Below are 139831 nucleotides of genomic sequence, written 5' to 3'. Positions count from 1 at the left end.
AACCGGAGCAGACTTCACCTCTATGTTAAGCAGGGGGCGTGGCCAGACTTCTGGCCGTGGTTCAAGTGGGACGCTGACTGGTGCGTGGGTGGCATGAGGTTGAACCACTTAAAGGACAACTTTGGGTTCATATTTTAGATTGTAATTAAAGAATGTAAATGATGAGTGTTAAAATTGTTTCATTTACTTCTTTCTATTGTTTTAGAGATTCTAATTTCAGTGGCTGGGGGCATGCGTACAAGTGGCTAAATATGTCATTTTACCTATACAAGCCCATTCCCAAGATACAACGCAACCTTTCATGGTTGGATGTGACTTATGGGGGCTAGAAATGTTACTGTAAACAGCAATAAAGAAACTGCTGGCTTATTGTGTCTAAAAATACATATTTAGCCACTTGTACGCATGCCCCAGTGCGTACGCATGCCCCACATTTTAGCATGGTGAACGCGATAAAACAATAGAACTAAGCAAATGAAAACATTTTAACACTCACCTTTTCTTTTCACTAATTACAATCTAAAATATGAACCCTTGTTGTAAAAAACCAAAGTTATCCTTTAAACTCTCTACAGGGGTTGACACTAGGGTCCCAGAGGCACTTGCCCGTCGGGCAAGTACAGGTCATGTTCTACTTGCCCGCAGGTCATGCCCACTTGCCCGAAAAGTAAATAGTCCATTATAAAATGATTGGTAAGATTTTAATTACCGCTCAATGTAACACTTATTTCTTTACTTTCTGGGGCTGCGCAATAACAAATGTCATACCTCAATGTCTCCAAATCCAAATACCTATATAGCTATGATTGAATATGTCTATGGTTTCACACTTGTTACATTCCACAGACCAGAAGACACGCTGGCCACGTTCAGGTGTTTAGACAGATATCTTGTGTTGTATTTATAGACGGTTGCGTCCCCTCTCAAATTAGCACTTGCCTGGTCGGGCAACCTGAAAGCAAACTTCACCTGCCCGAAGGTTTTATTTACCTGCCGGGGGCAGGTGGGCAAGCCTTAGTGTCAATGCCTGTCTCTAGTAAAGGCACTGTTTCCCAAACAGTGGGTCAGACACACGTTTATGGGTCACGAGAATATCGCTTAATTTTGTGTTTCCAACATTTTCTTTCTATAATTAGTATCGTTTTTAGAGGTAAAAAAAATCTTCATGAATTGAAAACAAATACATTGTTTTTCTAAATAATGTAATACCGGTAAATACAAAAAGGATGATGAGACCAATTAAGCACTCTTGTGGAAAAAAGGTTATAGCCTTTAATTTAATTGTATTTCAGCTATTGCATTATGGCAATAATAATATTCTTGCCATAATGCAAAAACCAAAATACATTCTAAGGCTTTTTAACTTTGTGTGCCTTGCCTTGGTCTCATCCTTTTTTGCATCAACCCTGTCACCTATTGTACCAAGGAGCACCTTGTTGTAGATTTTTACACAAGCCTTCTTTTTTCTTCTATTTTTTCTAATTTAATAAATACATTTAAAAAAATAAATCAAATTCTATTCATTAGAAAACAAATGTAGAAAACAAATAAGAAGTCATGAAAATAGGCGATCTACAAGTGGCACTCGAGCTAAAATGTTTGGGAACCACTGTAGTCTTTAAGGAACTGCAGATGGACCGCTTTTCCCCCTGTCGACACTCCAGATCTCTTTGGCAAAAATAAAAGATCTACAAGCTAGATCGGCTATTCTGCTTTAGATCATTTAAATAATATGATAATTTATTGACACACAAATAGGTAAATAAACCTACCCATCACAATACAAAAATGACGCCACAAAAATGTCATGTAAAACTTGCATGCAGATTGACTTGCATGATGAACAAAGCTTTGGGTTATGACCCAGTGTATGACTTAGGGGTGGCACGTGCCACTTTATCTGCCCACTGATGTTCCATGACCCCAGCCACTCACCTCAATGATGACCCCCTTTATAGTACTATTGAAAGACTTTGAACAGGATGTGATCCTATAATGACATACCCCAATATAGGGAGGATGCCAGGGTGTAAGTGAACAGTGACAGTTTAGTGAATAAAACACCATTTTTAAACACGCAAGCTGGTTGCAGTTGGTCTGCTGCACCTGCTCTCCCATTGGGACACACGTGGTCAGATACAGTGTAGGACCACTATACTGATTGACGAGTGCAGTGGTTCTCAAAGTGGATTCCAGGGACTCTGTGGGTTCCTTTGATCAAAGTCTGTAACTCTGACAGTGTACAAGTTCCATTTGGACCTTGAAAATGTGAAACGTAAAAGTCTGAGAAACACTAGTGAAAGGTCTTTCATTCTACAGCTTGCACTGGGTTCCCTGGCCCAGTAGTTATGGATTTTAGCTTTTATGACACAGCAATCTCTCGAGACAAGAGTCAATGATGGCTAGGTCAAAACAAGAAAAGGTACAGACAGAGTGGGCGTTCCCCTTTCTTTGACGATAGCTTGCCAGATTGATGACACAGTGCCTTGAAACTATCCGCTCTCCTGTATGTTAAACCACTTCAATCCCAGCAGACATATTCTGAGGAAAACATTTTCAGAAAAGAGATGTAATCAGAAAGGTTATTGGTATATAGAGCCCTGAGGGACTCCGGTCAACCAAGTATAGGGTTTAAGTGGTTAACAGTTTATGAGCGTGTCGTCCATGCTCTATTAGTCATAGTGAAGTACAAATCACTGAATATTAAACTGTAATTATAATATCCTTCTAAGTTTAATTCCTCAGCGGGCCATTTGGCTTACCTACACACAGCAACTATTAACTAGCAGCTCAAGACGAGATATCTAGTACCTGCCATTGTTTTACTATCACAACTGTGTGTGTGTGTGTGTGTGTGTGTGTGTGTGTGTGTGTGTGTGTGTGTGTGTGTGTGTGTGTGTGTGTGTGTGTGTGTGCGTGTGCATGTGCGTGCGTTCGCGAATTATCTGTCCTACATGTCCTGTGTCCTATCAGAGTATATGAACATGATTTCAGATCATGTTCTAATAGGATATACTTGAATCATCTACTGTACATTATAGTCACCAAAGCCTTTTGTCTTTCTTCCTCCTCCTCTCTCTCTTCAGTGATTTCTTACTGACAGACCACTGCACAGGATAGTGAACATGGCGAGCTCTTTCGCACGACTGATTTCCAGCCATCGCACGGCGGCCGTCCTGGCCAGCCTGGGAGCAGGGACCCTGGCAGGGGGCTTGTTCATGAACGAGAACAGCACTCTGCTCGCTGACACCAAGAAGAAGCTCTATCCTCCCAGGTAAGACCACACAGCCTGCACACACTGGCACATTGGACTTTATTTATATTGAAAGTTAACCACTTGTTCCTATTTATTACTCAATCTATTAAAGCCTCACAGCGTATTGGGTTGTGAGCTTTGAAAACCTGTGTACCCTATATTGCCAAATGCCAAGTATTCATTGTTTCAGTTGTTGTACAAAATGTATTCGCTTTGGGACAGCATGCAGTCACACAAATACAGATTCCATAATGAGTCAAATGAATCGAGAGACCGCCGCTGATTTCCGTGGACCGTGGATCGTCCAACATTAGCCACCAGAATGTTTTTCAATTTGGGCCTAACATAACTGTGAATAGGTAAAAAACATATTAATCAAAAATATTCAAAATGGAGGAAAACTAAATCATAACTGTGCTAGAATCTTTGGTAAAACAATTATAGTTAATTAATTTGATGAAAATGTATGTTTAAAAGGGCAGCCTATGAGAGTAAAATATTGCTTGTTTGTACCTATAAGAGCTCAGTGGCAGGTAACTGCAAGGCAAGGTTGTGAGGTCAGGGGTTCAGAAATCCCCAGGCCTAGTCATGCCAAACAGCATAAGAATGGTACCCTGTGTCCCCCCCTTTGGACTGAGGGTAAGTCTCTGTGAAATGCTGGCTTCATGTCCAGACACACTATGTCCAGGGGGTGTACTTGGGGACCGCCTGGGGAACCAGAGCCCCTGATTGTCCCAGGTTCGATTCCAGGCCGGCGTAGCAATGTTGATGTGTGTCCCTGAGCAAGACTCTTAACCCTTAATTGCTCACAAGCTCCTACCTTGTGGGCAGCGAATCAGCTGGTTTGGGCTGAAAATACTGAATTTCCCTCTGCGGAGGAAATAGGTATCTATGATTATGATCTACTCGTACATTAAACTGCCTCACGCTACAGAAACAAGGTAAATAGGAGGTAGGGACATCACGTGACAACAGGGATACGCCATGTCCAGCCATGGAGCTCACCATGGGTGCCAGTATCGCGAGACTAGCCACCGTTTCCTGTCTGTGAACCAAATCTCTTCGGAGACAGAAACAATTATTATTTACTGTTGTTATTATTATTATTTAATTATGCACTATGGCTATGCACATCGAAAAGCAAGTGATTGTAAAAAATACCTTTGATATATTTTCTTTTATATTCATGAACAGATTATATAACAAATATCTCAGTCATTCATAAATAGTGTTTCTTCCAGGTTTATTCATGAGCTATACTAGCCGGCTCCATCATTCTGGCACCCATGGGAGCGTCATGGCCGGTCCCGGCGGTCACGTGTTTCCTTCCTTATATTTTTACTTCCTTGTACAGAAACAGGATATAGAGTATGCTTCTGACCTCTGGGCCACATGGCTCGGGAAGCGTTGGTTCCCATGTCCTTCCTTACATTAGTACCTATCTGGAATGTGTCCTCTGTATCTGACACATCCTACTATGAAGGACAGCAGGCGGCTGCTGGACTTAACAGCAATCATGGGGACCATGCAGGCAGACACTGGCAGGAAATATAAACGCAGGGCGACAGATCTTTTTGAGTGTTGGAAATTCAAATGATGTGGGGAAGAAAACTATAGTTATTATGTTACAATTTGGCATTCTCATAAACAATTACACATGTGATATAAATTGTGAAAAATTATTGAACAGCTGAATCCTCCCTGCCCCCTCCAACATTCAGAAAACGTTCTTTGAAAAGAAGAGAGTCAGGAGAAATCCACCCTGGTGAACCCATGCAAGCAGTATATCGACAAATACAAGGATGCTTAAAGTATTTCATCAATATACATTTATTTTCACAGTTCGCAGTAGAGAGGCTTCTAGAGCTAATTCCTCCACCCGGGATGTCATTATTCTTTTCCAGCAGTTAAGGAGAACTTTTCTAATTTTAAGAATTTCCATATAATTATTTTCAAAAAAGCAAACAATATTGTTTGGATGAATTACATAACACACGTCTGAAGTTGGCCTACCTTTAATGAGAACGTTGTTTCATAAAGTGACACTGAGGCCTTTTGAAGCACCTGTTGAAGAAGAAAATGAACATGATCCCTGGAGGTTTTACTTACTAAGTAAGTTATGTAAAGCCCAGAGTCATGGGGTCTCTGGCAAGTGGCAAGATCAAACATTCTGCCCTTCACCATCCCTCTCTGGTTTCCTCACTGTTACCTTTCACTTCATTTCATTACTTCAAGGACACTTTTTTCAATTGCTTAACTGCTTTTAATCTGGTGGCCCAGTTTTTAGTAAAAACATGTAACAGTTAAAAAAATAAAAATTAAAAAAAGAAATTGATTGATTGATTGAAGTATTTATTCGAAGTTTGCATAGGAAAATATACAGTTTTGTGACAGTACAGTTCACTGGTACAAGGTCTACTAAAAGGATAAGCTCAGGAAAGCCGTGGCTTGTTTACATTGAGATCCTTTTTTAAGTCATAATAACATTAAATGACAGACAAATAGAACACAGTACTATGCAGAAGATATCACAAGAAAACCAGTTGTAAAGGTTACAGAAGGTTACCAGTCTTCGAGTGGCAGCTGGCTGTAAGTGGTTTTTCAGAGCTGTTTTAAAGGAAGTTAGGGATTTACACTCCTATAGGCCTAAACATTTTCGAAGCAAGGCTTCCATGCCAGCTAACTAAATATATATGTGCCAACCGTCCTTCTAATCCTCTCTAGCTCTGACTTCCCCGACCTGAGGAAACATAACAACTGCATGGCCCATGCTCTGACGCCGGCCATCTACGCCAAGCTGAGGGACAAGCTGACCCCCAACAACTGGTCCCTGGACCAGTGCATCCAGACCGGGGTGGACAACCCGGGACACCCCTTCATCAAGACGGTCGGAGCGGTGGCGGGCGATGAGGAGAGTTATGAGGTAAGCGACATGATCATAGGGAGAGTGTTGGCTGCAGCTAGCCATTAGTTGCTTAGAACAGGGGTTTTCAAAGTATTAGCGACGGCAGTCCAGGGGTGACGCGAGATAATTTGATAATATTTGGAATTTATTTGGACAAAATATTTAGTATCATTTTAAACTTGAAGTACAAGGTTATTTTCAGTCAGTTCTAACCAAAATTGCTATTATCTCAACGTTTTACTCGCAACATAATCACTAAGATATCGTCACTGTCGGGCAGACCCTAAGCCTCGTATCTCCAAGTTTCAAATGTGTACATCTTTTGCCCTGCTTCATCATACAAGACTGTCGCACAAAACTAGTGAAAACAGCCGATCTACAAGCACACAACGCCTCGCGATACGAGGTGTTGTGTGCTTGTAGATCTGCTGTTTTCACTAGTATAGTACATTTTATAGATGATAAATACAAAACGAACGGTTTTGGACATACAAGGTTTCCACCCGACAACACCGATGTGCTATAAATATTAAGGTGCTGGGAGTGAAAATTCAGATTAAAAAAAATATTCATGGGGTGCCCTGAGACAAAAAAAGTTTGGGAACCCCTGCATTATAGCTTCTTAGAAATTACAAGGTAGGGGTCAAGGTAAACGTTATTGTCCACAAGGGACATTTGGCTTGGGCTTTCACCCCTGCTGCAGCCACACATAAAACATCAATGACAAAAGACATAATAGAAACACATACAGGGGGGACACAACAATACACAGTGCACAGATAGTAGTTAATCTAATCTCACAATAGAAACACATACAGGGGGGGACACAACATTACACAGTGCACAGATAGTAGTTAATCTAATCTCACAATCAATGCTGTTTCAGGGCCTCGCTCAACATTTTAGTTGACGCCGGTACAAAGGATTACTCCATCGATAACTTTTATGTTATAATCAAGAAGGTATCTTTTTGAGTGGTGCTAGCTGCTCCAATACATGGCTCTGTGTGTATGTCTACGTGGGTATGTCCATGAAAAATGGACAGTGTATAAAATACCAATTAGGTAACCAACCGTATGTCCCTTTTCTTATTGGGTAATATAATGATGAGACGTCATGTGGGTCTATCCTGTGACGTCATGTGGGTATATCCGGAATCGGGTCGCATGGGTAACAGTTCCAACTGAGACTTCCAGAGTTCCTTATCCTGAGCAACTTCCTCCACTCCCTCTGGGAGTATACCAAGGCGTTCCCAGGCCAGTTTGGAGATATAATCCTTCCATCTGGTCTTTGGTCTGCCACGAGGTCTCCTCCCAGTGGAACGTGCATCGAGAACCTTCCTAGGAGGCATCCGTACTAGATGCCCGAACCACCTAAGCTGACTCAGTATAATAAATGTAGTAAATACATACTGTATATTGCATACGGTGTCATAGCTCAACCTCCTCATGCTGGTGACCAGCCCGGTCACCCACTGCTGAGGAATGGTATTCCATTCCTCAACCAGGATATGTTGCAGGTCAGCCAACATAGTTGCATTGCTACCATGGTGGTCTAGCACGTACAACACGACCCACACATCTGGGCTGTTGGCAGTGCCAACAGCCCAGACCTGCGGGTTGTGTTGTACGTTGGCAGTTCACTCAGTCCTCTCTCTACTCCTGTGCTTTTGAAGCTCTGTGCCTAGGAGACACATCGTACAGGAGTGGATAACCACACATTATTATTGCAACTATTCAAAATGTTATCAATAAAACATTTCTATTCACTCTTTACTTTTACTCAGATACAGAAGCAAATTCAACACCCTAAAACGAATATTTTTGAACTTCTTTCAACCTGGCAGGCCTGTGTTGTGCATGCCATTATAAGTCACATCTTTATTCATTAATGTATTCAAAAACAGCTGATCTAGAAGCTCACAATGCATTACAAAATAATAAATATCTTAGTTAATGGTGACCACCCTTGTTTTGCCAGTGATGCTGCATGCCCTCACCGTGAATACTACTGACTGCATCAGAATTAGCTCTTGAATGTGTCATTGTGAGCCATGTTCAATCTCAAGTACAGTACCTGCTCTAAAGACAATTAAACAAACAACATATATTGAATTTAGTTGCCGTTAAGATCAAGATGATACGCACATGTCCATCTTGGAAAAGGGAAAGGTCCAAACTCTTACAATGTGAGCTTTACACATTTGACACATGATGTACATAGAACGTAATGACATAATCAACAAATATTTAACAACAAGTTATGTGAATTATTCAAATGTACACTTGGCTGACACCTCCAATCTGAATGTGTGAATGCATAAGTGAAGTATGTGGACATGTCAAACTCGATGAACAATGACTAAAATCACATGAACCATTTGTGACCGTGTTGTTTAAAAGCTCTCTTTGCTGTGAAATCCACCAGGTGTTTGCTGAACTCTTTGACCCCATCATCAAAGACAGACACGGAGGCTACGACCCCACAACCATGACCCACCCCACCGACCTGGACTCCTCCAAGGTTATCCATCCATCCATCCATTCAACCATCCATCCATTCAACCATCCATCCATACATACATACAGTACATACTGTATATCCTTCTACATTTGACCAGTTCTACTTTATATCAGTTTGATTGATTGATTGATTGATTGATTGATTGATTGATTGATCGATCCATCGATCCATCGATCCATCGATCCATCGATCAATTGAATACTTTATAACAAATTGCAAAAAGTACAGAGGTACAGTGATACAATGACGCTAAACGGATTTGTTTCCATTGTGGTCCTGTGTATTCAATTCATCAAGACACAAATACATACTGTATAGACAAATCTACAGAGCGCTGCCCTTAGTTGTGGTACTGGTATCTCGGTGACCAAGTGGTGCCACTTCACACCGCAGTTATGATTGCCGCTCATGTGGATTTGTGTATCAAGAAGACACTCATCTAATCTAAACACTTTCCACGTTTATTTGTTTGTTTTTTCCCAGATCAAAAACGGAGTGTTTGACTCTAAGTACGTGTTGTCGTCCCGCGTCCGTACCGGCCGCAGCATCCGTGGCCTCAGCCTGCCGCCGGCCTGCTCCCGCGCGGAGCGCCGCGAGGTGGAGCGGGTGACGGTGACGGCCCTGAGCGGCCTGAAGGGAGACCTGGCTGGGCAGTACTACAGCCTGGAGGGCATGACGGAGAAGGAGCAACAGCAGCTCATCGATGTGAGTGGACTAGGGCATTAACGACTTGTGATTTTTGCAAGTCGACTCGACTCAGTAAAAAGTTGAGTTGAAGTCGACTTTATCGTTTGATTAACTTATTGTGCAACATTGTTTTCTCACTCAACTGTAATCAAACCAATTTAACAATTGACAATTTAAGTACTTTTTAATATCTCTAAAATGAGAAATTGTGAAAATAGCCGATCTACATGCGAGGCGTTGTGAGCATGTAGATCTGCTATTTTCACAATAGAACATTTTTTTCAACTTCGACTTTCGCCTTTCTCTGGTGTGAGTCGACTTGTCGACTTTTTCGTTAATGAATGAGTTCATTCCCTACTTGATCAATGATCACACAAAAGCATCAAAAGTAGCAGATCTGCAAGCTCGAAATGTGGCGCAAAGCGATGCGCTTTGAGCTTGACAATCTCATGTCTGTGAACTAATATTTCCGACAACTAAATACAGTATCTAATCAAATTAGATGACGCTTTACACTTTGGGTCAAAAGATGATTTAAAGTCTCACAGGGGACTAAATTACATATCTGTGTTACTGTAATATTAGGCTCCTAAACAATTTAGGAGCAACATCTAAAACCACTGAAATTCTGTTGCTTGGGGGACCAAATTTAAAAACAATTTGACCACCATAAATCCCAATGAAAACTCACTATTATATTATTATAAATGACAATTTGCCTGATGCATATACATGGTCCATGATGGACTATATATACTAACTGAAGAAATGTTAGGAAACATGCTATAACTGTTATACCCTGGAGAGTCTTTTGATGTGATAATGATATACTATACAGTCCCCCTCAGTCCAATAACAGTGTGTTTGTATTGAATTGACATCTTCCCTCTGATCCACTCATGCTGCCCTGCACATAAAGGACCACTTCTTGTTTGACAAACCCGTGTCTCCTTTACTCACGTCGGCCTTCATGGCCCGGGACTGGCCCGATGCCAGGGGGATCTGGTAAGAGACCAACCAACGCAGGGCAAACTAATCCCCTGCCAATCCTGTCCTCCTCACCCAAGAAAATCCCGATCCCTTAATACTCTGCCAGCATATGCAGTAGTACAGTATATTCCCCTTACAAAAAGCGTCTTTCCGTAGCCTCCTCTAGACTTGAACCCTTTCTTTCTTTTCCTCATGTACCGTATACAGTATCAGTGTTTGTATCACCTTCTTTAGAACATGTCATGATGACACATGATCCCTTTAAAAAACGGGTACATTATATTGTGTATCATTAATTATTTTGTGCTTTAACTATTGAAAAATAGCAGATATACAAGCTCACAGCGCGGAACCGAGTGCCGTGCTGCAAGCTTTAGATCTATTTTTGAAAAATCGTGAAAATTTGAATTTTGACCCGATTCTATAAGTGTCTTTTGAATCCTTCTAAGATTTTTTGAAAAACCTACAGCATGTTTCTATGACAGCAATCTGGCCAGCCATCGTCAAAGAAAAGGTCCTTTTCACTTAACTGGAGCTCAGTTAGTCTGTTCTTGAGAGACTACTATGACAGTGGTTCTCAAACCTTTTCATGTGAAGGACCCACAAAATGACATATATTTGGCCACGGACCCCCATCTCAAAATATTTCGTTCCAGGGACCACCCAGAAGCAAAATTTGAGTTACAAATGTTCGCTTTGAAAATACATATATTCAAAGATTTGCACACTTTTTCAAAAATAGCAAATCTACATGCTCGCAGCGCGGCACTCGGTGCCACGCTGTGAGCTTGTATATCTGCTATTTTTCACTGGTTAAAGCATTCAATAATTCTAGGCCTGACTAAGTACTGACTTATGTAAGACGTGTTGGCCAACTCGTCATCACTGTCCTTATTATGACCTTGCTGGGCATGACAATAATGTGTAGCATTGTACAGCACCTTGTCACATTTGTTTTGAAAGGTGCCTAATAAATTGACCTTACTTTACCAAGCATTTACTGCAGACCAGTGATTCTCACCCTTTTTAATTTCAACATTTTACATTTTCAGATAGATATGCATTAGACAACGTTGGTTCCTAACTATCACTCATTTACCCCATAGCAGGGACCCCCTGGAACCCCTTCAAGGACCACTGGGGGGTCCCCATTCCCCAGACCCAATGTTGAGGATCACTGACATAGACAGCTCATCCTTGTAGAGAGAGCTTGTATGGAGCATTCATTCATGTGTCTTCTTCCTTTGTGTGTTGTGTTTCCCTCTCCTCTTCCCGTCCCCTACAACCTGTAGGACCACTTCTTGTTTGACAAGCCTGTGTCTCCACTGTTGACCTGTGCCTTCATGGCCAGAGACTGGCCTGACGGCCGGGGCATCTGGTAGGCCTCTGTCTGCCTGGCTCTGCCTGCATGTTTCTTACTGCAGGGTTCCCCAATTAGTTTTCCCCAAGGGCCGAAATCATGTCTAGGGTACCAAGCCGAGGGCCACAGCATTGCAGGGGGTGACGTTGGTGGCGTTCCCGCTACTCCAGTGACAGTTCAGATATGGTCGTTGTCGGGTGAAAATCTTGTATGTCCAAAACCGTTCGTTTCGCATTTATCATTTTAAAAATGATTTAAACTAGTGAAAACAGCCGATCTACAAGCACACAACGCCTCGCACCGCGAGGCGTTGTGTGCTTGTAGATCGGCTGTTTTCACTACTTTTGTGAGACAGCCTTGAATGATGAAGCAGGACTTTACTTTGCGAAAGAACGTACACATTTGGAGATACGGGTTTCCACCTGACAACGACGATATACTAGTGTTGTTGCTGCTCTTATACCACCATTATTACTGGGGTTGGTGGGGGCCTGACAGTAGCCCCCCGCGGGCCACAAATGGCCCGCGGGCCACCTATTGGGGAACCCTGTCTTACTGTGTGACGGCAGGGGCATCTGGTCTGCCTGGTTCTGTCTGCATGACTGTTTGACCTTTAAGACTTTGAGTTAGCTTATCAGAGAACATGGCAGCTGCTTCTGGGTATTTGCATGAGGCTAATGCCGGCTCATAATTTGTCTATCACAGACGCATAGCCTTTATTTTAGGGCTGGGACTCAATACAAAAAAAATAATTTAGAGGCTTTGTAATTAATTAATGAAAATTAATTGCATGTTGAATCACATATTTTCAATTACAATGCATTCTGGTATATGAGTGAATCAATCTTTATTTCCCATCCACTGGGCCAAGCAAAGCGGTCTGAACGGCTTTTTCTCCCATTGTGTGCACTGGGGTTTGTTGGTTTGTTGTCTGTTTGTTGGGGCACCGGTGTGATCGGTACGCCTGAAACTCATCCAGCGAGAAAGGTTCCGTGGTGCAAAAACTAAGCACGATTAAAATGTGTTAATTTTTCTAATTGTGTTATTGGCGCAAGTAAAATGTGTAATTTTTTGGATTGTTTTATTTTTCTGTAATTAATTAATCGAAATGAATCAGTTAAAGCTATATATGTGTAAGATGCCCAACTAGTGGTCATTAGCCCTATAGCAAACCGCGGTCGCGTCCGCGTCTTTCGGCCGTTTTTCGTACCTTCAGACCCCCGCGTCTGCCTCCACCTCGCTGAGATCTATCTTTTGAGGGGTCCCTTGTTCCTGTGCGTTCAGTAATTCCAGAGATACGGACTCCTTCACCCTGCCTGGTAGGCGAAATTACCTAGAGAAGGGATGGTACAAACGGGCGACAACAAATATGGCTGCCATAGCGACCCCACTTCAAGATGCGCTGTGATTGGCCGGCAGTTGTATAACCCTCGCTGTGATTGGCCGGTAGTGTGATGACGCAATTTTGGCGCGAGATCCGGTCCCCGGCAAGGATCGCAGTTTACATATATAGAGAAGGCTTTACAGGCTGAAATTCACAGAGTGGGTGTTCTAAAACTTTAGCGATTTAACAGTTAGGACAATTTTAAGATTTGTTTTATAAAAAAAGTTACATGGTACAACTTTAAAGTCCCATCCCTACTTATTTATTATTTAAGGGCAATAAGAACATTTGATCAGCACTTTGTGTTAATAATAAATAGATCAACATTACTGTTAATGAGGAACTGTTAGCTGAGAACTGGGCAGTTGCTGCCTTGTTCGTACACAGACATTCTACAAATTATGACCTGTCAGAGGTTGTTTTGCCCTCCGCGTTTTGGTTCCTTTGTGCCTGGATCAACTTGGCAGCCGAGATTTCGTCTATGTTTGACATGTTGACTTCTGTCAGCATGGATGTTTAGTCACTGTGACAGTTCAGTGCACGGTGGCATAGCATAGCTTGTGCTAAATTGGTCAGATTAGGCTGATCACCCTTTCTGGCCTTTGATAAAGACACATCCTCCAATGAAAATAAATGCTGGGTATGGGATTTATCATAAGAATATATTTTGCCTGCCTGTCCTGCTTGTGTCCTTAAATTCAAATTGGTACTAACATGTAAACAGTGTGTCTGTTTTCATGGTGGTTATGTAATTGCCCCAAAAGTATTACACTAAATTATATCGTTGCTATTGGGCAGAAACCTCATATCACCATATTTTAACATTTGAGTTTTTTTTCTTAAATGAATACCAACCTCATCATACTAAAGTCAGTAAAGTGTCACACAAAATAATCTAAAGTAGCAGATCTACAAGCTCGAAACACAGCACGGCACGTTTTGTGCTTGTGGGTCTGCTACTTTTGCTACTGTACTTTTGAATGAGTTTTGGACACATGTGGTTTCCACCCAACAGTGTGGATGTGTTTTAACTGTTTGTAAAAACGTAACCCCATGGGTTTAATGTGGTTCATTGACAGATATGGTCGTTATGGTCGTTGTCGGGTGAAAATCTTGTATGTCCAAAACCGTTCGTTTCGCATTTATCATTTTAAAAATGATTTAAACTCGCACCGCGAGGCGTTGTGTGCTTGTAGATCGGCTGTTTTCACTACTTTTGTGAGACAGCCTTGAATGATGAAGCAGGACTTTACTTTGCGAAAGAACGTACACATTTGGAGATACGGGTTTCCACCTGACAACGACGATATACTAGTGTTGTTGCTGCTCTTATACCACCATTATTACTGGGGTTGGTGGGGGCCTGACAGTAGCCCCCCGCGGGCCACAAATGGCCCGCGGGCCGCCTATTGGGGAACCCTGTCTTACTGTGTGACGACAGGGGCATCTGGTCTGCCTGGTTCTGTCTGCATGTCTGTTTGACCTTTAAGACTTTGAGTTAGCTTATCAGAGAACATGGCAGCTGCTTCTGGGTATTTGCATGAGGCTAATGCCGGCTCATAATTTGTCTATCACAGACGCATAGCCTTTATTTTAGGGCTGGGACTCAATACAAAAAAAATAATTTAGAGGCTTTGTAATTAATTAATGAAAATTAATTGCATGTTGAATCACATATTTTCAATTACAATGCATTCTGGTATATGAGTGAATCAATCTTTATTTCCCATCCACTGGGCCAAGCAAAGCGGTCTGAACGGCTTTTTCTCCCATTGTGTGCACTGGGGTTTGTTGTCTGTTTGTTGGGGCACCGGTGTGATCGGTACGCCTGAAACTCATCCAGCGAGAAAGGTTCCGTGGTGCAAAAACTAAGCACGATTAAAATGTGTTAATTTTTCTAATTGTGTTATTGGCGCAAGTAAAATGTGTAATTTTTTTGGATTGTTTTATTTTTCTGTAATTAATTAATCGAAATGAATCAGTTAAAGTCCCATCCCTACTTATTTATTATTTAAGGGCAATAAGAACATTTGATCAGCACTTTGTGTTAATAATAAATAGATCAACATTACTGTTAATGAGGAACTGTTAGCTGAGAACTGGGCAGTTGCTGCCTTGTTCGTACACAGACATTCTACAAATTATGACCTGTCAGAGGTTGTTTTGCCCTCCGCGTTTTGGTTCCTTTGTGCCTGGATCAACTTGGCAGCCGAGATTTCGTCTATGTTTGACATGTTGACTTCTGTCAGCATGGATGTTTAGTCACTGTGACAGTTCAGTGCACGGTGGCATAGCATAGCTTGTGCTAAATTGGTCAGATTAGGCTGATCACCCTTTCTGGCCTTTGATAAAGACACATCCTCCAATGAAAATAAATGCTGGGTATGGGATTTATCATAAGAATATATTTTGCCTGCCTGTCCTGCTTGTGTCCTTAAATTCAAATTGGTACTAACATGTAAACAGTGTGTCTGTTTTCATGGTGGTTATGTAATTGCCCCAAAAGTATTACACTAAATTATATCGTTGCTATTGGGCAGAAACCTCATATCACCATATTTTAACATTTGAGTTTTTTTTCTTAAATGAATACCAACCTCATCATACTAAAGTCAGTAAAGTGTCACACAAAATAATCTAAAGTAGCAGATCTACAAGCTCGAAACACAGCACGGCACGTTTTGTGCTTGTGGGTCTGCTACTTTTGCTACTGTACTTTTGAATGAGTTTTGGACACATGTGGTTTCCACCCAACAGTGTGGCTGTGTTTTAACTGTTTGTAAAAACGTAACCCCATGGGTTTAATGTGGTTCATTGACATTGGGTTTAATGTGGTTCATTGACATTAGGTTTAATGTGGTTCATTTTGACATTGCTGTTTGTTTCTCCTCAAGGCACAACAATGCAAAGAACTTCCTGATCTGGATCAACGAGGAGGACCACACCAGAGTCATCTCCATGGAGAAGGGAGGAGACATGAAGAGTGTGTTTGACAGGTTCTGCACAGGACTCAAACAGGTACAGTACACATTATGTTATACACTACAGTCTCAATTATTGACACCGCTGATGATGACCAGTGGAGAACCCATTAAGACTTGAGGCCGATTCCAGAAAAGATCTTCTAAATCCTAATAACAATTTTCTTAAAAAGAAAAAAAAGGAAAAAAAAGAAAAACATCTCAGTGGTTCTCAAAACATTTTCATGTCAAGGACCTCAAAAATCATATACCGACTATTTGGCCTCGGACCCAAAATTAAAAATATTTTGTTCCAGGGAGCAAAGAAGCAAAAGATTTGAGTAAAGAAATGTTCGCTTTTAGGCTACAGTACGCTATATATAGGCCTATTCAAAGATTTGCACACATTTTCTTGTTTTGTTTTTTTCAAAAATAGTAGATCTACAAATTCATAGTGCGGCACAAAGTGACCCACTATTAGCTTGTATATCTGCTATTTTTTGAATAGACATAGTATAACATAATGGTTATTTAAAGTGGTTGAAATGACCGTGATGCTATGGAGAACATTATGGAACAGGCAATCTGGCAAGCCATCGCAAAGAAACTCGGTCTGTCTCTCTTCCTTTGAAGCTTAGCGACTTTGAGGCTGTCTCCTTAACACAGCATGTCATGTGGTGTCCCGTCCTCTAGGTGGAGCAGCTGATCCAGGAGCGAGGCTGGGAGTTCATGTGGAATGAGCGCCTGGGCTACGTCCTGACCTGTCCCTCCAACCTGGGCACCGGCCTGAGGGCCGGGGTGCACGTCAAGCTGCCCAACCTCAGCAAGGTGAGAGGTGTTCAACCTGCAGGCACTGCAGGGCTCAGGGCCTGGCAGGGACATGCTGGGCCCCTGATTCAGCCCGGGAAAAAGAGTTGTAGAGGCCCTCATTGCGCAATTTGTAATTTCAGATCATGACAAGTGACAAGCCAGTGGGCCAATTACATGAGTTATATTTCGTCATTGTCGTCATTGTGGAAACCTTGTATGTACAAAAAACATTTTAAAAATGATTTAAACTAGTGAAAACAGCCGATCTACAAGCACACAACGCCTTGTGCAGATCTGCTGTTTTCACTACCGGTACTTTTGTGCGACAGCCTTGTATGATGAAGCAGGGCTTTGCTTTGCGAAACATTTTACAAATGTAAAACTTGGACATACAAGGTTTCTGCCCGACAGTGACGATTTATTTTGTTGGCTGCCCAGCCCACAAAATGGAACGAAGGCCGACATTTTATTTATTTATTTTTCCCCTAATGACCGGTCCAGGCCGGGAATGAACCGTCCGTTCGGGAGTTGTCTCGCTTTTCCCAATGGCCAGCTGCACGTCCCTGTGAGAGGCGTTCAACCTGCAGGCACTACAGGGCTCAGGGCCTGGTGTGTGTGCATGTATAGGCCTACGTCTAGAATCTAATTGATTGCATTATCATTTACAGTGGTGTAAAATAACTTAAGTACAAGTTTGAGGTGTCTAAACTTTACTGGAGTATTTCCAATTTTCAGCAGTAGTACTTCTGCTCCACTACATCTCAGAGGCAAATCTTTTAATCCACTTTTTGACAACTTTAGATACTATAGTTACTTTGTGGATTTTGATTATTATTACAAAACATACAAAACAACGACTTCAATCTTCAGCCATATGTAGGCTACATTTCGGCCATTTGAAATCTGGCCGAATATACAAGCTCACAATGAATCACATTATAAAGTCGCATATAATGATTTTTTTTTTTCATATTTTGATACCAATACTTTTGTACTTTTGGAATTTCTACATTGCACTATTGATACTTTACTAGTAAAAAAATATATATATATTACCTTTTCCACCACTGATTATTTAACATGATTGACTTTGACTTTCCGTAGGACGCACGCTTCTCCAAAATCCTGGACAACCTGCGGCTGCAGAAGAGAGGAACAGGCGGTGTGGACACTGCTGCCACCGGAGACACCTTCGACATCTCCAACAACGACCGTCTGGGAAAATCTGAGGCAAGTTGACACGGCTTTGCCTAAAATACCATACATGTGTCTTGATTTGTATATAGGCTACTGGTGATTATAAAATAAACCTTGATAGCTACTGGCATCAATCACACAACAATCACAATTTCAAATGCACCAATATCAAATGTGTATTTAACTCATTGAATGCCATTTCAAGATGGCCCCCAAGTACCAGACTGCCACTATCCTAGATTTCTAGTGCACGGATCAATTTTTAGTGCACGGATCGTGCACGCCCATGCACCATATATGCATCATATGTGTAGTACTTTTTAACAGCTTTCAAACAAAAAAATCCGCTTGGAAATCCGTTCAGGCATTCATGAGATAGAAGCCTTCAAAGTCAGACAAAACAAACACTGCCACCTTCCAAATTTCTAGTGCACGGATAAATTTTTAGTGCACGGATCGTGCACGCCCATGCCTAGATCATGCACCATATGTGTAGTACTTTTTAACAGCTTTCAAACAAAAAAATCCGCTTGGAAATCCGTTCAGGCATTCATGAGATACAAGCCTTCAAAGTCAGACAAAACAGCCATTTTTGACATTTTGAAAGATGTGTTTGTTATGGGGCTAAACATGCAATTTCGCAATTGCGATCATGCCTAATACATTTGAGGCATTTTTAGAAATTTTTTTATAAAAAAAAAATTTGATTTTTTTTTTTTTTTTTTCAAAATGGCTTCCAACTCGGGAAACTCGGGCTGTGGCAGCCTGGGAGTACTGTAATAACTCGTGAAACTCGTGCCTTGGCAGTCAATGAGTTAAGAAAATAACTGACTATAAAGCCAGCATGTTGCAGCTATAGAGCAGTTAATACAATTCAATTCAATTCAAGAGCATGAGAAAACATACTGTACGTTTACATTACCAAAGCAATTATCAAAATATAATAAAAACAGCTGAAAATGGAGAACGGGATACAGTTGGAGGGGGTAAAGGATTGTGTAAACAGAACTATGTCACATTGTGTCGTTACATACAGGGTATGAAGCTTTTTGAAACAAATAGCAGCAATATTTTGCAGTCGCTTTGGAACAAATAGCAGCATTTTTTTCTTCTCAAAACGATTTAAATAGTATACAAAAAGAAGCCTCAGATGTAAAATGTGTTTAAAGGTAGCAGCTGAGCTCTGTTTGTATGCAGGTCTAGAGGTCACTCAATGGTCTGTACTCATTACAACGTTATACACTGTCAAGTATAAAGAAAACGTAGCAGCTGTTAAACATGTTACATGCTCAATAGGCTACAATCATAAAGTTCAAGTCCATACCAATCCAGTACTAGTAAGGCAATGTTCCAATTACATGACCACTTCTAACCACAAGGTAGCGCTAACACACCATTGCAACAGATACTGTAGGCTATTAACATGGTCCAGGTCCACAACACAATGGAAAAGTGGCGATTAGGAACATTTTTTTCGTTCAAAGATAACCTTTGTTCTCTGTTGCGTGTGTGTGTGTGTGTGTGTGTGTGTGTGTGTGTGTGTGTGTGTGTGTGTGTGTGTGTGTGTGTGTGTGTGTGTGTGCTTGTGCGTGTGCATGTGCGCGCGTGCGTGCGTGCGTGCGTGCGTGCGTGCGTGTGTGTGTTGACTGTAGGTGGAGCTGGTTCAGCTGTTGGTTGACGGAGTCCACTACTTGATTGAATGTGAAAAGAAGCTGGAAAAGGGACAGGACATCAAGGTCCCCGCCCCCCTCCAGCTGTTCAAGAAATGAACCCTGCACCCTCCTCCCTCCACATGATCATAATAATATCTCAAACTGAGTTTGAAATGCATAGTCTGAGTTTGAAAAAAACAATAGTCACATTTTGAATGTCTGTTACATGCTGATGGATGATATAGTATATAGTCTAATCCAGTGTTTCTCAAATGGGGGTACGTGTACCCCTAGGGGTACGTGGGGGTACTGCAGGGGGTACGTGAGAAAAACTAGAAAATAGGAATATGTATTTTAATGTTATGGTTAATGATAAAACATTGACAGAGTTTGTGTGAACCTGCTCATCTGTACAAAAACAAATTACATCAATTACTTGACTGGTACAACTGTTGCATAGAAAGCAATGTTTATTCACCATTATGCTGTTTAATTTGAACGTATTGGCATTGGAACTGGACATTTGATGTCAATGTTGCTGTAGTCAGTGAGAAAGGGGGTACTTTGCTTTTGGAAATCAGTGTAAGGGGGTACTGCAGCAAAAAAAGATTGAGAACCACTGGTCTAATCCATAGCCATGATCTGTGGTTATGCACAACTTCTACCTCAAGATAAGGTCTTAACCATAGATCTCACTTCAATAAAAACACCACTATACAATATTTAGTTTTCTGTCTTCTGGTGCTTTTTTCCCCCTCCACTGACATTATTTTCTTGGGCACTTTAGTGTTTACACTACAATATCATGTTGTAAGTTGCAACATGACAGGGCAGGGACATGCTGGCCATTGGGAAAAGCGGGACAATTTCCGAACGGCCGGTTCATTCCCGGCCGGTCCAGGCCGGCCATTAGGAAAAAATGTAAAATAAAATGTCGGCTTCTTCGTTCCAACCTTGTATCTCCAAGTTTCAAATGTATAAATTTTTTCGCAAAGCAAAGCCCTGCTTCATCATACAAGGCCGTCGCACAAAAGTAGTGAAAACAGCCGATCTATAAGCACACAACGCCTTGCACCACAAGGCGTTGTGTGCTTGTAATGATAAATACAAAACAAACGGTTTTTGACATACAAGGTTTCCACCCGACAACGACGAAATATAACTCATGTACAGTAATTGGCCCTCTGGCTTGTTACTTGTCATGATCTGAAATGGCAAATCTTTGAGTAGCAGCAGCGCTATAGAGAGATATCTCTCTATAGCGTGCAATGAGGGCCTCTCCAACTCTTTTTCCCGGGCTGAATCAGGGGCCCAGCATGTCCCTGTGACAGGGTAAAAGGCCACAAGAGCTTTCAGAGGCTGAATTGTTGCGTGAGGCTTCATGTTTCTGAACAAGCAGGCTATCATATCATAATACGATAACAATACAAGTGGCTGAAGATGACTGCAGTGCACGTATTTGATATGAAAAATCTTTCAACTAGTTAAGATCAAAGATTGAACCATTTGGAAGGCGGCAGATGTGAACCTCTATATGGAAGTCAATAAATGCCAATAACTCGTCATACCGCTGACAACTGGAATGAGGATTTATTCCCTTCAATATAATATAATATGAAGCAGTCAGTGAATTAAACAGCCATTCACCATATGAAACAGCAGCAGTGGTAAGTAAAGAATATTGGATCATATTCTTTAATATGTTAAACAAAGATACAATTATCAATTCTTAAAATTCCACAAATAATCATTTTCATTAACCATATTTGATTCCACCAGTGGTTTTTGTCTGATATGTTTCAATCAAACAATGTATATTAATGTACAAATCCCTCTCAAAAAATATACGGTAATATTGTGTAAAAGCATGCAAGCAAGCAAATCATCACTGAAATCATCACCCCGGACTTCAAGCAACTCTGACTTCAGAATGTTGACATTTCTGTATTAATAAAATATTGTTTTGAGTGATCTCGTGTAATGTTACAATATGGTTTTGAATATTTCAAGGGATCTGTACCATTATGTATAATATACATTGTACTGTTTAAATGTAACTGTTGTTTGATCAAACATAATGCTAAAAGATTTGATGTTTTATGTTCCAAACTCTTTTTATGAGAATGGATCAACATTGAAAAAAGTTAACAGTGGATCACTATAACTCAGTAGGTGTGTTACTATTATTCACATCCAGATAAGTGGCTCAAGATGACTGAAAATTAAGTCTGAAATGCACATTTCTAGACAGATATGAAATGGCTCTCATTTACTATAGTTAAGATCAAAGTTTGAATGAGATAAATTCCAATAAATATCCATACTGCTGCCATTGTATAGCTCATACATTTTCCTGCCCCATGCTCTGTCAGCCATTAACACTTAAACCCAATAGGCCTATACTCAGGGAGAACTGCACAAATCAGCCTCCTGGTGGTGCTATAACTGGACGATGTGAAACATTTGGGTGAGAAGTCTGCTCTGGCCTCTCAGGAGTGTGTGCACAGTTTAATGTCAATCTGGAAAAATTGGTAGCGGTACTTCCCACCCTCCTTTATTTCCTCTACCAAATCTATTTGCTGAAAATCTACAGTCTCACAACATCGATTTGAGCTTGTAGATCTGCAATATGTGTCCTATGCTTATATGAGCAAATGTTGTTAACTGTGCTCATATTACAACCATTTCAGTAGTCAGGGCAAAGGTCTACTGTGTAATAAAAACAAACAATTCACTGTGTGTGTGTGTGTGTGTGTGTGCGTGCGTGCGTGCGTGTGTGTGTGTCCCTTCTTTCTTTCAGGGAGAAGAACAGAACAATAAACATTCTAAGATGGCCTCAAATGAAGGTCAATCAGTTAATGCTTGATAAAACATTGTACTGAATACAATTCAACATTTATTTCAGATAACTTATGAGTATTCCCCTTTCATTTCCAGGCCCCTCTGAAAAGCTCTCAGAGCTCAGAATTATATTTCTGGGACATAGATCTTCAGGAAAGAGTTCATCAGGGAATACCATCCTGGGTACAGAGCAGTTTGGGTTAGAGACAACAGCTCAGTGTGAGAAGAGACAGGGAGGCGTAGCAGGGAGACAGGTTACTGTTGTTGACACTCCAGGATGGTGGAGGACAGCCCCTCTAAACTCTACATCCGAGCTGATCAAACAGGAGATAGTTCTTAGTGCATCGCTGTGTCCTCCAGGACCACATGTTCTCCTTCTGGTTAGTGTGATCTTCTCATGTACTGCTGCTGTTTGTAAATCAGTAGAGGAGCACATGCAGCTTCTCGGTGACAGAGTGTGGAGTCACACTATAGACAACATGCCTGGCCACGCCCCCTACTTCCGACCGGAAGCCCTTTTTTGGGCTTGATCGTAGCGCGATTTCCTGTTTACGTTCATCTGATCTGATTCTCCTCTTAACTAATGAGACGGGATTGTTTTACTTTGTAATTTTACTTTGTAACTTATGTTAACAATGTCACTTAATGGCAACACTCATCCACTCTGCTGATAAATAAATGAGTTGTGACGATACACACCTGTTCTGCCATCATTCAATGTTATGAGTTGGAGGGAAAAAAAAAGAGATCTCAATTGAAACAATTGCCATAGGCTTTCTTGGGCGTATGCTTTTAGTTGACCTTGTACTAGTGTACTGTCATGAAACTACCTTTTTTCATATGCAAACTTCTTAAAAAATAACGCTATTTAAATTGTTTCAAAAGCTTTATACCCTGTATATATATATATAAAATGTCACAATGCGACATAGCTTTTTACACAATGCTGTACTCCCTCCAACTGCATGTCATATTATATGTTCGCCATTTTAAACTGTTTTTATTTTATTTGACACTTGCTTTGGCAATATAAACATGTCTTCTCATGCCAATAAAGCTCCTTTGAATTGAATTGATATAGGCCTACAAATAAACAGATTTGTGTATTTGAAAGCAAGCATTGAACCTAATCAGTATTTCATGGAAGCGAATGTTGTATGATTTCTAGCTAGCAAACCTTTTCCCTTCAGAACGCTGGTTGATCATGTCAAACGTTGTCATCTCCATTCTCCTCTGTTCTGGGATGAAGTCACAGTTGGCTTGTGTTGTGTGATATGCATTAATGTTTTTACAAATAGGCCTGTCAACAACTCAACCCACTCCAGAATAGACATAATACACATTAGCCCACCTATTATGTGCATCCTATGCTGTGTTCATTTCACTATATCACTGTAAATCATCGATTTAATCCTAATCAAGGCAATATAAATATCCATTCATATTTAATGCTCATTTAATCATTAAATCCTAAACTGTCACGTCAAAACAATTAATACATTTGGCTTTAATAGATACAAAAACAAACTGGATTAATTGAAAATGACAAGTGTTTAAAAGCATTCCTTCAAAGCATCATTGGGAACATTCCTTATCTCAATAACACAATATACAGTACAACATTTGAAACCCTCAACAGTTAAAAAAAAAAGGCATGGACAAGTCAAAGAAAAGTGTGTATAAATATTTTATTGCAATAAATATGATGAGGAGACCCTCACATCTGGCTTCATTGGTCCTGGACGTACAGTACAGGTCTGAAAGACAGAAAACAATTGCATTCACAGATACAACACAACAGCGAAGAGCTTGTATTTCAATTATAATCAATGTTGTGTTGTCACAAGTGAAAATAACTTGTACTTAGTTGTAACAAGAGTAGTCCCCATACAGTAAAAGATCGTAGCTAACAAGGCTAATTAGCTAGCATGAGAGTTTTACCTTGTTGTTGTTGTTGTTGTTGTTGTGAGTCGTGCTGCTTCTCTGGGGAGTTTGCTGAGTTTAGGATATGTTAAGGATGTCATCAATACTATTAACTGGTGTAGATAGAATAAAAACATCGAAGATAGCGGTGCGCTTGCATATCAAGAGACCATGACCGCAGTCACCGCACCATCTGACAGCTGGAAAAAAAACCTCCGTTGGTTTAACCCTTTCAGTTCATTGTCATAATCTTTTACTGCAGCGCTGGGCAGTGTTGCCAAAATTTGTGAGAGAAATAAGCCAAACAAGCCAACTCTTGCAATATAAATAAGCAAAAAAAACAAGATAGTTTAGGTAAATAAATTGACTTGGCAACACGTTTATATGCATGCCTGACAGAGAGAACCCGGAAGTTCCCTTTCGACTTGGGGGCGGGGCGTCCCTCCTGCAATCGGCCAGGAATGTTGTCTATAATACTGTTCACCTGTGGAGACAGGCTAGGAGATAAATCCATTGAGCAGTACATTGAGAGTGAAGGAGAGGCCCTCCAGATGCTTTTAGAGAAATGTGGAAACTGGTATCATGTCTTCAACAATGAGAACAGGGGTGATGACACTCAAGTCACAGAGCTGCTGGAAAAGATAGAGCAGATGGTGGCAGGGAACAGAGGAGGTCATTATGAAGCAGGATGTCCACCAACACCATCACCACTGCCACTCAGGAAGGCCAGAAGTAGAGACTTTCCACCCTGCAACAGTGAGTATTCAACACGTCATTTATTGAACACAAAGCTAACATGCTAATAATATACTAATAACAGGAAATCTGAAATGGTAAATGGAAATCTGCATAGCATAACACTTTTCTATAATCTTGGTCAGTGGTCATCATCAACTCTGATGGACGAACAAGGCGCTTCCACTTTTTGGTTTCTACAAAACGCCCACCTCGCGCTTGGGGCCAGACCGGTCAGCAGAAGACATGATAATGTGAATTCAAGCGACCGGGATGGTTTACCAGGCTACTTTTCTATAAACGTTTATGGTATTCACGTTGGTGTTTTTGATTCCGATATTCTGAATCTGAATGTTTCTTTAATATAAAATGTGCAACCACAAACATACGGTAGTTCAGCAACAATTATTCTCGTTCTAAATAAGAAAGAGAGGTTGCGCATCAGTGGAGTGCTAGACCCGCAAAGTCTAATATACTGAACATAAAAAGCAGGAATTGAAAGAATTCCTCCAATGCTTCGCTGAATGATGTGCCCACTTATTTTTTACATTCTGTCTACATATTGTTCTTACCAGAGTATAGTAGGCCTACTTATAGTAACTTTATTTTGCCGCGCTACTTCTCCCACATTTTTGGTGGCACGCACTTGGACCATATTTCAAATCGACTGGCTTCATCGGGACATGTAGGGGTGCATTTTGCTAAGAGATGTGTTATAAATATGGAGATGACTGACATCATAGATGACTGACATCATAGACCACATGAGACTGATACAGTATGTCCATATAGGCCCCATATGGACATAATGTGTCAGTGTCTAATGTCACTAGAAAGATGCAATTGGATATTGCAAGAGTAGTTACCGTGACGCGAGTCACACCAAACAAATTCTGTCTATGGGGAGAATGTATTCACTAATACATTAATGGCCATGTATGGAGATCTCTGTGTCAGTCCCATAGAGTTATAATAAGAATAGAGAGGATACAAATATCCCCGCCCGTCCACTTGCATTGAGTTGCTCACCCAGCGCATGAGGCGTTTTCACCCCTCCTTCGAGAAGCTAACCGCTGCAGCCTGCGGGAAGTCTGCACCGCACCCTGCAGACCCGCGTCTGCAGACCCGGGTCTGCAGACCTGCAGACCCCATACTACTTAGTGACTTGGACAGGGCGTCGTGGGGCGACGGTGAGATTCGATCTAGTGATCTCTGGCACTCAAGTCGGCGACGCTATCCATTCAGCCATCAATGCTGATGTTTATCGTGGGCTTGCCCAGGCCTTACGGCCTGGGCATAAATAGAACGATTGCATTCACCACGGCTTCGTAACTCGCGCGGCGCTCCGCCGGCCGCGCGGCCCTGGCCCGCTCTTCGCGGCCACTCGCGCCTGCGGCGCTCGGGGGCGAAGAGCAGGACCAAGGTCCGCTGGCCTTCGCGCCGCTTGCAATGTCGTGGACAATCGAGCGGCTCCGCCTGGCTGCCACTGGGAGCAGTAGAGAGGTTGACCTGGGTCTGCAGTGCTGGGTCTGCAAACAGGTCTGCAGACTCGCAGACGCCAGGTCTGCAGACTCGCAGACGCCTTCCCGCAGGCTGCAGCCGTTACTACTTGCCTCCTTCCGGGGAGTAAAACCGTGACGTAGTGGGTCTACTGTGACGCATTTTTCGTCATAATTTGTGTTCATGGACGCGCTTCATGAACGAGCACTTCCGGTATGAACGCGCGTCAATACAAAGAAGCCTAGACGCGCGTTCATGTGAGTAGACCCAACTGCAGTAGACCTACCTCAAAACGGCCAACATGTCCTTTTGGTTTCAGGGCGCCGCCAGGGTTCTGGGGGCTTGGGTCAGTCCTTGTTAATGTTCATGTTATGCCCATGTATATGGAGATCCCTGATGTCATCAATATTAAGCCCATATCTTGGAATGCCCCTAGTTGTGCAATATTTCTCCACAAGATACTGAAACAAACTGGTTGTTACTAAGCCACCAACCTTTCGTTTCAGTGAATGAGGAGCAGAGATGGTCTTTGATATCTTCCAGTTCAGGGTACGGCTCCTTGATGTCCATCTCTGAGTCTGTGGGAAGCTCAGAACCAGAACCAGGATTCTTCAGAAAAGGACAAAACCTGCAGGACAATGTTAAGAAATCAAAAGATCAGCATCCACAATGAGACTCACTAGAGAGTGGCTAGACTCTGTTATCTGTTATACTGTATTCCAACATCATTTGACTGTACATACAACCTAAATGATCTCCTTTAACTGCTTTGATCAACTGTTATTTTCTTTGGGTTTTGTAACAAGACTCAAAGGGGGGTAGATGTTTGTACATTTTTTAAAATAAGTGCACAGGTCATTCAGTCCTCAATGGAAGATTTGTATTTCTTTGGTAAAATATATGATGATAATTTATATTGTAGCAGTAGTGGCTCTGAGCCTATGCCTGGTGATTAACCTTTTAGGCTAGTGGTTAAGATATTGGCTTTCCATGTGGGAGACCTGGGGTTTGAAATCCTGGTCATTACAATATCAACAACATGTTCTGTACATGTATGTGGAGTTTGTGATCATTTCCGTTCAGAAAAGACAGGGTGGTTTCTATGCAAGATGCATCTGCACCAGAATGCATTCTAGAATGTACACTCTCTGGTTCTGACAACAAAACAAATGTTATAGTTTGTGTTGTATATAAAGGAAAGAAGAAGAACGAAAACAAAAACTACAGTATGTGTCATGTCTTATTGATATGCAGTATGCATGCTATTAAGAATTGCAGCACTAGGGGGTTGCACCTGAATGCAGTGGTGTAAAGTAGGCTACATTTAATCAAGTAGGTTACTTAATTTGAAACGTTTAGTTATAGTTACTTTGAAGATTTGGATTATGATTACAAAAAAATAAGACATTAACCACTTCATCCCTATATACTTGGGCTATTTGAAAATAGCTCACAACAGATCTATATTTAAAAAATATATTTGTAGGCCTATACATTTTTAGAACGATTATGAAATGACATTCTGCATAATGAGTATAGCTACTTTAACTTTTGGTCATTTTAACTACAGGCTACTTTTGTACTTTCACTCAAGTACATTGTTTACAAGTAACACGATTCCTAGTTTCCTACATTGTGTTATTGATACTTTTACTAGTAAAACTAGTGAAACATTGGAGCCCTTCATCCGCCACTGCCTGAGCAGTGCAAACATGTCAACTAAGTCCTGGAAACTGTAGAACAAACTAGACCTCCACGGCTCCACCTCCCTCTCTCCTCCAGCATGGAGACAAGGCTCTGCACCGGCCTGTTACTAGGTACCACCACAGGAGGGCACCAAAGGACAGGCAAGCGTAGTAGAGGCTTCTACTGCCGCCTCGTGGTCAAGAGAGGGAACAATCACTGGCAGCATTCTGACTAAAAATCATAGTTATTTCATAGTTATTTGTCATTATCGTCGATATCACAACAGTTATATGTTATCATAGACTTAAAATATTCTATAAGCTGAAACTCCCTAAAGTGTGTAAAAGAAGTCCCATGGTATTAACTTTGAGAACATATCATTTGACCTCCTGCTGCTAAAATACATGCTTATTTGTTTTTAGACCGGGATCCAATTCACTTCGCAGTTCCTAGATCCGGTTTAGAGCGGATCCGGAAACGGCCTGTACGTGCGTTGCATGAATGTGTGTGGCGGTGGCAGCGGGGGCGGGGCTCTAGACCGGATCTGAGCCCCGAGCAGCCAATAGAAACCTTGGATTTCTTTTTCTGGCTTCATTATACTCCGTCCGTACGGGCGGTGTCGCGCGCAGAAAATAGCCGATCTACAAGCTCACAACGCGTTGCTTTGGCGACGCGTTGTGAGCTTGTAGATCTGCTATTTTCTTACAACTCCGGCTACTAGCACCACTGGTGCCATTATTCAAGATGGCGGACTGACTGAGTGTTGAAACAAACAGATTCTCTGCGAAGAAAAGACAGCTTTTATCTTCTTTAAAAGACAAAAGCATTCAGGGAACAACAATGACATTGTTGTGTCGACATCTTTAATCAATGTGTTCTTGACCGGGACGACAGGATATCCACGAAAGGAATGGAATAAAACAGTTGTTTAAGGTAAATATAAAATGTCCCTGTGTACTTATTTGTTGGCTACACAGAAATGCTACAGCACTAGGCTTTTATGTCATTAGTAAAGACAAGGCTATTGTTATAATTAATGTATTATGAATTATATTTGCATGGTTGTAGCTAAAGCTGTCTCAAAACCATGATGTTTATTTCGTAGTGTTTTTGCTGTAGGTAATTATACTAATTTATCTCGTGTTCTTTAAATGCCAAGCTTGCATTGTTTGGTTTGGTTAGGAGGTAGCTGGTGTTTTTATTCCTTTATTATATGTGTATTACTGATATATATATATTGTCTTATCCTATATTAATTGTTTTATTTATTTATTTATTTCGTCATTTGTCAGGGTTAATTTGTGCTCCCTCGTACCACGGTGTTGCTTGCCGAAAATAGCTCACTGCATGGTAGGCTCACATGAGCTTGTCCTGTGTGTGTGTGTGTGTGTGTGTGTGTGTGTGTGTGTGTGTGTGTGTGTTTGTTTGTGTGTGTGTGTGTGAGGCTTTAATGACCTGTTGCAGAGAGGCTGAGCCTCTTTCATACTGATGTTTAGTGGACCTGAACATGAGGATAGAGTATTATTACACATTTGGACCAAAGTTTGCCCACAAAGTATAACTCTATAGTGAGTGAGGGCATAACAGTGTTATAACAATATATATATATATATCTGTTTATCTATCTATCTGACCGGTTTATTTTGTTATTTCAAATTCTAGACAAATTATATACAGCCAGGGTTCCTATGGTCATGACATTCCTGGAAGTATTTTGAATTTAATAGAAAAAAATGTTTCCAGTACTGGAAAAGATGGAATTTAGTGGAATTTATCAAGGGTCCTGGAAGGTCCTGGAAAAAATAGCTATGCATTGTCTTTGGTTATTGATTTTGTTAATACCTCTGAAATGACAAATTAAACATTGGCCAAATTGTCAAATATTAGAGGCATAAATTGTGAAAATAGCAGATCTACATGCTCACAACGCGAGGCGTTGTGAGCATGTAGATCTGCTATTTTCACAATAGAACCGTGTTATATAAAATTCCTCAACTCCTAGTGCTCGTCAGGGTGGGGGGGTCCCCAGTTAAAATATGATTATTTTGGGGGGCATGGCCTGAAAAGGTTGAGAACCACTGGCATACACTACCTGTCTTTGGGCACTGCGCATAGGAGTAAGCAACCTGTTATTGAGCTGAATTATTGTTATACAGTCCTGGAAATTGGGATAAATATTCTGGAAAAGTTTTGGAAATTAATTGGTAAAGATGTGTGGGAACCCTAAATGTAGATTAGTGACAAAAACACCAACACTATCGTAATTTTTTGTATCACCCAACATCAATGGAATTCATGCCAGGAATACACAGTGATAAGGAAGGAAAGCTGAGGAAGTGGAGTTGACTTTGAAGGGGGAAAATAGCACAAAACAACACAAAGAACTTATTATCATGCTGTTTTCAGGAACCGTGTGTGTGTGTGTGTGTGTGTGTGTGTGTGTGTGTGTGTGTGTGTGTGTGTGTGTGTGTGTGTGTGTGTGTGTGTGTGTGTGTGTGTGTGTGTGTGTGTGTGTGTGTGTGTGTGTTGTGCCAAGGAACCTTTCCTGGTCAGAAACAAATATGCTTCCCATCCCAATATAATGCATTATTACTGTAGCTTAGCTCTGCCGCATTTTGTATCCGTGTGTGTGTTAGCCAAGACAAAACAACAAGAGACTTACCATCTGCGGATGAGAGTTGGACACCTTTAGTTTTAGGAGGCCAGAATCGGGTTAGAGAGAGTCTATTATTTCCATTGGGAGAGTGAATGTGAACACTGCTTCTAAACCATTCTTTAGCTCCAGTTTTCCACGGTCACTGAACTACATATTGGACCCGATCCATTCCTCACTCAGTCACAACCCACAACCTCACACTAAAATGGCTTTTTCCAGAGACACAAATCAGGAGAAAATCTATTTCTTTATTATAGATCTTTCTCAGCCAGAGCTGTCCCGCAGCACACCTCTCGTGGTATCAAGCGCCAGTAAACATCGCACGTTCGCTAGATCAGACACTTTTTTAAAGATTTGACTTCAAATGCGATGGTCCAGCTTCATAAATTAACCATATTTGGTTGTAGTAAGTAGTAACTAGTGAAAGTCAGGGTCTAAGAGGATGGTTACTGAACTTCATGTGTCCGGTCTGTGACATTTATGACACATCTATGACCTGTGAGTCCACGTGTGGTCAAGGTTTCAGCTTGATCCGACCGCTGTTGACCTCCATTATATATTAAAAAAAGGGTAATATTTAAAAATAAAAACATGGGAAAAATGTTATAAGGAGATACTCTCTTGACCTACCGGCGGCGTGCAAGAATTTTGTCTCACAAGTCCAGACACACACACACACACACACACACACACACACACACACACACACACACACACACACACACACACACACACACACACACACACACACACACACACCATCTTCTAAACAGCTGGCCTCTGGGGCCACTTAACTCTTACGTCTAAAATGACCTCATGGTGTAGCACTCTTGCCCTAGCCTTCCAGGCCTATGCAAAGGTTAAAACGTGTGTCTACATGTTATGTAGACAAATGCCATGTACATTTGTAGACCTGGCATCCTATAGTCTGTGCGTAGTTTCAACGCACAGATTAATTTATATCAATATTTTTTATATTATATTAGACTGATCAGTTCTTGGTTTACCCATCATCCTAGAATACTATTTCTATGCATTTGATGTGTTACCTGTCCTCATGTGTACCTTGCTTTTTGCAAGTCGCTCTGGGTGAAGAGCGTCTGCTAAATGCCTACATAATGAATTGTATTTCACACTTGTTGTGACTGATCATCACATATGAATGTTTTCTAGGGAGTGGAGGAGAGAGAAGCCCCAGCATGGACAGCTTCTTGTTGTGACTGATCATCACATATTAATGTTTTCTAGGGAGTGGAGGAGAGAGAAGCCCCAGCATGGACAGCTTCTTCAAGGCTGCTGTGTGTGATCTGGACCAGCTGCTGGATGACTTCGAGCTCCACACAGGTAAGGGTGGGACGATAATCACTATTATCGACTGTTGTGATAATAATCGTATCATGGAGATTTAATTTATCGTGAAATTGTCCTCCGTCATGCAGTGCAGGGGTTGACACTAAGGTCTCAGAGGCACTTGCCACACCGGGCAAGTACAGGTCATGTTCTACTTGCCCGAAGGTAATTCCCACTTGCCCGAAAAGTAAATCGTCCATTATAAAATGATAGGTACGATTTTAATTACCGCTCAATTTAACACTTATTTCTTTACTTTCTGGGGCTGTGCGATAAAATGTCATACCTCAATACCTCCAAATCCAAATACACCAAATACTTTAGCTATGATTGAATATGTCTATGGGTTAACACTTGTTATTTTTTTATTTTTAAATGTAGCAACAGTAAAAACAGCACATTATAGGTAAATAGTGCTCTTATTTTACATTCCACAGACCAGAAGACACAGCGCACTGGCCACGTTCAGGTGTTTAGACAGATATCTCGTGTTGTGTTTATAGACATTTGTGTCCCCTCTCAAATGAGCAATTGCCCTGTCGGGCAACCTGAAAGCCAACTTCACCTGCCCTGATGTTTTATTTACCTGCCAGGGGCAGGTGGGCAAGCCTTAGTGTCAATGCCTGCAGTGGGATTAATTCACCTTTTATTTGCCGAGCTGCATATCTGGTACCATTTATACCCTCTATAATTGGAAAAACAGACCTGTACATTTTTTTTCTTTCTTTTTTTTCAGATCTCTTTGCCAAAAATAGACAATCTATAAGCTCGCAACACGACTTGTTGGGAGCTTGTAGATCTGCTATTTTTGGCAAAATGTTCTGCCCCAGGATAATGAATGTTGGGGATATTTTGATTATCACGATAATAACGTAAATCATTATTATTTTGGTCACAATGACCTAGTCAAAAAACAGACATAGTGTTTTTTATCACACCCGTGGCATCAAATGGCAAATTCAGGTTGTTCGGGACGTTACCTGAGGTTATCTCTTAAACCCATTAAGACCCGAGGCCGATTCTACAAATGCCTTCTAAATCAGTAGTTCTCAAACCTATTTGTGCCAAGGACAGCAGACCCAAAATGATCAATTGAATTGGTCAAACTAGAAATATGTTGAGAGGCATCTTCTATACAGGGTTCCCACGGTCATGAAATTCCTGGAAATACTTTTAAATTATAAAAATATTTTTCCAGTACTGGAAAAGTTTTGGAATTGATCAAGGGTCCTGGAAGGTCCTGGAAAAAATAGCTTTGAAAAAATAACATTGGCCAAATTGTCAAATATTGGCTGAAATTGTGAAAATAGCCGATCTACATGTTCACAACGCCTTGTAACGCGAGGCGTTGTGAGCATGTAGATCTGCTATTTTCACAATAGAAACGTGTTATACAAAATTCCTCAACTCTTAGTGCTAGTCAGGGTTGGGGGGTCCCCAGTTAAAATATGATTATTTCAGAGGTCACGGCCTGAAAAGGTTGAGAACCACTGGCATACACTACCTGTCTTTGGGCATTGCGCATAGGAGTAAGCGACCTGTTATTGAGCTGAATGATTGTTATATAGTCCTGGAAATTGGGTTAAATATTCTGGAAAAGTTTTGGAAATTAATTGGTAAAAATGTGTGGGAACCCTGTCTATAAAACCCTCAGTCCCGCCGCTAGGCACAGCCAAGCCGATTATCATCATAATAATAACTAATATTTGCTCTGCCTAAATAATCATGGCATGCATGCGTGATGCCTGATGTGTCCTCAACGTGCATGCCGGTGTCCTCACTGCTCACTGTGCTCAGAGCTGAGCGGCCCGTCTATCAGTGAGTGTGAGCAACGTGAATGGTTGCTGTTACCGCGTGCAGAAGCAATCTGCAATCTGTTTTTAAGCCAGTTACAATCGCGATGTTTCATAAAGGTAAAGTTTAAAGCCTCAATCTATGAAGTCTTCATCTGGTTGGCAATATGTGGAACAGCAGGAACCGTATTACTAAAACAATAAAACATCATCATTTTACATATTATGTTAATTGTTTAGGAAACAGCGCTAGTGTGGAGGAGCTCCTTTCGCACATCACATAATACAACCTAGGGCAGGGGTGGGCAACTTTGATGGTGGCGAGGGCCACTATATTTCCACCTTCACTCCAGAGGATATTTTTGCTTCTTTTGAATTGGAATTCTGAATTATTTTTTGTTATTGTTTAATTGGAATCCTGAAATGTAACATTTTGATTTAATTTCAAACACATTTAGTTATAATTCATGTTAACTTTATGAACCTAAATACAAATACCTACATTAGACATAAAAAAATACATTTGAATAATACTATACTAGTCATTAAGCTACTAATATAGACTGACGGAATTAAAGCAAGTCATGTTTGGAATTGTAACAGCTGAAATCAATAATATATCAGTATTCGGGTATTAACCAGCGGGCCACATTAAGTGAAGGTGAGGGCTGCATGTGGCTAGGGTTGGAGGCGGTAACCGCCGTACCGCCGTACCGCAGTATACCGAGGTCTACCGCGGTGTCATTGTGCTTACCGCGGTAAAAAGACAAAAAAAAAGGTCTATTTTTTATTGGAAAACAAGCGAGTTTTAAAACGGGGGAGAAGCGAGGACCGCATGCGCTCCATGCCGCTCTGCTCTGGGCCGTGTACCACACGTTGGAAGCCACATACGTCACTCAAGACACAGACCTCCTGCACACAGTGCATGCACAGGGCAGGAGAGTACGGAGCACAACTCTATGACGGAGCAGCATAAACTTTCTTTGTAATCCACTCGACACAAGGATGTTAATACATACCTTGTGTTGTGGCATATCTTTTTTTATTCATACGGATTACTGGCGGAGCGCGGGCCGCGTGGACTAAAACTGAAAATGAAACTATTTTACTTTAGCCACGCGTCGCACGTTGTGCCCCGTTCGTCGGCGCGTCGGCGATTTTATAACCTTTTCTGTCAAGTCTTGTAACTAAAACCTATATATAGCAGCACTCAATCACTGCGATTTGAGAGTTGAGACGTGACGTGAGTTTACAGAATCACTGTACACGATCTGACTACTCTTCCTCTTCTGGTTTGTTCACACAGCTGTTTGTGTCTGAAAAGCCCAAGTAGCTAGCCTACGTTACTATGGTAACCCGACAGCGACAGTGCAGATCTAAAAGCTCAGAACGCGCCGCGGATGCGATGTGTTGTGAGCTTGTAGATCTGCTCCTTTGAAAGCCAGACCCGCTGTGCTGTACGGAGAAGTATAACTCGGGCAGTCAGGCTGTGTCGCCTCTCCACTGTGGAGAGGCGACTTTTGGGAAGATGATTGCAATATTTTGGCTTATCGCCGAAACTTAATTAATAATACGGGGGTGCGGTAATTACCGCAGTACCGGCGGTAAATGGGAAGACGGTAATCGCGGTAACAAAATGTCCATACCGCCCCAGGCCTACATGTGGCCCCCGGGCCGCCAGTTGCCCATGTATGACCTAGGGTATTCGATTTTATTGTGCTTTAATCCATGTATGTCTTTCTCTCATTGTGTTTCTGACCCCAGATGAACTGGACTGCAAGTACCTGAAGCCCCCCTCCTACCCCTACTCCTCCCTGGGCTCACAATGCTACTCCTCCTCCTCTGGAGACTCCTCCTCCTCCACCACGGTGGCTCAGAACCTCCCTGACCTCAACGCCCTGCACTACGACTCCGCCCTGCGCTCCTCCTCTGACCTCCACCACTACCCCCCTACCTCCACCTCCTCCACCGGCCCGGGGGAGGACGAGGAGGGGAGGGGCGGAGACGGGGAGGTGAGGACACTTTTGTTTGGCTCTGCACTATTGGGTTGTGTTGGTAGTTAACCTCGCGTCACCAGGCTTTCTCGGGGGAAAGCCTGGTGATCGTTTACAACGGGCCGTTTGATCCGGTCTAGGCGGAAACCACAAGCAGAAGAAGCGGCTTCGCTTTGTTTTCGTTCCCCCTGTTTGTTTCCCCAATCTTATTAAAATGCTCCAGTAGCCTAGTGAAGTCTTGCCAGACGCTACGAGTTGAACTAAAAGATGCATATACCAAACGAATTTTCCAAAAGAAAATCTACGCCGCATCAAGGGGTTTATTAGGTAGGCCCTAAAAGTATGTCCTTGAGTGCAGGGGAATATCTTGGGTTAAAACTGTTTCCGGTTTGATAGTTCCGGCCAAAGTGTTGTCCATCTAGGACTACAACATGGCGTAAAGTGGTTTCCGCTCCCGACCGGATCAAACCCGGAAAAGTGAAGGGACCCTAGGCTAGTTGGTAGTATTGAGTATTTTGCTTTTGTTTGACATGGCGTTGAGATACTTGCACAGCAGTAGCAGTAGGTCCCGATTGTGACATCACAATCGGGACCTTTCTCAGACAGCCCGTTCTGAGACCTGCTTACATAGATCTGCCCATAAACTGAGAAAGACACAATGGTCAGAAATAGGACTTTGTGAGGATAGAACTTGCTGGTGGGACACCCTTTTTTGGGTGTACCAACATAAAAATTGGAAAAATTCAAATTCATGGTGTAGCCCCTTTAAGTATTGTGTTGTGACGTGACACATGAGTGTTGACTGTTTTTGACACTTTGTGTATATGTTGTTCTTTTTATTGTGCCTTGCTCTTTTTTACTGTACACAACAGTACTGTTCTCTTTCTTTTCATACTTCTCTGTAACCCTAAACCTGAAAGTGCTGTGGTGCCTCTGGGCGACTGATTTTCCCCCCTGGGATAATAAGGATATCTATTATCTATTTATCTATCTATCTAGGTGAAAGGTGTGACCGGGGTGGACCTCCTGTCCTCGGTGGACTGCCGGCCGGCCAAGTGCTCTGCTCCTCCGTGCCCGGACCGAGCCCTGAAGCCTGTGTGTGACCTGGTCAGCGACACCACCAGCTCCGCCCTGCTGGTCAACAACAACAACAACGACCGCCACGACGCCTTCGGCGAGCTGGACGTGGCCGAGAAGCGCATGGAGGAGGAGGACGAGGAGCTGCTGGTGGACTTCGGCAGCCCTGTGGTCACTCTGCCCACGCAGGACCTGGGGAGGCTGAGCCTCTGTGCGGGCGGTTTGGATGACGAGCGAACGTCTGGTTCGCTGCTGGGAGGACTGGAGTCCCTGGCGCCGCTCGGTGGATACGGCGCCTCGCTCAGCCTCCTAGACGTCATCCTCCCGGCGGCGGTGGAGCAGCGGGGCTGTGAGTCCGCGGACGGCTCGCTGTCGCAGAACACCACTCAGTCTGCAGAGAAAGAGGCCGAGGAGGACGTGGATATGACCTGCATGATGATGAACCAACACGACGCGGAGCCCTCGCTAGACCACTGCGAACGGAAGAGCGCCCACCTCGCTGCCGATAACGTAAGAGACGATTTGGCCGCGGCGCGGCACATAGAGGACGAACCCCAAGACTGCGACGACGAAAAGCCACCCGCCTCTCCCGCCACTCCCGATCCCTCGGCGAGCGAAGCGGGCGGCTTGTCTTGCCTGCCCATAGCCGTGTCGTCCATGTGCGGAGCTCTGGTGAACGCCGGAACCCCGCGTGACGATGACGAGGACGAATGTGCACAGACGTCCGCGGGGCAGGGCGCTCAGATGTCTGAGCGCCGACGGGTGGATTCGCTGTCAGCTCCGGCCACTGGGGAGCAATCGGATACGTCCGGTTCAAAGATGCTCGTAAACGAAGCAGGAAGCGGTGGCTCTAGTGTGGTTTCCACGGACGGTTCGGTTGTAGCCGCCGGAGTAGCCGAAGCGCTCGCCGTCGTCTCCCAGACCCACAACAACGTTGCACATTCCTCCAGGCCTCAGCGGCAGACCGCGGACAGCGGCGGTGTGTCGCCGGCAGAGCAGCAGCAGCAGCAGCCCGGTCCTTCTGAACCTCCCGCCGCTATCGACGTCGACCCCTCGCCCCGCCGACCGCCCGACCCGACCGTTCCCAGACACAACCCCCCCTCCCCCGGCTTCGTCTTCGACTACCTGCCCGAGAGCGAGCAGGCAGAGCTGCTGGTGACGGACGAGGAGCTGGACGCCTTCCTGCAGGTATGGCTGCAACTAAACCATTATTTTCACAATCGATTAAGCCATTCAGAACGGGTACACATTATCGTGTATCATTATTTTATGCTTTAACTATTGAAGAATAGCAGATATACAAGCTCACAGCGCGGCACCGAGTGCCGCGCTGCGAGCTTGTAGATCTGCTATTTTTGAAAAATCAGCTTTTGAATCCTTCTAAGGTTTTTTGAAAAACCCTATGTTTCTGTGTCAGCAATCTGGCCAGCCATCGTCAAAGAAAAGGTCCTTTTCACTTTAACCCAAAATGATATTTATTTGGCCACGGACCCCCATCTCAAAATATTTAGTTCCAGGGACCACCCAGAAGCAACATTTTAGTTTTTTGAGTTTTTCACGACTAAAAAAAAATAGCAGATCTACAAGCTCGCAGCCGCGCTGTGAGCTTGTATATCTGCTATTTTTCACTGGTCAAAGCATTCAATAATTCTAGGCCTAAATGGGTTAATCGGGTGATTATTTAAAATCGATTAATTCATTAATTGGATTATGGCACTTAAAAACAATTCCAGCAATTAGTTGCAGATTGGATTACGATTACTAAATGAGTTGGCAACTAATTTAATAATCTATTCGATGAATCGATTAATCGTTGCACCCCTTCCTGCAGGCCCACTCGGAGGCGGAGCGGCAGGGTGAGGCGCTCTTCTACCAGAGCACCTTCGGCCAGTGGAGCCAGGACGAGGGCTTCTCCGAGGGCAACGGGGACCGCCAGGACGAGGGCTTCTCCGAGGGCAACGGGGACCTGGAGGAGAGGCTGGCAGAGGAGGACCTGAAGAGCTGCGCCAAGGCCGGGCCGCGGGAGGAATGCGAGGGTCTGGCCGCAGCGGCGGCGGGGGAAAGCGGTAAAATAACGTGCGTGGCCGCAGAGGGGAGTTTTAACTCCACACTGTCCTCGCTCTCCCGGGACCCCTGCGGTCCGTACCCGAATGAGCCGGAGCTCGCGCCCACCACAAGCCCCTCAGACACTAGCAGCCCCACACAGTCCCAGCACCGTGGCGGTCTGGAACCATCGCAGTCCTCCTCCTCCTATGGAGGGGCGAGACCCAAGCAGCCGCACTGCCAGGCTCCCAGATCTCCCCCGATGGCGGGAGAGGAGCGACAGACCCCCGCTGACTCTTTAGAAGACCCGTCTCCTCCCGTAGCCGACCAGGAGGACCGCCTCTCCTCTCCTCCTCAGCCGAACCCCAGTCCCGCAGATGTTGGCGGGCCTCCTCCCTCGGACAGCAGCGAGCCCAGCCCTGCGTACCGCCCTCAGGAACACTACGAGGACACCGTGGCGTACGACGAGCTCTCTGAGCCGCCGCCGTACCAAGCGGAGCCGCCCGGAGAGGAGGGGGCAGCGGTAGCAGCAGCAACAGCAACGCAGGAGGAGGAGGCGGAGGGGCTGGGATGCAAGCAGCCTAACTGGGTACCGGACTCGGAGGCCCCCAACTGTATGAACTGCTGGCAGAGGTTCACCTTCACCAAGAGGAGGCATCACTGTCGAGCCTGCGGGAAGGTATGTCAATGTCCTGTTCAGAAAATAAAAGTCTGCACACTGTGGCAGTGGTTCTCATAGACCTTTCAGGCCGTGACCCCCAAAATAATCATATTGTAACTGGGGAATCCCCACCCTGACGAGCACTAAGAGTTGAGGCATTACAGATAAGGAGATGAGAACAAGTGCGCTTCCTCTGATTGCTGCCACTGATTTGGGTAGTGGGTGCTCAGCTCTAAGGTACAACTGAATTAAAGGATCCACAAAAGTGGAAAAAGCAGCACACCAGAATGAGAATACAAGACAGGCTCAGATGTTGAGTTCCATTTTATTATGAACGCTGACGCGTTTCGGCACGAGGGCCTTCTTCAGAGCAGGTTGAAGGCATTACATTTTGTATAACACGGTTCTATTGTGAAAATCGCAGATCTACATTCTCACTACGCCTCGTGCTGCGAGGCGTTGTGAGCATGCCATGTAGATCGTCTATTTTCACAATTTCTGCCTCTAATATTTGATAATTTGGCCAATGTTTAATTTGTCATTTTAAAGTCCTTAAATGGTCACTTTAAGAATGTGCAGATACCCTCTATACCAGGGGTGGGCAATTATTGTTTCCATGGGGCCACATAAACAACAGAAAATATAGTGGAGGGCCGGGCCAAAAGGCAGTGCTCCCCGCAAGATGTGCTCCCCGCAAACTAAACATACAGCCTTACCTCAGACTTCAGTAAATAAATACCGTAAATCACCAATTAGTAGCCCGGGCGTTTATTTCGCAAAATGGGGTCGGACCCCGGGCGCTTAAAAGGGACCAGGCGGCTATTGGTAACAGGCTTTTATTTATTTTGGCACTGGCCAGCACTGGGCCATTATTTGGTACATTTTTCTTTCTCAAACTATATAATAGTATTAATAATCAAAATGTTATAATAAATGTTATAATTATGATTATTTGTATTATTTTAATTGTTACCAACACCCAGAAAATAGCACATTTCGATCTATTAGACCAAACCTCATTTAAAAAATATCAAGAGTGTATGAAAGCCTTTTTAAAAAATATTTATAGGTCTACTATACTATGGGAAACTTTCTCCAAAAGAATCAATTACCGCATGCCAGCAAAGACGGATCTAGAAGTCAACGAGTCAACGACCCAATTAGCGCAGAAGTCCTGCAGCTGCGGTGCTCTGACTGGACTCGCTGACATGACCACTGAACAGCTCCACTATCCTGACATTAAACCATTTTGGTATTGCATTATGATTAAGCCTTCTGCATTCCCCTTGAACCTCAAAATAATGGATTACTTCTTCAAAATGTGGACTGGATAACAAGAGGCAGCAACAGTAGGTAATGACTTATTCTGATCCAGCTGTTCTTTATTGGCCAGTCTTTCTCCATCACAACGTTTTGCCATTAAAGTAGGCCTATGCAAACTTTGCATTGTAGCAACGTTTTAGACAGTAATGAATGGTGGTCAGTGCGCAGAGAGCAGCAGACTCCTTTTTTCCTCTCTCTTTTTTTGGTGTCCTTTGGCAATCTGTTCCCCGACGCACAGACAGTGCGTCCTGCGCGTAATGGTAGCGCAGCACTGGGCTGGGCTGGGCACCATATACATTTGGCTTAGAAGTGTCTGTCCACAGGGCTGTGAGCTTGTAGATTTGCTGTTTTCAGCGCACTACCGTCATGCAACATATGACCCGTAGCGACGCACAGCGAGTGTGGTGCGTTGCAACGTGCTGTCACAGCACTGCTGTGAGCTTGTAGATTTGCTGTTTTCAGCGCACCACTGCCATGCAACATAAATGACCAGTTAAGTTGAATAAATAGCAAATAATACCAAACAACCAAACAAATAATAGCCCGGGCTCTTACATAAAACATAATAAGGATAATATTAATTGCAAATAACGGCCCAGGCGCTTATACGAACCGTGCGCTTATTTGAAACAGGCGTTTATTGCGCAAAATGGGGTCAGACCCCGGGCGGATATATGGGACCCGGCGGCAGTTTGCCACCGGGCGATTAATTGGGGATTTACGGTACTTATTAAAAAAAAAAAAAAACGGGCATTCGGCATCGACTTTTCTTTTTTTAGCCACTTTAGCCATTTTTGATGGGTAAGGTAAGGCAGGTCGTCTTGACTTGTGACCAGTCTGACCACCTGCTTGTTATTGATACAATGATCCAATGATCACGCACACGTGCTGATGTACGCATTGCATCCATATGTACGTGAATACAAAATTGAAAAATAAAAGCAATGCAGCTTTAGTCCATGCATGAGGTCAAATTAGAAAATGAGTTTCTTTTGTAATTTGTCATTAACCCTACAGAGTGAGAGTGAGAGTGAGTGGTCAGAGTGAACCCCGGACCGCACAATGCCCAGGTCTGCTCTATACACTTAAACTTTACTAGCCCTTACCCGTTCAAAGATATGAGCTCCAAAATGATGTGCAGTGTGTGGGTTATGGGATGTGCACTGTGCATACAGTATATGAGGGATGGAAAGTAACTTTAACTGGTGCTTGCATGATAATATGTAGGAGCATCAATGTAAGAAATACCCGTTTCGTTTAATGGCCCCCCCCAGCCCGCCCGCCCACCCGCCCACGCACACACCCGCCTGCCTGCACACACACACACACACACACACACACACACACACACACACACACACACACACACACACACACACACACACACACACAGAGAGAGAGCTGGTTAAACATGTTGCCTCATGCTAGATGCAGAATAGATGAGCCTCAAGCTAGATGCAGAATAGATAGTAGATACACCATAAAAATGCTAATATACAGCATACGATTTGTGAAAGTGACAAACGGGCTTCACAGTTATGTTAGGTGTGTTCATATGCTAATTGTGATGCGATTTCAGATCAATTGCTCCAGCCACTGAGGAGAAACGCTGTTTCAGACAGACAGACAGACACTCACTCAGACAGACATTCGCAAAATTATAGTATAGATGTTGGTTTATTTACTGTTGAGTGAGAAAACAGTGTTTAACATTAAGTTAATCATCTGGGTGGGGACCCCCCAAAATAATTTGGGGTCCCGACTCCCGACCCACAGGTTGAGAACCAGTGGCTTAGAGGGCAAAGCTTTATATGGTTAACATTTAGACTAAAAAGAAGGCTTCTTCAGACTTTTTAGAAGACCTTTTTTGTCAAAAATGTTAACAAAATCAACAGGAAGAGCTGTAAGCCACATTCTGCAGCCTTTTTGTTTTGAATTGCCTGTGATTGTCGTTGGACCTGTACCTACACTCCAGTGGAAGTACCAGTTTTCTTTTATAGTATCGTGCTTATTTTTCATAATGCACTGCCTTCCTCTAACCATATCGTCACTGTCGGAACCTCGTATCTCCAAGTTTCAAAAATGTCTAGGTTTTTTCGTAAATGTAAAGTCCTGCTTCAACCATACAAGACTGTCTCACAGTCACAAACAGTGAAAATATCCGATCTACAAGCACTCAACGCGTTGGGTGCTTGTAGATCAGCTATTTTCACGACTAGTTTAAATCATTTTTAAAATTGTCAATAGAAAATGAACGGTTTTGGACATACAAGGTTTCCACCCGACAACAACCATATGGTATTTCTAGGACTATTAGACGTTAGGCAGGCAGAGATTCCTGCGATTTATAAAATCAGTTGTTAGTTCTCAAACGTTTTCGTGCAAAATACCCCCAAAACAATATGCATTTGGCTGCGGAACCCCCCTCTCAAAAAACATGTTGTGCCAGACATGCCCAGAAGCAAAGATTTGAGTTAAAAATGTGGCATCGGGGCATACCATCGGGGCATACCACATAGGCATTGATGCCTGACGGCGTCGCCAGTTCGATTCCCGATCCGGACGACCTTTGCACTATGTCACTCCCCGTCTCTTCTCCCATTTCCTGTCAGTCTACTGTCCTATCTAATAAAGTCATAAAATCCCCAAAACAAATCTTTAAAAACAAAAAAACAAAAAAAAACGATGTGCCACACCACAGGCAGACACCGACATACATACATACGTACTGTACATACTCAGCCGAACGCAGTACATGCGCGCTCTGCCGGCGCAAGTAAATATGGTTTGAGAACCAGTGCTGTTTTAACCCCCAGTTATCCATGTTTTAAATGTCATGGGGATCCCAAATCTATGGACCTGATGTTGAGGACCAGTGTTATCACTCTACTTGGGGCTCTATTTTGACTGTCTTGAGAACCAGCTCTTATGCCTTAAGTTCAGACTTTCCACCCTGCAGCTTTCCTAACTCTAATTCGGGGTAATGCTTTTCAGAAGATGCGAGTGATGTCATCTTGTAGTTCCAACGAAAGGTTTGGTGGTCGGAGACAGTATGGACAGGCCTTTAAGTTAAGGCATAAGAGCTGGTACTTAAGACAATCAAAATACAGCCCTAGATGTTTTCGGCACATCATGTTTTGTCTGGTGTGCGTGCACGTGTGTGTGCGTGTGGTAGATCATTGTGTATTGTCCTTGGATACATTTTTATGTGAGAGTGGCAGTGAATGTTTTTGTTTACATCAAGTTACACGAGGAATGTTATCATTGATCCCCCATTGTTTAATAGGCCTAGAATTATTGAATGCTTTAGCTATTGAAAAATAGCAGATATACAAGCTCGCAGCGCGGCACCAAGTGCCGCGCTGCGAGCTTGTAGATCTGCTATTTTTGAAAAAACGTAATATATATATATATATATATATATATATATATATATATATATATGTGTTACAGTATGTTCAAGAAACCAGTAAAAGTTGTCAAGGAGCACTCGTTTTGACGTTCACCACACACTAATCACCACCAGATGGCGACGTCAGCCACTGCTCTGCCATTCACCAGAGTGTATATAAGAGAGTTACGTCACGCTTTGAACTCGCCGCAGACCGGAAGTGTTTACTCTTTATTTACTAGCCTAGCCTAGCCTAGCCTAGCCATTAGCTCCATTGTAGTCACTTGGACAGGGCGTTTAACGTGCGCTTGCCCAGGCCTTACGGCCTGGGCATAAATATAACGATTGCATTCACCACGGCTTCGTAACTCGCGCGGCGCTCCGCCGGCCGCGCGGCCCTGGCCCGCTCTTCGCGGCCACTCGCGCCTGCGGCGCTCGGGGGCGAAGAGCAGGACCAAGGTCCGCTGGCCTTCGCGCCGCTTGGGGCTTCGTGGACCCAGGGGGGCCTCGTAACTCGTTTGGGCTTCGTGGATACAGGGGGGCTTCGGTAGCCGCTCGCAGTGTCGTGGACAATAGAGCGGCGCACCGCCTGGAGTACGTTGTTGTGGCGACCGCTTGCTCCGCCCCGTGCCGCACCACGAGTGCTCCGCGTCTCGAATGTGCTGTTTCTCTAATATACTATGACATATATATATATTCAAAAGTCTTTTTGAAAGTGAACATTTGTAACTCAAATATTTGCTTCTGGGGGGTCCCTGATACAATATTTTGAGATGGGGGAGGGGGTCCCTGGAACAACATGGGGGGGGGGGTCCCTGGAACAACATATTTTGAGATGGGGGTCCGTGGCCAAATACATGTAGTTTTGGGGGTCCTTGGCATGAAACATTTTGAGAACCACTGACAGAAACAGTTAAAAAAATTTAGAAGACACTTATAGAATCGGGTCAAAATATTCAAAGATTCAAAGCTTGTATATCTGCTATTTTTTTAATATTTAAAGCATAAAATATTGCGTAATAATGTGTTCAGGCCTAAATGGGTTAAATAAAGTTGAAAATTAAAAAAATATTAAAACAAAAGTCTGTCTCCAGGAACTAAATATAGCTGCAGTAGAGTCACTGTGAGAACGAGGCCATGAGTCAGCACTCTGTCCCCCCCCCCCCTCCCCCCAGTCTGACAGTACCTCCTCTCCACTCTGCTGAAGAAGCTGGAGCTCTGAGGAGGAATGTGACGCCGCAGCTTTTAAAAAAAAAGCATCCGCTAGCCTGGCTACGACTCCCAGCGTTTCATTATAATTATTTTTCTTAATATTCGGTCTCAGTGTGTGTTTGCATGATGTTCAGCGTTCTGTGTGATGATAACCATGACGATGCCTTCTTGTTGTTGTTCCTGACTGTGCTCTCGTCCCGTGGCAGGTCTACTGCGCCGTGTGCTGCAGCCGAAAATGTAAACTTAAATACCTGGACAAAGAGGCCCGCGTCTGCATCACCTGCTTTGACAGCATACACAGAGGTAACCACGCCGTTTCATTGATTGATTGATTGATTGATTGAATACTTTAACCCATTTTAGGCCTAGAATTATTGAATGCTTTAGCTATTGGAAAAACAGCAGATCTACAAGCTCACAGCGCGGCACCGAGTGCCGCGCTGCGAGCTTGTAGATCTGCTATTTTTGAAAAAGTCGTGAAAATGTTGTGCAAATCTTTGAATATATGTATTTTCAAAACGAACGTTTGTAACTCAAATTTTGCTTCTGGGGGGGGTCCCTGGAACTAAATATTTTGAGATGGGGGTCCGTGGCCAAATAAATATAGTTTTGGGGGTCCTTCACATGAAAAGGTTTGAGAACCACTGACATCGTAGTCTCTCAAGAACAGACTAACTGAGCTCCAGTTAAAGTGAAAAGGACCTTTTCTTTGACGATGGCTGGCCAGATTGCTGACATAGAAACACATGTTTTTCAAAAAAACCTTAGAAGGATTCAAAAGACACTTATAGAATCGGGTCAAAATTCTAATTTTCACGATTTTTCAAAAATAGCAGATCTACAAGCTCGCAGCTTGTATATCTGCTATTTTTCAATAGTTAAAGCATAAAATAATGATACACAATAATGTGTACCCGTTCTAAATGGGTTTTAACAGTTTGCTAAATAGTACGAGTGGTTTCGATGATTATACAATGATGGAAAGATAACACTAAAAGCCCTGAGGACTTGTTTTCCATTGAGGTCCTGTGTGTTCAATTCATCGGGAAAAGACATACAATAATAGACAAGACGTCATCGACACCATCATCCTGTTGTCTTTGGACAGATCTGTGTCGATGTCTTTTTTATTACTGATTTTCATAAATAATACATTAATTCTTGAACGTGTAGGGATACTTAAAGGGGCACCAAACCCCCTGTGTGTGTTGGTTTTTCATAGTTGCAGTGTTTTTTTTTGAGTTATCACATCTAAAATGTATAAAAAGATCTTTGGAAAATAGCCGCTCTAATAGATGTTCAAATTGGGCCGAAGTGATTAATGTATGTTTTGTAATAACAATCCAAATATACAAAGTAACTAAAGTTTCAAATAATCGTAGTGGAGTAAAAAACTACAATATTTTTAGTGGAGTAGAAGTAAAAGTATAGACAATTGGAAATACTCCAGTAAAGTAAAAAAAATAAATACCTCAAAAGTGTACTAATCAAGTACAGTACTGGAGTAAAGGTCTTTGCACACTGCTACGTTTTTCGTTGCTAAATGCGTTTTTCAGGGCAAGGAGAGAGAGAGAGATAGAGAGAGCAAGGGACCGAGTGGTGCGCGAAACCGTGCAAACGTGTGCAAACGTGATTGACATAACGTGAGGTTGATTTTTTATTTGCGTGCTCCGAAATTCTCTCCGATATTCGGCCCGAAAAACGCAGCAGTGTGCAACCAGCTTTAATGTACTTGGTTACTTTCCACTGCTGCGTAGTTGCAGACAGAGCCAAGGGCACGGCCAATATGCAAGCATGACAGGCAGTATTATTGTTGACACACCTACAATCTAACACAGACCATTGTTAATGTGGTTGACCCATTTAGGCCTAGAATTATTATCCCAAGTCTCTCAATTTGGGAGAGATGGGATTGGGATTTTTCAAAAATAGCAGATCTACAGGCTCGCAGCGTGCAGCACTCTGTGCCACACTGTGAGCTTGTATATCTGCTATTTTTTAATCAAGTCTCTCAAGAACAGACTAACTGAGCTCCAGTTGAAGTGAAAAGGACCTTTTCTTTGACGATGGCTGGCCAGATTGCTGACATAGAAACATGTTTTTTTCCAAAAAAAAATTAGAAGGATTCAAAAGACACTTTTTCAAAAATCGCAGTGCGGCACTCGGTGCCGTGCTGTGAGCTTGTATATCTGCTATTGTTCAATAGTTAAAGCATAAAATAATGATACATGTAGGCCTAGAATTATTTAAAGTTTTAACTATTGAAAAATAGCTCACTTGTAGAGCTTGTAGATCTGTGATTTTCTTTTGCAAGTCTTTGAATATATATTTTTAAAAGTGAACATTTGTAACTCAAATATTTGCCTCTGGGTGGTCCCTGGAACAACATACCTAACCCTTTTGAGATGGGGGGGGGGGGGTCCAAATACATGTAATTTTAGGGGTCCTTGACATGAAAAAGTTTGAGAACCACTGATTTAGAAGACATCTATAGAATTTTTCAAAAATAGCAGATCTACAGGCTCGCAGCGTGCAGCACTCTGTGCCACACTGTGAGCTTGTATATCTGCTATTTTTTTATATTTAAAGCATAACATAATGGTTAAAGTGGTGAAAATCTAAAGTGAAGCCCTTTGCACACAGGCGCGTTTAACCGCACGGATAAAACGGACAATATCATTTTTTGAAAAGAAAACAATGATTCTCTATGACCTCATGCACACCGGCTCCGAATTAGCCGTGCGACGAGTGGCTGCCGCCGTGCGTTTTTTTCTCGATCGAACCCAGTTCGATTCGTGCGTCTTGTCGCATGCGGTAAAAAACTCATCACTCCTTTTATGACTCCTTTTTGGATCCGCAGCGCCGATTCCGCACAGCCTTGCACACCAAATCCAATGCGTTTTATTCATGCCGCAAACAAAAAAAAAACGCAACTGTCCTGTGTGCAAAGGGCTTAACACAGATTTGCGTCCAGGCCTAAATGTGACTAACTGCATATGCGTTGCCCACATCACTGTGTACTATGGCATTCACCAAATATTCGAATATCAAAGTCACTATTCGACGTTGTTCACCGAAGTCGAATATTCGCTTATTTTTATGTTTGTATTGTTTTCTCTTTAAAAAATATGTAGTTTATACAGCTTGGCTAGATAGGAAGTCATAAGAATGAGTTGTCAATGCCCCTGGTGGATGAATTTGTTAATGCTCTATACCAGGGGTTCTCAAACCTTTTTAGGCCGTGACCCCCAAAATAAACATATTTGAACTGGGGACCCCCACCCTGACAAGCACTTGGAATTGTAGGTATTACATTTAATGTGACTCGGTTCCGCAGATAAATATAGATAACATTTTCACAACGTTCGACTCTTGCTCACTTAATATTTGACAGTTTGTCCAGTCCTGTAGAATATTCGACTATTCGAATACTTTGAGGTCGAATAATTCGAATACTTAAAATCACTATTCGTGAATGTCCTACTGTGTACTATTAAAGTCAGTGTGTGAGGCAGCCTGCCATGTTTTTACTCTGCTGAAGTTTTAACCTCAAGTGGAAAACAAAACTACGAAATCAGCCTAGATTTTCATGCCCACCACTTTTAACCCCAGCATCGATATTCTGGTGGGGCTTTTAGACAAAAACAAAGCAGATCTACAAGCTCGCTGTGAGCGTATAGATCGGTGAGAGATTTGGTTTAGAGGAGGGGGAAAAAGTGGTCCAAAGAGCCAAGTTTAGAGCCAACTCTGGACCGATTTACTAAGTCTAGAGAAGAGACTTGACCACTCAAAAGTGGTCAAGTTAAAGCTAACACTTGAAAGTAAACATCTGAAACTGCCATCTTTATTGCCATTTGAGCTGGGGTTTTTATGATCCTGAGGGCAGATTCTGTACTACTAAATCATACCATTGCAGTCGGGCAAACCGAGAAACCTTGTAACTCCATGTTTCAACTTTTTTATGTTTTTATGTATTGATGCCCCCTGATGCAGGGGTTTTCAAATTAGGTGACGCGGCACCCTGGGGTGCCGTGGCGGCAGTCCAGGAGTGCCGCGAGATAATTTGATAATATTTCGATTTGGACATTTTAGTATCATTTTAAACTTGAAGTACAAAGTTATTTTTCAGTCAGTTCTAACCAAAATGGCTATTATCTCAACGTTTTCCTCGCAACATAATCACTAAAATATCGTCACTGTCAGGCAGAAACCTGTCAGGTAAACAAAGCCCTGCTTCATCATACAAGACCGTCTCACAAAACTAGTGAAAACAGCAGATCTACAAGCACACAATGGCGTTGTGTGCTTGTAGATCTGCTGTTTTCACTAGTTTAGTACATTTTTTAGATGATAAATACAAACGGTTTTGGACACAAGGTTTCCACCCGACAACGACGATATGCTATAAATATAAGGTGCTGCGAGTGAAAATTATAATGTAGGCGTGCCTCGGATTAATTTTTTTTTTTGGGGTGCCCTGAGACAAAAAACTTTGGGAACCACAGCCCTATTTCATCCTACAAGAGTGTCGCACAAAAGTAGTCAAAATAGCTGATCTATAATATTAATGAGAAGGGAGTTTTGGACATACAAGGTTTTGGTCCGACAGAGACCATAGATGATGATGATGATGAGGATGAGAGAGCAGAGCTGTTTGACAGGCAGGGACATGCTGGGCCCCTGATTCAGCCCGGGAAAAAGAGTTGGAGAGGCCCTCATTGCGCACTATAGAGAGAGATCTCTCTCTATAGCGCTGCTGCTACTTTGCCATTTCAGGTCATGACAAGTGACAAGCCAGTGGGCCAATTACATGAGTTATATTTCGTTGTTGTCGGGTGACAACCTTGTATGTCCAAAACCGTTTGTTTTGTATTTAACATTTTAAAAATGATGTAAACGGTGCGAGGCATTGTGTGCTTGTAGATCTGCTGTTTTCACTACTTTTGTGCGACGGCCTAGTATGATGAAGCAGGGCTTTGCTTTGCGAAAAAAATTACAAATTTTAAACTTGGAGATAGAAGGTTTCTGCCCGACAGTGACGATTTACTTTGTTGGCCACCCAGCCCCCAAAATGGGGGCTAATGGCCGGCCTGGACCGGCCGGGAATGAACCGAGTTGTCCCGCTTTTCCCAATGGCCAGCACGTCCCTGTTTGACAGGAGCTGCACACAGTAAAGATGCTGGTCTACTGCAGTGCCTTTTAGCTTCAATGTCACTGTGTGGACACAGTGGACACGTTGTGTTTCTGGCTCTCTGACAGCCCTGTGTGAATTAGGTTGGCATTACAACTGACACTTCAAAACCTTTTAAAACAGAGTGCAAGTAACCTCATTTGTGTTTTGTACTGGAACCCTCAAAAGACCTGGAACGCTTCTGTGTTTCGCGTTTTGAACCTCTTTAACCATTATTTTATGCTTTAGCTATTGAAAAATAGCAGATCTACAAGCTCACAGCGTGGCACTCGGTGCCACGCTGCAAGCTTGTAGATCTGCTTATTTTGGAAAAATGGTGAGCATTTGTGCAAGTGTTTGAATATTTTTGACCCGACTCTATAAACCGATTCTATAAACCGATTCTTCTAAATCAGTGGTTCTCAAACGTTTTCATGTAAAAATGACATGTATTTGGCTGCGGGCCACCATCTCAAAATATGTTGTTCCAGGGACCCTGATGAATCATCTTTGTCGGGTTCTGTCTCTTGAGTGGATAATTGCCTGGTCTGGAGACTGTTAACTAACCCCTGTTACTATAGAGTCTATAGCAATGATTATTTTTAGAATATAGAGATAGAGCTTTAAACTTCTAACAAAAACTAAAAAACAAAAACGTTTCAATTAGCCAGTAGCTATGCCCCTCCCAAAAAGCTGTTGTCCAATGCTAGCTTAGAATAACTTCCTGCTTGCCAAGGTTTGCCTTGGCAACAGCCTTGGCAAGCAGCCGGTTGCTAAGCTAGCATTGGACAAAAGCTTTTTCGGGAGGGGCATAGCTACTGGCTAATTACTCCCACTTCAAGCCTGATTTATACTTTGACAATGTGAGGTAGGGAGAGAGGGAGCGCTCGCAGCTGACATAGAGACACACAGAGTTCAGTCAGACACTATATAACATACAACATGCATTTATAAACATGACAACATATCCCCCCCCCCAAAAAAAAGTCCTAACCACTTGAACCCTAGCATCCCTGTTCTATGCCTCTAGGGTGAACATTCAGCAAACATATCAGATCTACAAGCTTACTCACAACATTGCAACGTGTTGTGAGCTTGTAAATCCTCAGACTTTGTGTACATGGCTATGTGGGGGCGGCATAGCCCAGGGGTAGAGAAACCGTTATTAGAGCACGAAGGGTTCCCAGTTCGAATCCGGGCTCCCCCTGAGTTAATGTCGAAGGGTCCTTGGGCAAGACTCTGAACCCCTAGTTGCTCCGGTGAGCTGGTTGGTGCCTTGCATGGTTTCCTCCGCCACCGGTGTATGAATGTGTGCGTGAATGGGTGAATGTAATGCAAAAATCTCTGTAAAGCGCTTTGGATAAAAGCGCTATATAAATGCACCATTTACCATTTATGGAAACAGGAGGAGGACAACTAGGCATATACTTGTGTTAAGGCTTGTTTTAAGAGTGAATGTTTGTGCACATTCCACTGTGTCTACGCAGCCATAACAGGTTAGTCTTGGTCATTTGTCACACCAAATCGGTGACCTACTTCAGTCTGTGACTCCAGTGTCACTTGATGTGACCTTCTTTTTTTATAACGGGTTGGCCGTTTTAATTGTACAGGCACTGGATCAGAATGAGCCAGAAAATGAAAACGGCAACCGCTGGAGTCACAGATTTTTCATAAGGATTGGTGTCTCATCCCATAGAATATCATGCTGGAGCCCTTTAGTTTGTGTTTGTTTGATACACTGACTGATCCAATTGTTGTCTTTTTCTTGTATTTGTATAAATATGAGGCCCACTGTAATTGAAATTCCCAGGCTTTAGTTTCCAGTCTGTCCCTTCTAGTCCTTGTATGTTAGTCTGGACTTTGTATTGGTCTTTAGGCTTTAACATTGTAACCTGGTGTCTGTCCTAGTCCCTATGTTGGGCATGTCAATATAGGCGAAGTGTTCAAATATAAGGAAAAAGTCAACCTCACCAGGTATCGCAGTGAACAGCACATTTGAATATAAAATGTATATATTTTAAAGTAACTAATGTTGCCACTGATATACACTATAATTTTCCTTTTTTTAATTGTTAGGATTTTTAAGACATGTTGTAGAATCGGCCTCAGGCTTTAATGGGTCAACAGGACACTGACTTGACCTTCCACATGTAAATATAGCGAGACCAAAGCACTGCCGTCACAGTCTCTCACCTCAGCCCTGTTTGGAGGCGGGTATGAAATTAGATTTCTACAGCAGGTTGGGTGCGTTTACATGATGGCCTACATGAAGTGACACGGAACACAATGCATGGGGCAAAGTATCGAGGCTGTGCTTAAGGTGAACCTTTATGTTGATGATATTTGATCAATAAAATACGATAAGATTGATCTTGATTGATCCCTGGAGGTAGATCTGCAGGTGTCTTATCAGCAGTAACAGAGGTACAGTACAGGTCAAATATGACAATATAGAGCAGTGGTTCTCAACCTGTGTTATTTGATACACACACACACACACACACACACACACACACACACACACACACACACACACACAGAGAGAGAATATGTACTTAAATACAGTACTCAAGCACATTTACTCAGTTACTGTGCACCACTGGAATTAAGTATTATTTTCACCGTCAGTTGATGCTTCATATCCATATGAGTAAAATCGTCCGGCTGATTTGTTCTTATATGAAGTGATCTAAGATTCCCCTATGGGAAATCCATACAAAAAATACCTCTGAGACTCAGGAGGATAGCGCCCTCTAGCGGCAGTGATGGTAGACTTGGGTGCTCTATTGATGAGATACCATAAGAGAGTCTGCAATGGCTCTCTGAATGAGTACATACTCAACGTCTCAACAATCAATATATGAGTTAATTAGCATCTATCAACTATTATTATTATAACCTTTATTTTACCAGTATAAACATTGGGACGTAGGTCTCTTTTACAAGAAAGAACTGGCCAAGAGGCGGTTATGTCACACAAATACAAAAATACAAACATGGACGGACAAGAAGAATACAATCAACAATTAATGAAAATGATATACTCGTGGATTTAAAGAGTTCTCAGTCGCCGCGACAAACAGTCATTTGGATTCCATAGAAACCAACATGTCTTCTGTGGAAGCATGTTGTGCAGCTACAAATAGCTATATCTACAAGAGAGAGCTTGTAGATAGGCTATTTATAGTTATTATTTTAAGATAAGAGCGAGTGTTGAAACTAGCATGTTCCACAAAACCCCTAAACGGTCTGGGATATTTCATATAAAAGTGATGTCTTCATCTGGTTGTCTAAGTGTGTAGAACATCAGGAACAATATTACTAGAAGATCATCATTTTATATATTGTGTTAATTGTTTAGGGATCACAGTGCTAGTGGGGGTGGGGGGCTCCTTCCACACTGTTTCACAAGTCATTGGTTAGAGTGTCCGTCCTGAGACTGGGAGGTCAGGGTTCAATCCCCCGGTCATGACAAAGACTATAAAAATAAGACCCAGTGACTCCTGCTTGGCACTCAGCATTAAGGGTTAGATTGGGGGTAAGTCCTGTTGCTAAGGCAACCTAACCTCTCGGCCAACGGTTACCAAGGATACTTAATTTATATCAACAACAAGTATATGAATGAATTTTAGTTCCATTTGTATATTACTTTAACACTGAGGAATCTGCTGTGTGGATTGTGGTCCCAGCTGAGATCATAAAAAACAAACAAACAAAGAAATGACATGGGGTCCATGGCCTAATGCAGTGGTTCCCAACCTTTTTACACCAAGGACCTACCCTACCCTATCCTATTCAGATGTACAGTTAACACAGGACCTACCCTATCCTATTCAGATGTACAGTTAACACAGGAGGCCGATGTATTCCTTGAATTCATGGAGATGTTCTTCTTAAGCCAATAATTTGATGACTGGGTCGTCAGCCAGATTAGAGCCTACTACTTCCCGTGCAAACTGTCATTTCAGCACGGCTGGAGAGCCTATTTGCTATTCCTATTGCTTGGTCAGAGAACAAGAACTACCTGTAGTATAATATAAATATTTCACTCCACTTATTACAGTATGTCTTGCATGCATATTAAACTGGCGTTCTCTGAATAAAAAAAAAAAGCTTGAGAGAATCGCTGCTTTTAAAAACCACGTGTCCCAATTTATCTGGAGTTGTGTTTGTGTTTGTTTTTGCGATGAAAGCCAGAGCCACGCAGCGCCACAGCCAGAATAACTGCATGAACACACAGTAGGGGAGGGAGGGAGGCAGGAGTAACAGGAGAGAGATGGGAGGAAGAGGAGGAGGAGGAGGAGGAGAGAGACGGATGGTTGGAGGAGGAGGGAGAGAGAGACGGATGGTTGGAGGAGGGAGGGAGAGAGAGACGGATGGGTGGAGGAGGGAGGGAGAGATGGATGCAGAAGGGGGTGTTGTAGGACACTCCTACATGTCCTTGACTGCTCCTGGCTCTGGCTGTGTGTGTGCGTGCGTGCGCTTGTGTGCGCACGTGATGCTCACACACTAGGGATGGGACGATACACGATATTATCGTGATAAAAAAACACTCACGATAATCGTAAGATTTAATTTATCGTGATATCGTCCTCCGTCATGCACTGGGATCAATTCACTTTTTATTTGCCGAGCTGCATATCCGGTACCACTTAAACCCTCTATAATTGGTAAAAGGTACTTATAATATACTGTACGTACTTGATACAGTCTTTTTTTCCACTCCATCAAATGTCTTTGCCAAAAAATAGCAGATCTACAAGCTCACAACGCGTCGTGGCGCGACGCGTTGTGAGCTTGTAGATCTGCTATTTTTTGGGGCAAATGTTCCCGCCCCAGGATAATGGATTTTGATTATTGCGATTATTGCGATAATATCGTAAATCGCGATTTCTTGAGTCACAATAATCGTGATAGGAAATGTTCATATCGTCCCATCCCTCACGCGCGCTTGTGTGCGCACACACACACTGTGAGAACGCCCAAGAAGTCTGTGTGTGTGTGTGTGTGTGTGTGTGTGTGTGTGTGTGTGTGTGTGTGTGTGTGTGTGTGTGTGTGTGCGTGTGTGCGTGTGTGCGTGCGTGCATGCGCCTTTTTTTCTTTTTGGCTTCTGAGAGCTGTTTGTGCCATATGATGCAGTCCCTCCCCCCTCCAACCCCCCACACCTATCAGTATGGAGGAGAGCCTTGAGATGTCTGTTCACACACACAGCCGTTAGCCAGCCACAGTGTGGATGATACCATGGCTAGTAGCAGCAGCAGCAGCAGGCTATAGCAGGGCTATCTATCTGTGCTATCATAGACTGGCGTCTAAGTAAACATAAACAAGCAGTTTAGAGGAAGGAATGAGGTTGGGTGCGATGGAGGAGGGGCTGCTTCTGCTCCAGAGACTGTTGTCAGACAGTGAGTATGAGGTAAGCTACGCAGCAGGACAGACCCATGGCTGTCTGTGTAATACTGTAATGTCTCGCTGGCTTGTTTTATACTTAATCATACAATGGTGTCGAGCCAGAAATTCGCAGATCTACAAGCTGGCAACGCGTCTGATTTGCGACACGTTGCGACGCACTGTGAGCTTGTGGATCGTCTATTTTTGGTGCGCTACATCTTCACATGACTAAGTATAAATTGGGGTTAAGCAGGAGTCTGGGCTGTATACTGTAGGCTTGACAAAATGACCTGATTTGACATGATTATGAGCAGAACGGTTTCAGATCTTCACTGTTACAGTAGACAATAATGTCACTGCTGCTCTGTTCTATGGCTTGCAGTTTGCTTCTAACCCTTGTTTGTTTGTTTGTTATGGATTCTTCCCCCCCTTTTTATGTAGCGATAGTTTTACATGAATGTTCCTTCTGACTACTTGAAGCTTTGTGTTGCATGTTGCTCTTTGAATTGTTCTAATAATAATAATTTAGTCACAGTGCAGTCACTTGCTTTGGGGTATTTTTGTGTCACTACACATTGCACAGTCATACTGTACACTGTGTGAAATGTGTCCTCTGCTGTTACTCATCCAAGCTATTAGGAGCAGTTGATGCTATTAATACAGCTAGACCTGGAATTATTTTATACTTTAGCTTTTGAAAAATAGCAGATATACAAGTTTACAGCACGGAGTGCCACGCCGCAAGCTTGTAGTTCTGCTATCTTTATAAAATCTTGAGAATCTGTGCAAGTCTTTGAATATTTTTGACCTGATTCTGTAAATGTCAAACCTTTTCATTTCAAGGATCCCTAAAATTATATATATATTTGGCTTTCAAAATATTATGTACCAGCGACCCCCCCCCCCCCCCCCCCCAGAAGCAAATATTTTAGTTACAAATGTTTGCTTTGAAGAAGATTATTCAAAGATGTACTTCACGATTTTCCAAAAATAGCAGATCTACAAGCTCGCAGCGCGGCACTCGGTGCCGTGCTGTGAGCGTGTATATCTGCTATTTTTCAATAGCTAAAGCATAAAATAATGGTTAAAGTGGTGAAAATCTAACGTAACAAAGATGCCTTCTCTTCTCGGACTTAATGGTTTAATACAGTTAATACAGCACCCAGGGGGGCAGTGAGGGGTTAAGAGTCTGGCTCAGGGACACTTCCATGCTTTTACTGTGTATTATTGACCCTCTGCCTCCCAGATGGTCTCTCTGCGTTATATGTATTATTATATTTCTTTCTATGTAGTGTAATTGTAAGATATGCTGTAATACTTTACTTTATCTGTTTATTTAGACAGGACGATGCATATTCATGGACATATTACATTTATGCAATGTAAAAAGATGCTATTTTTCATCTGCAGTCCCCACACGAAAACATAAAACAAAACAAGACAAACCTGGCAGACCAGGCAGACTAACGTATAACTGAACCAGTGTTGATTCTTTCAGCGAATTCTGATTTAAGCTGGTTGCATACTGCTGCGTTATTTTGTTGCAAAATGCGTTTTTCAGGGCAAGGAGAGAGAGAGCAAGGGACCCAGTGGTCCGAAAATAAATACAAAACGTGCAAATGTGATTGACATAAAGTGAGTTTGATTTCTTTATTTCGTCCTATATTCGCCCGAAAAAATGCAGCAGTGTGCAACAACCTTAGTCTTGGACTAGTAGTCTTCTGAAATTGTTTAGTCTTAGTCTTTTTAGGACTAAATATCTCAAATCTTAGTATTATAGCCTTTTAGTCTTAAACAAAATCAACACTGAACTGAACATCTAGGAGGCACGGTGGCTCCTGAACATCTAGGAGGCACGGTGGCGCAGTGGTTAGTGCTTCGCCTCACAGCTAGAAGGTCCTGGGTTCGATTCCCGCCGGGGGACGCTGTGGGCGCTGGCGGCGTGTTCCTCCTCCGCGTCATCAGCGCCCACACCCTAGGTGGGGTTGGCGATAGGGCCTTTCTGTGTGGAGTTTGCATGTTCTCCCCGTGTCTCCTAGGGTTGATACCCTCACAAAAACATGCACGTAATCCTGGTCTCAATAATGCCTCCCCCTGGCCAGCCGGGGCGCCTGATGGAGGGGAAAGGAACTGGTTGGAATAACGTGTTCCTTCCACGCGCTACGTCCAAACCAGGGAAATCTCCACTGTCAGGTGAAAAGAAGCAACTTGGACTCCTCATGCATAGAAGGAAGCATGAGGTCAGTCCGTTGCCTCCCTTGGCGCGGCAGAGGGAGAGCAGAGCCCAGGATTACATAGGCAATTAGCACTGGGTGAAAAAATGGGTTACAAAATTGTGGGATAAAAATTAATTAAAAAAAAAAATGAACTGAACATCTATGCACTTTAACTGAGAGTGAATTTGATGGCATCCACTCTGTGTCCCATTCAATCATGGCTTTTCCTGGAGGCCACTATTCCCATTTGTGTCCTACTTCTCCATTCCAGTCCCTCTGTGTCTGTAGCTCATCTCACACTTTACCAACAAATGAGAATTTCCTACATTCGGATGCAACGTTTTGAGCTTGTGAATCTGCTACTTTTGATGCTTTTGTCTGAAGCTGTAGGATCAATTAAGGTGTTAATTCATAAAAAGACACAATAACTAAAACTGTATATACTGTATATCAAATCCTAACAGTTTCAGAAAACGATTTAGAAAACATTTTTAGAATTGGCCTCAGGCTTTTAATGGGCTACTGTAAATTATAATTTGGGGTTAGTCACATGAGTCTGGTGACTGGTTCTGCTGAATGTTATTAATGTAATACTGTGGTGGTATTATTAATGCAATATAGTAATGTAATTAAAGAAGATCATATGTTTTATTATCTTGGCCCATGTAGAGAGGAAAGAAAACATTATTGATTGAGGGCCAATCATAATCTATTTCGGGCCGTTTGTGTCCCCTGGGCCTGTGTTTGAGTAGAGTATGACTGCTGTGTAGAGTGTGTGTTCCATCTGTTGTGTTGACTCATGTTGTTACTGTTGAGTAGGCCATGCCAATCTGTGGGATTTCAGCTGAAACATCTATTGACATGGTTTTAGCATAACAGTGGGTTTCTTCTAAACTTGCAGCTGGCGACATCAGACATTAAATTCGGGTCAGGCAGACAGCTGTTAGACTCTACATTTGTGGTGAGACAATAATCGCTATTATTGTTTATAGTGATAAAAAAAAGAGTTCACAATGATCATATCGCAGAGATTTTAATTTATCATAAAATACTAGGTCTAATTAGTTCACCCCAGTATAGGGATGCTGGAGGTTCAAGTGATTCATAAAATGGTATTTTTTTTTTAAGTTTTAAGCATATTTTGAGTATCATGATAATATTGTTAATCACATTTTTTTCACAATAATCGTATTTTTATTATTATGTTTTTTCTTCATATCATCCACCTACTCTACTCTACACACAGTATTGTTGCTGTCAGGTGGAATCCTTTGAAACATTAACTGTTGTTTGGGGGGGGGGGGGTGGATCTAAGCTCTGGTTAATAATTCTTTTCATTGGTTAAATATTCATAAAACACACTTTACCACAACCTGGCGTCACTATTTTGGCACCTGTCATCATAGGCTAAAATAGAAAATAGCAGATCTACAATCTCAGAGTGTGTCATCAGCTATTTTAGCAAATTTTGCGTGACACCGTCATACGACAAAGCTATTATGGAAATAAATACATATCTTCTGCAGAAACCAACATATCTTCTGCAGAAACCAACTAAATGCCAAATAAATAATGGACCTTGACATGAAAAGGGTTGAAACCCACTGGTATAGGAGGATGCTTTCATATTTGACTGTAATAAATCTGTAACGCCTCCATATTAACCTTTCAGAAATTGTAACTTTCCAAAGCATTACATTTTTACTTTTTTCTTCAAATTTCCCTGCTTCTAGCACAGGGGTCTTCAACAGGGGGTCCGGGGCCCCTAGGGGGTCCTCAGGGTTACTACAGGGGGTCCTCCAAATCTTTGTGTGGTAGAAACTTTTTTTTCTCCTTTTTTATATTAACCACTTGAACCATACCATCCATATTCTGAGAACTTTAGCCAAAAATAGCTGATCTACAAGCTCTCGGCTATTTTCGGCAAAGAGGTTTGGTGTAGAGGGGAAAAAGAGCAGACTAAGTACAGAGTGAAAGGTCAAGTGTATTAAGTATTGACGGTTCAAGTGGTTAAATATCTGAAAACACAAATTGACATGAATCCAAAATACACCGATGATTGTGCTGTCAAACAATGTAATTATATGGAATCTATGAACAGGTTAAAAAAAGGGGGTCCCTACTTCATCTCTCTCTCAACTCAGGGGTCCTTGGCCTGAAAACGTCGAAGTCCCCTGTTCTAGTAGATAGCACCTCAATGCATTCTAATGTATATAACATGACTTTGAATTTATAAACTAATTCACACAACATGACATTTTCCCTGGATTCAAATGATCCCAAAGTGAAACTGAACTGAACTCTTGAGTACATTCAAAGGGTTTGTTCCCATTTTGTACTCAACTCTGAGCTAAAATAACACTTATAATAAGGCTTAACTCATTGATTGCCCTTTTCAAGATGGCCGCCAAGTACCAGGATGCCACGTTCCTAAATTTCTAGTGCACGGATCAATTTTTAGTGCACGGATCGTGCACGCCCATGCCTAGATCATGCACCATATGTGTAGTACTTTTTAACAACTAGAAGCCTTCAAAGTCAGACAAAACAAACACTGCCACCTTTTTCTTTGGTTTTTTCAAGTAGTCACAGAATATTTACCTCCAGTATGATGCATAATAATAATAATAATAATAAACCTTTATTTATATAGCACCTTTGTAAAACAAAGTTTACAAAGTGCTTTACATGAGACACAGAACAAAACAGCAAATGGACGCAGAACAAAGACATACAAAGGTTAAAATGTTAAAAGAACAATGCAAAAAAAAAAAACAATACAAAGAAGTAAATGCCTAATTACACAATGGTAAAAGGAACAAAATGGTATAGAACCTTGCAAATAACATTGAGATAAGGGGTTAGGGGTTAAAAGCAAGTCTGTAGAAATAAGTTTTGAGAAGGGATTTAAAACGGGGGACAGACTCTGCGAGGCGGATCTCTAGGGGCAGGGCATTCCACAGGGTAGGGGCTCTAAAAGAAAAGGCCATACGTCCTTTGGAATTAGCGTTCCCAGACGGAAAGTCCAGGAGTGCTTTGTTTGCCGATCTCAAGGTACGGGGAGGCACATAGTTGGTCACCAGGTCGGCTATATAGGCGGGGGCAAGGCCCATCCTGGCCTTGCATGTAATGAGTAAGATTTTAAAATTTATTCTAAAATCAATTGGGAGCCAGTGGAGGGATGCTAAGATTGGTGTAATATGATCATATTTTCTAGTGTTAGTTAGTAGACGGGCTGCTGCATTCTGAACCATTTGGAGGCTGTGGATGGATTTTTTGGAGAGACAGGTATACAGGGAGTTGCAGTAGTCGAGGCGTGAGAAAACAAAGGCATGGACTACTTTGGACAGGTCAGGGGGTGTCAGGAATGATTTGATTTTTGAGATATTTCTGATGTGATAAAATGAAGATTGGATGACTTTTTTAACGTGCTGCTGTAGGTTGAGGTCTGGATCGAAGGTTACACCTAAATTTTTTACTGTGGATTTAAGGTTTGGAAGTAGTGGACCAAGATTTATTTCAATATGGGCTCTAGCGAGGGGGGGGCCAAAAACTAAGACCTCAGATTTATCCTCATTAAGCTGGAGGAAATTGTTGTGCATCCAGATTTTGATGGCGGAGATACAGCTATGGAGGGTGGCTACACTGTCGTTATTGTCGGGTGTAATTGGAAGGTAAAGCTGAGTATCGTCAGCGTAACAATGAAATTTTATATTAAAGCTGCGGATTAATGCCCCTAATGGGAGCATGTATAATGAAAAAAGGATAGGGCCGAGAATCGAGCCCTGGGGGACCCCACAATGTAAGGGGGCTGGGGATGATATTGCATCACCTATGGCAACAGAGAAACATCTGCCACTTAGGTATGAACGGAACCATTGCAGGGCCACACCGGAGATACCCACGACCGTCTCGAGTCGGCTGATAAGGACTGCGTGGTCAATGGTGTCAAATGCGGCCGTTAAATCTAGCAGGACCAGAATGGAACAGCTGCCCAAGCCGGTGGAGAGCAGAAGGTCGTTGGACACCTTCAAGAGGGCAGTTTCCGTACTGTGCATGGGACGGAAACCTGACTGAAATTTTTCGAAAATGGTATTTGTTGAAAGGTGGGTTGTTAACTGTGTAAAGACAATCTTTTCGAGGACCTTAGATAAAAACGGGAGTTTTGAGATGGGTCTATAATTCTTCATAACTGAGGGATCGAGGTTTGGTTTTTTGAGGAGGGGGGTGACTATAGCTGCTTTAAAAAGGGGCGGAACAGACCCGGAGACTAGGGAAGTGTTGATTAGAGATAGGATATGGAGACCAACAGAGGGCAGGATCTCCTTCAGAAATTGAGTGGGTAGAATATCTAGTTTACAGGAGGTGGATTTCATGTGAGAGATAGTTTTAAGAAGTGATTCTAAAGATATTGTTGCAAAGGAGGAGAAGGAACTGATGGGGGGACCATGGGAGTTGGGGGAAATTACAGGAGTAAGTGTGGGCCGGAAGTTGGCCATTTGTGATCTAATAGAGTCAATCTTATCAGTGAAAAAACTTAAAAATGCCTCACAATGCTCAGCAGAAGCAGGCACATCTAGGTTTTGGGGGGCACCAACCACACGCTCAATAGTTTTGAACAAAGTTCTGGGATTTAGGTGGTTGTCGGAAATCAAGGTAGAAAAGTACTTGGCTCTTGCATCTTTTACGGCGCTGTTATAATTACGCATGAGGTCTTTAAGTAGTTCATGAAAAACATGTAATTTGGAGGATTTCCATTTCCTTTCGGTTTTCCTTAACTCTCTTTTAAGAGCTCTGGTATGGTCAGTAAGCCAAGGTGAGGCTTTGATGGACAGTTTTGTCCGAGTTTTTAAAGGGGCCACAAGATCTAAAATTACCTGGCAGGTCTCATTAAAGTAGGTAATCTGATCATTAATAGAATGGTGGGGAGCTGGGGAGGTTGCGGTGGAGTTAAAAATAGTGATGAATTTACTTGCAGTTAAGGGATTCAGAATACGTGAGCAAATGGTGATGGGTGTTTTCTTAGGAGGAGAGGCAATCAATATACTAAAAACAACACTTTTGTGATCAGAAAGAGAAAAATCTAGAGTTTTTAATTCAGAAATATTAACACCATAGGACAAGACTAGGTCGAGTATATGACCTTTTTCATGGGTTGGCCCTGAGGGATGAAGTACAAAATCAAATGAGTCAATAATGTTCCGGAAATCCTTGGCTAATGGATTCATAGGACAACAGACATGGACGTTGAAGTCCCCAAGAAGAGTTATAGCACTGTATTTTGCCATAGCTATGGATAATAGTTCAGAGAATTCAGAAATAAAGGAACCGTTATATTTTGGGGGACGATATACTGCTATAAACAGAGTGGGCTGTTTATTAATAGTGAATGCCAGGTATTCAAAAGATGGGAAATCACCAAAGGGGATAGGAGAACAAATATAGTCAAGGTTAAAAATTACGGCTAAACCACCCCCAGTGCGGCCCGAGAGCCTGGGTTTCTGTATATAAGAATAAGTGGGGGGGGAGGCTGCATTGAGGAGGGTAAAATCGTCTACTTTCAGCCATGTCTCAGTAAGGACAAGGATATCGAAATTATTTGAAGTAATAAAATCATTACAGAGATTAGATTTACAATTGAGTGCTCTGATATTTAAGAGCGCCATTTTTATATGTTTGCCAGATGAAATAGGGGCAGAAGGAATCATGCTATGTTGAAGTGGGATTGAAATTAGGTTTGGGGCTGTAACAGAACGAGTTATATGTTTGAAATAGTGTCTAACAGAGATTATAGTGGGAATATGCTGGGTGGTAGTTGTTATGAGACCATCAGGCCGCCAGGGGGAGGTTTCATGAGTAAAACTGGTTGTTTGCTGTGAACCGGAATGGGTTAGAGGGTTACCGGAAGTGATTGGATCAGTATTGTAAACAACGTGAAAGTGATTGGAACGAGCTGGGATAAACAGTCAATCGCGTGATTGTAACTGGGGAGCCACAGCGCGACGTAGATTATGTGAAAGCATTTGTGTACCATGTTTACTGGGGTGCAGGCCGTCGGGCATATAAAAAGAGGGACGGGACCAAAATAATAAAAAGTTGCATCCCCCGATCGACACGGACACGGAGGTTTTCTCTGTGCTTCCATGGGGAAAAAGGCATCACTTCTGTAGTTATGGCCCCGTGAAAATAGCTTGACTTGCCAAAAGTGCATTCCCCAAAAAGAATAAAGGAAGTGGATGGTGGAGGAAGTCTCAGGATCACATGATCTCCTGGATCTCTGTATGACTAGAGAATGAAATGATGGCTTATGGGGCTGTTAAGTCTGACATCATTTTGTAGGCAGAGGAGAACTTTTGCCCCCCAAAAAAGCGAATCTTTTTACTATTTTTACTATTTACACATTTTTCTTCTCTTTGTTGTTGAAAGGAAAGTGGTAGAATTATACTTTAGTCGTTATTTTTGTCTCGGATCTGTTGAAATAGCGAGGGACAGATATTGACAATAAATCTGCTTGGAGGTCTGACTACAAAATGATGTCACAGCTTAAAAGCCTCATAGCAGGGTTCCCCGATTAGTTTTCCCCAAGGGCCGAATCATGTCTAGGGTACCAAGCCGAGGGCCACAGCATTGCAGGGGGTGACGGTGGCGTTCCTGCTACTCCAGTGACAGTTCAGATATCGTCGTTGTCGGGTGAAAATCTTGTATGTCCAAAACCGTTCGTTTTGCATTTATCATTTTAAAAACGATTTAAACGAGTGAAAACAGCAGATCTACAAGCACACAACGCCTCGCACCGCGAGGCGTTGTGTGCTTGTAGATCTGATGTTTTCACTACTTTTGTGCGACGGCCTCGAATGATGAAGCAGGGCTTTACTTTGTGAAAGAACATACATACACATTTTGAGATAAATTTTGATGCGCTCTACCAAGGGCTGATGTTTCATAAGTTTGGATATGAAGCAAGTTTCCATATACAGATAAATGGTAAATGGTAAATGGTGCATTTATATAGCGCTTTTATCCAAAGCGCTTTACAATGTGCATTACATTCACCCATTCACACACACATTCATACACCGGTGGCGGTGGAAACCATGCAAGGCACCAACCAGCTCACCGGGAACAACTTGGGGTTCAGTGTCTTGCCCAAGGACACTTCGACATGTAGACAGGAGAAGCTGGGATTTGAACCGCCAACCCATGGATCATTGGCCAACCCACTCTACCTCCTGAGCTACAGCCTGAGCTACAGCCGCCCACACAAAAGAAGGCAGATCAAAAGAACAACCTATTTAAAGATGACAACTGATTTACGTGAATGAAAATAATATCTGGAGCATTTGGAATATTACAATTTTGAGGATTCCACCCAACAATGCGATATACTAGTGTTGTTGCTGCTCTTATACCACCATTATTACTGGGGTTGTAATTCGAGGCTTATGTGGCCTTAAGCTAGATGCAGAATAGACAAAAATCTAATCTTTGCTTCTGGGGGTCCCTGGAGCGGGATGTAGTGAGCGGCAAAAGTAGTGAAAACAGCAGATCTACAAGCACACAACGCCTCGCACCGCGAGGCGTTGTGTGCTTGTAGATCTGATGTTTTCACTACTTTTGTGCGCCGGCCTCGAATGATGAAGCAGGGCTTTACTTTGTGAAAGAACATACAAATTTTGAGATAAATTTTGATGCGCTCTACCAAGGGCTGATGTTTCATAAGTTTGGATATGAAGCAAGTTTCCATATACAGATCAAAAGAACAACCTATTTAAAGATGACAACTGATTTACGTGAATGAAAATAATATCTGGAGCATTTGGAATATTACAATTTTGAGGATTCCACCCAACAATGCGATATACTAGTGTTGTTGCTGCTCTTATACCACCATTATTACTGGGGTTGGTGGGGGCCTGAGAGTAGCCCCCCGCGGGCCGCAAATGGCCCGCGGGCCGCCTATTGGGGAACCCTGGCTTATAGGCTAGCAAAAAGAGCGCCATCTAGCGTAAACACTGAAAACGCGCACTTTAACGTGTTACATGATGTCATTGGCGGTGTGGGCCTTGGGGGGAAAAAATTACGCACATTGCCACTAAAATGAGTTAAAAGCGTCAGACAGAATGATACTGACATCCCTGAAGCAAGGGGGGAGGACCGCAGAATTAAAATGAAACCATTTAGGAAATACAACTTCCTACGAATGGCCGCTAGGGTCGCCATTTCCCCCCTCCTGGTGTCAGAAAGAAAAATGCTCCATTCAAGTGGATGGATTTTTGCCGATCTTTACACTTGATTTTATTACCCTAATAACCATTGTAACCAAAACAAAGACAGCTTTTGGGAGTTGAAAGTGCACTTTCCTTAGTGGACCACCTCATGTCTAAAATACACTTTTTGTCCAGAAAAGAAAATATTTCACCTGAAGGTGAAAATCTGGTCAAAAGACATTATATTGACAAGATCTAATCAGGGGCGCTGTGGATTGGAGTAGCTAAAATGGCCAAAAGGTGTATTTTAGAGGTGGGGCACTCCGAGTGTTCACACCAAGGAAAGTAGGTTTTCAACTCCCAAAAGCCATCTTTGTTTTGGTGTAATGACATGTCTCTCCCTTGTAGCCCATGCCCTAGACAGAGCTGGATGATGTTAGAAACAACAACACTGATGTAATGACATGTCTCTCCCTGTAGTCCAGGCCCTAGTAGAGAAGGCTGATGTTAGAATGTAATGACATGTCTCTCCCTGTAGCCCAGGCCCTAGTAGAGAAGGATGATTTTAGAACAACACTGGTGTAATGATATCTCTCCCCTGTATGTAGCCCATGCCCTAGTAGAGAAGGATGATGTTAGAATGTAATGACATGTCTCTCCCCTGTATGTAGCCCAGGCCCTAGTAGAGAAGGATGATTTTAGAACAACACTGATGTAATGATATCTCTCCCCTGTAGCCCAGGCCCTAGGATGATGCTAGAACAGAACCAACACTGATGTAATGATATCTCTCCCCTGTAGCCCAGGCCCTAGGATGATGCTAGAACAGAACCAACACTGATGTAATGACGTGTCTCTCCCTGTAGCCCAGGCCCTAGAGCTGGATGATGTTAGAACAACACTGATGTAATGATATCTCTCCCCTGTATGTAGCCCAGGCCCTAGAAGGAATGATGTTAGAACAACACTGATGTAATGATATATCTCCCCTGTATGTAGCCCAGGCCCTAGACAGAGCTGGATGATAAACACTGATGTAATGACATATCTCTCCCCTGTATGTAGCCCAGGCCCTAGACAGAGCTGGATGATAAACACTGATGTAATGATATATCTCCCCTGTATGTAGCCCAGGCCCTAGGATGATGTTAGAACAACACTGATGTAATGATATCTCTCCCCTGTATGTAGCCCAGGCCCTAGTAGAGAAGGATGATGTTAGAACAACACTGATGTAATGATATCTCTCTCCCCTGTATGTAGCCCAGGCCCTAGTAGAGAAGGATGATTTTAGAACAACATTGATGTAATGATATATCTCTCCCCTGTAGCCCAGGCCCTAGTAGAGAAGGATGATTTTAGAACAACACTGATGTAATGATATCTTTCCCCTTTATGTAGCCCAGGCCCTAGAAGGAATGATGTTAGAACAACACTGATGTAATGATATATCTCTCCCCTGTAGCCCAGGCCCTAGTAGAGAAGGATGATTTTAGAACAACACTGATGTAATGATATATCTCTCCCCTGTAGCCCAGGCCCTAGTAGAGAAGGATGATGTTAGAACAACACTGATGTAATGATATATCTCTCCCCTGTAGCCCAGGCCCTAGTAGAGAAGGATGATGTTAGAACAACACTGATGTAATGATATATCTCTCCCCTGTAGCCCAGGCCCTAGTAGAGAAGGATGATTTTAGAACAACACTGATGTAATGATATATCTCTCCCCTGTAGCCCAGGCCCTAGAAGGAATGATTTTAGAACAACACTGATGTAATGCTATATCTCTCCCTGTAGTCCAGGCCCTAGAAGGATGATGTTAGAACAACACTGATGTAATGCTATATCTCTCCCTGTAGTCCAGCCCCTAGAAGGATGATGTTAGAACAACACTGATGTAATGCTATATCTCTCCCCTGTATGTAGCCCAGGCCCTAGAGCGGATGATGAGTCCCACGTCGGGCCCCAGCCCCAACCCCAACGTCCCGTCAGAATACTGCAGCACCGTCCCCCCCCTGCAGCAGGCCCGTGCCGCCGGCACTCTAAACTCTCCGCCGCCCACCGTCATGGTGCCCGTGTCTGTTCTCAAACAGCCGAGCAACGACAGTACGATAACACCACTTAATAATAACAACAATAACAATGCCTCTCGTATCATAGGGCTGGGCCATTTGTGACTTTGTTATTTTCCAGACTTTCGCTGCTCGATTCTGATTGAATGGCAGATCTATAAGCTCGCAACGGTTCGCTTTGCGACTCGTCGTGAGCTTGCAGATCGTCAATTGTCACTAATTTTGTATTCTACCTTTGTATAATACAGCTTTAACTGCTTAATCATACTAATTGATTCAGTCGATTATAATAAAAAAAATCAACTGACATTTTCTCATGTTTATTCATTAAAGACATTTAAAAAATATATATATTTAACCCATTTAGAACGGGTACACATTGTTGTGTATCATTATTTTATGCTTTAACTATTGAATAATAACAGATATACAAGCTCACAGCAAGCTTGTAGATCTGCTATTTTTGAAACATCGTGAAAATTAGAATTTTGACCCGATTCTGTAAGTGTCTTTTGAATCCTTCTAAGATAAAAAAAAAAAAAAAACATGTTTCTATGTGTCAGCAATCTGGCCAGCCATCGTCAAAGAAAAGCTCCTTTTCACTTAACTGGAGCTCAGTTAGCCTGTTCTTGAGATACTGCTATGTCAGTGGTTCTCAAACCTTTTCATGTGAAGGACCCCCAAAATGATATGTATTTGGCCACGGACCTGCATCTCAAAATATTTAGTTCCAGGGACCCTCCAGAAGCAAATTTTGATTTACAAACGTTCACTTTGAAAATACATATATTCAAAGATTTGCACACATTTTCACGACTTTTTCAAAAATAGCAGATCTACAAGCTCGCAGCGCGCTGTGAGCTTGTATATCTGCTATTTTTCACTGGTTAAAGCATTCAATAATTCTAGGCCTAAATGGGTTGAACAACCTGCTTCTAAATTATTCGATTAACCTACAAGTTAAGTCGGTTGTTGGTTCTAAAGGTCGGTTTTGATGAATCAATTCAAACATTTTCAGTTAATTGCCCAGCCCTATAACTCTCATAACAAATACACGTAGTTCCAGTTGAATCAGACTGTCAGATTGCAGTCAGTGCAGATGTTTTATGAACATACATTATGGATGTGTGTGAGTGTTGAGGACTGCTTGTGTCGTGTCATCTGTCTCCAGGTTGTCCTCGGGAGCAGAAGCGGGTGTGGTTCGCAGACGGCATCCTGCCCAACGGAGAGGTGGCCGACACCACCAAGCTGACCCTGAACACCAGCCGCCGGGGTCCCCAGGACGGAGAACCCCACACTGTAAGTTATCATCACCCAGCCAGGACACAGACCAGGGGTGGACTGGGTATCTGGCATACCGCTTTTTATACCGAATTATTTCTGCCCCCGTTTTAGGATAGTTAACTTTGAACGAGCGCGCTCGTCCATTTATTGAAGTAGCGCACGGCCACAGATATAAAAAGCTAGATACCTCATCCGCCGCTGCAGTTCATTGGCGGACTGGTAAAACAGGACTGGCGGACATGCGGAAATGTGGAACTGTGGAAGGCACTCTGCTGCCCCCTGCACTGGGAAAGAGGGAGTCCTGCATCTGATTGGCCTACCGAGCATCCCATTCTGTGACACACAAGGAAGTCTTCTTCAGAATTCAGAAAGCTTGCCAGTCCTCTTTTACCAACGCCCCAGAGCCGGAGGAGGCGTCTACCTTTATATGTCTATGCGCACGGCCATGAACAAGCGGTCGTTCGTTCATTCTTTTCCCTGTCTGAGCAGATGAGGGGTGGCGCGGGTCTCTGCAACAGCAGCAGCTCAAGTTACGCTAGTCTCAAATCTTGACCACACATAAACATTAATGGCGGCGGGATCACTTTTCTGGTGGTTTTCTATGCCTGGATCCAGTTTCTCCATTTCTATGCTCTAAACAACTGGTGCGAGCGAGGGACAGATACGCCTGTCTTTTACAAAAGATTGTGGTTGGAAATAATGTATGGTTATTTTTCTATAAAATCGCAAAGGTAAGCTACTTTTAAGCTACTTTGATGGCAGTTTAAGACATCTGTAAATCCTTAATGTGGCAGTAAGAGAGTTAAGGTCATTTTTGGGCTAAGAGCAAAGAGACATCGCATGATTGGGCAACTGGCTTGTCTGTCATCTAAATACAAGCCTTGTAGCCCAATCACAGCTTACTGTGGCCCAGCCCAGTCCCATCCAAACATTTAACATCTGATACAAGCCCACAACGTGTCGCTGCCTCGATGCGTTGTGGGCTTGTAGATCTTCCGTGATCGGTTCGCACCGGTTGTGGTGGGCTGGTCTGGGCCAAGATGCCAAGGCCGAATTAATGTCCCAGTCCAGCCCTGACACACCGTAAGTTATGATCACCTGAGTGGTGTTATGAGCCCCCAGGACTCAGACCCTCCTCACACCTTAAGATTCAACCACTCTCAAACATGGCGTCACCCTGTTTTTGGCATGTCGAAAATGCTAGAAGTTATGGTCGTGTTGTGCGCTTGTAGACTGGCTATTTCTTATTATTCATCATGCGATGAAGTATATAGGACTTAAGTGGTTAACAGTGTCAACAGAGACACACATACAGTAAGATTTAACAGTGTAAACAACACAGTAAGATTTAACAGTGTAAACAACACACACAGAGTAAGATTTAACAGTGTAAACACATACAGTCACATACAGTACTTGTACATTTAACTGGGGACCCCCTGGTACCTCCTCAAGGACCTGTGGGGGTCCCTGAACCCTAGGGTGAAAACCTGTGGCCCTGTACAGTGCTGTGTTTTTGATCTCTTTCTAATTCTAGTAATCTAGTGTTTGTTCTTCCAAAGTTTGCAGGGTTGGTCCATTTTGAACAAAATGACTTAAATCGTGAACACAGCTTGGGATTACAGAGAAATTCTGCATGCACATTCCCACTAAGTCAATGACCCAATGCCACTCTTTTCACATTGGCCTGTTATAGCTCCACCAGCAGGTAGACTTTTGCCAAACTAATTTTTGGAGCAAAATGCCTCAAATCATGCATGCAGTGTCACATTGCCATTAAAGGCCGATTAAGACATGGCACCCTTTTCACATTGGCCTATTATAGCGCCACCAGGAGGCCACGATAACATACCTGACCTGATGGAGACCTGTGCTCGGAAGAGCACTGTTTCTAGTTTGATATATTTTGTCATTCATCCAGAAAAAAACACCTCCTCTTTTACCACCTTCATTAATTAATGGATAACTAATGTCCAGTGTCTTGGCTGTGGTACTAACTGACCGGTGTTCCTTCATTTATTAAAAGATAACTAATGACCAGTGTCTTGGCTGTGGTACTAACTGACCGGTGTTCCTTCATTTATTAATAGATAACTAATGACCAGTGTCTTGGCTGTGGTACTAACTGACTGTTGTTCCTTCATTAAAAACCCATTTAGGCCTAGAATTATTGAATGCTTTAATCAGTGAAAAATAGCAGATATACAAGCTCACAGCGTGGCTGCGTGAAAAAAAAAAGTCGTGAAAATGTGTGCAAATCTTTGAATATATGCATTTTTAAAGCGAACGTTTGTAACTCAAATTCTGCTTCTGGACCTGGGGGGTCCCTATTTTGAGATGGGTGTCCGTGGCCAAATACATATAATTTTGGGGGTCCTTCACATGAAAAAGAACAACTGACATAGTAGTCTCTCAAAAACAGACTAACTGAGCTTTTAACACGTTAAACGCCCACGTGGTGTCAACGCGCCAAACTCTTTGATCTTTACGTGTGCCCACGACGCGTTCGACGCGTTGTACAGTAAACTATACTGTACTGTAGCTACTGCACTTGGCTACCGCGGTGATGAAACAAACTCCATTTCCCAACATGCAGCGCGCAATTACGTCACCCGGACGTGCTGTCTGTCTCGTTGACTTCCTGTTTAGCGGCTGCACAAAAATGCTTTTTTCTCCGGATTCTCTTCCTTTTTTCATTTTTTTCTCAAAACGGCAGCCTCTTCTACCGGCCGTAACACAAACACTGTGGCTTAGAATTGATGAAAAACGGTCCTGACTGAAAGAAAAGATTTTCGCGAAATAAACAGGACATACTCGGATTACATTTACTCGGATTACTTTTCTCGCCAGTACTTCGAAGGTAGGTAAAATGGCGGGTTGCCATGGGCACCAGCAAACACACACGTCGAATAATTCTGGCCATCCGGTGTGTTAAGTGACTCACTTTTCTTTGACGATGGCTGGCCAGATTGCTGACATACAGTAGAAACATAGGTTTTTCAAAAAACCTTAGAAGGATTCAAAAGACACTAATAGAATCAGGTCAAAATTGGGCAAAAATTTAAATGTTCCCTATTTTTTTTAAATAGCAGATCTACAAGCTCGCAGCACGGCACTCGGTGCCGCGCTGTGAGCTTGTATATCTGCTATTTTTTAATAGTTAAAGCATAAAATAATAATACACAATATAGTGTACCCGTTCTGAATGGATTAATGGATAACTAATGTCCAGTGTCTTGGCTGTGGTACTAACTGACCGGTGTTCCTTCATTAATTAACCCATTTAGAACAGGTACACATTATGTCTATCATTATTTTATGCTTTAACTATTGAAAAATAGCAGATATACAAGCTCACAGCGCGGCACCGAGTGCCGCGCTGTGAGCTTATAGATCTGCTATTTTTGAAAATCGTGAAAATTAGAATTTTGACCCGATTCTGTAAGTGTCTTTTGAATCCTTCTAAGACTTTTTGAAAAACCCATGTTTCTATGTCAGCAATCTGGCCAGCCATAGTCAAAGAAAAGGTCCTTTTCACTTAACTGGAGCTCAGTTAGTCTGTTCTTGAGAGACTACTATGTCAGTGGTTCTCATACTTTTTCATGTGAAGGACCCCCAAAATGATATGTATTTGGCCACGGACCCCCATCTCAAAATATTTAGTTCCAGGGACCACCCAGAAGCAAAATTTGAGCTACAAACGTTCGCTTTGAAAATACATATATTCAAAGATTTGCACACATTTTCACGACTTTTTCAAAAATAGCAGATCTACAAGCTCGCAGCGCGGCACTCGGTGCCGCGCTGTGAGCTTGTATATCTGCTATTTTTTAATAGTTAAAGCATAAAATAATAATACACAATATAGTGTACCCGTTCTGAATGGATTAATGGATAACTAATGTCCAGTGTCTTGGCTGTGGTACTAACTGACCGGTGTTCCTTCATTAATTAACCCATTTAGAACAGGTACACATTATGTCTATCATTATTTTATGCTTTAACTATTGAAAAATAGCAGATATACAAGCTCACAGCGCGGCACCGAGTGCCGCGCTGTGAGCTTATAGATCTGCTATTTTTGAAAATCGTGAAAATTAGAATTTTGACCCGATTCTGTAAGTGTCTTTTGAATCCTTCTAAGACTTTTTGAAAAACCCATGTTTCTATGTCAGCAATCTGGCCAGCCATAGTCAAAGAAAAGGTCCTTTTCACTTAACTGGAGCTCAGTTAGTCTGTTCTTGAGAGACTACTATGTCAGTGGTTCTCATACTTTTTCATGTGAAGGACCCCCAAAATGATATGTATTTGGCCACGGACCCCCATCTCAAAATATTTAGTTCCAGGGACCACCCAGAAGCAAAATTTGAGCTACAAACGTTCGCTTTGAAAATACATATATTCAAAGATTTGCACACATTTTCACGACTTTTTCAAAAATAGCAGATCTACAAGCTCACAGCGCGGCACTCGGTGCCGCGCTGTGAGCTTGTATATCTGCTATTTTTCACTGGTTAAAGCATTCAATAATTCTAGGCCTAACTAGGTTAATAGATAACTAATGTCCAGTGTCTTGGTTCTGGTACTAACTGACCGGTGTTCCTTCCAGTCTGGTTCGGCGGGAGGGCTTGACGAGGCGCCAGAGGCCTGCGGGGCAGCGGAGATGGTGCGCCCCCTGGTGTCTGGACCCTGGGACTTCGCCCTGCTGTGCGGTGTGGGACCCTCTGTGAGGAAGACCCCCAGCCTGCTGCCAGACAACCCAGAGGAGCTGCCCCCCCTGCTCATCACCACCGGAGAGGAGGGGCCCGGAGGTACAGCACAGCAGTGTTTAACAAACTTTTTTTCAGGGGACACATTTTTTAAGATGAAAAATCAGGGGACCCATTTTCTTTAAAGGACCAGTTCACCTCTGAGACAACCAGATCTTATTTTATTGTTGTTTGGGACACGATCAACACAAACCTGAGTTATCTTTTGTGTTCAATCTGTGTTTTGAGATATTTTAGTATTTCAGCATGCTACAAAGCATCATATGATGCATTTTGCATCATATGACACATCGCATGATGCAATGCTACAAAGCATCATATGACCAGTTGTAGCATGCTGAAATACTAAAATATCTAAAAACACAGATTGAACATAAAAAAAACTCTGGTTGTCCCAGAGGTGAAGTGGTCCTTTAAGGTGAAAAACCAGGTGGTCCGCAGACCACCGGTTGAAAACCCATGAATATGTATGCCCTAAAAAAAAACATACACAACACTGCGACCAGCATCATTGGATAAGAATAATCCTAATTCCTAGTGGCTTCTGTTCTGACTGCACAGTCTAGCCTGTCAGTCGGACAGAGCAGAGAGCACATGCAGCCATGGACATCAAAGGAATGCGGCTGTAAGGAGCTGATTATTAACTCTTTTACTGCTTTGGACGTTCCCGTTCGCCCCATTTTTCACGGCGGCGCGATGCCAATAGTTCGTTCTTTGGCTCGTTCTTTTGTACCTTGTTTTGATGTCTGTAAACTGATGAGGGGTCGCGCGGGTGTGTACCGTTAACACATCTCACGTAAAAGTGCTCTCAAAAACCCACTGGACGTTAGCATTAATGGAGTAACAAAACGCGGTCTATTGCTCTGTAGCGATTTAGTGGCCTGGACGGATGGGAGCCGACCGCGGCCATTTCACATTAATTCTTGCATGAGGCTGCACTCTACTGCTAGTATGACCAAAGTGCACTATGTAATGAGGATTTTTTTTTTTTTTAACGAATAGATCTTTGTCTATAACCTCGCAAAGGTAAGCTGCTTTTGCTGGCACAAGACCCAATAAATAAATAATAACATCTGGCAGTAAAACTGTTAATGAATGGCCGAGTGAGAACTCCAGTGTCTCATTCCATTGAAAAATCACCATTCGAAAAGGAGAGAATCATTCTGTCTTTGACAACAATATATTTTTTTTCTCTTTTTTTTTAACTTTTTGCAAAGAAATGTTTTGGCGACCCAATTGAAATCTCGGGTGAGTCGCGACCCAGTTTCTTGGGAAACAGTGCAGTACAGTACGAGGGTCTTCAGGTCAAGGACCTCTTAGCTGAGAGACAGATGAAGCAGGGACCCCCCACTACCAGGGGTCATCAACATGTCCGTACATGGACAAATGTGTTTGTGGCACCATTATATATAGGGATGGGTATCGTCTGCGTTACTTTTAATGGTATCGATTGAATGACGTCGATACTATCGGGTATCGGTTCACGTAAAAACAAACGATACCTTGTTTCGATACTCTTGAACACACCCCTGGCCGGTCGCATCTGTAACAGTTGGGCTACTGAGAGTTTAATGACTGCTTTAGTAGGCGACACTCGTTATTGTGGAAAATAGCCGACAATAGCCTATAATGTTTATTATTATGATGATTATCCAACGTTTAGGCATTTAGCAGACGCAACGTCTATACTCTCCGCTCCGCCACACTGTGTGATCATCATCATCACCTCTACTCTACCGCTGCTGCGGTAGAGTAGTTAAACTTAAATAAAAAGTATCGAAAATGGTATCGAAAAAGGTATCGTATCGATTCAAAGGTGAACGATACCCATCCCTAATTATATATGTTCTTATTTTGATCATATAAGACCCAATTACTGAATGTCAGTGTCCAGGTTTTCTTCAGAATATGTAATGACACTTATTTACTATGACACTATGGCATATTAGGAGTCCAACTAGTACTAGTGGTTCTTAATGTTTTATTTTCAAGGACCCCCATTATACTGAAAGTGTAAAAATGGAACCAAATGGACCTTCAAGGGTCCATTTGTACACTCTCAGTGTTACAGACCTGTTATGGTCATTCAGGGCTATCTTTGTTTCTGATAATATTATTCTCTTCACATTTTGTATGTCCGTGGCATAAAATTATTTTTTACAAAAATGTCCACCATAAGCCAACATGGTGATGACCCCTGCCCACTACATGTTACACTAACATTGGGTTGCAGATTAAACTTTTTCATAGATTTCAAGGATAGCTTCGTAGACTTGCTTGACAGCATTATCATTGTCTCCACCAGCCGAAGGCATGGGGGAGAGTATGTTTTCCTCTCTGTCCGTGCGTGCGTCCGTTGGGCCGGTCGCTGCCAAAATGAGCACACACTCTCCCTGGATGCCAATGCAGAACCTCTGCCCCACATTTTTCAAACGGGCCTGTTGTAGCGCCACCATGAGGCCGATGTTTGCAAAACGTGCGTCCTCGCAGTTTGTTACCACCTAATCTCAGTTGCCGTTGGCCCGGTCGCTGCCAAAATGAGCACACACACTCCCTGGATGCCAATTCAGAACCTCTGACCCACATTTTTCATTCATGTGTGTTTTGTTTTGTTAATGTGTTCCTTTATTCCCACCTCTATCATTCATTCATTACGAGACCATCTTCTGTTGTTTCTCCTGCAGACATATTGGTGGAGGAGGGCCCCGCCCCCTGCCAGATCCTCCTGCTATTGGAGGAGGGAGGACCGCGCCCTTTGACCTTCGTGTTGAACGCCAACCTGCTGGTCCACGTCAAGCTGGTCACATGTGAGTGACACGTCATGGATTAAAGTTCTCACAGTTCTGTCATTAGGATTCCATAGTCAAGTCAGTTTGTCTTCTATGGGAGCATGTTGTGCAGCAAAAATAGCAGATCTACAAGCTCTCAATGCATCTCGCTGCAAGCTTGTAGATAGCCTATTTTCGGTCATTCGTAATTTTAAATATTAAAGATAATTTGAAGTGGTCAAACTAGCAATACATGTTCAGTCTTCCAGAAAGTGTGAATATAATGATCTTGGAGATGTCATAAAAGCAATGTGTAATTTCTGGCTGTATGGCTCACACAACATCATATTTCTACATATCTTGCTAATTGTTTATTAAACTCAGCGTTATAGTGTGTGGGGCTCCTCTCACGCCGTTTCACAAATCACAAGCTGTGCTTGCCGTCGTATAGCTAAGTATTAATCAGGCTTTATACTTCATTGTACGATGGTGTCACTGACTCACTAGTCTCACGTAGCCAGACAACTTTTCCACAATCTCTGAATGCTATATATCGTCTGGAACTACAGCTCCTGAACGGCGAGTAATGGAAGCTGGCATTACCGTTCAAGAAAATATATTTTAAAATGTCATTTCTGAGCAGCAAGCTAAATATGCTTAGATGATTTTTATTTATATTAGGATAAATGTGCACGATGTGAGACGGAAACGGAAGTGAGGAGGAGGCTTCGCTTCTGCTTTAACCGGGTACCCATCGTTCTTCTAACGTTAAGTCAACAGTCTGGCCACACGAGACTACTGACTCACCAATAACAGCTGATCTACAAGTTCGGCATCATGAGCATGTTTGTACATCCACCAATTTGAACACACTTTCTGCCAGGATCAAAAATCGGTGATCCACACTTTTTAACAGATCTACTGCCAAACACGAGGTTCCCGACATTAGGCCGAATATCTCCCACTGCCAGAACTCGGGAAACTTGTGTTATTAATTGTATTTCATATTTATATAGAATATCAAAATAATTATTGCCCCAACATAGTGCCGAAGTGCCCCGGACATAGTGCTTCCCATCTGAGACACATTTCTCTGTTTCACCTTCCTGTCATTTCAGTCCCTAGGAAATCATGCTAACTTGTTGCTCGGGGCCAGTTGGACATGAACATGCAGCCTTTTCTGATCGAACACAGACCACTAAATGCACTGCGATATAGCGATCGTGCACAATGGACACGCCGCAAGCACATTAAAGAGCCACACTGTGTTTCATTAGAATAGATGAGGGGATAGTTTTATGTTGCCCCACAAACCCTATTGCCTGTGTGTTTTCTCATTGAGTGTGCTCTCTCCTACTGTCAGACTGTTGTTGTTTTTTCTGTGTTTTCTCTCATCGTGTATGTTTTTCCTCACTGTGTGTTTGTTCTCACTGTGTGTGTTTGTTCTCACTGTGTGTGTGTGTTTGTTCTCCCTGTGTGTGTGTTTGTTTGTTCTCCCTGTGTGTGTGTGTGTTTGTTTGTTCTCCCTGTGTGTGTGTTTGTTCTCCCTGTGTGTCCCCTCCTGTCATGCTGTCAGACACCAGCAGGAGGTGCTGGTGTCTGGTGTCCTGTGGGCTCCAGGCTCTGGGCCAGAGAGAGCTGCTGTTTGTGTTGGAGTGTCTGCCCGAGGAGAAGACTCTCCCCAGGGACCTGTTCACGCTTTACCTCAGCATCTACCAGGACGCTCAGAAAGGTACAGCATTAGATTTACACATCTACCAGGACGCACAGAGGGTTTAAGTGGTACTGGATATGCAGCTTGGCAAATAAAAGGTGAATTGATCCCAGTGCATGACGGAGGACAATTTCACGATAAATTAAATCTCCACGATACAAGTGTTTTTCATCACGATAAACGATCACCCCATCCCTAATTTACACACACAAACAACTCCTTTACTCCCTTTTTTTCGTACTCAGTAATTATCTCTTATGTTTTTCTGCTAACAGCTGGATCTTTCGGCACCACTGCCTTGAATGTGTAGTGTTGTTACTATGAACGTGGTTAGAGACTACTTCCAAAATGTTTTGCTGTCAGGCAGAAACAAGAGCGTGGCACAAAAGCAGTGGAAATAGCAGATCTAACAAGCTTGTTGAGCTTGCTTGCTGAGCTTGTAGTTCGGCTATTTTAACTATTTTTTTAAGTTTTTACTATATTAGGAAAACTCTAAAAAAATAAGAATTAAAAGTAATAAAAGACAACAAGAGTTGGATTCAAAGTCAACACTTTTAAAATTGTAATTATCCCTTCCTGCAGGTAAGTTCATCGAGGACCTGGGGAACGTGACGTTCACCAGCAGCTTCCTGGGCAGTAAGGAGCATGGAGGCATGCTGTTCTTCTCTCCTACATGTCAGCCCTTGGAGGGCCTGAGCCTGCCTCCTCACCCTGTCCTGGTGGGGGTTCTCATCCAGAGGCTGGAGGTACCCTGGGCCAAGGTGTTCCCTCTGAGACTGCTGCTGCGCCTGGGAGCAGAGCACCAAGGTGAGACCCTGCTTTATGGCACTGCTTCCTCAGAGTATGGGGTCGTTGAGGAGAGGGGGTTCCAGGCAGTGTTCATTTTGACAGCAACATTTTGATTTAGTTTTTAGTCATAGTCTTTTGAATACAAATTAAAACGTCATCTGAATATTTTTAGTTTAGTTTCAGTTGACTAAATGTAAAGTTGATTTGGTCAACAAAAATGTATTTTGTCGGCACCCGCTGGACTACCGGTCCAGGCGCATAGCACATAGGTCTCAGTGTAGTCTGGTCGTTGGGTCGAGTCCCGATCCCGACTACCTTTGCTGCATGTCACTCCCCATCTCTCTCACCATTTCCTGTCAGTCTACTGTCCTATCAAAAAAAGGCATAAAAGCCCCAAAACATATCTTAAAAATATATTTGTCAGGCCTTGATGGCGTCGTAATGGCTGATTTTACACTTGGTTGCAATGCATGTTGAAAATGGACGATTTTCTGCAATCTGCTATTTTCAGAGCACAACACCCGAGTGCAACCAAACATAAAATGACTTGTCTTTTAGTTCTACTGATTCTCTTCTCCACTAGTCCCACCCTAACATTTAGTCTAGTTCTTATTTGTTGACAAAATTGCCCATATATTTAGTCTTGGGTTTAGTCATCATAGCTTTAGTTTTTATTTAGACAAACCTTTTTTGTCATAGCTTTAGTCGACGGTCTGTAACTCTGAGAGTGTACAACATTGAACCACATGGACCCGAAATGGTCCATTTTTTTGGGTTCTTGAAATTAACACGTTTAAGAACTACCTGCTTATGTGCTTCCTTTCTGTCACACCAAGGCACGTTACTAGGAAATGTGTCACCATTGAACAAAACAACATTGTTTACCTGGCGCTCCTCTCTTCAGCCATGCGTCATGTTATTCTAGAGGTTTTTAGACACGCAATAAAAGATAATATGTTCTTAACCTTTCAGCACAAGGCTGTAGTCGCACCACTTTCCCTGTTTGGATGCCTGTAGATGTGGTAGAAACAGTAGGACATTGGCAAATACAGACAAAATCAATGGTGTAAAGTAACTAACTTTAGTTGGAGAGCCATTCTCAAAACAAATAAACACTAAACACAAGTGAATATAATCTTTATTTTTATTATTTATCTTTTTGAGAGAGATAAATGATGCCTTTGCAGAAAGCAGTGTAACATAGTATATGTTTTGAATCTGTAAATGCCACAGGTGATTACAGTAATACACTGTAAGCTAAAATATGTGCATTTTGTTTTCTGTGCCAAACCCAACATTTGATCAATAATGATATTCTATACTTCAGTGTTCGTGTTGTGTGTATTGAATGTCAACCCAAAGTTGTCTTTTTCCAGTGTACCCCACAACACTGGTCAGCATTCGCTTCAGGCGTTCTGTGTACAGAGAAACTGGACACACCATCATGAACCTACTGGCTGTAAGTACCATTAACCAATAAACACCCTACAGTATATGCACAGGTTCTTTTTTTTCTCAGTGAACCCCTGTAAAAAACTTTTTAATCCATGGCACTCCTGTTATACATTGTTACTTTACATTTATGTCTAATATGTAAATCTTTCCCCATATATAGTTTATGTCACAAGGAAAAATGTTGAGAATATGTGTTTCCAATAGGACAGATTGAAATAAAAATAACTTTTATATTTGGTGATTAACCAACGAAACCCCATCAACCCTATTCTGGGGGGAACATTGACCAAAAATAGCCGAACTGCAAGCTTACAACGTGTTATGTTGTTGTTGTGACGCATTTTGAATTTGTAGATCGGTATTGGGTCAAGAGACTTGGTGTAAACTGAAAAAGATCAGTTCAACTTGGGTGGCACCCAGGGCTCCAGGGTGCGACCTATTAGGTTGCATATGCGATCTAATTTCATAAAGTGCGAGTTAAAATTTAACCAGGTCGCACCAGTGCGACCTCAAGGAGGATGCTCCCTACCTCTCTCTCCCTGCTCCAGCCTGCCTCCAAAGAGCCTACTTGCTGCCCCTCCCCTCCCTTCTCTCTCCCTCTCACACTCACACAGACGGGGAGAGTGAGAGATGCACCCCACACAGACACACACTCAAGCTACGCTAGCGTTGGTGGTCTCCTCACGTGGAGTCACACAGACAGACAGATTCTATTGCTCTCCGTGGATAGATCTCATTCTCACATACCTTTCTTTATACAACCTTGCTTTTTCTGTTGTCATCTCGAACTGGATAATGTATAATCCATGGGGCTGTGATTAGCAATCGCTCGTGATTGTTTCAACCGTAGGTTACATTAAACCTACTGTTACTCGTTAAATTCCTCAGTGCCCAAAGCATTTTTACTTCAAAGACAATTAGCTGAAATGGACGGCACCTGTAAACTCTTCTGTGTGTGTGTGTGTGTGTGTGTGTGTGTGTGTGTGTGTGTGTGTGTGTGTGTGTGTGTGTGTGTGTGTGTGTGTGTGTGTGTGTGTGTGTGTGTGTGTGTGTGTGTGTGTCCAAGTGAACGTTTTTTGTTGATACTGTATCAAGCAACCTACTTCCCAGTAACTCCTCTTGAAACTGACTTCTACTTCACTCCAAAACCATAAGGACAATTTTATTTTTCTATCCTGAATGGCAGCAGGCCTATTATGGCATATACAGGTCCTTCTCAAAAAAGTAGAATATTGTGTAAAAGTTCATTTTCTTCTGTAACATAATAGATGTTTTAAAACTTTCATATATTTTAGATTCATTGTGCATGCATGCAGTGAAATATTCAAAAGCTTTTTTTGTTTTAATTTGGATTTTTATGGCATACAGCTCATGAAAATCAAAAATCCATATCTCAAAATATTAGAATATTCCACATGACCACTCAAAAGAAGCATTTATAATACAGAAATGTCAACGTTCTGAAAGGTTATGTTAATTTATGCACTCAGTACTTGGTATGGAATACTTTTGAACAAATTCCTTCATCAATGGGGCGTGGCATGAAGGTGGTCAGCCTGTGGTACTGCTGAGGTGTTATGAAGCCCAGGTTTGCTTTGATCGAGGCCTTAAGCTCATCTGGGTGGTTAAGTCTGGTGTCTCTCATCTTCCTCTTGACAACACAACACAGATTCTCTGTGGGGATCAGGTCAGGCCAGTTTGCTGGTCAGTTAAGGCCAGTAATACCGTGGTCACTACACCAGTTACTAGTAGTTTTGGCTCTGTGGGCAGGTGCCAAGTGCTTCTGGCTAAAGGAAATCATCGTCTCCATAAAGCTTGTCAACCTACAGAAGCACAAAGTGCTCAAAAAGCCCTGGATAGATGGCTGTGTTGACTCTGAACTTGATAAAACACAGTGGACCAACACCTGCAATACATTGCAATGCTGGTTTTGCCCACATTGTGATTTATCAAGTTCAGAGTCAAGACAGTCATCTACCCGGGGATTTTAGAGCACTTAATGCTTCCGTAGATTGAAAAGCTTTATGGAGATGATAATTTATTTTATCCAGAAGCACTTGGCACCTGCCCACAGAGCCAAAACTACTAGTAACTGGTGTAGTGACCATGGTATTACTGGCCTTAACCCTCTAAGGCCCGCATTAAGAAATACTTGAAATAAAAAATTGAAAAAAATCAGATGGTGTTGTAGGAGTCCTATTAAGAGGAAAATGTAATGTTTTTTTCAAAAAAATGTTTTTGTAAGATTTTATAGCCATAAATCAAAAATCATAAATCATGCTCTAATTTACATATGGGGGATATTTTTCACAATAATAACATATGTACATGTTCTAGACATTCTAATGATCACCAAAAAAAATAGTACAGGCATTTTACTTATGTTTTTGTGAGGTATAGCTTCCATGAAAAAGTGAGATGTTGTTCGTCAAAACTCTGGAATTTCAGCGGGTGTGGCGGGTGTGAATGTCAGCCCCTGTGGGGGGTATTTATATGCAAATATTGTGGCCAATGGCATTGTAATACTAAACAATAGAATCCAATGGTGGTGTTTAGGTGGTAGGGGTAGCTAAAATAAAATGATTTAAACCTTTTTTTGGATAAAATACAAACGTTGTAATATTACAACCGTGGGCCTTAGAGGGTTAACTGACCAGCAAACTGGCCTGACCTGAACCCCACAGAGAATCTGTGTTGTGTTGTCAAGAGGAAGATGAGAGACACCAGACTCAACCACACAGATGAGCTTAAGGCCTCAATCAAAGCAAACCTGGGCTTCATAACACCTCAGCAGTACCACAGGCTGACCACCTTCATGCCACGCCCCATTGATGAAGGAATTTGTTCAAAAGTATTCCATACCAAGTACTGAGTGCATAAATTAACATAACCTTTCAGAACTTTGACATTTCTGTATTATAAATGCTTCTTTTGAGTGGTCATGTGGAATATTCTAATATTTTGAGATATGGATTTTTGATTTTCATGAGCTGTATGCCATAGAAATCCAAATTAAAACAAAAAAAGCTTTTGAATATTTCACTGCATGCACAATGAATCTAAAATATATGAAAGTTTTAACAAATCTATTATGTTACAGAAGAAAATGAACTTTTACACAATATTCAAATTTTTTGAGAAGGACCCCTGTAGTCTACGTAGTGCAATCATGCAGCTGAAAGTCAAAGTTCTAGGTATTATATTGCCTTTGTTAGCCTAGATATTTGTTATTATTTTCTTGAATTAATGTTGTTAGTTTGAAAATATTAACTTGAAGCAAAAATACATTAAAACTACAGCTTTTTTTTTTACTTATCATGAGCATCATCAAGATTATATTGAATATCGAAGGCTTCCTAATATCACACAGCCTTAATGCTGACCTTTTTTGTCAACTACTGCTGCTCATGCAGAGAAACCTAAAGTTCAGATTAAAATATTTTGCAACTATCAAGTTTGGGTCATTGTCAATCTTTACATCAATGCAAACCTATGGTATGGAAATGAACACAACTATCATCAGCATGATAAGGCTTTTGACTAATTGATTGATTGATTGATTGATTGACTGAACATTTGATTAGACAAATATGGAGAACAGTATAGACAGTGTGCGTAAGGCGGAGTTAGGGCGGAGTATTGCTCCAGATGACGTATTCAATACTATAGTACAGTGCAAGTACAGTTAAACACCCTGCCTAAAAGGAACATCCCAAATAAGTCCTTTTACTGTCTTTTTTACGTTGGATGTCCTTGGTATTAAGGCTATGTATTAATACCACGCTATAAAAAGAAAAAGATGGTGCTACCTAATTTCTGGTGGTGCTACCTAATGAAAAGGTAGGTGGCACCAGTGCTACCTGTGAAAAAGTTAGTCTGGAGCCCTGGTGGCACCCCTGGACTGGCATCACGGCAGCCTAGGGTGCTACACTAAACCCTGCTATACTGTATGCTTTAGTTAACTGGTGTCCCCCAGGGCACTATAATTGGTCTGCTCCTTTCTTCCTACTACAGAAATATAGCCTAATCTACAAGCTCTAATTTCTAATTGTCTAATTTCACTGCATGTTCCCCCTAGAATAGAGCAGGCATGTTGGGGTTCATGTGGTTACAACACTGTGGGGAATGCAGGGAATTGTCCTGGTGGGCATAACGACTGCATTGGGAATAATTGGAAATAAAACCATCTTCTGTAACAATGTGCCCAAGACACCTTTTTGATGTCCCAACTATTACCACAGATGCAGACTCCTGTCAAACTAAAGACAATTATTTTTGGTTGTCACACACCTCAGCTTTTCAGTGATCCTGGCAGCTAAGAACCATTCATTGTAAAAGCATTGTTTCCTACACCATGATCTGGTGTGTCCATAACTTGCCACTTCCACGTTGGGTCGATTTTCTCAAAAGTTGGGAAACTGAGCCCCCTGCAGGACACTGAGTGCAAGTGTTTTTGACCTCAGATGAACCATGTCTCCACAGGACTTAAGGAACTACCAGTACAGCCTTCCAGCAGTAGAGGGGCTGAGGATACACATGGAGATGGGACACAGCTACATCGACATCCCCAAGAGTCGCTTTACTGAGGTAAGACTACATTTATTTATAAAACAGACCCCCATCTACAAGCTCACAACATGTCACATTGCAACACGTTGTGGTCTTAACTCATTGACGGCTTTCATTAAACTTCAACTTTGAGGGTTCCCTGCCACGCTTTTTTTGTTTTTCGTACCTTTCAAAGTCGTCGGCCACAAACCGCTTTTTTAGTTTTTCGTACCTTTTAAAGTCGCTGTGGCGTGTCCATCGTGCACACGATGACTAAAGACCGCACGTGAAACCATCATACTGTTCCAGAGATACAAGCTAAGGAGTAGTGTTTACAATGTAGGAGGCAGGCAGGAAAAGGAAACAGAGATATGTGTGTTTTCATGCAAAATTGAACACGGCCAGGCGCCCGCTGACCTACTGGTCCATGCGCATACCACTTAGGCATTGTCACATAGGCGTGGATGCCTGGTGGCGTCTCCAGTTTGAATCCCGATCCGGGTGACCTTTGCCGCATGTCACTCCCCATCTCTCCCCCCATTTCCTGTCAGTCTACTGTCCTATCCAATAAAGGCATTAAAGCCCCAAAACAAATCTTAAAAAGAATAAAATAATTAACACGGCCAATGGAGATTCTTTTTTTATCACCTTACTTCATGTTTCCGGTGCTAAGCACATGCACTGCTTTTTCGAGCTCATCGGCACCAGCGTGATTTTTTATTAAATGAAATAAAACAAATATCTCTGGAGTCTCGGGCGTAGAGGCCTGTGGACCAACGGGAATATCTCGGGAGACTCGGGTCGGGATGAGTTAATAGACCTGCTGGTTTCCCAGAGTGACACTTCACTCCTAAAGCCGATGAAATGAAAGACACTATTGTGCATGCACTAAATGCATGATGAAACCTTGCGTACTGCTGCTGTATGTACTGTAGCAGCAGGTACTACTGTATGTGATCTGGGCCTGCAGAGCAGACATAGTGTGTGTTTGTCTTGTTGTGTAGATGCTGAAGGTGATCAACTCGTCTAACGAGCACGTCATCAGCGTGGGAGCCAGCTTCAGCCTGGAGGCAGACTCTCACCTGGTGTGTTTCCAGAACGAGGAGGGAAACTACCAGACCCAGGCCAACAGCATGCCTGGCAAGACCCGCACAGGTCAGTTACATTACAACTACCAGACCAAGACCCTCACAGGTCAGTTACATTACAACTACCAGACCAAGACCCGCACAGGTCAGTTACATTACAACTACCAGACCAAGACCCTCACAGGTCAGTTACATTACAACTACCAGACCAAGACCCGCACAGGTCAGTTACATTACAACTACCAGACCAAGACCCTCACAGGTCAGTTACATTACAACTACCAGACCAAGACCCGCACAGGTCAGTACAACTACCAGACCCGCACAGGTCAGTTACATTACAACTACCAGACCAAGACCTGCACAGGTCAGTACAACTACCAGACCCGCACAGGTCAGTTACATTACAACTACCAGACCAAGACCCTCACGGGTCAGTTACATTACAACTACCAGACCAAGACCCTCACAGGTCAGTTACATTACAACTACCAGACCAAGACCCTCACAGGTCAGTTACATTACAACTACCAGACCAAGACCCTCACAGGTCAGTTACATTACAACTACCAGACCAAGACCCACACAGGTCAGTTACATTACAACTACCAGACCAAGAGCTGCACAGGTCAGTTACATTACAACTACCAGACCCAGACCCGCACAGGTCAGTTACATTACAACTACCAGACCCAGACCCGCACAGGTCAGTTACATTACAACTACCAGACCAAGACCCACACAGGTCAGTTACATTACAACTACCAGACCAAGACCCTCACAGGTCAGTTACATTACAACTACCAGACCCAGACCCGCACAGGTCAGTTACATTCAACTATTTTAGACCTGCATCCTGCACCACTTTGATCATTATATTATGCTAAAAGCTCACACAAACTTTTTGATCTGCTATTTTTGAAAAATCATGACAATTTGAGCAACTCTTTCAATATATTGACCTGATTCTATACATCTCTTCTTAATCCTTCTTCTAAATAAATCAGTGGTTCTCAAACCTTTTCATGTCAAATTATATTTATTTGGCCACGAACTCCCATCTCAAAATATGTTGTTCCAGGGACCCCCAGTAGCAAAGATTTGAGCTACAAAGGTTTGATTTGAAAATGATATATTCAAAGATTTGCTAACATTTTCATGATTTTTCAAAAAATAGAAGATCACAGTGCAGCACGGTGAGCTTGTACGGTATATCTGCTATTTTTCAATAGCTAAAGTCTAAAATAATTCCAGGCCTTAACAATTTCTCTGCCATTTTAAACATAGCTGTAGTAAGCAGCTGCCAAATTGTCCTTACCTTTTAGCGTGGGCACGCGCACGCATCGTGCACAATCTGTGCGCGACTCATCTAGTAGACGTGTAGACTCGGTGACAAGCTTTCGAATACAAAAAACCCCATTGAAAAAGACATATCCGTTGCCACGCTGTATCCCTGCTTATCCGCCAGTGTTTACATGAAAAAGCATTGAAAAAAGCCAACTGTGCGCTATGGTAACACGTGGACACGTTCGCGCACAAAACGCACGATATGTGCGGGGATCATAATCCAGGCGTGTAGAGACTGGATCAAAGTTTCCAAACGCAAAAATCCGATTGAAAAACGAGCGTTCCATCGCCGAGTAGCTTCCACTTCAGTTACACAGTAAACCAATGGAGGCGGGACTATGGCCCAGGCTCAGACTGGATACGGAAAGCTGGATCCAGTCCAGACCGGAAATGACCGGATACAGTTAGGGGGGCGGGCCTAAAGAGCCAGAATCAGCGAAAATCTGCGCTAATACTTTTAATCCTTTCATAATGATTAAAGCTAATTAAACTTTGCGGGCTCTACGGGCATGGCAGCGCGGTACAGCGGGAAATCTACGGTCTCTACGGGGATCGCGAGGTATGAGTTAATGGGTTAATGCCATTAAGACATGAGGCTGATTCTATACACATGCCTTCTCCTCAAATGTTTCCGTATCAAGAACCCCCAAAGTAACATGTATTTGGTAGCTAAAATCACAAATATACTTTCTCAGTTTAAAGGTTCAAACAGTGTGTCTTGATGTGTTATTTGTTTGTTCCAGTGACTGGAGCCAGTTTTGTGGTTTTCAACGGCGCTCTAAAACCCTCGTCAGGGTTCATTGCCAAGTCCAGCATCGTTGAAGGTAAGGATCATGTCAGTTTTAAAATAATTATGCTGACCTTTAACTTTAAACTTTAACATGCAGTAAGATCCCATTGTGTTAATGCAGCCAGCTAGCCTGACACTCAGCCTGAATTGACATTTCGTTTCACTCCATTATTCAGTCTGAACTCACTTCCACCGAAGGCGATGCAGGGATGGGCGTTGCCAAAAAAAAGGCAGTCTTCAGCGATTGGTTCAGTGTGGCTGGCTAGTGGCTAGCCTGTTGCTTGCTAGTGCTACTTGCTAACCAAAGAAACAGTCAGAATAGGAGCACTACGAACTAGTAATCAAACACAACATAACATGCCTGCTACTGGTGTTTCATAGCGAGATCGATACCATCGCATTTTACCGCAATTTACCGCATTTAATCGCGACGCGATGCGTGGTATGGTACGGCGGCGGCGCTGGTGTACTTGGAAACACACATGAGTTCTGGGAAACCCCCACCCACGCTGATTCACGACGCTGATTCGCCGATCGGATTTTCAACCGAGGCAGGCCTCTTCTTATGAGAGCGATGCTAGACCTGAATCGCCAAAACAAAAAATTTAAAGGGATGTGGCTAGCGATTCAGGGTCTGGAACTAGGCTAGCAGCCAACAGCAAATTGACATATTTGTTATGATTCAAATGATTCCTTAAATTGTCATATACTGTGAAAAGGGGGAGCTGATTAGAGCTTCTTTAACTTCAAGCCTTTCATCTTATAATAGAATATATTATCTACTCACATTGCATTGCAACACCTTGTGAGTTGGTAGATCTGCTATTTTTGCCAAATGTAATAACCTGACATGCCCAGAATCATGATGCTAGGGTTCATGTGGTGGTTCACTGCTGCTGCTGCTGCTGCTGCTGCTAAAGTTGGAATATTCAAGAATATATTTACACAAGAGTAAAAATCCTTGGTTCCAGCTCCTCGACACAGTAGCATGTACAGCAACACAAATAATTATAAAACCACAAGGAATAAGGGGGCTAATATCATTGCTGTCGGGTGGAAACCCTTTTAAGTCGCTACTTTTATGTGACCTTTTCTGTTGGGCATTCATTTACGGGGAGAAAAAAATAATAATCTGGAGTTTACTAATGTGGTGTGTGCGTGCGTGCGTGCGTGCGTGCGTGCGTGCGTGCGTGCGTGCGTGCGTGCGTGCGTGCGTGCGTGCGTGCGTGCGTGCGTGTGTGTGTGTGTGTACGTGTTTGTTTGTGTGTGTGTGTGCACCAGATGGGTTGATGGTTCAGATCCCTCCAGACACCATGGAGTCTCTGCGCGTGGCTCTGAGAGAGCAGACTGACCTGCAGATCCCCTGTGGGAAGAACGATGGAGGAGAGGTCAGGGAGAACGTCACGGTCCGCTGGGTGGACTGGACCGCTCCGCTCAACACAGGGTAACAGCCAGCACCACGCTTATGTACTGGTGTGAACCCATTTGGTGCTAGGATTTTTTTATTTCGTCTAAAAGTTCTGCCATAGACGGAGATCTTTATTTAATAAGCATATTAATATTGCTGTTTCTATCCGTTGATCGCTCCTCGGTTGCTAGGAGTTGCCCTGGAAACAATGTTTCCAGGGCAATGTATTATATTTTGTATTATATTTTTAACTATTACCATGTTGTGCTTTTGCAGCATAAAGAGTGGTGTTGACGGAAGGCCTCTGGACGGAGCCCACAGAGTTCGGATGCAGCAAGACGCAGAGTTTGAGTCGGAGGGTCGAACCATTAGATGCACCGAGGTGAGTTCCTTTCTTCATTCTCTTTTCATATCGTGGCTATCTACAGAAACCTTTCACTTTTTGTGATCTTTCGTAAATTAACGCCCTACTTGATCATTACTAGAGCTTCTCACAAAAGCATCAAAAGTAGCAGATCTGCAAGCTCAAAACGCGGCGTGACGCAACGCGCTTTGAGCTTGCAGATCTGCTACTTATGTTCTGTAACAGTTTTGGACTTTCCACCCAACAGAGTCGATATACCACTCGATACACAGACCGATACTGTGGTATCCTTTTAGACCTCCTGTGAGCTTAGAACTGTAGATCAGATATTTTCTGTGCACAATGCGATAGTATGCACAACTCAGCATAAACCACAAACCAGTCATGTATACTGTATTTGGTTTCACTTCTTGTCATCTACAAGCTCATAATAAATAAACTGGTAGATGAGTAGAACTTATAGATCAGCTATGTGTCACACGCGATATCAGTGCACAACGTATTAATTTGCCTCCCATGAACTTATAATATTGTCAAAAATGGTCACAAATGAGCTAGTTGATACCAATATTCACTCAAGTTGAAATCCCACAAAGTTTATTTTGCATCGACTCTGATTTCTTTTTGGATTTCAACTTCAGATTCTAAAGTATAAGATATTTTGCAGTTATAGTGTACTACTACTATCAAATGGTGGTTACAAAAGACACAAAATATTCACATTCCTTGCATGCCAAGATTTGCTAAAGCACTCATATTTTGGTGTGATACCGATTTGATAAACTACATAATAAGTCAGGTGTTATAACTACAAGGGGTGTAATGATATAGTAACTGAATCAAAACAACGATTTTAATTTGCAAAGATCTACTAAATCGATACACAAACAGCAAAATATCATATCGTTTGGCTTTGTATCGTATCGTTTTACAATGCAATTAATCTGTATCGAATCGCTTTGCAATGCAAATAATCAATTTTATGGATACAAAGTACTTGTACCTTTTATTTAGCAATTTTAAGAAGAAAATGTAAAAAGAAGGGTCTAATTACTTTTCCATTCCATATAGCTACTCTCGGTCTATCGCTAAATGTGTGTAATCTCTGTTTAATGTCAAGGTGCAGGTTTGTCCATATGTGTTAAAATATGATGTCCATGTATTTGCCAGAGAGTCACAGTGTTAGTTGTTTATATATACATTTTCCCCTTAAAAACCTGCACTATTGACACATTTCACACAGATTTAATTTCTTTGCTAAATAGTTACTACTATTTCGATTTTAAATCCTAGAATCGAATCGTATCGCCATGAATTGACCACTATCGTCCATGTATCGCATCATCAACCATGTATCGTGATGCGTATCATATCGCTATTAAATTATAGTTACACCCCTAATAACTATGTATGATCTCTCCATGCAGGTGTTCTATGAGCTGAAGGACCCAGACAGCTGTCTGAACACGGTGCTGTCGTCCTGCAGTGTGTTCCAGAGTGAGATGGCCATCGCAGCCTGCACGGCGCTGACGCCTCACCTCAGCGTGCTGGCGGCCGGCGGCATCAACGCTCTCTGTCTCCGAGTCTCCACTCAGACTGACATGGTAATAATAATAATGTAGACACAGTGACAGCTGTGGGCCTTCACTAATCCAGAATTCATGACATGGAAAAGAAACGGTTTTCAATAGAATCTGTAGAACGTCTTGCATCTCTGGCAGTTTGAAAATGAGTGGGCCAGCGGAGACTGGGGTTGGAATCCCTGCAGTGTTTTGGGAGAAAAAGGCCAAATAAAAACAGGCGTTTGGGGAGTTTAGGTTCCTGCCCACCCAAGTGCGCATTTGGGAGGGGACGCAACCGTCTATAAACTCAACGTGAGATATCTGTCTAAACACCTGAACGTGGCCAGAGCGCTCTGTCTTCTGGTCTGTGGAATACAAAATAAGAGCACTGTTGACCTATGTGCTGTTTTCACTGTTGCTACACTTAAAAATATAAAATAACAAGTGTGAAACCATAGTCATATTCATAGATATGTAGTGAATTTGGCATAAAAATGGAGGTATGACATTTTCTTTATCATGCAATGAATTAAGTGTTACATTGAACAGTAATTCAATGGACGGTGTACTTTTCTGGCAAGTGGGCATGTAGCCTGGGCCATTTTGAATTTTGTCCATAACTCACTTCCTGTTTAAGATTCTTTTGGGCACCCCTTCTAGGATGTTTTAGGATGACCCAAGGGACATCTGTACCAAATTTTGTGCTTTTATCCACCGCATAAAGATTTGGCCATTTTCTGTGCTTAATTCCCCCTACTATTTCAAAACAACAATAGCAAAAGTGTAACAGTTAACGCTGAAACAATAAAACAAGCAATAAGTGAAGTTATTTCAGAGTTGGAATCAATTACAACAATTAAAAAGGAACAGAAGTATGCGTTGGCGGAGCTCATCTGCCGAAAAGATGAGTTTGCCATTCTTCCGACTGGCTGCACTTGCACTGTGATGACGTCAGATGTTTTGCTACGCTGATTGGTTAGAGGAGTCTGTCAAGGCAAGTACTCCCGCCCACTTTTCAAGCTGCCTATAGGCTATAGGCCAAAGTCCAGACTCATATTGTGGGAAGGAAAAAGTGAGTGAATGCACAGTATGAGGCTGGCTGGCCAGGCTAGGAATCAATTGGTATAATGACTAAATTGGGGAGAAAAGGCCAAATCTGTCATACTCCTCATACGACGTGTCTCTCTCTCCCCCTCCCCCCCAGGTGGAGTACCAGGCTGGCTGGGGAGGCAGGCTCCTGCCCCAGCGCTACATGAACGAGCTGGACGGCGCTCTGATCCCCGTCATCCATGGAGGTAGTGCCAGCGTGCCTCACACCTCCATGGACATGGAGTTCCTCTTCTACATCACCCATATGCTCTGATCCCCGTCATCCATGGAGGTAGTGCCAGCGTGCCTCACACCTCCATGGACATGGAGTTCCTCTTCTACATCACGCATATACTCTAACTGTCTCAAATATAACAAATAATAATAATAAGTCTCATTCAGTTAGAAGAAGAAGAACAACAAATATATTATATTGAAGACGTGTAAAAATATACCACACAGAGATGCTGGAATACAAACAAGGAAGTGTGTGTGTGGACAGCTGGAAGGATGTTTGCGATTGAAACCAAGCCAATGCTGCGTAGTTTGACTGACGCTTAATTTATACGACGGTAGAGTCACGCGGGCAAAATGGCCGATGTGCAAAGCTCACAAGTCGCCGCAAACGCGGCGACTTGTGAGCTTGTACATCGGCTATTTTGCACCGCACGGCAAGCCAGCCGGGATTCACACCAAATAAAAAAATGTAAAGATGGGTCTGTTGAGACCATCCATCTCTGTCTTCTTGTGTTCAGTGCAGTGAGTTGTAGGCTAAAAGATTGTGTGCTGCAGGTCCGGCCACTCAACGACAAAAGACTACAATACCCAGGAAACTGGCACGACGACAGTGAAACGAATCCCATTTCTATAGCAACTTGAACCTTTTTAAGTTGTCATAGCGTTCTGTAGCCGCAGTTTCTCGCAAAACCTTACCGTGAACTAGACTTCCCGTCTAGTCTAGAGACTTTGCTTAAGTGCTAGCTAACCGTATACCTTGACCAGCTAACCATGGCCTGATTTGTTATTCACATAATTAAAGGTTATTAAAGGTTAATATTTAATGTTTTCCCCCACCAGAAATGATACATTAGAGGTTGGCAGATTTTTTTGCAAGAATGTAAATCAGGATGTGATGGGTTGTCTGTCTGTCGGTGTGACATTGTCCTTGTCTGCCAGATGTGTATTTTGGGCGTTTTTACTAATTAAGCTGCTTTAACTCAACAGATCTAACACTAAAAAAGTAATTAAAAACCAAAAGAAAACAACCAAGCCCCATCTGACCATTTTATTTCCTACTCTGCCTTCCAAACCTTGTCACTGCTTCTCTCTTAGAGCCCCATGTGTGCTTTCTCCTATGGCGTGCCCGGAAACAGACGATCTACAAACTCACAACACGTCGCATTCGCGAACTGTTGTGAGTTTGTAGATCAGCTGTTACACCATAGTACCACGGAGCATAGGCCAACAGCTCTGTGAATGTGTCCACTAAACTCTTGTCTGGAAAAGACCGGTGGCTTTGACCTTTTGGATGTATTCGTTCAGCATTTATAACGGTGACATCGAATAAAAGATATGATGTGTTGAAGAGCTACCGTAAAGCCTTTAAAGAAAGCGAGAGAAAAGAAAAAGCCTTTTTTCACACACGGTTGCGATGTGTAAATATGCAGCACAGGTTAGCGGAACGATCCCCATGTTTTTAATTTGCGTTAAATGCTCCACACCTTGTCTGGTGGTGCAAACGTTCGCATTCTAGCGCCCCCAGTTCCACCCCACGAATGTTCACAGTTCATCATCTAACTTCTGCCAGTGTTTTCCATTTTCTGTCTGTTGCGATTTTTGTCATAAATGAACCGACTCGCTGTGTGTGGTCACTGATTTGTCATCAACCTCAGTTCTCCGTCTATATGTACAGTATGTGTTCCGTTTGTTTTACTCCATGTTCGTTTTATTCACAACACGTGAGCATTTTTCAGATTGTAATCTTAAAAAAAATAAACTGTTGTCTGTTGCCTCTCTCTCAATAAAGAGATGCTGAAATTCCCTTCAGCTATGAACCAGTATGGTTAACAAAAACAAACAAAATAAGCCCCACTTTAGAGAAACTTTAGAGCTTGCAGATGAGCTATTGTTTTGCCATGTTTGAACATTTTAGGTTGGAAGTGGTTTGTAGAGGAAAGTCCTTTTGCACACCTACAGTACGAGGTGCATAGGAGCAAGCAACCAGTGCAACAATAGAACAAATGGAATGGTTGGAAGTGGTTAAAACAACGTGCACAGTGAATGGGAGGTCTCTAGGCTTTATTCCACACAGGATTTACTGGTTCAAAAGTGATGTTGACCGGGGGGGCAACTTGTCTTCCATCCGTAACGTCTCATCGAAGAACCACAACATGTTTTGTGGTAAGAGTGAGATGAATAAATAAATCACACATAAAGCCTGATTTATGTTGGGTCATGCATCGTGTCAACTACCACGCGACAGCACTTAAGTGTGTCTCCTTGCTAATAATCATTGTGTAAACGATTTAAGAATGACAAGAATACTGAATACTATGTGCCAGGTTCAAACTAACATGGACTGCTTCAAGTTGCTCACTGCGATTACGCCACACTAACATCCGTTTCTATTGTCTCTGTTTTAAATGGAGACAACAATCCTCTTTTTCAATCCTCTGTTCAAATATCCAGGCTACAGACAAATTGAGAGTTATATCAAGATTTTGTTATATATTAAATAACTATTTTTTTTGGGAAAGGTTTTAGCAAAGATGTTGCTAAAACAATTAATGTTAATATTTTTGATAGGACGTTATCTCCATAGATTTGGCCGTTTTAGTGTAGCGATCCTCGAGCAATGTAAAATAACAAAACTTATTTCAAACTTTTTCTTTCTCCAGGAGTCCAGTGTGTCAATTGGTTAGGACTGAGATTGATTGTGTTTATAAAACGATACATGATCTAAATAATAATGATAAGCTGCAGCTTTAACATTAGCCAGGCTCTACTCAACATCGCTGTGGTTGATTTATTAGTCTAATTTTAATTAACAAGAAGTCTAATTGCTCAAGTTGCTTTTGGAAGTGATCTTAGGTTAATAACACCGTTGGTGCTACTTAGATTGGCTTTACTTTAGACTATAGTGAATGTATTGGTGACATCCTTCTCTCACAACCCTCAATAATACATAGTGTCTGTCTTCACTCTCTTTAAATCCTTCCCCTTTGTGAACCCCGAGCTTCATTTAAATGTAGTTGAGCACCGCTGAAAATAACCGATCTATAAGCTTGTAGATCTTCTATTTCCCCACGAGCAACACCGGCACCTAACTACGTATAAATCAGGCTTTTCGTGAACCAAGGAGGCTGTTAAAGATGATAACAAAAGAGCTGTATTCACTCAAGCTGAAATCTCACCTAAATAATTTGGCATCGCCTTAATTCCAACAAATGGGGGTCTACAGTTACCGTGTACCTGTATGTGAGTGGTGGCAAAAGATGACTGAAATTATTCACATTCCCCTTAAGCAAAGATTGATAAATCCAGTCATGTTTTGTTTTCCAGTATTAGAAGGCGATGATGATAATTGACAACAGTAATAATTGGCTGTCATTTGAGCCTCATAAGTCTTCTTATGTCAGTAGAAACATCCTGTATTAGCTGGATGGTTTGATATATAATTTTTTTTCTTTCTTTTTTTTACTTTTACATTTTAAGCTGATTGTTGAAGCTATTGAACGCTTGATTCGCTGACCACAAGTGAGTTTATATGTTTTAATGCTAAGGCATAGCGTGCTTCCAAGACTCTTAATGTTTGTGCTTACTTAGTATGGATCTACAATGTCTCTCTCTCTATATATATATATTAATTATGTTTCACTTTTACAATACCAGTGTATGTTAAAACTCGTGCATATGTAAGCCCTCAAATCTGAATGAAGGTAGTTCAACCACTCAAGCCTCTCTGTACTTAGTCATACAACAAATAGCGAAAATAGCAGACCCACAAGCTCTCGACGTGTTGTGCCTCAACGCGTTGTGAGCTTGTAGATCTGCTTTTTTCCACAATTTGGGGGCGAAATTTACTTTTCGGAAAATATCTGAAATCAGGTTGAAAGTGGTTTAATGACATGAGGGTAAAACGTGAAGGATTGTCTTTTCTTTGCTGCTAACGGACTGTAAAGATGTTTCACTAATAGTTGTTGCAAATAACATTCACTGCAAGCATTTAAAGATCAGGCCCGGCTACGTTTTGTCGTTTTTTTCCTAATGGATTTCTCTCCTCGTATCCAGAGGAATGTTTTTGGCACCAAACATTACAAAAAAAGAAGAAATTCTCCTACTTGTGAAAAGAAAAAGAGAGAACTATTTTTATGCTTTGTAATTTATGTTTTAAAGTACTCTTTTGTGTAAAAAAAAAGAATCATATATTTATTCATTCGCACTGGCTTTATTTGGTGAACCTGGTATCTGGGTCATTTTTTGATTTCTTCAAAGTATATCTTTCTAAATATCTGTGTATTTACTTAAGAATTAAAACAAGTTTTATGAATACAATTGTCTGGCACGTCCCATTTATTCATTCTCATACTATAGCAGTTGATGCCTTACATCAGGGGTGCCCACACTTTTTTTGACTTGAGAACTACTTTTAAAATGACCAGCTCGACATGATCTACCCACCCCAATAAAAATGTACCTGAGGTGGCTTTGGAATAGCAGCACTGGCTTTAAATATTAAGACAAACATACTTGAAATGGAAAATAGTGGGGGGGAAAAGGTCTTCATCCCATTCTGTATTGAAGTGGTAGGTTTATTTGTAATTCTACTGACTCTTGAAAACAAAGCATTGCATTCGGTGGTTTTCTTACATGAAGGGAGCTGACAGGCCCCTTTTTATGTCAATCAATCAGTCACCGTAATTCAAGTGACACATGTGACAGAATTGTTTATACATATTTTTCTTTACATTTTAATTCTATAGTTTTAGGGCATGTCATGTGGTCTACCTGCACAGCCCTTGTGATCTACTGGTAGATCACAATCTACCTTTTGGGCACCCTGCCTTACATGATTGTGGAAGAGCCTTGAGGTGAAGAATCTTGTCTCTATGGTAGCAGGAGAACTGGGCACTACAGATATCTGGGCTCAGATGGGCAGGTTCACTAAAAGAATTTGGATTTTGGGGGTGATTTAGAGATTGCAGCTTTAAGCCCTACTTTGGCATATGAAAATCTGAGCTGGTAGATTAGCTATTTCTGAACATTTTGACTGGTTGAAACACCTCACACACTGAATGGAATATTCACACAAAGTTGTGATGGTCTCCGGCGTTATTCCAAGATTTGCTGGGTCAAAGTGAGGTTCTCATCAGGTCAGAGCAGAGCATGGAGTTGACTGGGGACGACTGGCTTCAACCCTTAAAGGGTTTGTAGCCGGGTAAATCATGCAGAGCCTGGCTTAAATTAGGTTGTGAACCGATGTGTCATGTACCATGCAACAGGCAAACAGCTCAGTGTAAATCACCCTTAAGTGTGTTTACTTGCTAATAATCATGGTACGTTATTTAAGAATCACAACAAGAATATCTTACTACGTGCCAGGTTCAATCTAACATGGATACAACACAAACATCTGTATCTGTTATCTGCATTTTCAATGGAGACAACAGACACCACATCTTCATCTTTTCATATGTGGGGGTGAACTATAGGCCCAGTGTGGGATAACTAACTAACACAATACAATACAATATAACAGCAAGAAATTAATAATATAAAGTAATAATAATGGATGAGATATATTTTTGTCTTGTCTACATATTTTTTTACCATGGCTCTGACAGACACAGGGTTATGAGGTTATGAGGCAGTTTACTACCCATTTTGCATATTCACAGGTCTGCTACTATAGGATGAAGTTTGTCCATCATTCGTTTTGCCCTGCCCTATTAATGTCCTGCAGTGTTGAGCTCAGACTACCTCTCCACCTTCCACAGCTCTCATATAGGTCTGTCTATACTATAGCAACGCCCCTAGGATGAGGACAGGATGCTCTGGGTTGGAGTAGTAGAAAGATTTCAGGACCTTCTCTGACACTTTGCCTTCGGGACCTTCAATGATACACAGGCTGTGTGCCTTTCCCAGCCAGTTCCTCGCCGACGTGCACCTCAGGGGACTCAAAGCTGTTCACCCTCTCCACTGGTTCCCTGTTGATCAGGAGAGGGACTGATGTAAGACCTTCTGCCTCTGCACACAGAAGTCCACAATCATCTCCTCCTTGGGTTTTAACAACGTTAGGAATATGTGAGGCCTGCTGCCACCTCCTCCAGATAGGCCCTCCAGGGACGTGCAGAGAATGTTAGAGAGGCCAATGCAGGGACATTTCTAAAAAGGGCCTTTGGTGAAAATATTGAAAATAGCCGACACAACGCATGTGTCGGCTAGCTCACAACGCGTCGCACTTGGAGGTCGGCTATTTTCGGTACTTGATACCACACTGAACTATAGCCATAATCAAGTGAATACCGGAGATGTGGTGTACAGCATGGATTTCTACACAGAGAGGGCAATTCTTTCAACACAAGATGTAGCATTCAAGTTTGGACAAGGCAATTCTCTTGGATGCTGCCTTCAGGTATGGCATGGAAAGAGGGCATTTGCATAGTAAAAGTGGTCTGGAGAGAGGGCACTTTTTACTGATGGCTAAAAGAGCAGTGGCTCAAGCCCCCTTTGATGTCTATGTATGCACGTGCTTGAGGCCCTCCCTTTGTTGGTTTGAGACTGGACCCATCATCACTGTTCTGGAGGTCTAGTAGGCCTACTCAGTCACACACTGCAGGGTTCAGTCTCTGCATGGTGGGGCCTATGGTGTTGAAGTCAGAGCTGCATGGTGGGGACTATGGTGTTGAAGGCAGAGCTGCATGGTGGGGCCTATGGTGTTGAAGTCAGAGCTGCATGGTGGGGACTATGGTGTTGAAGGCAGAGCTGCATGGTGGGGACTATGGTGTTGAAGTCAGAGCTGCATGGTGGGGACTATGGTGTTGAAGGCAGAGCTGCATGGTGGGGACTATGGTGTTGAAGTCAGAGCTGCATGGTGGGGACTATAGTGTTGAAGGCAGAGCTGCATGGTGGGGCCTATGGTGTTGAAGTCAGAGCTGCATGGTGGGGACTATGGTGTTGAAGGCAGAGCTGCATGGTGGGGCCTATGGTGTTGAACGCAGAGCTGTAATCAATCAATAACAGCCTAACATATTGTACTGTAGCAGCCCTCTTTGTTGTTGTCAAGGACAGGTGGGAGACGAGAGGGTGGTGTGTAGAACCTGCAGAGAATGGTGGCTGGATGCTGGTGAATGGCTCTGTTTGCAGGGGGCCGAGGTGTTGTAGGAGATTCAAGATTGCTTTATTTATTGTGTGTCTTCTGCAAGCAGCATCGGTACAGAAAATTATTGCAGTTTACTATGAGAAACGTCACAGCTAGTCCGTGTCCGTCCATCCGTGTAGACATGTACACATTTTTTACAGTCTATGGGTTTGCCGCTCTGACATCGTGCTCTGATGTCACTGTGATGTCACACTAACAGAATCCCTTTTGTGCCCATATATGTAGTTCCCTGAAGTCATCAATATTAATTTGCCCTGTTAGAGAGATCCCTGTGATGCCAGGGTGAACAAATCCCTTTTATGCCCATATATGGAGATCGCTGATGTTCACACCCCTGATGTCCACATCACTGTGGCGCGACCTCGCTTAATTGTCGCCCTGAGGTGTCTTACTAGTGATATACTGTATAGGCCTACTGTAGTATCAAAATCTTGAACATTTGAATGAATATTTGTGGCAAAATGTACTCTTCTCTTATGGGGGTCCCTGGCATAAAAACATTTTCAGATTTTCCACGGCTAAATGCTTATCAATTTGGGGGTCCATGAAACAGTTTGAGAAGCACTGATTAAGGTTACAGCACTCTGAGGTCAACGCAGGTCGTTAAGGCCAGCTGGAACAATTAGGAACAATAAGGATCATTGTTAGCATTCACTGTAAGCTACATTAACTTTTACAACATGGTGCATTTTACAGCTTCTCCACAACATGCCGCCTGTGTCAAGCATGCAGCATGATATACAGTACATGATGGATGAACAGTAGGGGTGCCACGGTTCAGTCAGCCCACGGTTCGGTTCGTATCACGGTTACGGTACGGTTTCGGTACAGTAAAAATGTAAAATGAAAAAATAAAGAATCCAAAATGTTCTGTTAATTTTAAAGATACAGTGCAATCATTTGTTTCCCCCCTTAAAATATGAGAATCAGTTATTATGATTATACTAGGAGGAAGATTTTCTCCAAAAAAGTGTACAGAAAGAGTTAAAGTTATGTTTTTATGTGACCACACCCAAAAAAAATAAAAAAAATTCGGTTCATTCGGTATGGGCTGTTGTCGGTTCGGTACAGGGCCATTCGGTTCGGTATACCGGTTCGGTTAAGTATTGTGGCACCCCTAATGAACACACCTCCATTTGCACATTTTCTCAGCTTGGCCTTTTTGGAAAAACAATAATGTTGCAATGCATTTAGTTAATAAACAAAAACAAATAATGGTGAATGTGGTATAGGCTACTTATTTGAATCATAGAATTGTGGGACAAGAGAGGATAGCATATGGTAATTAGGTCATCAATCATGTAATTGATTGATTAGTTTATTTTCGATTGATTGATTAGTTTATTTTCTGCCCAACCCTCATGGGTTTATAAGACACCATTTCAAGTTTACAGCATGTTTTACAATATAGTCATACATTCAGTTACACAGAATTATACAGAATATGTTGTCTTGTTAATGCCCAGGATTTGAACCCAGGTCTCCCACTTGAAAGTCCAACATCTCTTAACCACTAGAGCAGACCAAAGAGATATCTTTATGAATTGGGGAGGCCACCAGCCTGAGGCAGTGAGTCTCCCTGCTACACTTAAAACCAGGAAAGCATTTCGTGTCATTTTAGATTTTTTAGTTCGCTTTTCAAAAACAGCAGACATGCAAGCTCACAGCTTGTAGGTCTACATCTGCTATTTTTGAACATCTTTGAAAAATATTTAAAGTATGAGACAAAGATACAGCCTATACATCAGTGGTCTTCAACAGGGGGTCCGGGACCCCTAGGGGGTCCTCCAAATCATATAAACTTTTTTTCTCCTTTTTTATATTAACCACTTGAACCCTAGTGTCCTTATTCTGCGAACTTTTGCCAAAAATAGCAGATCTACAAGCTCACAACGCCTCGCAAAGAGGTTTGAGGGGAAAAAGAGCAGACTAAGTACAGAGTGAAAGGTCAAGTTTAATAAGTATTGACAGTTCAAGTGGTTAAATATCTGAAAACACAAATTGCCATGAATCCAAAATATACTGATGATTGTTCAAAAGACGAAACTACGTGGATCGAGGAATCTAGTGGGGGTCCTTGCTTCATCTCTCTCTATAAGGGGTCCTTAATTGGCCTGAAAACTTTGAAGACCCCTGCATGGCCTACAGATTATCACAAGTCAGGGCCCACTTCATATAGAAAAGGCCCAGTTCTCCTCCTGCGGTCTGCTGTTTTGGGCCATAGATGGGATGCAAGGGGAGGGGCCTCAATATGGGGCGTGTCTGTATAGCAGCCTACTGTAGTAGTTTACAGTTGAACAGTTCATTCATGCTTTTTCTGAGTGTGAGTGTGACGAGTGACACCTGTTAGCTCTCTCTCTCTCTCTCTCTCTCTCTCTCTCTCTCTCTCTCTCTCTCTCTCTCTCTCTCTCTCTCTCTCTCTCTCTCTCTCTCTCTCTCACACACACACACACACACACACACCACGCTGTCAGTGTCAGCTGGGAAAATGAGCGGACGGGTTGGAGATCTGAGCCCCAAACAGCAGGAGACTTTAACTGAGGTTGGTTGGATTAAAATAATATCAGCCTATTAATTCAACTTTATGAAATGCACTGATTATTTCTGTGCTGCACAGCCTGCTCTGAATTCTTGGATGATGTTTGGAGGAAAACAGAGCTAAGCCTTGGTTATTAAAGCCTAGAGCTACACATTTTAGCGATTTGTTGATGGGCTATTATTATGCCAATTAAATCGAGTTTTACATAAAGCATTAGGCTATAAAGTGAAAATCATATAGCTCTGTTGAAGTTTTTTTTTTACTCGGCTGTTATCAAGGACACGTTATGAATGTTGCATTTACTATTTAGTTTAACACGTTAGGCTATTATAGGCTATGTCATCAATAACTTCTAAATTCCATCCTCCCCACCACCAGTTTCGGGAAAGAATTGCAGATATTCTTGCAGACCTTCCATCTCAACATGATCCCTACCTGCTCCGCTGGCTCAGGGGTGAGTTTGTTCCATCTATAAACAATAGGCTACTATTAGAAATTAATCTAGGCTAATCTGCAATTATTACAGTGTTTTGCAGACTTTCAGCTTTTGGAGTTGGGTGGGGGTGGGGGCCACAATGCATTGCGACTTGAGAGCTTGTAGATCAGCTATTTTCACTGTTTTTTGAAATAGGGCATGAGTTCATAATAATTCATACAGAGTTCCGACGGTCATGAAATTCCTGGAAATATTTTGAAATTAGAAAAATATTTTTCCAGTACTGGAAAAGTTTTGGAATTGATCAAGGGTCCTGGAAGGTCCTGGAAAAAATATCTATATGCATTGTCTTTGGTTATTGATTTTGTTAATACCTCTGAAATGACAAATTAAACATTGGCCAAATTGTCAAATATTAGAGGCAGAAATTGTGAAAATAGCCGATCTACATGCTCACAACGCCTCGTGTTGCGAGGCGTTGTGAGCATGTAGATCGGCTATTTTCACAATAGAAACGTGTTATACAAAATTCCTCAACTCTTAGTGCTCGTCAGGGTGCCCGGGTCCCCAGTTAAAACATGATTATTTCAGGGGTCACAGCCTGAAAAGGTTGAGAACCACTGGCATACACTACCTGTCTTTGGGCATTGCGCATAGGAGTAAGCGACTTGTTATTGAGCTGAATTGTTGTTATATAGTCGTGGAAATCGGGTTAAATATTCTGGAAAAGTTTTGGAAAGGTTTTGGAAATGAATTGGTAAAAATGTGTGGGAACCCTGTTCATAGTGTATTTATGTAACACTTTATGTAACTCTCTTTTGGGTCTCGGCTGAAATAGTGTGGGAACCATGTGTTGTGGGGTAGCAGGCTCAGGGGTGTCACAAGGGGGGTGGGGGGGGGGTGGGACTGAGTAGCTAGGGCCCAAGGTGGAGGGGCCCTAGTAACTTTAGCTATTGAAAATGTGCCGCGCTGCGAGCTTGTAGATCTGTTATTTTTGAAAACTTGTGAAAATGTGTGCAAATCTTTGAATATATGTATTTTTTAAGCGAACATTTGTAACTCAAATTTTGCTTCTGGGGGGTCTCTGGAACTAAATATTTTGAGATGGAGGTCCGTGGCCAAATACATACCATTTTGGGGGTCCTTCACATGAAAAGATTTGAGCTCCACTGACATCGAAACATAGGTTTTTCAAAAAAACCTTAGAAGGATTTGAAATATCCAAAGATTGTCATGATTTTTCAAAAATAACAGATCTACAAGCTCGCAGCGCGGCACTCGGTGCCGCGCTGTGAGCTTGTATATCTGCTATTTTTCAATAGTTAAAGCACAGGGGCCCCACAGTGAATCCTTGTACCCAGGGCCCAGAATGTGGTGCGACACCCCTGGGTAGCAGGCTACATACAGTATGGCCTATTATGCATGTCTATTAGTGGTCTATTCATATGTAGTTGTGTGTACTAATTGAGGAGGCCTACTTTAATTGATTATTGGAGTTTGTTTACAATAGGCCCCACTTCCCCCTCACACACCACCAGCCTCAAACAATTAAACAAAAAAATCAATTCAAAGGAGCTTTATTAGCATGAGAAAACATACTGTATGTTTACACTGCCAAATGTAAAGTGATAATGAAAACAATTTAAGGAAAAAATGGGGAAAGGATTATAAGATTTTGTTAAACAGAACTATGTCACATTGCAATGTTATACGCCCGCCTATACTGTACATCAGGGTTCCCCAATTAGTTTTCCCCACGGGCCGAATTATGTCTAGGGTACCAAGCCGAGGGCCACAACATTGCAGGGGGCGATGGCGGCGTTCCCGCTACTCCAGCGACAGTTCAGATATCGTCGTTGTCGGGTGAAAATCTTGTATGTCCAAAACCTTTCGTTTTGCATTTATCATTTTAAAAATGATTTAAACTAGTGAAAACAGCCGATGCGTTGTGTGCTTGTAGATCTGCTGTTTTCACTACTTTTGTGCGACGGCCTTGTATGATTTGGGAAAGAGCGTACAAATTTGGAGATACGAGGTTTCCACCTGACAACGACATATAATAGTGTTGTTACTGCTCTTATACCACCATTATTACTGGGGCTGGTGTGGGCCATGCTGTACATGTTGGCAATGGTATGGAGCTTTTTGAAACATATAGCTTAAAATGAAACATGTCTACTTGCACAATATGGACAACTTTATTATGGGCAATGTTTCGGTCAATAGACCTATACTTCATGCATCTGCTGACCAGTAGTAGCACTAGCATCACAGATTCATGCAAAAACAAATACAACAAATCGCAGAAATCTTTCGAGGCTTTGCAGTCACTTTCGGGACAATTAGCAGCCTTTTCCCCTCCCAGGCTCAGATGAAACTCAGTTGTCACGTGTCACGTGTGTAGAAAGCAAAAAGCATGGGAACAGGACAGGTTCCATTAAGCTGAGAGAGTCATGAAGGCGTGTTGACAGGCAGAGAACGCGTGTAGTTTCAATGTTGCACCATTCACTCTGCCCCCAGGCAGGCATTAAGGAGCTCTCAGCTCTCTCACTGTATGGCAGGTAGCTGTAGGTATCTGAAACATTTTAACGCATGGACACCTGAGGCCGGTTCTGCAAATGAACATGATTTTCAGAACTATTTGTATGCCTTTATACCTTTATTATATGTCTCAGTCTCTCAGTCAGTGTTTAAGGGCTATTTATTTTATTTTATTGTAGAATACGTGTTAAATTGCTCTATTTTCCCATCATTGCTAGAGCGTTTGCTCCGTAACAAGGGGCCCTACCATCTCTCCAGCTTTTAGTAAAACAGAAAATCCATTTTCAGGCTGGGATACCAGTTTCATCCAATGAGTATAGAGAACTCATACATCATAGAGGATAAACACATGACATTGGAAGTTATGAAACAAAGAAATTAGCTAACAAAACTGTAATTGGAAGAGTTTATATGTAAGCTGATCAATGTGTTTTTTTTCCCCCCGGATTGGATGAAATTGCTGACCCACCTGGCTGGAAATGTATTTTCTGTTTAGAGCTCGGATAGACAAGGGGACCACTGTACTATCAGAATACAGAGCTTTATGTTTTACCCCCCCCAAAAAATATATAGCATAATCAAATCAAAAATCACTTACAGCATCTTTAGCAAGAAAATATGACATGAGTTTTTTATCTATTTTCCTTTCAGTTTAGGTCAATCTAGGGTGACAATATTCATCCCCTCAAACCGGGATCCTTTAAATCAATGTGCATGTTTGTCGTGCACAAGCATGCCCATTCATGCACGCGCACATGTACATATACCGTACACACCATAGGTGTTGCATACAGGCAACGACTGACTGACAAACATCATACGCAGCGTTGAGTTCAGACACACAGTGCATTTGTTCATGTTTTCTGATTGGTTAGGTGAGCATGATTATAATATATATGCAACCACTGAAAACAACTGTAGTTTTTGTAATTATTATTATGGCAAAAACTCAAAATCAATTTGTAGTGAATGTGGACATAGTGTTTAGTGTTTTAGAGATATTTGTTGGGACTCAGGATGTGCAGCTTTGAAAGCAGGACAATCCCGGCCAAAGCGGGACATTTGGTCAGCCTAGGTCAATCTAGACATTAGACTGTGGTTCCTTTTCTCTGAGCCATGTTATAATTAACCCACATGTTCTCAGAGGACCATCAGGTCACAGTTTGTTCCTATTTTCTGCCCTTGTTCTGAAAGGAAAACATCCCCCCCCACCCCAATGTGTGCCACCTCATTAAACAAATACTGGAAAAGACACCACAAAGAAAAAAGAGAAAGAAAAAAAAACATCAAAAAAGCCATCTCTTTTATGCTTTATTGCAGTGGTTCTCAACCTTTTCAGTCCGCGACCAGGAAAATAATCATATTTGAACCGGGGACCCCCCCACCCTGACGAGCACTTGGAGTTGTAGGACTTTGAGGCATTACATTTAGTTTAACACGGTTCTATTGTGAAAATAGCCGATCTACATGCTCGTGAGGCGTTGTGAGCATGTAGATCGCCTATTTTCACAATTTCTGCCTCTAATATTTGACAATATGGCCAATGTTATTTTTTAAATTTATTTACAGGTATTAAAAGGGTCTTAAAAGTCCTTAAATTGTCACGTTAGAAATGTAGAGATGTATGTTGGTTTGTTTACTGTTGAGTGAACAATGTTTCACATTAAGCTAATCATCTGGGGACCCCCCAAAATAATTTGGGGATCCCGACCCACAGGTTGAGAACCACTGCTTTATCGTTCGAAGGTGACTTGCAAAAGCAAACTTCTACCAAAATAGCGATGCCAGGTTGAAAAGTGTGATTAACTCACACAGACGGAAAATCAAAAGGGGATACACTTTGTCTTTCACTACAGTGAAGATGTTTTAAAACTGTGTGTGGAAGTGTGGTTTGTGTCAACCTAGTGTAGGGTGTAGGGCAGGGGTCTTCAACAGGGGGTCCGGGACCCCTAGGGGGTCCTCAGAGTTACTATAGGGGGTCCTCCAAATCTTTGTGTGATAGATTTTTTCTCCTTTTTTATATTAACCACTTGAACCCTAACGTCCATATTCGGAGAACTGCAGCCAAAAATAGCAGATCTACAAACTTGCTGTGAGCTTGTAGATCGTCTATTTTCGGCAAAGAGGTTTGGTGTAGAGGGGGAAAAGAGCAGAGACCGACGGTCTTACTGGTAGGTAATGACGGCTCAAGTGGTTAAATATCTGAAAACACAAATTGACATGAATCCAAAATACACTGATGATTGCGCTGTCAAATTATGAAACTATATGGAATCTATGATAACGTTGTGGGGGTCCCTGCTTCATCTCTCGCTCAGTTAAGGGGTCCTTGGCCTGAAAACGTTGAAGACCCCTGGTGTAGGGTGTTCTAGTCACCTTTTGGATGAAGTTTGGCGCAGATCAAGGTTCTGGGCTGTTCTTTTGAAGCAGATAACAAACCATGTTTGCCTGTCGTGTGCCTTTCTGCTGCCCCTCTGCACTTAGGACCGTGTTTGCTCAGCCACACAGAATAACAAGGGAACTGAATTCCACTTCAGTCCACCGCGCTTGTTCCACCTACAGTATGTCAGGGTGCAGAGTAGAAAGGTGGCCACATGTTGACTCGAGCCATGTGGTTACCTGTCTTTAACAGGTCTCCTTTGTGATTTTACTTTCCACTATGTGACTATGTCACCTGTGCGGTTACACAACAGTATTAGGTGTAAGAAAATACCTTGGAGGTAAATACCAATGAAGTCACTACACCAGGCACGTGCACACATAGACATCAAGAGACCCTCATAGACCCTTTTATCCGTCAGTAAAAAGTGCCCTCTCCAGACCACGAATGCAGTTTTTTTACTATGGTGAAAGAAATACAAATGTCCTCTTTCCATGCCATACCTGAAGGCAGCATTCAAGAGAATTGCCTTGTCCAAACTCTCCTGAAATTGAATGCAGCATCTTATGTTGAAAGAATTGCCATCTCTGTGTAGAAAACCATGCCGTTACGCCACATCTCCAGTATTGACTTGATTATGCTTACCGGTAGTTCAGTTTGGTATCAAGCACTGAAAATAGCCGATCTCCAAGCTCACAATGCATCGCGCTGCGACGCGTTGTGAGCTTGGAGGTCTGCTATTTTCAATATTTTCGCCAAAAGGCCCTTTTTGAAATGTCAGTGCCCCAGCAAAACGATTGATAGCTAAAGGAACCAAATTGACCCTTACTGGTCTCAGTTTCACAACTCTGATAGTGTGCAAAATGGAACCAAATGGACCCTCACGGGTCGTACACTCTCAGAGTTATGGGGATAAGCATATCCCAAACTGGGAGGTCCTTGAAATTAAAACGTTTGGGAACCACTGATCTATAGAACATGCATGCTGTCGAGGGGTGAGTCGAGTGGGAGTGTGGGAGGACACGGGTCTGTTAATGATCAGTGGTGTATTGATTTATCCGTACCCAGGCCTGAAGGTTTCTAGGAAGGTTACATCAATAATAGTTCAACTGGCCTTCAACCTACCGTACGTCAATGATTTGCCTTCCTAGAACAGGACAAACACATGCATCTGTGCCAGGATCATCACTATACTATGATTATATAGTAGTAATAGTAGTGGTAGTAGTAGTTGTTGTTGTTGGGGTATTGTCTACTCTACAGTATATTTGCACAAATATAGAAAGTTTTCAGTTTATTTATTTTGTTAAATTAACACCCTACTCGATCACACTACAGAGTCACACAAAAGCATCAAAAGTAACAGATCCACAAGCTCGAAACACGGTGTGATGCGACGTGTTTTGAGCTTGTTTTTGATATTTTTGAATTTGAAGCCTATTAAAAAAAAACCTTTAGTACAGCACCAGTGGAGCAGTTATGGGGTTAATTAAGTGCCTTGCTCAGGGACACATAGACTGGGTGCCATGGGAGTCTAACCGGCAACCTTCTGGTTCCCCTGAGGGCCTTTGTCCAGTCCACCCACTCATCTATGGTCCTCCTGACTATTGTTTAAATCAGTAGTTCTCAACCTGTGGGTCGAGATCCCCAGGGGGGCCAAAAAAGAGAGCTTGTATATCGGCTATTTTCAAGTCATACTAAATGTATATCATCAACTTCTAGAAGTCCAAGTGCTTATCAGTGTGGAGGGGTTCCCAGTTCAAATATGATTATTTTGGGAGGTCATGGCCTGAAAAGGTTGAGAACCACTGGTCTAATTACTGTACTTCTCTATGGCTCATTATGTTTCATAACAATCTTTTAGATCAATGCTGTGACAAGATCCTTAAAGGAGGACTTTGCCACTTTTCAACCTATCTTCATATAATAGGTCCTCACTAATGTTTTTGCAAAAAAAAAATCTACTCGGTCCAAGTCTCTTAGGAGAGCTGTGGGAAGTTCAGAAATTCATAGTCTTGTGACATCATCGTTTGACAGATTTCTTTTTAAACAATATTTTTGAAGAAATCATGAAAAGATATTCATGAACAAAAACTCCCGCACTCTGCTCTTGCTCAGCTGCTCATCTTTATTTTAGTTGACAGACGTTTCGGTCCCCCTGGACCTTCTTCAAAAGACACTTTTGAAGAAGGTCCAGGGGGACCGAAACGTCTGTCAACTAAAATAAAGATGAGCAGCTGAGCAAGAGCAGAGTGCGGGAGTTTTTGTTCATGAATATCTTTTCATGATTTCTTCAGTATTCACAGTCCTACGCACCTGCACCTGAATCTAGTGGATGTGCGAATACTTCCCCTACATAAACAATATTTTTGAAAAAATATTTTTGATTTTTATTATCGCAAGAACAATAGCTTCCACTTTAACATTGCAACTTTTCAGGAATAGAAAGCCTGCATTTTCTATTAGTTTGGATTCCCCATTGACGATGTCACAAGACCATGGATTTCTGAACTTCCCACAGCTCTCCTAAGAGTCTTGGACCGAGTAGATTTGTTTTTCTTTTTTTTGCAATTTTATTATGAACATTAGTGAGGACCTATTATATGAAGATAGATAGGTTGAAAAGTGCTTTAAGTTTCATAAAATGCGTCAATATACCGTGACCTCTTTCTTTATAGTCACTGTGTTTCTTATCTTATATTCAGATTCAGAATGAAAAAATAAATAGTCAAAGTAATGATGATGATGATTATGAATTTTTAAATGATATATGTGATTATCAGTGTGTATTCTTTAAATTCTCATCAGGATTTGTCTCTCTTTGCAGCCCGCAACTTCAATGTTCAGAAATCGGAATCCATGATCAGGAAGGTAAGACGTCAATTAGTTGTGATCTGCTACAATGTGTATCACATACTAGTATGAAGGATTGTCTTTACAGGTGTATATACTGTAGTGCAGGGGTTTTCAAAGTGGGTGACGGGGCACCCTGGGGTGCCGCGACGGCAGTCCAAGGGTGCCGCGAGATAATTTGATAATATTTGGAATTTATTTGGACACTTGAAAAAATATTTATTATCATTTAAAACTTGAAGTACAAAGTTATTTTCAGTCAGTTCTAACCAAAATGGCTATTATCTCAACGTTTTCCTCGCAACATAATCACTAAAATATCGTCACTATCGGGCAGAAACCTCGTATCTCTAAGTTTCAAATGTGTACGTCTTTTGGTAAAGCAAAGCCCTGCTTCATCATACAAGACTGTCGCACAAAACTAGTGAAAACAGCCGATCTACAAGCACACAACGCCTCGCATCACAAGGCGTTGTGTGCTTGTAGATCTGCTGTTTTCACTAGTTTAGTACATTTTATAGATGATAAATACAAAACGAACGGTTTTGGACATACAAGGTTTCCACCCAACAACGACGATATGCAATAAATATATAAGGTGCTGGGAGTGAAAATTATAATGTAGGGGTGCCTCAGATTAAAAAAAGATTCATGGGGTGCCCTGAGACAAAAAAGTTTGGGAACCCCTGCTGTAGTGTAGTCACAGTCCCTGTGTGTGCATCTGTATTTGCTGTTTTGCATTGTTGTGGTCATTTCATTGTACTTTTCTTCAGTGGTTTACATTGTGAATACTGGTTGACATGGTGTTCCTCTGTGCAGCACGTGGAGTTCAGGAGACAGATGAAAGTGGATGCTCTCCTAACGGACTGGCAGCCTCCAGAGGTACGGTAGCCTATACTACACTATGCATTTATCAGTGTCACAATGGAAACATCATTTTCTTTTTTTTATAATTTTTATCCCACGATTTATTTTGTGACCCATTTTTTCACCCAGTGCCAATTGCCTATGTAATCCTGGGCTCTGCTCTCCCTCTGCCGTGCCTGGGGAGACAACGGACTGACCTCATGCTTCCTTCAGTGCATGAGGAGTCCAAGTTGCTTCTTTTCACCTGACAGGGGGGATTTCCCTGGTTTGGACGTAGTGCGTGGAAGGAACACGTTATTCCAACCAGTTCCTTTCCCCTCCATCAGGCGCCCCAGCTGGCCAGGGGGAGGCAGTATAGAGACCAGGATTACTGCATGTTTTTGTGAGGGTATCTACCCTAGGAGACACGGGGAGAACATGCAAACTCCACAAAGAAAGGCCCTATCGCCAACCCCACCTAGGGTATGGGTGCTGATGACGCAGAGAAGGGAACACGCCCCCAGCGCCCACAGTGTCCCCACGGCGGGAATCGAACCCAGGACCTTCTGGAAACATAATTTTCAAGCTCTTAAATAAATCAATAACTGACTGGTGATTCCACTGTGTTACTCTGAGCAGCCATCAGTTGGGTGAAGCTGTAAAAGCAACCTCACATTCCTCCAGGGACCAGTAAATGCTCAATGCTCAGTTACATTTCATTATGATTCTGCCAAAACACAACAAGTTGTCTCAAGACAACTTTACATGTAGAGCAGTGGTTCTCAACCTTTTCAGGCCGCAACCCCCAAAATAATCATGTTTAACTGGGGACCCCCCCCCCCCCCCCCCCCACACACACACACACACCCTGGCGAGCACTAAGAGTTGAGGCATTACATTTTGTATAACACGGTTATACGTTGAAAATTGACGATCTACATGCTCACAACGAGCATGTAGATCGGCTAGTTTCACAATTTCTGCTTCTAATATTTAACAAATAGGCCAATGGTTAATTTGTCATTTTAGAGGTAGGACTATAATTAAAAGTCCATAATTGTCACTTTAGAAATGTGCAGATACACTCTATACACTTAAACTTTATGTTGGTTTGTTTACTGTTGAGTGAGAAAACAATGCACGATGCACATTAAGTTAATCATCTGGGGACCCCCAAAATAACCCGACCCACAAGTTGAGAACCACTTCTATGGAGCAGAGAGCAGCCCCACCCTGAGGAAACAGGGGTTAGGGAAAACATCCCCTTTCCTGGAAGGAACAAAACGTGCCTCTTCTTTCCTGGAAGAAACACATTCTATGGTGGGCAGCCATCTGCCTCTACCGCTGGGGGGCGGGGAAGAGAGAGAGAGAGAGAGAGAGAGAGAGAGAGAGAGAGAGAGAGAGAGATACAAGTTACAACAACGGCAGTGGTGTAAAGTAACTAAGTACTCAAGTACCTAAGTAAAATCTTTTGGTATTATTTTTACTTTACTGGAGTATTTTCCAATCTCAGAGGCAAATATTGTACTTTTACTCCACTACAATTATTTGAAAACTTGAGTTACTTTGTAGATTTAGATTATTATTACAAAACATAAATTACTCACTTCAGCCCTGTACACATTTCGGCCATTTGAAAACAAAAGATCTACAAGTTCCATCACGTGGCATTGTGAGCTTGTGGATTTACTTGCAATAGTGAGCCTGCTATTTTCACTACTTCGTAAAACCTTTTTCTTTTATGGAAATTATTGACTTTGGGGATTTTTTTATGAAATACTTGCTGGAAATGTTGTTAACTGATAAAAAGTTGTGACTTTGTTTTTGTTTAAAAAGTTTTAAATATTTTGAAATAATATATTATTATTATTTGTATGTAGGAAATGAAAAAAAGGGGATATTGACTCGTAGAGGGTTAGGGTAGATCACTAGTGTGTTTGGTGTGATGATGATGGTGTTGTGGTGGTCCTCACTCCCCAGGTCCTGGAGAAGTACCTGTCTGGCGGGCAGTGCGGGTACGACCGGGAGGGCAGTCCCATCTGGTACGACGTCATCGGACCGCTGGACCCCAAGGGTCTCATGCTGTCAGCCAGCAAGCAGGACTTCATGAGGACCAAGATCAGAGACACAGAGAGGCTCTGGAGGGAGACTCAGGCCCAGTCCCACAAGGTTAGAGACAGGGAGACCCAGGCCCAGTCCCACAAGGTTAGAGACAGGGAGACCCAGGCCCAGTCCCACAAGGTTAGAGACAGGGAGACCCAGGCCCAGTCCCACAAGGTTAGAGACAGGGAGACCCAGGCCCAGTCCCACAAGGTTAGAGACAGGGAGACCCAGGCCCAGTCCCACAAGGTTAGAGACAGGGAGAGGCTGGAGGGAGACCCAGGCCCAGTCCCACAAGGTTAGAGACAGGGAGAGGCTGGAGGGAGACCCAGGCCCAGTCCCACAAGGTCCTGAGCTGCATTTATTTATGGATTATATACAGCAAGGGTTATTGATCAATTAAAGGTGTTTAAGGAATCAGGAATGCATCGGTGTCATCCACTTTAACCATTATTTTTTATACTTTGGCTATTAAAAAATATTAAAACATATTTTTGAAAATGTGTGCAAATCTTTGAATATATATTCTTTTAAAGCAAACATTTTTAACATTTTTTAACATTTTGCCTCTGATGGGAGGTCCCTGGAACAAAGTATTTTGAGATGGGGGGGTCTGCGATCAAATACATATCATTCTAGGGGTCCTTGACATGAAAAAATTCAAGCACAACTAATAAAGAAACGTGTATGTTTTTCTGAAAAACATTAGGATTTGGAATACTTTTTTAGCTATTAAATGGGTTAAGGCATTTTTGATGCTCTGTCTAACGTTGGTGTGTGACGTCTCTGTCTATCTGTCTGTCTGTCTGTCTGTCTGTCTGTCTGTCTGTCTGTCTGCCTCTCAGCTGGGTAAAAACATCGATGCCATCACGCTGATCTATGACTGTGAAGGCCTGGGCATGAAACACATGTGGAAGCCTGCCATCGAAGCCTATGGAGAGGTACACACACACACACACACACACACACACACACACACACACACACACACACACACACACACACACACACACACACACACACACACACACTTCCCTGTCATTTCACACTGCCACACCTACACGCAGAGCAGCACTGCTTTCATTGGCTTCAAGAGCTCACGCACACACAATATTGAATAATGTTGGTCGAGACGAACTTCATTCAAATTTCTCAGTCAGTCTGATGCGTGCGCTCAGCGTGATATTTGGCGTGTTTTGCCGGATCGTGCTAGACGGGCTGCACGCAATTCTCCATTGGGAATGAATAGGACAACACACAACACACACGCAACACGCGGCCAGTGTGAATGAGCCTTTATAAAGTAGCTCTAAAGTACCTCTCTCTCCTGGCCAGATTCTCACCATGTTTGAAGAGAACTACCCTGAGGGACTGAAGAGGCTGTTTCTGATCAAAGGTGTGTGTGTGTGTGTGTGTGTGTGTGTGTGTGTGTGTGTGTGTGTGTGTGTGTGTGTGTGTGTGTGTGTGTGTGTGGTTTGTGTGCGTGCGTGCGTGCGTGCGTGCGTGCGTGCGTGCGTGCATATGTGTGTGTGTGTGTGTGCGTGCGTTCGTGCGTGGCTTTATTACAGTGATAATTATGTTTATGATATATGAAATATTTGCCCCTTGTTTCATTTCATGTACTTCTTTCTTATCCTTTTACCATTAATTGTACAGTTTACAGTTAGTTTAGGCATTTAGCAGACGCTTTTAATCCAAAGCGACTTACAATAAGCAGATAATATATCACTATTATAATAAACAAGATACCATGTCAGAACATCAACAACAATATAACAAATGCATATGAATATCAATCTAAAAAAAAACAATATAATCAGTAAAGAAAAAAAAGGATTCTAAAAAAAAAAAAAAAAAGAAAAAACTAAAAACAAATACTTGTAGTTCATAGGCATCTCAGAGAGAAAAAATACATAATTATACCAACTTTCCAGGGGGTCCTCAGCAAAATTAGGAACAGTTTGAACATGTAATCATGACAAATCTTTTTACAGGGGTCCCCTCCCTTGATCTGTGTTATTCACAGTTTTCCTCACTTGCTTTGTATCTCTGTCTTTGCCACACAGCACCCAAGATCTTCCCTCTAGCCTACAACCTCATCAAACACTTTCTGAGTGAGGAAACGCGACGCAAGATCATCATTCTGGGAGGTAAAGATGACTGCTTTTATCCCACAGCAGGACAAAACAACAAACAAACACTGTGTATCATTATTTTATGCTTTAACTATTGAAAAATAGCAGATATACAAGCTCACAGCGAGTGCCGCGCTGCGAGCTTGTAGATCTGCTATTTTTGAAAAATCGTGAAAATTTGAATTTTGACCCGACTCTATAAGTTTCTTTTGAATCCTTCTAAGGTTTTTTTTTGAAAAACCCATGTTTCTATGTCAGCAATCTGGCCGGCCATCGTCAAAGAAAAGGTCCTTTTCACTTAACTGGAGCTCAGTTAGTCTGTTCTTGAGAGACTACTATGTCAGTGGTTCTCAAACCTTTTCATGTGAAGGACCCCCAAAATGATATTTATTTGGCCACGGACCCCCATCTCAAAATATTTAGTTCCAGGAACCCCCCAGAAGCAAAATTTGAGTTACAAATGTTCGCTTAAAAAACACATATATTCAACAAACAAACACTGAAACATGTTCACAGCCAGGCCTGGATTGTCATCATTTTAGGGGCAAGGCCACTTAGCCATTGGTGTTGTCCATTTTTTGAGGGCACAAAGTCCAAATGCCAGGGCAGGAAGGCCATCAAATAAAACAAGATTTTAGTCCATTGAAAGAATTTGTTGAATTTTAAGGGTTAGGGATGATAACCTAATCTGCAGTGAAATGGATAAATTATGGTATTTACAATTTGATCCATGCTCAGCCCTGCACCAATCAAAGTCACTGGATTGGTTTAAAGATGGGGACTCAGGGGAGTTAAGATTTCAGAATCTCAACAAAAGACACTGGTGTCTACTGTACATGGCAAGAAAGAGACACTGGTGTCTACTGTCTACATATTGACCAGAAAGAGACACTGGTGTCTACTGTCTATATTGACCAGAAAGAGACACTGGTGTCTACTGTCTACATATTGACCAGAAAGAGACACTGGTGTCTACTGTCTACATATTGACCAGAAAGAGACACTGGTGTCTACTGTCTATATTGACCAGAAAGAGACACTGGTGTCTACTGTCTACATATTGACCAGAAAGAGACACTGGTGTCTACTGTCTATATTGACCAGAAAGAGACACTGGTGTCTACTGTCTATATTGACCAGAAAGAGACACTGGTGTCTACTGTCTATATTGACCAGAAAGAGACACTGGTGTCTACTGTCTACATATTGACCAGAAAGAGACACTGGTGTCTACTGTCTACATATTAGAGTTCTCAAATTCTGTCCGAACCCGACCATACCCGAACCCGACCGACATTTAGGGTAGGGTAGGGCCTAAAATGTATGCTAATTAGTCAGGTCGGGTAGGGCCTCGGGCTCAATGAAAATAGAAAATATTTATTTGTATTATTTTATTACTATTACTATATGAGAGACCCGACCCGACCGACGTTTTCGGGCCGGGTAGGGCCTAAAATGTATATTAACTAGTAGGGCCGGGTAGGGCCTCGGGCCTGCCCAGTTAGGGCCCAGTTAGGGCCGGTCCTTAATTTTCTACTACATATTGACCAGAAAGAGACACTAGTGTCTACTGTCTACATATTGAGAAGAAAGAGAAAGAGGAGAAAGTGGTACAGTCAGCTGGGGCATTAAGGCCACTGTGGCCACTGGTTTGAGGGCAGAGCACACGAGCGGAGTGGAGAGATGACAAAACCCGCTCCGCGCTCCAGAGGGCTCTTGTCCCACTCGCTCGTCGCTCTGGTCGGCCACCGGGCCGCTCCGCTCCCCGCCGCTCCGTCGCTCAACTTGATTTTCGCATCTCTCGCTCCGCGCTCGCTCCATGCTCCGCTCAGTCGCTCGCTCACGCTCAACTAAAAAACGTCTCGCTCCGCTCCCCGCACCGCTCGCGCTCCACTTCGCTCGTATGCTCTGTTTGAGGGGCACAAGGCCAAGCTGAGGGGCAACGGCGGCCATGGCCTTCATGGCCTCTGTGAAATTTCCTGCCCTGTTCACAACGATTGTTAGATTGTGTTATTTCCCTTGTGTTTTCAGGTAACTGGAAAGAGGTGTTACAGGAACACATCGACGCAGACCAGCTTCCTGTGGAGTACGGAGGGACTCGAACGGACCCCGATGGAGACCCTCGCTGCCGGACCATGGTGAGAGCTGTCCCCATCTTTTACAATTCAGACATTAAACCATTCAGAACGGGTACACAGTATTGTGTATCATTATTTTATGCTTTAACTATTGAAAAATAGCAGATATACAAGCTCACAGCGCGGCACCGAGTGCTACGCTGCGAGCTTGTAGATTTTTGAAAAATCGTGAAAATTTGAATTTTGACCCGATTCTATAAGTTTCTTTTGAATCCTTCTAAGGTTTTTTTTTTGAAAAACCCATGTTTCTATGTCAGCAATCTGGCCGGCCATCGTCAAAGAAAAGGTCCTTTTCACTTTACTGGAGCTCAGTTAGTCTGTTCTTGAGAGACTACTATGTCAGTGGTTCTCAAACCTTTTCATGTGAAGGATCCCCAAAATGGTATGTATTTATTTGGCCACGGACCACCATCTCAAAATATTTAGTTCCAGGAACCCCCCAGAAGCAAAATTTGAGTTACAAATGTTCGCTTAAAAAAACACATATATTCAAAGATTTGCACTCATTTTCACGACTTTTCAAAAATAGCAGATCTACAAGCTCGCAGCGCGGCACTCGGTGCCGCGCTGTGAGCTTGTATATCTGCTATTTTTCAATAGCTAAAGTATAAAATAATTAAGGCCCCTCCACCTCCTTGGGCCCTAGTAACTCAGTCCCACTTTCCTACCCCTTGTGACGCCCCTGGCTGTCCCTATCTTTCAACCTGATTCAATTTACAATTTTGACATTTATAGATGCTCCTATCCAGAGCCACTAACAATAAGCGAGGTAAACGCACATCAAATGCAGAGAGACAGTGCAGTTCCTCAGTAAACTCTAGGATCATTGGTAAACTGAGGGCTTTCAACATAAAAAAGACAGTAAAAGTTCTTACTTGGGATGTTCCTTTTAGGCAGGGTGTTTAACTGTACTTGTACTGTACTACATTTCAATTCTATTGACTATACTTGTACTGTTCTCCATTTTTGTCTAATGCAATAATCAATCAAACCAAGAACATAGCATCAGTCTAAACAATATGCTATCAAAATAATAATCTGCACATTGAAACTATGGGGTACCAGCATCTGTTGAAATAACATGCTATCTAAATTACTTTTCAACCGTTGCATAAGTCTGCATGGTTGTCAAGACTAAGTCATGTGCTAAATTGGTGAGTCTGAAGATTACGGAGTACAATTTGGAGTGAATCTGTAGTTATAAATGGTTTCTTGTCCACAGGTCTTATTAATATGTGTTATATGGTTACAGATTAGGTATGGTGGTACAGTTCCCAGGTGACTGGTCCTATTAGGTTTTATTGTGTGGTTACAGAGTAGATTTGTTGTTAGGTTGCCCAGTTTTTATTATTAATATGTTTTATTGTATTTACAGATCAGGTACGGTGGTGCCCAGGTCTAATTAAGTAAGGGATAACGACAGACTGATAACTCCCCGAGGCAAAATCAGGCTGAAGGGATTTTTATTTCTCGAGAACGACCAAGGAGCAAGTCATTATCCCGCTTATTACCCGGCTACTCATTCAAATGTATAATTTGACTCGAAACTAAAAACAGTATTTCCTTGTTTACAGACTGCTGAAAGTGTTGCGCTGGGTGTCCCCCCCAGTGCAACATGGTCGCCTTGGAAAACAAGGAAGTGCTGACCAAATAGAATCCATTTTCTGATACTGCATCGTCTATTTCTCGCTTCAAATATTTTTAAAAGCATTCTTGAGAGCAACGTTTAGTTGTAAATGACGCTGTGTGTTTGTTTACGTGGCTGACATGTTGGATACGGCACTAAATTCACGCAGTGCAGCCTGAGTGCAGCAGGTGCTCTGAGACTTTGATTAGGCATCGGTCTGTTATAGAGCGGAGCGGCCTGTTATCAAGAAATAACAGACCGTTGATTTCAGCGATTGACCAATCAGTATCAAGCATTCAACCAAGCCGGATAATAATATGTTTTATTGTATTTACAGATCAATTATGGCGGTACAGTGCCCAGGTCTTTATATTAATATGTGTTATTGTATTTACAGATCAATTATGGTGGTATAGTGGCCAGGTCTAATTAGTATTATTGTATTTACAGATTAATTATGGCGGTACGGTGCCCAGGTCCTACTACGTGCAGGACTCCATCAAGGTCCAGTATGACAGCATTGTGACCGTCAGCCGAGGCTCCTCCTTCCAGCTGGAGTATGACATCACCAAGCCCAGCAGCATGCTCAGGTAATATGTCACTGCTCACTGTTCCATCTGATGGCTGATAAAGGCCCCTCTCGGACCCACATGTCACATCATTTAAAGCTATACTGTGTAAGATGCTCAACTAGTGGTCAGTAGCCCTATAGCAAACCGCGGTCGCGTCCGCGTCTTTCGTCCGTTTTTCGTACCTTCACACCCCCGCGTCTGCCTCCACCTCGCCGAGAGCTATCTTTAGAGGGGTCCCTGGTTCCTGTGCGTTCAGGCATTCCGGAGAAATGGACTCCTTCACCCTGCCTGGTAGGCGACATTACCTTTTGACACACGGGCGACTACAAATATGGCCGCCATAGCGACCCCACTTCAAGATGCGCTGTGATTGGCCGGCAGTGTATAACCCTCGCTGTGATTGGCCGGTAGTGTGATGACGTAATTTTGCCGGGAAATCCCGCCCCTGTCACGGCTAAGTAGAAAACAGAAAAGAGAAGGCTTCAGAAGCTGAAAATAACGGAGTGGGGGTTCTAAAACTTTAGCGATTTAACAGTTAGGACAATTTTAAGATTTGTTTTATAAAAAAAGTTACATGGTATAACTTTAACCTCAGACACGTTTAATCGCTACTGTGGGCTTATTGTGAACATACAGCGGAAATAGCTCAACGTGGCCCAACGCAACGTGAACTTGTACAGTAGATTGTCTATTTTCTGCAAAGATACCGTAATTGCCGGACTATTAAGCCTCTGCTTTTTTCCCATGTTTTGATCCCTGCGGCTTATACAACGGTGCGGCTTATATATAGATTTTTACAGCTAACGGCCAGTTAGTTAGTTTTACAATGGTCTTTAAAAAGGATTTATATATAGATTTTTACAGCTAACGGCCACCAGGGGCGCTCTAGCAGGAAGTAGGAAGGACACCTGCGGCTTATAGTCCGGTGTGGCTTATATATGTAAACATTTGTTTTTTGTTCTAAATTTAGCTGGTGCGGCTTATATTCAGGAGCGACTTATAGTCCAGCAATTACGGTATATATTTTTAAAGATATGTTTTTGGGCTTTTATGCGTTTATTGATAGGACAGTAGACTGACAGGAAATGGGGAGAGAGATGGGGAGTGACACGCAGCAAAGGTAGTCGGCATCGGGAATTGAACCAGCGACACGCTGTCAGGCTACAGTACACTGAGCTCATGTGGTATGCGCCCTGACCAGTAGGCCATAGCAGGCACCCCCTGTAAAGTTATTTGGTGTAGAAGGGAGGAGGCTAAGGATAGCCCCCTGGGGAACCCCCGGTCAATGATATACTACTGTATATAGGGTGGATTTACTGTATTGTTCGAGTGTGGGGGAAAATAATTCTGTATTTTTCTCCGGGAGATGTTTACGTGAACACCCATGATTAACGTCAAACATTTAGTGTCACCAGGCGTATATTCCATTTCTACATTCACAGAGAAAAACATGGCTTTAATAAATTGTACAAGCGTAGCCACAATTTAATAAACATTTTTAATTAAATAATTTGGGCACAATGCTGGTATCGGCAACAGGGTTAACAACTCAAAAATATACTCTGGCACACGACACCGTCATCCAACAAAGCATTACATGGCGCTCCATTCTCTCTCCTCCGTACAGGTGGCAGTTCACCAGTGACGGGGCAGACATTGGGTTCGGGGTGTACCGGCGGACCCAGCCTGGTGACAGCCAGAAGGTGATTGACATGACCCCGGTGCTGCCCAGCGAGCGCTACAACGCACACCTGGTTCCAGAGGACAGCTCACTCACATGCCACGAACCTGGAGTCTGTGAGTAGTAGTACCATACACAAACACATGCCACAAACCTGGAGTCTGTGAGTAGTAGTACCATACACAAACACATGCCACAAACCTGGAGTCTGTGAGTAGTAGTACCATACACAAACACATGCCACGAACCTGGAGTTTGTGAGTAGTAGTATGATACACAAATAAATAGGTAAATAGCAGATGCTCTTAATTTACAGTAAACAAGGAAAACATCAAATGCATAGAAATAATCATCTAGGATCATAGGTAAACCAAGATCATCAGTCTAAAAAAAAACTGAATATTGAAAAATCTATAATCTGTACATTGAATCTATACACACTATTATAGGATGCCAGGTCTACACATGACACAACATGCTATCCTATCCTATTCTATCTAAATTACATTTTCATAAGCCTGCAAGGTTGTCAAGGCAAGTGCTACAGGCTAAGGTGAGACTCCAGGCTACGGCGGAAGTTGAAATAAAGACATTTTGTTTTTATTACAAAATACTTTATATGACATTTTTGAATCTCGCCCCAGACAAATACACAAATTACCATTAGAAAACTAAAACCAACGCTAAAACGAATAACATCTAAAAAAAAAACTGAAAAAAGACTTCAAAGTACAGTCTCATGACAGTACAAATCACTGGTACAAGGTCAACTAAAAGAAGATCCTAGTAAGCGTTTCGTTTTTATTTACACAGGAACCACTTTATGTATCTCATATAACATTGAAAGACAGACGGATATATTGCTAATTAAACACCTCCTGAACGTTGTGTCCTCTCCTGGGTGCAGATGTGGTGTGTTTTGACAACAGCTACAGCTTCCTGCAGTCCAAGAAGGTGAGCTACAACGTGGAGGTTCTGTCTCCACCAGAGGACCAGCAGCACAACCAGAGAGGCAGAGGAGACCGGAGGCAGAGTGCAGGCCAGGTTTACTGAGCAGCAGTGGTGGGAACAGTACTCCTTAAGTGTTTTACTTCAGGAAAAGTATCAATACTGCAATGTAGAAATACTCTGTTACAAGTAAAGGTCCCGGAATTCAACATTTGTAAAAAGTACAAAAGTATTGGTGAAAAATACTGGACCAAAAGTAGAAAGTACTCATTATGCAGAATGTCCCATTTCACAAGTTTTTCAAAGCTCACAATGCGACACATTGTGAACTTGTGGGTCAGCTATTTTTAAATGGAAAAAATGTATATACTGTGTCTGTAGAGCTGAAGTGATTAATGTATGTTTTGTAATATTAATCAAATATAGTATTAACCCATTTAGGCCTAGAATTATTGAATGCTTTAACCAGCGAAAAACAGCAGATATACAAGCTCACAGCGTGGTAGAGTATTAAAATACTCTAACACGCAGATTCGTAACATTTTTTATATTCATTAAAATTGCTCCAGATTGCATCATTTACATGATCAGTGGTTTAGCATTGTGTTGATGGACTCCAGAACATCTGTGCTACATCAACGGGAAACATGTTGATGAATGAATGTATAGCCTTATCAAATAACATTGAATTAACAGTTTCTTGTATACTTACATAATTGTTCAAATTGAACAAAGATATCAGGTGCTGAGTTTTTTTGTTTTTTGTGTTTGTTTGTTTGTTTGTTTTTATCAACATGAAATTGTATAGTTGCCTTCATGTGTTTAATTATCATTGTAAATAAATGTGGTGTCAGTAAAATTTTAATATGAAGACTATTGTACTAGGAAATCAATGAAGGACGTCAATAAAGGTAATTGTTTTACCACTTGTAACGATGCATTTTAACAGCGATTCGATACATATCAGATATCACGATACATGGTTGACGATACGATACATGGACGATATTGGTTCATTCATGGTGATACGATACGATTCGATTCAATGATTTAAAATCGATATAGTAACTATTTAGCAAAGAAATTAGATCTGTGTGAAAGTTGTGGATAGTGCAGGTTTTTAAGGGAAACATGTATTATTATGGATATAAATAAGTAAACACAGTGATTATCTGCCAAATACATGGTCATTGTATATTGACAAACCTGCACGTTGACATGAACCCAGAGAAGATTACACACATTTTCTTGATAGACCATTGTAGCTATATGGAAAGGAAAAGTAATTAAACCCCTCCTTTAAAGTTTTTCTTCTTAAAAATGCTAGTATCGATACAATCGATTCTTTTCACTGCCGATTTGATACGATACAAAATAAAACGCTACGATTCGATTTTAGCTGTTTTCATTTCGATATAATTCGATATTTTATGTTAAAAACAATATTTCAATACAGTTACTATATTGTTACACCCCTAATTTTAATACATCAATCACCATGTCAGGCAAATGATAGACTAGTAGCCTAACTATGCCGAGATTTTCATGCTCTTTATGCAGACATATACATAAAAAAGATAACAAAGATAATTCATGTATTGTGTTTACCCGTTAAAGTATACACAGACACACGCTACCATGCCTTGTGAAAGAGTGATTCCTTAATGGTATGGCACTGATAAAAGAAACAGACAGGAGTCATCATTTAGGCATTTAGCAGATGTTATTAATACAGAGCGATTTACAGTAATTAAGGTAAAAGATAATATATCTCTGCTGTGGGCCGAAACCTCCTAACTCCAAAATGTTCATTTTCAGGAAAATTAGCTCAAGTGGAGTTAGGAGGTTTTGACCGAAGGGCTTTTTACTACTTTTCATTGGTTCAATATTATTTTAACCAACACGCAGACATAAAGGATGTTCAACAGCACATATTTACGGAAAAAGAGAAGGCCAATCGGTTGGAGTTGGCAGAAAGTGTGGAGTTAGGAGGTTTTGTCCCAAGCTCTTTTTACTACTTTCCATTGGTTCAAATTAATATTATTTTAACCAACACTCAGATGTAAAGGGTGTTCAATAAATGCATAGAGGCAGTGTAGTGCCTCAGTAATCTAGGATCATACGTAAACCAGCATAATATATGTACAATGAAACTATACAAACTATAAGAAGCCAGCTCTGTCAACATTTGACATTTGTCTAAAGACTGCATGGTCAAGAAGTCCTTGATTGTCAGACCGGTCTGGGGAAAGCTGCAACCAACATCATAGAGGTTTATACATAAAGGTTTAGGTTTCACTCATGCAAAACTAGTTAACTTTAAATTCTATGTTCAGCAAAGTTACACAGGAAGCTTAGTGTGGAGGGCGGTCGTCATCATGTGATTTTAATCAAGGTACACAGCATGTTAATGGCTTAAGTATGGACAGGACACAGACAGCCATCTATCTATGTCACATGTACATCCTGTGACATTCCGGTCATACTAAACATGCTTTACTTCTATAACAGATACACTGAGAAGTTGACACAGAGAAGTTGGACTCAGTACATGAAAACTTAAACTTGGGGAGGGGACTGTGAGGGCCACTGTAGACGGAGCACCTTTAGTTTGGACAAAATGTTCTCTCCATCAAAGGTTGCTCAATTCCAAACCATCTGGGCTGCACTAATGGCCCCACATTCAGAGCATTCAATTGAAACAGTGGTTAAAATAACCAGATTTGTTCACTGCTCACTTATAAGTAGTTATACTCTAATTATTTTTAATATAAGCTTTTTGTTGATGTCACTGAGTGTTTTGTTATGTTATGTTGTAGGCCTATTGAGATGTTTTAGGCCTATGTTGTGTGTGTGTGTGTGTGTGTGTGTGTGTGTGTGTGTGTGTGTGTGTGTGTGTGTGTGTGTGTGTGTGTGTGTGTGTGTGTGTGTGTGTGTGTCTGCCTTGGGGGTTAGTCTGGGAGGACAAAAGGCTAGGGGAGCACACCCTGAGAGAAAAGCAACGTGGTGGCAGCACGCGTAGGCGGACCTCAACAGACAGAGGAACCGGCAGCAGCCTGCAGCTGGGGAGGGTGCTGGTCGTCTTGGGCTTCCCTTGCCACCGGAATCAACCCTTCCGCAGTCAAGTAGTGCTATCGAGGATTGCGCAACCCCTGTTGCACTTTAAAAACTTCAATGCGCAGGTCTCCACCTTGACCTCGGTGACAGAACATCTGGAACCAACCAAGTAGTCTGGCGGCGTTGGGGCGTTCGGTGACGGGGGCAGGTTTGAATTGACTGGAAGCTCCTAGCTGGAACCCTACACGTCAGCGGCACAGGGTTATTATGGTCGCTAACAGCTGGGACTGAGTGGCAGCTGTTTTCGGCAGATCCCTGTGCGACTGAGCAGCCCTATTTAGGACCACACTGCTCACCCCAACTGGGGAGGGGCCTAGAAAAGGTGGCCCAAAAATTGCCCACTCAAACCTTTCCTGGACAGGTTACCGCGCCTGTCGGGATATTCCAAACTGCGGTCAAAATAAAAATAAAAAACAAACAATATTGAAACTGGCATCATGGAACGTGAGGACCCTCCTGGACTCTAGTGGCAACTGTGACAGACCCCATCGCAGGACAGCGCTAGTTGCTGCTGAACTCAGGCGTTATAACATCGATATCGCTGCCTTGAGTGAAACCAGGCTCCTGGATGAGGGATCCCTGAAGGAAGAAGGAATGGGTTGTACCTTTTTCTGGAAAGGCTTCCCTCCTGGTGGTAAACATCTACATGGTGTGGGACTGGCAGTCAAGAACACCCTCCTACCAAGCCTGACTGAAACACCTGTCGGCATCAGTGAACGGCTGATGTCCCTCCGTATCCCCCTAGCAAAAAAGCGCTTTGCCACCCTTCTCAGTGCTTACGCACCAACCATGCCATCTGAGAACGAGGTCAAGGACCGCTTCTATCAGTCTCTGGATGAGGCACTCCGCCGGATCCCCAAGACTGACAAGATCCTCCTGCTTGGCGACTTCAATGCTAGGGTTGGCCGAAACAACAGGATATGGAGTGGAGTACTTGGTGGTCATGGTGTTGGCCAGGTCAACGCAAACGGCATGAGACTGCTCACTCTCTGTGCTGAGCATGACCTGACCTTAACAAATACACTGTTCCAGCAAAAGGATAAATACAAAACATCTTGGATGCATCCCCGCTCCAAACACTGGCACCTGATTGATTACATCATTGTGAGACATAGTGACATCAGCGATGTTCGCATAACCCGGGCCATGAGAGGAGCAGAATGCTGGACAGACCACCGTATGATTGTTGCCAAACTCCACATCTCGGTGCGCCCCCCCCCCTGCGGCTGCAAAGGTCCAGTAAGAAACGCCTAGATTGCACTCGGCTAAGGAAGTCTGAGGTGCGAAATGACTTCCGCGGCTCCCTAGCTGAGAAGCTGAGGGAGATCAAACCAGGCCTGAGCTCGGAGGATTCCATGGACCAGAAGTGGGCCTCGATCAGCTCCTCACTATATGAGGCAGCAGCTCAAACCATTGGCTACAAAGTCAGAAAACATCAAGACTGGTTTGATGAGAACTCGGACTCCATCAGGACCTTACTGGACAAAATGCATAAAGCACATAAGGCAACCTTAAACAACCCCTCATCCACAACACTCAAGCAGCAGTGGCAGGCAGCTCGCAGGGAAGCTCAAAAAACCTTGCGGGCACTGCAAAATGAATGGTGGACAAGTAAGGCCCATGAAATACAACTCTATGCAGACAAAAACGACATGCACAATTTCTACAACTCTATAAAAAACATCTATTGCCCAAAACATTGCTCAGTTACTCCATTGAAAACTGCAGATGGCCTCACACTCTTGAAGGACCAAAACCGGATCCTGTTGAGGTGGGCTGAACACTTCAATGCCCTACTCAACCAACACTCTTCTACAGACCAAACCATCCTGGAAGAACTACCTGAACACCCACCCATCAATGACCTCAGTCAGCCACCAACCTTCATGGAGGTTCGAGCAGCTGTTCGTGCATTAAAGAACAACAAGTCTCCCGGCGCTGACAACATCCCGGCTGAACTCCTGAAGGAGGGAGGGTACCTCTGCACCAGGGATCTCCATCAGTGTATACTGAGGGCCTGGGAAGAGGAGAGTATCCCCCAACAGTGGAGGGACGCAAACATCGTCGCCATCTACAAGAAGGGCGACAAGTCGATCTGTGGAAACAGCAGGGGAATATCGCTGCTTTCTGTTGCTGGCAAGGTACTGGCCAAGGTGATGCTGCAGAGGCTCATTAATACCATCACAGAGGAAATACTACCTGAGTCACAGTGCGGGTTTCGGAAGAACAGGAGTACGGTTGACATGATATTCACAACAAGACAACTCCAGGAGAAGTGTCGGGAACAGCACCAGGATTTATTCATGGCCTTTATCGACCTCTCCAAGGCCTTTGATACTGTCAACAGGGAGCTCCTCTGGAGTGTGCTTACCAAGTTTGGCTGCCCAGCCAAGTTTGTCAACATTCTCCGCCAGTTCCATGATGGGATGATGGCTCGTGTGACCATTGGAGGACAAGAGTCTGCATCTTTCCCTGTACGCACAGGGGTAAGACAAGGGTGTGTGTTGGCACCTGTGCTCTTCAATGTCTTCCTCCTGTGTGTCACCCATCTTCTCCACAAGGAACTTGAGTCCAGCAGTGGTGTTTTAGTGGATTTTAGGCTAGACGGAAACCTCTTTAACATCAGGAGGCTACAAGCAACCACTAAACTGTCCAGAGAGAGGGTCCTTGAGTTGCAGTATGCGGATGACTATGCTCTCGTGGCTCACTCTCCTCAGGATCTTCAGTCCATCCTTGCTGTGGTTGTCAAGGCCTACAGCAGGATGGGGCTGTCTGTCAATACCACCAAGACAGAAGTGGTCTGCCAATGGAGCTCCAGTACCCCACACACCCTGCCTGAATTCACCATTGACCACAAGCCATTAACAATAACTCCATCCTTCAAGTACCTGGGCAGTATCCTTTCTGAAGACTGCAGTATTGACAATGAAATCCAAAACCGGATCAAGCAGGCATCGGCTGCCTTTGGGAGACTACGGCGCCGGGTCTTCCAGAATAAGAACCTCCATCTGCACACCAAAGTTTCTGTCTACCAGGCTGTCTGCATCACCACCCTCCTCTACAGCTGCGAAGCATGGACGACATACAGTCGTCACATCAAGGCCCTGGAGCGCTTCCATATTGGATGCCTACAGCGAATCCTTGGCCTCACCTGGCGTGATCATGTGCCTCAGACTGAAATCCTTGCCAAGACCAACTGCAGAAGTATCGAGGCCATGATCACCCAGCACCAACTGCGTTGGCTCGGACATGTGATCCGGATGCCCCAAGATCGCCTGCCACGCAGAGTGCTGTATGGCCAGTTACACCACGGCAGGCGCCTGGCAGGAGGGCCAAAGAAGAGGTACAAGGACCAGCTGAAGACCACATTGAGGAAATGTAAGATCAGGCCTGATGACCTTGAGGCTGCTGCTGCTGACCGTGACTCATGGCGACAGCGCTGTCACCAGGGTACTCAGATGCTGGAGGAGGACAGGACTGCCCGAAGACAGCAACAGAGACTCAGGAGACATACACCCATGACTGCCAGTACCACCACCACCACTACAACCTACATATGCCCCACCTGCAATAGAACATGTGGCTCCAGAATAGGACTCTATAGCCACCAAAGAACTCACCGTTAAGGACATAAGTGGACGTCATCATCGGACTCGATGGACAACCATAAGCAAGTGTGTGTGTGTGTGTGTGTGTGTGTGTGTGTGTGTGTGTGTGTGTGTGTGTGTGTGTGTGTGTGTGTGTGTGTGTGTGTGTGTGTGTGTGTGTGTGTGTGTGTGTCATTACATAATGTCTTCGTGTTCTTTATTAAAGCAAAGTAAAGTACTAGTAAGTAAAGTAATAAAACATGCTAAAAACACATTGCCAACTCAACTGTCTCGAAACAATTGCTTATTAGCTGCCTGTCACAGAATCAGTTTCATTATGACAGGTTTACAGGTGTAAAGAAGAGAAAACCATTCTGAAATCATTTTCAGTGCAAGCTAATCATTCATACTTTTCAGATAAGAAGAAAAGGGGTTGAGGCAGAGAGAGGGAAAGCAAGGAGAAAACATATGAAAAGACTTCCACTAGATGGCAGTGTTGGCAGAGAAATGCCCTTTGGTGTCATTCAATTCTCATCCCTGACACCAATATCACAATTTGTCTGAACATAATGTAACAGTGTAAGAGCTATACGTTTTTGGTACAAGTCTATTCTAATCATCATGACACAATGTCAAATGTCTCCATGATAGGAACTTGCCTTGTAAGACAATTAAAGGCATTATTAGGCTACAGAAGACATGCTGACTCCAGCAAAACGTGCATGCCTCTCTCTCTCACTCACTCTCTCTCTCTCTCTCTCTCTCTCTCTCTCTCTCTCTCTCTATCTCTCTCTCTCTCTCTCACTCTCACTCTCTCTCTCTCTCTCTCTCTCTCGTCTCTCTCTCTCTCTATCTCTCTCTCTCTCTCTATCTCTCTCTCTCTCTCTCTCTCTCTCTCTCTCTCTCTCTCTCTCTCTCTCTCTCTCTCTCTCTCTCTCTCTCTCTCTCTCTCTCTCTCTCTCTCTCTCTCTCTCTCTCTCTAAACATAGCTAAACACTGTGGACTGGTGGAAGAAGTAGCCTACTCTTTTTATGAATCAGTGCTTATAAAACGTGTATTAACAGACATAGACAACATGGTTTGTTAGTGAGCATGTTAATACACAGTTAAACATGTATAGGACAGTATACTATATGTTTATTACTACTATGCACTATGCATGTCTTAGATCAGGGGTCTTCACCAGGGGGTCCGGGACCCCTAGGGGTCCTCAAAGTTACTACAGGGGGTCCTCCAAATCTTTTAGCAATAGACTGTTTTTTTCTCCTTTTTTATATGAACCACTTGAACCCTATAGTGTCCATATTCTGAGAACTTTAGCCAAAAGTAGCAGATCTACAAGCTCACAACGCCTCACGATTGGCTATTTTCAGCAGAGAGTTTTGATGTAGAGGGGAAAAAGAGCACACCAAGTACAGAGTGAGCTGTCAAGTTTATTAGGTATCGACGGTTCAAGTGGTTAATATCTGAAAACACACATTATCATGAATCCAAAATACACTGTTTGATGATTGTGCTGTCAGACAATGAAACTATATGGAATCTATGAGAAGGTTGTGGGCGTCCCTGCTTCATCTCAAAGGGGTCCTTGGCCTGAAAACGATGAAGACCCCTGTTTTAGATAACTATTTCTATGCATTATTTGATGTATTCCATTGTTCTGTCCTTGCTTAGGCCTATTGTAAGTCTCTCTAGATCAGGGGTCTTCAACAGGGGGTCCGGGACCCCTAGGGGGTCCCCAGAGTTACTACAGGGGGTCCTCCAAATCTGTGTGATAGAAAGAGAAAAACAAAATCTCCTTTTTAGCCATGCAGATTCTGAGAATTTAAGCCAACAATAGCAGATCTACAAGCTCACCGTTGTGAGCTTGTAGATCGGCTATTTTTGGCAAAGAGGTTTGGTGCAGAGGGGAGAAGTATTAACGGTTCAAGTGGTTAAATATCTGAAAACAATTGACATTTATCCAAAATACACTGATGATTGTGCTGTAAAACAATGAAACTATACGCATGTAATCTATGAAAAGGTGGTGGGGGTCCCTGCTTCATCTCTCTCTCAACTAAGGGGTCCCTGCATGGCCTGAAAACGTTGAAGACCCCTGCTCTGGATCAAGAGCCTCTGCTAAATGCCTAAATTGCAGATTGTACATGTTTAGATCAGTGGTGTGTTTATTTCTGCTGTTAGCAGAATCTGTCTTGAGAGATTACCCTCCAACATGCAATGCCAATGGGATTTAAGTGGTTGAAGCAGCAGCTGTTCAATGAATGTAGTCCTACTTACAGTTAGCCTCGGAAACCCAGGCTTCTTACAGTAGGCTATAATGTGCTGATAACAGAGTGTCATGGATGTGGTGTCAGTCAGTCAGTCAGTCAGTCAGTCAGTCAGTCAGTCAGTCAGTCAGTAAACCAGTCAGTCAGTCAGTCAGTAAACCAGTCAGTCAGTCAGTCAGTCAGTCAGTCAGTCAGTCAGTCAGTCAGTCAGTCAGTCAGTCAGTCAGTCAGTCAGTAAACCAGTCAGTCAGTCAGTCAGTCAGTCAGTCAGTCAGTCAGTCAGTAAACCAGTCAGTCAGTAAACCAGTCAGTCAGTCAGTCAGTCAGTCAGTCAGTCAGTCAGTCAGTCAGTCAGTCAGTCAGTAAACCAGCAGTAAGTCAGTCAGTCAGTCAGTCAGTCAGTCAGTCAGTCAGTCAGTCAGTCAGTCAGTAAACCAGTCAGTCAGTCAGTCAGTCAGTCAGTCAGTCAGTCAGTCAGTCAGTCAGTCAGTCAGTCAGTCAGTCAGTCAGTAAACCAGTAAACCAGTCAGTAAACCAGTAAACCAGTCAGTCAGTCAGTCAGAGGAGAGGAGAGGAGAGGATGCTAACAGTCTCAGTGAAGCCAGGGAGGAGAGGAGAGGAGAGGAGAGATGCTCATAGTGTCAGTGAAGCCATGTTGCTTCTTTACATAACAGCTGATGATGTTGTGAAGGAAGCTCAGCTGCTGTGGGCCACCCACGTTGCCAGATTCTGCGAGAGGAACAAGCGACCAGTAAGGTCTATATGAAAAAACTAAAAAGAAGTGACAAGTTTTTAACCACTTGAGCTCCTATTATGTCAGCTGTTTGAAAACAGCCAAATAGACCGTTTGTCAGCCTTCTGATTGGTCCCTGAGACTCCCTGACTGGCCAACCAGAAAAAATCATTCACTTTTTGCTATCGGGGGTGGAGTTTGTGCAGTGGAGAATGTTGCTTCAGGCTTTCAAAAACTGTCCGCACTGCGCGACACGGAGATCGGCCGGTACGGTGATAGCGACGGCAAGCGTCAAGCGATCTCGCTCATCATAACGAATAAGCTTCAACAAACTAGTTCACATGTACCTTATCAATGGTCTAAGAGTCACGATTGGGTACATATAATTTAAATGGGCAGAATTACGAAAAGCCAGCCTATTATGTGAGGAGAAACATTCTCTCTGTCCTCTTCCTAGTACCCAAGATGCAATGCGCTTCTCTTTCTATCTCTGATCCAGAGGATTAAACTAATTAAAACATTTATTTTTCGGGGGAAAACTACTGTTTTGCTATGTAATTACTGTACCTTTTTCTTCCCTTTTTATTAATATCACGTAGATGTGTTTTTTGTGGTACTTTATATAGCTGTAATGAGGCTATGAAGGGAAAAAAAATCGCATCCACTACCACTATAAAAGAATCTGCAAAGAGGATTCTGTCCCACTGGGATTAAACAAATTAAAACATATATTTTCGGGTAAATCCCCTGTTTTGCAATGTACTGTACCTTTGTCTTCCCTTTTTATTAATATCACCTAGGTGTTTTTCCTTTGGTACTTTATATAGCTGTAATGAGGCTATGAAGGGGGGAAAAAATCCCATCCACTTCCACTATAAAAACAATCTGCCCAGGGTTAATGTCCCATCATAGTAACAGGGCAGAATGGGGCGGGATTTGCAAAAGGGTTTATTGCAAGTGTGAACTGTAGAGTTCGGCTATTTTCAAAAAGAATCTGCACACAAAATGCATATCAATTTGGGGGTCCTTTGATAGGCCTTTGATAGGAACATGACCAAATTAAAGCAACTACACTTAGTTGCAGAAACAAAAGAATGCAACCCGCAAAACTGCCAATATTTACAAGAGACCATACAGAAAAAAACAATTATACAATATACAATATAACTTATAATAAGCAGACTTGGCAACACTGGCTGTGTGCCGCATTGCTCTGAGTCTGCTCTTCTCCTCTCCTCCTCTTTCTCTCTCTCTCTCTCTCTCTCTCTCACTCTCTCCCCCCCCCCCCCCCCCCCCCCCCCCCCCCCGTCTTTCTGTGTGTCTGTCTGTCTGTGTCCGGGCAGGGATTTATTTATTTATTCTCACTTCAAGGACACACAGTTTGAGATTATTAAGCCCCTCGACTCCCATTTGAATCAATAATCTTTAATCTCAGGGGGGCTCCTATCTCTACAATGTGAACTCCTCAGTGTTTGTATAGCATGTACCCTTGCCCTGTGTTTTATAGGGTGTTTTCACTGTTTGTTTTGTCAGATGCCCAAAAACATCCTGTCTACCAAAACAGTGAAAACAGCTAAATACAGTGAACGGACAGTGTGTTTTTGTCTGGAGTTACAGGCCTAGCTGTAAAGGGTGCAATTTGGTTCCATTTTGTTACAGAGTTTTACAGACCCGTAAAGATCCATTTGGACCCCTGGTGGAAACACAATGAGAAGAAGAATTCTATTGGACATCCATGGAAAAATGACTATACTGCTGTGATTCATACCAAATAAAATGTCTGTTTGAGTCATGAGTTCATGTTGTGTCTGTGTCCACTGTATGAGTAATGAGGTGTAGGCTACACTGTGTCCTGCAGGTAAGGCCATCTACTATTACATTTTTCTTAGAGCCGCATCCCACTTCCACGCCCATTTCGCCTCCACTTCAACTCATAGCCAGAGCAGATGTTGGTAGAGTGTAGGGAATCAGAGCAGATGTCGGTAGAGTGTAGGGAATAAAACCGCCCATAACTCTATCATTGGCCCCCCGTTGCCATGGTGACCGCCGTCCATTGGCTCGTATTCCCAGCTATGGGACCGGCAGATCCAATTTCAACCGAGGGGGGCGTAGCCAGAACACACACACACACACACACACACACACACACACACACACACACACACACACACACACACACACACACACACACACACACACACACACACACACACACACACACACTAATAGCTAATAGTTAGCTCACAACTTTCCACTTTTCTCTTTCACCTCAATCGCAGTAACATCCGTATACCATCGCATCACCAATACGTTTTATTTATTATTATTATTTATTTTTTTTCCAATTTTTTTTTCTCAAACATTTTTTTTTCTCAATTTTTTTTTCTCAAATTTTTTTCTCTCAAAAAATGTTTTTTTCTCAATTTTTTTTTCTCAAAAAAAAATTTTTTTTCTCAAATTTTTTTTTTCTCAAACATTTTTTTTTCTCAAATTTTTGCCAGACCCAGGGGGTCGGCCTACATAAGGCTTTGTCGGTCTGTCGGTCTGTCGGTCGGTCGGTCGGTCCCTCTTTTCCTCAGTGTCCCTCTTTTCCTCAGTGTGCCTGTGTTTGCCTCTGACTGCTCATCTGCCCCTCCCTTCCCTTGCTCGGCTGATTGCCTTGAGTGCCGTCACCTGTACGGGACCAGCTGAGTTGAGTTGGCTGACGAGCTGCTGAGACTATAAATTCCTGTGTGTTCATGTGTTAGTTCAGTGCTGCAAAACATTTGCCCCACAGCCATACTAGTGAAAACAGCCCATCTACAAGCTCACAAACATTTCCAGCTGCTCAGCCTATAAAATCCTGTGTGTTCATGTGCAGGGTTGTCAACATTGGACTGTCAGAATCCAGGAGATTTATTTTTGGGGGGTGCGCGGAACTCCCCAACCGGGGTCTGGGGGTCGTCTCCTCAAAACGTATTAATAGATATATTTTCCTGTGTTCTGTTGAATTTTGTGCATGTTTGATACATTTATCAGGCTTACTTTACTAGCATGTGTACAATTTCAGCCCAATATGCCAAATGTAGGTGTACAGATTTAATGACAGAAGCAAAGTAAGACATCTTTAATAATGACTTCTCATCTGTAAACTTTGCTTAAGTGAATATCTATATGATCTTGCATGCATTGCCCCCAACCCTAAAGCGGGTCCTCCCCCAGAACATTTTTAACATAGTAGATTTAATCTCCTGTGTTCTGGTGAATTCTGTGCATGTTTGATACTTTTATCAGGCTTGCTTTACTAGCATGGGTACAATTTCAGCCTTAAAATGCCAAATGTTGGTGTACAGATTTGATGACTGAAGCAAAAGGACATCTTTAATAATGATTTCTCATCTTTAAGTCATTACTTAAGTGAATATCTGTATAATCTTTCTTGCATGCATTGCCCCCACCCCTAAAGCGGGGGGTCTGGGGGTCCTCCCCCAGAAAAATTTTAACATAGTAGATGTAATTTCCTGTGTTCTGGTGAATTTTGGGAGTTTGATACAAAATCCAGGAGAAATCCAGGAGATTTGCCAATCCAGGAGACTCCCAGGAGAGGGGTTCAAAATCCAGGAGACTCCTGGGAAATCCAGGAGAGTTGACAAGCCTGATGAAGTTCATGTGTTAGTTCAGTGCCATACTAGTGAAAACAGCCGATCTACAAGCTCACTACGCTTTGTTGCTGAGACTATAAAATCCTGTGTGTTCATGTGTTAGTTCAGTGCCATACTAGTTTTCATTGCGGGTCTGGCACAACCAGGTGACCTGGTCTAGTTTTTATTCAAATTTTTTTTTCTCAAATTTTTTTTTTCTCTAAAATTTTTTTTTCTCAAATTTTTTTTTTCTCAAATTTCTTTTTTCTCAAATTTTTTTTTTCTCAATTTTTTTTTTTTCTCAAACATTTTTTTTTCTCAAAAAATTTTTTTTCTCTAAAATTTGTTTTTTGAGAAAAAAAATTTCTCAAAAATTTTTTTTTTCTCAAAAATCTTTTTTTCTCAATTTTTTTTCTCAAAATTTTTTTTTCTCAAATTTTTTTTTCTCAAAAAACTTTTTTTTTCTCAAAAAACTTTTTTTCTCAAAAAACTTTTTTTTCTCAAAAAATTTTATTTTCTCAAACAAACCATCAGATCGTGGCCACCCTGTACCTCAGGCATTTGTTTTCGATGAATATTTACTCCTATAGACGCAACGCGACGACCTAGAGGGGAGGCCGGCGCAGCCGGCCGACCTTCTAGTTATTTATAACCAAAGACTACAATACCCAGGGGACCAACTCCTGTGTAAACAAATCCCTTTTCTATAGCAACTTGACATGAGTTACCTCAGTCATTCTATAGCCACAGTTCTTTAACCCTTAATGCAGACACTGGGCTATTCACTGCATTAAACATGAGACTGACAGACAGACATACACATACAACATACATGCCCACCTACCACCTACATACATACATACATACATATATAGATAAATACATAGATATACAAAAAGCTTTATACCCTGTATAATATAACGACCCAATGTGACATAGGAGCTCATTTTACAATGCTGTACCCATGTGCTGTGCCCCCTCCAATTGTTTATATACGTTCCCTTTTTTCAACCATTTTTGGAGCTGTGTGGAACACAAGCTCCCTTTACGTGGCCGTGTGTGTGGGTCTGTCTGTCTCCGTCCGTCCGTGTAGCCTAAACTTCGGCGCGTAACTAGTGCTGCACCATTTACGCCACTCGCGCAATATATACATCAAAATGTGCGGCTCGGCCGGGAATGGTGTTCTATTACCTTTCGTTCCGATCCGCCTTACCATGCCGACGTAATCGGCAAAAAACGACGCTTAATTGTCCCCATTGACTTATAATGGGACAATGCAAGAAATCACTTTCAAGTATTTTTCTCTCGTAAACCATAGGAGCTACAGTTTCAAACCTCGGAGAGGAGATTCATAATGATTTTAAGAATGAATCGAAAAATAATTACATCACTCGGCCTCATGGTGGCGCTATAACGGCCCACTTTACGTTTTGCCCCGTAACTCTTGAACCGTAGATCGGAAAATTAAAAATCTTTTTTCCCTGGATTCCTTGGGTCAAGACGCATCTCCCCATATAGGCCACGCCCATTTGCGCCACAGGATAGATTTTCCGCCATCTTGAATTTTCTCCAAAACACACTTTTTGCTCCTTTTCCTACATATTTTCTTCAAATGTCACAAAAATCGGTACACATGATCCTGGGTGACCAGAGAGGTGCTGTTGAGTCTAGCCTGCCCTGAGCATCAACTGCAATACACACACACACACACACACACACACACACACACACACACACACACACACACACACACACACACAGCTCCACTTCGAACAGAGGTTCGATTTTTATTATATTTTGACACTTGCTTTGGCAATGTAAACGTAAAGGTATGCTTTCTCATGACAATAAAGCCACCTTTGAATGGATGGATGGATGGATGGATGGATGAATAGAGTTATTTCTCTCCTGGGTATAAACTCACTAGTCAGCAGTATTATGTAACCCAGTAGTTGTGTCAGCAAAAAATAATGCTGCTACCCAAGTCACTATACATAACAGTAACACGCGCACGCACGCACGCACGCACGCACGCACACGCACACACACACACACACACACACACACACACACACACACACACACACACACACACACACACACAGGTGTCAGTGTATAGGGCAGTGGTTCCCAAACCTTTTAGACCCAAAAGAGAAATGACACATTTGCCTGGCTGGGACCCAATAGTGAAAACAGCAGATCTACAAACTCACAAGGAGGTGTGACTTACTTCTTACACATTTGTTTTCTAATTGATGGAATTTCTTAGATTTTTCTTTGATTTCTTCATGAAATGAATGGGGGGAAAAACAGTGTTGGGAAAAAACATTGAATTTGTTTTTTTTTTTTATTCAAAAGTTTTTAAATTGAAATATTACACCACCATC

The 139831-nt window shown here is 42.5% G+C and overlaps 3 protein-coding genes across 4 annotated transcripts; all 3 read left to right on the top strand.

The window, feature by feature from the left end:
• Nucleotides 1-3125: 3125 nt before the first annotated feature.
• Nucleotides 3126-19841, top strand: ckmt2a (creatine kinase, mitochondrial 2a (sarcomeric); the record flags this gene model as incomplete). The annotated part of the gene is made up of 9 exons (XM_080743300.1): nucleotides 3126-3274; nucleotides 5981-6179; nucleotides 8589-8684; nucleotides 9168-9389; nucleotides 10291-10376; nucleotides 16000-16123; nucleotides 16759-16893; nucleotides 17980-18105; nucleotides 19725-19841. 9 exons carry the CDS (start codon nucleotides 3126-3128, stop codon nucleotides 19839-19841), a joined length of 1254 nt encoding a protein of 417 aa, XP_080599426.1.
• A 9339-nt stretch (nucleotides 19842-29180) lies between these two features.
• On the top strand, nucleotides 29181-95205 carry zfyve16 (zinc finger, FYVE domain containing 16). 2 transcript variants are annotated; one of them, XM_080743294.1, is made up of 20 exons: nucleotides 29181-29342; nucleotides 32314-32409; nucleotides 35973-36220; nucleotides 37202-38467; nucleotides 39111-40001; nucleotides 46116-46212; nucleotides 68820-68999; nucleotides 70137-70264; nucleotides 74859-75060; nucleotides 77703-77825; nucleotides 79363-79518; nucleotides 80083-80307; nucleotides 81666-81748; nucleotides 86227-86331; nucleotides 87297-87447; nucleotides 89471-89551; nucleotides 90799-90961; nucleotides 91202-91307; nucleotides 92717-92893; nucleotides 94056-95205. In XM_080743294.1, exons 2-20 carry the CDS (start codon nucleotides 32340-32342, stop codon nucleotides 94212-94214), a joined length of 4611 nt encoding a protein of 1536 aa, XP_080599420.1. In that variant the 5' UTR covers nucleotides 29181-29342; nucleotides 32314-32339; the 3' UTR covers nucleotides 94215-95205. The 2 variants fall into 2 exon arrangements, with proteins under 2 accessions (XP_080599420.1, XP_080599421.1); XM_080743295.1 differs by lacking the exon at nucleotides 68820-68999.
• Nucleotides 95206-103732: 8527 nt separating this feature from the next.
• sec14l7 (SEC14-like lipid binding 7) lies at nucleotides 103733-125050 on the top strand. The gene is made up of 12 exons (XM_080743299.1): nucleotides 103733-103863; nucleotides 104239-104314; nucleotides 112045-112088; nucleotides 112890-112952; nucleotides 114897-115085; nucleotides 115862-115957; nucleotides 116352-116412; nucleotides 117083-117166; nucleotides 119183-119289; nucleotides 121367-121506; nucleotides 123116-123285; nucleotides 124077-125050. Exons 1-12 carry the CDS (start codon nucleotides 103810-103812, stop codon nucleotides 124220-124222), a joined length of 1230 nt encoding a protein of 409 aa, XP_080599425.1. The 5' UTR covers nucleotides 103733-103809; the 3' UTR covers nucleotides 124223-125050.
• Nucleotides 125051-139831: the final 14781 nt, after the last annotated feature.

Source organism: Nannobrachium achirus, assembly GCF_963921795.1.
Source record: "Nannobrachium achirus genome assembly, chromosome: 15".
Lineage (NCBI taxonomy): Eukaryota > Metazoa > Chordata > Actinopteri > Myctophiformes > Myctophidae > Nannobrachium > Nannobrachium achirus.
Note: the sequence above shows the minus strand (reverse complement) of the source record. Positions and strands in the feature narration are given on the sequence as shown.

Excerpts from the sequence above, each read along its gene's own strand:
- zfyve16 (XM_080743294.1), top strand. The coding sequence starts at position 32,340 with ATGGACAGCTTCTTCAAGGCTGCTGTGTGTGATCTGGACCAGCTGCTG. Across the intron at positions 86,332-87,296 it reads CCAAGAGTCGCTTTACTGAG|ATGCTGAAGGTGATCAACTC; the intron begins GTAAGACTACAT and ends CTTGTTGTGTAG. Across the intron at positions 89,552-90,798 it reads CAAGTCCAGCATCGTTGAAG|ATGGGTTGATGGTTCAGATC; the intron begins GTAAGGATCATG and ends TGTGTGCACCAG.
- sec14l7 (XM_080743299.1), top strand. The coding sequence starts at position 103,810 with ATGAGCGGACGGGTTGGAGATCTGAGCCCCAAACAGCAGGAGACTTTA. Across the intron at positions 115,086-115,861 it reads CTCAGGCCCAGTCCCACAAG|CTGGGTAAAAACATCGATGC; the intron begins GTTAGAGACAGG and ends TCTGCCTCTCAG. Across the intron at positions 123,286-124,076 it reads ATGCCACGAACCTGGAGTCT|ATGTGGTGTGTTTTGACAAC; the intron begins GTGAGTAGTAGT and ends TCCTGGGTGCAG.